At 40.5% G+C, this 121,000-nt stretch overlaps 1 protein-coding gene across 3 annotated transcripts; it reads right to left on the bottom strand.

Annotated features, from left to right (window-relative positions):
- Positions 1-45,353: 45,353 nt before the first annotated feature.
- Positions 45,354-110,051, bottom strand: lmx1bb (LIM homeobox transcription factor 1, beta b). Of its 3 annotated transcripts, none has more exons than XM_032579324.1 (9): positions 109,737-110,051; positions 109,260-109,382; positions 108,701-108,887; positions 55,783-56,015; positions 53,104-53,279; positions 52,571-52,648; positions 52,138-52,204; positions 49,048-49,209; positions 45,412-46,670 (listed from the first exon to the last, which is right to left on the bottom strand). In XM_032579324.1, exons 2-9 carry the CDS (start codon positions 109,327-109,329, stop codon positions 46,513-46,515), a joined length of 1,131 nt encoding a protein of 376 aa, XP_032435215.1. In that variant the 5' UTR covers positions 109,330-109,382; positions 109,737-110,051; the 3' UTR covers positions 45,412-46,512. The 3 variants fall into 3 exon arrangements, with proteins under 3 accessions (XP_032435214.1, XP_032435215.1, XP_032435216.1); XM_032579325.1 differs by having other exon boundaries at positions 109,972-110,023; XM_032579323.1 differs by lacking the exon at positions 109,737-110,051 and having other exon boundaries at positions 45,354-46,670; positions 109,260-109,413.
- Positions 110,052-121,000: the final 10,949 nt, after the last annotated feature.

The following is a 121,000-nucleotide window of genomic DNA, read 5'->3' as shown; positions in this document are numbered from 1 at the left end:
CACTGTTAATAACAATAACAACAACAATAATAATAATAAATAATAATAATAATAATAATAATAATAATAATAATAATAACAATAATAATATACACAAACTAAATCTAAATTGAAAATGTAATTTGACATAAAAACGTGTTAAATTACACTTTCTTTGTTTGGAACCCTGCATCATGTTACATCTTTCATTTGTTTTAATATGTTTCTGTATTTGTCGTTTTGAAAACGTAAGTTTGACAAAATTGTGAATTTAAGTGTGTGTGTGTGTGTTTTCTTGTGTAAGGTCTACGATCTATTTCTATGTGTGCAACTGTTTGGGTAAAAGCTCAATGAAAGGCATAGGAAATAAACTTAGTGCCAACCATAATAAATGAAAATAAGCTGTGAGAATGTCTTCTGCTGTTTTGTATACTCGACAAAAGTGACTTTCGACGGAAGAGTTTGAGGTACAATTGTTATTCACTTCTGCATTGATTCCACAGAGTGGCGCCAGAGGCCAATGTGACGAAACAGTCTGAGCCGAGCTCATCAGATTAACTGGATTTGTAATGGAAATATTCAATGAAAGGAAAAATACCTGCACAAGTTTTAAAGACCAAATTATGCTTGAACATGTTATAGTATTTGCTGTACATGTATTGTAGACCATGACAGGTAAACAAAGACAAAAAAAAAAGAATACTGTATTTTTATGAGAAATTATACAAAACATGAATGTCTTCAGTATTCAATATTTTGCATGTTAATACAGTATATTGCACATGTCATGCATTTACTCTCTGCCTATTTTGCCAGTTAGATGAACTATCACTGGCCTGGATCCCCACACCTGATGTAGATATTAGTGACCAAGATACTAATGCTCATGGTGAGTGGTGTGTGGACACTTTGAGAATAGAATATCTATTGACCAGTGAAGAAAATATGGATTAAACATTACAATCACATCACAAATCACTTAATTTGCTAATACCACTGAGGCCTAATGTGACAACACTAAAGATTCATTTTGTCTGATCCTTTTTTTTATCCATCTCAGTGTTGATGGCGAGTCTCTTTTTAAACACTGTACTGTTTATGCTGCGTTTAATCTGAGTAATAATTCTTGGCTGCCTGTTTTCTTGATAGCAAAAATGACAAGTAAGCCCCTGTTCTCTATTCTCTGCAGGATTTTACCTGTTCTCCCCGAAAAGGAAAAGGAAGGATGAATGTGCACTGTGTGGATTTCTGTTTTTCTTTTTTTTTTCTTACTAGCCTGAGTGACAACTTGGCAGCTCAGGTAAATATCTGACCTAATCTGTGTGCAGGTGGGTGAACAACATTGAGAAAGGAATCGCTTTGTCATTGCACGTGTGTCTTGTTAAACAAGCCAGTGTTTTATTCTCCATCGTGAGTTCCCCACCTTCCCATCCCCACATTTTTTTTTTCCAGGTGACCAACGCACAAGTGAAGGTGCAGCCAAAGTATGGTGATTAGAGATGCTCTTTGTTGATCCGCAGGAATGATCATGATATTGATAACGTTTCAAGCAAACTTGCAATCAAAGAGTTTCTTGTTGAAGTTGTAATCTTTTCTGAAACGGGGCTTTGTGAGCTCGGTGTCTTTTGGTCGACCGAGTATTTTATGGCAGCAAGCTAACGTGGATGGCTTTGAATGCAGCAGCGCCCAGGATCGATTGGGGGAGGTGGGGGGTCTCCAGGTGGTGTGGCCTGGGGCTCTGATGTGCTGCCCCTTTTTAATCCCAGATGACATTGCAAAATCCTCAAACTCCATGGTCTTGTATAAGACTGTATAGAAGCAGAGACCAGGTGATTTGTTTAAAAAGCACATATCATGTGTCAGACTGGGGGGAATAAGGAGCTCCACTGTTTTGTGTTTAACTTGAGACCATAGCTAATGCTTACTAAGAAGACAGGTATTTTTATAAATACATGTGAGTCCAATCATATTAGGACCAGAATTATATTCTGGTGTGTTGAGTCATTGTTGTTGTGTTAACTGCAAAAATCTTAAAGCATCCATTGGGTTCCAAATTAATTCTCTACAATCTAAAGTGATTTAACTCCAAATGATTTTAAGCAATTTTTCAGAGTCCAGAATCAACTTCAACCACAATTTTATGAATATGCAGTCCACTTTTTAAAGGTAGCATGAATGACACATTGTTTCCTACAAGTGCCTAGAAGTCCCAGAATACCTTGGCTGTCACTGCTGGGGAGAACAATGGTCTCCCAGTCCTCCTGTCCAGAAAAAAAATAAAGTCTATAGTTCACTGATGGAGAACATATTTGCCAATAGCAGGTGTCCGAGCCAGTCAGAGCTTGATCCTCACCATGGCTGTAAATAAAAGGCCCAGCTCGGCCAGGTGCAGGAACGCCTGCTCTGACCCTCTCAGGTTTCTCCTTGATGAAGAAGACTAGTGTGATAGAACTGACACGAGTAATGAAATGAACAGCAAAAATTACTCTAAAACTTAGGAGTGCCTTCCAGGTATTCATACTGCTTGAATTTTTCACCACCTTGTCATGCTATAACCACAAACTTAAGTGTTTTCTTTTTTTTTTCTTTTCCTGAGTTGTTCATAATTATGACACGGAAGGAAAATGCTTTTCTGAAAAGGGAAAATCTGACAAACATGACATGCATTTGTCTCAAGCTCCCTTTTGTTTGCTGCTCTAAAATTAAATGCTGTAAAAAGAAAAAATAAATAAAGATGTCTTTAGGAGAACTTTAATTTGAAAAAAGGAGTCCCATTGTGTCGCTTATTGTAAACATAGCTGTTTTTGGAAGACCTCAGAGAACATTAGCAATCAAACAGCATCATGGAGACCAAGAAATAAAGCAGAAAGGAAGAGCTGCAGAAAACCACAACTCAGGTGAGCGAATCTATTGGCAGGGCAACTATGAGTCATAGATTCTAAAAATCATTGATTCTTTGAGGATAAGTGGTTAAAACGTTAATTTCAAAGGGGACCTAGGTAAGGTAAGGTAAGGTAATTTTATTTATATAGCATACTTTCAGCAACAAGGCAATTCAAAGTGCTTTACATGAATTAGAAGGAAATAAATAACAAAAACCCACAACAACAAACCAAAGGAACGAGCAAAAGAAGAGTTTCTCTAGATGAGCTAATAGGAGTTTCTCTGGATTTTAAGTTTATTCTAATTCCTGAATATATAAACTAGATGCTCCTGTTATAAGTATAAGTACTCCATAACCTATAAGCTAAAAGGAGTTTCTCCTGGCAATAGTAAGCTAAATATTGGTCTAAAGTAATACAAGTGTTGGTTCTCCATGTTTGATTCTATAAAGAAGATAGTCCCAAATGTTGATCTAATGTAATTTCCCTATATGAGTTTCTCTGGATTTTAAGTTTGTTCTAATTTCTTTCCTGGGTGAAGGAAAGGAATTATTGTACTTGCATTTGAGTCTCAACTGCTTCTAAAAACAACACCCAGAATTTTTTGGGCAATAAGTTAATGTTTTGCGGTGTCTGGAAAATGAGTCATTTCAAAAACCTCCTCAATGTTTAGTTACATTTAATGGGTACCTAGCAACCCCAGCCTGGCCCAGCCCTTCATCCTGCTACCTTGCAACCCAAGCGGAGCTCCAGCACATTTGGTCAGCTGGTTTTACCATTGTATGCTCTATATAATGACTGCTGGAAAAGACAAGTGTTTTGGTGTTGACTTACCATTTTGAAACCACTTGCTGCAGCCTTGCTGGTTGTGCAGCAGGCTCTACTTCTGATTCCAAGATGTACAATTGTATGATTGCTCATCTGTTTGCAGTCATTTTCACATACCAGCAGAAGCTTATTTGGATTTAAAGTGACAGAGCTCTAAAACAAGTTAATTCTGAAAGGAACTCAAATTAGCCGGAACTGAGCGGACGAAAATCTCATTATATAAAAATGATTTGTACAAAAAATTTAATGAATATGTTCTGTCTAGCCCAAGGGTTAAGATAACAGACCTATCTTAACCTTTTTTTTTTTTTTAACCCTCAAGACATTTTGTTGGCTGGTCAGATGAGACCCAAAATATATATTTTTTGCCTACATGCAAAATGCTGAGCAAGTAGGTAAACAAACATTGTTTACCTACTTGCCCTGAATGCACAGAGCATACCAGGAAACATTGCTGTGGCAGCACCATGCTATAGGCGTGCTTTGTTTTCAGCAGGAACAGGGAACTGGTTGGAGTTAATGGGAGGTCGGATGGAGCTAAACACGGGGCAAATCCAGAAGAAAACTTGTTAGAAGCTTCAAAAGTACTAAAACTGGAGCAAAGGTTTATGTTCTAGCAAGACAGTGACCCTGAACATGCAGCCAGTGGTCACTGGTAGATCGACGCATAAACATGAGTTAAAATTACCCACTCAAAGTCCAGGCCCAAATGTAATTGAGAATATGTGGCAAGACTTGAAAAGGAATGTTGACAGATTCAAGCCAAAAGACTTGCAGGTTAATTTGCAGTAAAGGCTGTGTCTACAAAGTACTGACTCAGGTGGGCTGAGCAGAAATGGAAACACTGTAGAAATGTGAAGGGGCATTTATTCATTTGCAACGTGTTGTGTGTTACTATGTACAGTAAGTGCGCCGTAGATGATGGAAAAGTGTTTTTTTCCAAGTTGTCTGTTTTTACGCACTTCAGTCAAAGACAATTTTACGTCGTTATTAATGAAAATTATAGAATAACTTCATGAAACATTCGCCTGCCTCCGTCACTTAACAGATTCTTACTTTAATTTGAAAGCCAGCTGGATTCCAGCTTAAAGCCATTCGAGACGAAGCAGCAGTTGCAAGAGAAGGGTTTTGCCGGCAAGAGCAATAATCACTGGCATTGCAAAGATGATGAGTTCTCAGATGTGTCATTTATTTGCCTGAGAAATTAAGCCAATTTGTGAAAATGGTGTCCGGGGGTTGCAGGAGTACAGAGCGGCTTGTAAAGATGAGTGATATCTGGCACAGCTTGAAGAGAATGAGAGGTGTGTTGCCCGGTGCTTAGCTCAAATGAAAGCTCTGATTAGTGGAGCAAAGATCAAAATGACTGAGCGTCAGAGGCTTCAGCTGGGCCTTTGTTATTGATAAGTCTGTCATCTCCGCTGATATTGGGGCAGTAATGGCAGCTGATGATTAGGCCACTCTTGAGCTATTAACTACATTTCTTATCCCTTTACTGGGGCCCAGGAGATCCTGCTTGAGAGACAATGGCATCCTTTATAGTGCTGGCTCCTCAAGCGGCGTCCACCTGACCTAAAAGGCACAACTGTTACATCTCTCTGCCCGGCCAAAGGGAGGCCAGGGGACGAGATGCAGGTCAGAGGTCGCAGCGCGCCGCTGTTTGAAATGAAGGGGTTCTGAGTGAGTGAGCTGCTGAAAGAGGGTCGGAGGAAAATTACAGAAAATTGGCTGTTTTGTCAACATTTCATCGGCAGATTTACAGAAAGCTGACCCCGACCCTTTTCTCCGCCGCTCTTTCACATCACTAAGGAGATTGCGCGAGTCGGAATTGACTGACAAACAAATCTCTTCTTTATTTCTTTCTCGCTTTCTCTTTCCTCTCTCTGGAAGCGATATTTAATATGATCTCTTTTTAATGATCCTAAGTGGGTGAAATTACATATCCTCAACACATATTGTTGAGGCTGTTTCAGTCGGATTGTGGAGCACACTAAGGGCATAAAAAGTAATTATCAAAAAAAATTTCAATTCTCCTTTGAAAAGAATAGCATGCCATTCATTTGGTTATATTATACCATGGTGTACATTGATCTGGCTGCCTCATTTTAATATTTCTCTTTTATGTAATGACACACTGTGACAGTTTTAGGTGATTATTATGTCTGCTGTGGGAATAATAAGGGGAACATATTTAAGTCAGCTTGCTAGTGTCCACTGTGAGGATCACTCTAGTGGGTACTTTCTCACATGAAGGGTGTGCGCAGTCTTGCAAAAGTATTCATGTCCCTTAAACTTTTCAACATTTTGTCAGACTACAAGCTCAAACTATGTATTTTATTTGAATTTTATCTGACAGACCAACACAGAGTAATGAATATATATGTGATGTGGAAGGAAATACATCACTTTGAAAGATTTTAAAACTGGAACATGCATTTTTTTTATGACCCTACTGTTCAGATGAAATCACATTCATGCTAATAAAAATATGCTTTCATCCGACCCCTTCCAATGCTGCTCTGGTTGTATTTTTAAGATCATTATTCTTCGGAGGGGCAACCCTCCACACCAGGCTCAAGTTTTTCTGCAGCCTCTAAAAGGTTTTATTGCAGGTTTGCCGTCTATTCGACTTCATCCATCCGCTCATTAATTCTGAATATCTTCCCTTGTAAGCCTGCAGCATGATGCTGCCACCAACATGTTTCCCAGTAGCGAACCAGCCCCCAGTAGGGGTTGGTGTGCTGAAGGTTCTAGCTTTCTACCACACGTAACACTTTGGATGTAGTTTCCAAAAATGAAGTTAAATGCCTGCCACAGGAGATTCAAGGATTCCTCAAACTTGCACGAATGAGTCAAAGCAACACTCTGGATATGTGTTTGATGATGGAAATACATAAAAAAAAAAAAACTGATTATGCCTTTTAAACAGTTGAGTCATTTTAAAAGTGACACAATGAGGGAAAGCACAAGTGGTATAGAGACTTTTATAGGCACAGGAAGTAGATCTAAAAGGTTTTTTAGAAGTAGATCTAAAAGGTTTTGCCCAGAACTACAAAATGACCTGGCTCGGTGAGTAAAAAGCATTTCCATCCTGGGTTCAACGCTTTGTCTCTGACCTCAGCTCGATTCGCTCACTGCCTTTGGTATTCCCCCTACAAAGACCAACAGGAATCCACGGCTTGTTGGTCTAGCCCCCCAGCGGCCCGGAGGAAAAGCATCTTTCATTAACGTCTAAAACCCCAGGAATGAGATACTGGCCTGACGATAAGATCTGGTAATGCGGTAACATGGAATTATGGAAGAAGAAAATTGCCATTTTGTATATAAGCACCTGTGATCTCCCATGAAAGCCCCCCCTATTCCTCTGTTTTGGGTCGGTCCCAGGAGAGGGAGAGAGGAGAGGGTCCCGGAACCCAATCCATCCTGGAGAAGGAGGGATATTTTTTCTTTCTTTTTTTTTTTTCAGGCCAGAGGGCTGGGACATAACTAGGTGCTGTAGGGTCAGCTCGGCATGCCTGTAGGAAAATATCATCTTCCATCCCTGAGAGAACTGACCTCACCAGTTCACCTGTCCATGGTTCATGGCTGCCGGGTGTCAGGAAACGCTTTAAGGTAGATTCAAAAACTGTGACAATTTGAGGTTTCCAAAACTACCAGAAAAGTGTGCCGACTTTACTTCCTTCGGAAATCTTTCTATTTTGAACAGAGCCATGAGTCAGAGTCGGCCAAATGGAATACAGGCATGGCATTTGGACATTTAGAAATATTTGCACACCATTTCTCTTTTTTCTTAAAAGCTAAGGTCAAATTCAGAGCGCTGTTGGAACCTTGGAAAAATGTGCAGGTGTTGTGCTTGCAGCAAAGGGTCTGAAGGAAGAAGAGAAGAAAAAAAAAAACCCGTCGCCAGCCGAAAGCTTCCTTTATCCTGCAGTCAGAGAGAAGGCACACGGGGGAAGAGTTGTTAACAATCACAAAGAAGAAATTTTAGACATCTCTGGTTTCCAATAATCAGTTCATTTATGTGATTACACTAAATAACTTTCTAATTGGAATCTGAGCAAAGCGTTGCCTCGTTCCTGAGAAAGATTAATCCAATTTTCCCGGGATGTCCATAACGAACGCCGCCGTAACTATGAATGGCTGTTGTCAAAACATGCAAATAAGTTGAAGTGCTGGATAACGACCGCTCAGTGTGGAATGAATCACTCTGAAAGAAGGCAAGAAAAAGAAGGAGAAAAGCCTTATTGTGGAAGAACTGATGTGGTTTGTCTACTCTGTGCAGTTTCTTCACCACCTCTTTAAATTTTAAAGCATTTCGGTGCTCAGCCCCTGGCGAGTTCTCTTGAGGAAGCTGTAGCAATCAGGGTCAATGGCGCTATAAATCTCCCAGTGTCCACTGTGGAATCCAGCGTGGACACTTGAGATATGCATATTTTATAGAACATTCATGCCGCCGTGTCTTGACTCTCCAAGTCGAATGGATGTTACATGAAGGAAGTGTTGCTGGATTTTAACAAGCGAGCTGTTTGTCAGCCGGGGATGCGGTCTGTGCTTTTTGTGTTCTCCCAGGATGCAGAAAGAATAACATGGAGGGAAGTGGATCTGCAGGCCCTGTCTCTGGGAACAAGCCACCTGGGCGAGGGTGATGTTCAACATCACTGAGAGAACAAAATGTAACTAAAGGAAAAGGTGGATTTGGTAGAATAAGTTAGCTTTTCTCATTATACATTTTTACACGTTCACCAGCAAAATGTTATTATATTTGACTCAACATCTTTTCATTCTAACTTGTTTTTAAGATAATTTAAGGACATTTTACCAATTTCAATTGTTTTAGTACACACAAGTAACTGTTTTGGTAGAATTTGCTACCAAAATAAAGTCTGTAATTTTTATGGAACTAAACTATCACTTGAACACGTTTTGCAGAGGAAAGGGGTGACACTTCTTGGCTAATCCAAAACAGTGAATGAAGTTATGGCTTTCACTTTAACATACAAGTGAAACCCAGACTCAAGGACAGACTTTCCCTATTTCACCTGTCCTTCATTTACAGATTGTTTCATGGTCCTAACATGCTTTGGTACGCCTGACATAATAAAACACTGATGGGAGGGAAACTTTTACCACATATAAAATGTAAATAATTGAGGGGTATAAGTTCAAGACAATATTTGGAGGCTGAAAGACTGACAGTAATTCAATTAGACAGGAATCCTCACCCAGTCTGTGGGTCACAGTTATCCACGTTAATCAGTAGAGACCGGAGACGTGTAAGCCACTGGTTTCCTGCTGGGGCGGCTCTGTCTGACTGTATGCTGTGGCCAGATTTAGTTTGCATGTAGAATTTAACTTGTGACGATAAAGGCTTCGTGTTTTAGCTAAATACAAGTTTGAAACTACAAGGAAGCGCGCACGGAGCAGGTAGTTTGGCTGCTTATTTGGTTCCCAACACCTGTCTCTACCAAGCTCACCATGCAACAATGTACAAACAGAGGTTCAAAACAAGTTCTTTAAAAAAGAGATACAACAGTGGCTTTTTAATTTGCTGTCAGAAACATTAGGTACTGAAAATGATCTGTATGAGCTAAGTCCGCTATAGTTAAAAATAGTCAAATACAAACTTTCTCCTAAACAAATTAAAAACTGTTTTAACGAAACTAAACTGATGTAAATAATTCAGTCCAACTTGGCATATTTATAAGTTGTTGCTTTGGATGCTTGTGTCAATTTAAAAGCGTCATAATATACAAATAACAAATACTTAATGGCCATCAAGCTGTTGGTAAAGAATCTCTGTGGGACTATCATTTTGAGGTTTGCTCAGTCCGAGGGCTTTAGAAGTTGAACAGAGAGGACGAAATGCAATTCAGATTCTGTAAAAATGTCAAACAGGCCTTAAATTTAATTCCGAGTCTAAAGCGATGAATCAGATGCAAACCAGACTGACAGTTGGGCGATGGCAAACAGCAATATTTCATTTAATGCTTATGCTGCACCAAAGACAGGGGAGCATGCATTCCCTAACAAAATGACAGAGAAATAAACAATAAATTGGCACTCAGTGGGGCAAATGAGAGATCAGTCAGGTTGTCCCCGTCCATATATATATATATATATATATATATATATATATATATATATATATATATATATATATATATGTATATACTGTATATGTACAGTACAGACCAAAAGTTTGGACACACCTTTCTAATTCAATGGGTTTTCTTTATTTTCATGACTATTTATAAGGCAAGAAATCCCACTTATTAACCTGACAGGGCACCTATGAAGTGAAAACCATTTCAGGTGACTACCTCTTGAAGCTCATCAAGAAAATGCAGAGTGTGTGCAAAGCAGTAATCACAGCAAAAGGTTGCTACTTTGAAGAAACTAGAATATAAGGGGTATTTTCAGTTGTTTTACACTTTTTTGTTTAGTGCATATTTCCACATGTGTTATTCATAGTTTTGATACCTTCAGTGTGAATCTACAGTGTCATTAATCATGAAAATAAAGAAAACCCATTGAATTAGAAGGTGTGTCCAAACTTTTGGTCTGTACTGCATATATATCACTGGAAGAAAGTTGGAATACAAAATTTACAACTTCAGTAGTTACTGTTAGTGTGGAAGCTATTGACCAAAATACGTAATAACAACAACAGTGATTATTATAATTCAAAGCAAAGAACAGTGGGATAAAAGTAATATAAAAGTAATATAATTACCCCTTGTCACCTTCCAAAATACTTGCTGATATCTAAATTATATTACAATCTAAGCGCCAGATAAGGTTTTTCCATAGTAACATCTCTTTTGGTTGAGTTTATGCTCTCATTTGAGGGTGTCAGCAGGTAGATCACTGAGAACATTTATCCAAATCTTCATAGGTTTCATCTTAAATAAATGTTTCATAAACTCAAAATTGTTTTAAAAAATCTGTTCAGTGTAGTGGAATCCAGGTCAGATTTGATTAGGCTAAGTATTTTAGATTTTGATCTACAAGTGTTAAAATTCAGTTCATATCACACAAAAAACACTGAAAAGCCAATTAGTTTAGTTGAAACTTTGGACTGGATTGTCGGCAGTGTTACTCAGATAATGCAGAGGTTATTGTTTTTGGTGGTGCCCCCCTCTGCCATGCCGCCCTGGTTGAAGGGCCACATCTGATATAAATTAGTTACATTGCATATTCATTTATCACATCAACATATGACTTCGCTTGAAAGGACATTTCTCCAAGACTGAGCACAGGATAGTGTTACTTTATCCCAGTAAATAAGTGAATGCAAGCTTTAACAGGTGACATTATAATTTTTAGAGCAATATGTCTCTGATCCAATTTTGTACCAGTGGAGAATATTCACACATTTTAAATATCTTTCAATGGTTAAATCCATGTGGTTACCTTAATAATAATAATAATAATAATAATAAAAATTGGTCTTTTTGATTTCATTTACATCTAAAGTGGCTGTTTGTGTTTTTGCTTCACACCTTCGATAAATGTCACTGAGGTGCCTTCATCTCCTCTAATTACCTGTCTGGGTTTCGGCATGTTGTGTCACGGTCTTCTTGTTTTCACAACAGAGAAGGAATCTCACCTACAAAGCCCTCAGCTCAATAATATCTGGCTCTAAGGAGTGCCGCTCGTCCTTTATGTTGCAGACAGCGGGTGAAGAGAATGCGGCAGCGGCAGCGTAAAGATGGCCGCTCACATGGTTTCCACGGCGAGCGCTGTCCTCGCAGTGACCCTTTGGAGTGCCAGAGTACGGATGTGGCTGTCGTCTGGACACTCCGCACCCCGGGAGATGTCTGCAGAAAGTAATTACTGAGACCAGGATGCTCTCAGCTTGGCTCAAAGCAAATGAACTATTGTCTGGAAATAAAGAAGTATATAAGCTCCTAAGATAACTCAGTTTAGGCCGAGGGTGAGAGGGGGAATTAGAGCTTTGATATATTTATTAGCCGAATAAAACCATTCCAGTTACTCGAGCGAGTTCTTGCGCGACCTCCTTGACAAAAAAGCAGGCGGACATTAGAGAAGTCAGAGAAAACACAAACACACACAGACACACACGACGAGAGCCAAAGCTGTCATCCTGACTTTCAGATGAAGGTGGGGGGATTAGGAAGGAGGCGAATCGCATGCTGAGGACCATGGTGACAGAAGATGGAGGGAGATAGTACAAACTTCTGTGGAATTCACAACCATTTATTGACTGATTTTGGGGAGTGGAGAGGCGGGGAGCGACAGAAGCGTTGCTATAGGAGTGGTGGAGTGTTGGCGGAGGTATTTCTGGTAATGAGAATTTCAAGTGAAAATGTCTTTTGTAACGACTGACCGGACTTTACTTCTGAGGAAATTATTTTTGAAAACAGACACTTGTATTCGGATGACAAAGGAATCTCAACATAAATTTAGGCATGACTAGAAGGGGTCAAACAATCTGCAAACCTTATTTTCGGTAGATGCTAATCAGTGATTTTAAGCTGACTGTGACGCTAGTAGCTAAAGACCCTTAAATATATTTTTTTAAATGAACATTCCCAAATGAAATCTTTTTAATCAAATTAATTAAAACAGTTAGGTTCTGATTAATTGTTTTGTATTGAAATACATTTTATTGGTGATTTATTAATCAATTAGATTATAACATAACCTACATTTCTCAGCCAAAAATCATCTTCCTTTTTTGCTGTGCTCTGCAAAGATATTAATACGTCCTTAGTGTCAGACCAGACCAAAACACTTTTGGCCAGCATGTAGAATATTATATTTGGAATAAAATTAACACATCACCCTAAGCACACCATGCTAAATGTGTGGCAGGATTATGCTCTTTAGATACTTTTCTTCAGAAAGGACAGGGAAGCTGGTCGGAGATGGAGGTAAATACTCAGCAACCCAGGAAGAAAACTCGTTGAAAGTTGCAGGAGACTTGAGACTGGAGCAGAGGCTCACCTTCCAGAAGGACAACCACTCAAAACGGAGCCAGCAGAGCTGCAGCGGAATGATTTACATCAAGTCCAGTTCAGAATCTGTAGCAAGACTTGAAAACCGGTAGCTGAAACCTGGTAGAGACATGCAGTTGGTAGTGAAAGGTGGTTCTACAAAGTATTGACTCTAGAGGGCTAGAATTAATATGCAAGCCACACTTTTCAGATGTCTTCTTGTGATAAAAATGTAAAACGTTTGTACGTTTTTCCCACCACTTTACAGTTACTAAGTACTTCAACATTCACTGTAGGCTGGGGTTGCAAGAGGACAAAATGTGACACTGTAAATGTGGCACTGTAAAACTTGACGCAAAGTAACATTTCTGCACCCAGCCTAGTTCTTAACTTTAACTTAGATCACAGAGCTCTGGAAAAACATGAAGAGCCAACTGCACTGAACCCCATTGAAAACCTCATGGTTATTCCACCAAATATTAATTTCTGAACTCTTCCTGAGTTAAAACATTAGTATTGTTGTTTCTAAATTAATATGAACTTGTTTGAGGTCCGAAAGCTCTGCATCTGCTTTGTTATTTTGACCATTTCTCATTTTCTGCAAATAAATACATGTTTGCTTGGAATTTCGGAGACATGTTGTCGGTAATTCATAGAATAAAAAAACAATGTTCATTTTGCTCAAACATATAAAAAGTAAAATCAGAGAAGCTGATCATTTTAAGTGATCTCTTAATTTTTTCCAGAGCTGTACATTAACTCATATTACAACCCATAAAAACATTTCAGCCTCACTGTCTCTGCAGGACACCAGATTTAACCATTATTGAACATTACATATGCAAACTACTATTCTTAATTAAAATTTTATATAATTTTAATGGCTAATATTTAACACTCTTCACAATGTCTTTTTACAGTGTATCAACAAACACGTGTTTGTTGAAAATGTTAAGGAAATTATACACCTTGTGCGTGAGACCAAAATGTCAACGCATGCAGATTAAAATCCTTTTTTTTGTTATAAATCTCATCTTTTTGAGTCATGTGGCCTTGCAAGCCAAGCAGTGTGGGCATGCAGGATTATCTTTCCCCGTGTCTCTTCTACAGGTGGGTTTATAACGGCGGTGGTCTCGTCACACCAGCCGTCCGTCGCTCCGCAGACGTGCTGGCTCGGTCGGCCTTGGCTCAGGTATCTCCTCTAACCTCCCCTTTGTCCTGCTTCAAAATAGGCTCTTTTGTCTGCCGTTTTCTGCAGGTCATTGTGAGGAGCGCTTCTTAGTGTCAGCTTTAATTCACACTGTAACCCTAGCCGTGATGCCTCCCAACTATCCACGCTGGCTGCCTGGCATTAAGGCAGCTCCCCCGGGAGCTGAGGCTGCATTTACTTCTCCGCTACCTCCTCCTCCCCCATAACTGCACCCAGGGGACCGCTTACTAACTTTGTTGCTTAAATATTTAAATTGCCCTTTAATTGACATTTTTGTCAAGCCCTGTACCTCTGGAGCCCGACCTGACAGATGCGGCTCTCTGTGAACAAAGAAGAAGCGAACGTGCTCTAGGAGTGTTCCTGTTCTCTACTTGCTTAGACAACTCCGCGATCATAAGTTTTGCGGCTCTTTTCGACTTTCTAACGTCTTGCCCACAAATGGATGAGTCTCCGTCTTTCAGAGGACTAAAAATGGACAGCTCAGCAACAGTGAGAGACTGTGTTTTCCTAACCTTTTACCTCGGGATGAACTGGAGAACCTCGTCCAAATTACAAGAGCAAAGCCGTGCGATGGGAAACGTCCAGAGGAGGATGTAAAATAGAGTAGCAACGAAGGAAATGCAGCAAGAAATAACATTGGTATTTTGCTCTTTGGAGCTTAACCTTAAGATCCCAGCTGGGGAGATACAGCCTCGGGCCTCGTCTGCCCGTCTACCCTTGAAGAGGAGAAGAAACAACAGGACACAAGAAAAGAGAGGCTCATGTTAAAACAGCAAACATCCCAACCTGATATCAACACTCAGCTGGGGTTCGCTTTACTTCTGGAGTCTCTGTTTTTCCTCTCCTGGGAGGGTGCAATCTATAAGGGCTTCCTCAAGCTATCTGCATGGCTAAAAATAAATCTCACACACACTACGCTCGTGAAAAATATGTTTTTGTGGAAATGTAAATGTTATTTCTGATACAGTGCCTTGAAAAAGGTATTAATACTCCTGCAGTTTTTTTTTTGAGGGCATGTCTCTGCCAGCTTTATATACTGTATATATGCAGAGACAGTATCACACTCAGCCCTCTTTCTTTCCCCCAGTGTTTTTGCAGAGTAGTTCAATCATAGTCAGAGACAATGGAGAGCATCTGTGAGCATCTTTTTTTTTTTTTTTTAATTTTGGACATTGACTAAATCTTGAGAATGATTTGATCAAAAGTATTCCAAAATGGTGTTTTCTGCTGGAGGCTGAATCTCTACCACAATGTCTCCAGAAGCACTTCCACATCATGATGCTGCCATCACCATGTTTCATCATGAGTGATGTTCACTCATAACGAAAATCATCCACGTGTTTGCTGTCTCCCTTACAGGAATTGTAAAACATAAGTGGGAATTCTAGTGGCTTTCTTTCAAGATGTAGAAAATGGAAGGATGTTTGGTTTAGATATTTTAATTTGACATTTGGTCCTCAAGTGAACCACATCATCAATCTTTAACAAATCTTTTTTTATCTTAATTATTTCTGTTATTCTCAACAAATCAAAATCTTACAGCCTTGCTATCCTGTCTCCATAACGATCAAAGGTTTCTTACTTCCTTACTCTCTGATCCATCCAGAGTTGTTAGTTACCGAAGGACATGCGCATTAACAAAATGATAGATGGAAAAAGATTGATGTTATTGAACTTGAAATAAAAGAATGATTGGTAAAGTAATTTTTTTTGTGTTGTACTTTTTGTTACATTTAAATCTGAATAAATACGACGTCAATTGATTTCAATGACTAAGAAGTGAGACAAAAGCTATACAAACCAACATGGTATGTAATAATTGTTCTTCTACACTTCCATGTTGTGTCTACCACAAAGTGTGTTTTATTACTGGCAATAAGTTGTTTGTATTTTGAATCCTTGTGGAGACATCTTTGCCCACTCTTCAGTGCTGAATTGTTTCAACTTAGTCTCATTGGAGGGGGTTTGAGTATGAATAGCCTTTTTAAGGACAGACAACAGCATCTCTGTCAGATTTAAGTTCAGACTTGAACTAGGACATTTTAAAGCCTTCACTGAGTCTTTCTGAGCCTTTCAGGTGTGGACATGAAAATGTGAGATGGACATTTGTATCCTTTTTGATCAGTATTGGTATTTGCGATACATGTACAGTTTGTCTTTTTGGTCCAGTCTTTCTTCCACTGCCAAATCATTAACACTGACCCTAAATGGAGCAATTAAAGCCCACAATGCTTTAGATGTAAAGCATCTAAAGCTTTACATCCATCAGTCAGTTTCAAATGACTTTGAAACTGACTGATGGAAGTGAAATCAATTCATTTTTTTCCTCATCCTGTTCTAGAAAGTCTTTAGATTTCTAGGTTTAGATTATTAGGTTGGTGATCAATATTTTAATTTGGGGGACAATTTTATTTTTACATGGTTGTTTGCACACTTTTTTCTCTAGTAAATGAATCAATCATTTAGCTAGTGTCCGTTTGATGATTTGAACCATTTAAGAGTGTTAAGAAGCCTAAAACGATCTGTGAGCCGACAGCATGTACCTTTTTTAATTAGGGTTGGGACATATGAAGCACTTGGTTCCTCTTCTGCATTGTTTGCAATGCAGCATTTCCTTCTGTTAAGCAACAGGCGAATCTTTTAGCTGGGATTGCTCTCTCGCAGGAATGGGACGGCTATTTGTGGGAGCTCGTCTCGGCCCAGTTCCCCTGCCCGGCTCACATTCTCCGGGTGAACCCGTGTCCTCTGGGCCAGTTGGGCGGCACGGTCTCATGTCTCAAGTCCTCACAGTTCACTGGGCCCTTTAAAGTGAGCACACCCACCGGGGGCCCTCAGGACTACAAAAACTACAAACACCAGGCAGTCCCGGCTTCACACAGATGCACACTTGCATGCATGCATGCACACACACAAGCCAACTGTTAACTGCCCGTTTATCTGTTATACAGAGGACGGGCAACAGAGATATCATCAAAGCTTCTTGCGTGAGGCTGCAATTTTTGCTCCATGCAGACGCAGCTATGTCTTGCAGGGAATACAGGTAAACAGTCATCGTTTTTTGTTTTGTTTTTTCCAGAAGAAAGATGCGGATCCCGACGGTTATGGGAGGGCAATGTCACTTAGAGGATCAGTTTTCAGACATGGCACACTTCGGTGAACATACGCACCGAGATCAAAGCAAGCCCTCTGCCTACCGCAGTGCATCCCCGACAGATCCGACAAAGTGCCCCCATTGTGCGACCCTGACCCACTACTGATAATGGATCGCCTCAAGAACCGCTCCCCCGATCTGAGGGCCAAAACTGGTCCTGCACACAGAGTCCACAGTCTGAGCCCTCAGGAGAGCCGCTGCATGCAGATGAACACACATGATATGACTTGTCAGCTTTCATGCAGAATGACAGCCTCCTTCGGCGTCTGGATCGCCCTTCAGAAAGGTGCATACCTTCACAACATACCACTATTTTTTAGACTGTTATTATTATTATTATTATTATTAGCAGTATGTGTAAAGGTAGTAGTTTTAGTGGTAGTATAAGTTCCTTTCTAAGTGCAATTTACGTTAGAGTGGGTTTTTTGCAAGGACATCAGTGAGCTTCAGGTTTGAGTTTGTTTCATTTGGTCACTCAATGGAGACACACATCACTCTGAAGACAAACATGTTGTCTGTGTGTAATATTCATACAAAAATAACAATAAAAGGAAAGCAATTACAAGGGTCAACTCATGATGCAAAACATCCTTCACCTTATTTTGTTTTTTTTAAGTAAATAAAAAGTAATTCACTATAGACAACTTTCTTTGAAGATAATGTTTCATGTCTTTTGGTTAAATGTAAATTTTGTTTCTTAAATAATTAAAAACCCTTTACATTTTTTTCCTTTGATTTTTTGAATCAAATAAATTAGGAATGAGTTATAAAATATACTTATAAAATTTAAACCTTTATCTTTTTTTCATGTAAATATGTAACCTGTCTTTTAAATAAGTATTTTTTATTTCATTTTTATTAAAAGTTAAGAATTTATAAACAAGTAAATCAGAAAAAAAACTAACAAAAATAATATCATTTCCACTAGAATAATTTGGAGCTGGGTGAGAAGTATTAAAACAGAAAGGTTTGTGTGTATTTTTGACAAACAAGCAAAGCACACCTACATCACCCACACACTTCAGCTGAGATATTGTACTCTAATGTATTGCCATGTCCACAGCCCCAGGCATGTCCACGGTCCCCTCACCCCCAGCCTCATAATTACCTTGGTGATCAAGGTTAGAGCAGTAGTAAAGCACACTAACCCTTTAACCTTCCCTGAACTCTCTCATTAGTGCCCCTCGGAAAGCTGATGCTCGGTGTCAAACACTGTCGCCCGCAACAAGCCGCTGAATTAGTCTTGGCGTGAATCTCGGAGACGAGTCTGGAGGGCCCCGACTACGCCTCGGCGTGAATCAGACGCCGCAGCAGAGACAGCAGCGACGCGAGGGGGTCAAAAATGCAGTTTTATCAAGCGCACACGTACACCCCCCCCCCACAAGCTCCCCTGTTCCCCCCTTGGACCTCTCCTTCCCATGTGTGGGTTTAGAGAAACAGGACTGACTCCCACAACACACCCCTGCCATTCTGCCAGCCTCGAGGGCTCCTTCAGGAGAGCTCAGGAATTCAGAGGAGGGACCCGACGAGGGTCTGCAGCTGGGAGGACAATTTCTACCATCCTCGGTTTGGCCTTTCTCTTATTGTCTGGCATTGGCATCCCAGTGCTCTCTGTCTGGCTCCGCTGTCATCCCGGCTCAGTGTTTAGATATTGGTTTTACTCGGGGCGGGGGGGAGCAAGGGTCATCTGGGTTGTGACATCCGAGTTTGACGGGAAATGAATTGTAAACAGTGATCTTGGTAAAAGTAAAAAATTAAACAGGGGCTGACTCAGGCAGAAAAAAACAGAGGTGGAAGAAGTGAGTCTTTGTTATTAGCAAGTATGCTAATAGTTGCGACATCATCCCTGCAGGTGTTTAAATCATCTTTATAATGAGAATACATCTCCTGGTTTTTGCACATGCCGTCGAATTTTCATCTCAACATCATGGAGCTCGAACGTGTGAATGTTTGCGTGAGAAAAAGCCTCTCCAGTGGCAGGCTAAGTGATCGGTCTGTTGTTCTGTCACCTTTATTTCCCACCCTCAGATGGATTTTCTGACTTGCAATACGCCAACTGTTTTGAAGGGGGCACTGTTGAACTGAGAGAGAAGCACACTTGTAGCCCTGAAGCTGTACAGAGGCTGAATACATGAAAAGCAAACAAGCCAATTAATCAAATCCTTACCAGTAACGTTGAGATATTTCAAAAGCATTCATATGCTTAATGCTGCAGCTTTTAATGGTCAGAGATCAAAAGCAGTGCTAGAACTGTCAGGTTCAATTTATTGGGCACAAAGAGAGACAAACAAGATAATCCATGTTGATTATACAAACAATGATGCCAGTTTTCTTTTTCAGGCTGGCAAAAAAGCATGCAAAATATCCCCGTTTTCTTTTGTTTTTTTTTTTACATTTTAGCACTTGAAATGCAAAAACAAAACAAACAAAAAAAAACCCCAGAGTTGTTAATCTGTTGTCGAAATATTTTTATTAGCATTTTGAACCTTATTAAACGAAGTAAGCCTGAAAAAAGAAAAGAACCTCCCCGGATGTATGAACATGCACAGACAAACAAAAACAAGTGAAAAAAGAAAAGAAAAGAAAAAGAAAAAAGCACAGCCCTATTAGTTTCATTAAATTTTGTGTCTCAAAAAGTCCAACCAAGGTCTGCATATGTTTTCAAACTCCTCTGCTTTTCCTGTGACAATATAGGCTAGCATTTCCAACAAAGAGAAAAAAGACATTTCCTTCACCCACATGCTCGGTGAAGGTGGGTCAATTTTTGTTCCACGTGAGGGAGATGATTTGTCTTGCATTTAAATCGTAGTGCAAAGTCGATTGGTATTGAGGGAGTGACGTCATTTGGAGCAAAGTTTTGTGTCACATGGAGCCTGAGTCCCAACAAACGTCACACAGCTGATAATATGAGAGCTTCTGTCCATAATTTCAAATGTCAAAAAAAATAAAGTCCACACAACCAGAAGCTAAGCTACAGTCTAACATTAAAGAGCTGACAAGCTCTGAGTCCAAGAAACGGCACACTGACAACTTGAGACATCTGTTCCCAGCTGATGTCTCCGTCTTGAGTTCAGCTGGCGTGATGGGCGGATGAGATGGACCGGGCAGATATTGGGAGTGGGAGTAGGGACACGGCTGGGATGCAGATGAGGCTGGTCAGAGCTGCAAAGTGGGGGAGGAAAGGGGGCAGCTTGGGTGGGGGCGGGCAGGCAGGAGCAGTATGCAGGTGGCGGCTGGCTGGTGTTCCTCAGCTGGGCCGGCCGCCAGCTTGGCCTCTAGGTGCCCTGCTTTCAATTCAGTCCTTTGTCCTGCCCCAAGCAGGTCAGATGAATTCATGTCTCATCATACGCAGAGATAGCGGTGATACGGTGATAATGACTCAGCTGTGGTTTCAACTCCATTGCCTGCAGTGTAAAACAATAATTATAATTCTTCAAATAGAGACTTTTGTATTCCTTCTCTCTTTAAGTGTATTGGTTTACGTTTGGGAATGTGTGTGATATTTGGCCAATTTTATTTATTGATTTTCTGTTTTGCCAACGTAAAAGTAAAGAAAATCTGAATATTTTAACGCTACTGCTTAAAATTCAAAGTAAGTTGTTTGGATACTGCATGTAATAGCCCCATTTCACTGGGAGTAAGTATTTTCTGTCCTCCAGTAAAATTTCCTGATCGAATATAAAAATTAAGTATACATTTGTCACCATCATGCAGCAAAAGTCGAAATATCTGCTTGGATGAAAAAAATGAATGAATAATGTAAGAGTAAAACAGTTATGTAAAATAATTTTTGTGCTGATTAAACTGCATTGCAAAACCATTTGTATTTAAAAATGCACCATAAAAGTTCAGAACATTTAAGAAATATTTTTGATAAGTCACTTTAAATGGGATTAAGGTTTTACATAAACAGTTTGCATTGAAGAACATTTAAAAGTCTAAATACATATTCATCAGAAAAGCAGGAAATAAATGTTTTTATTCATTGCTCCATAGCATTTAGTTTTTTATGCTCCTTCGCTCCAGAGCAAACAGGTGCAGGAATCATTGGCTTTTTAAAATCAAGACTAAAGGATGATTTTTTTGTTGTTGTTGTTGTTGTCACACCTTCTGATCATTAATCACTGACTGATGTGTGAAACTGTAGATTAAATATACATTTTAAAATTTCTTTCTTTTTATGCAATGGTTTCCAAAGCTTTATTGGTTATACTTTTCCTTTGAGTTTGTGGAAACCAACTGCACTGCCATATTGACGTGGTGCTACATATTTAAACTGGCCTTGTCTTGCTTTCTAATTTTTCTACCTGACTACTAAAGATGTGGCCACAAAATTGTTGCACAATCTTCATACGCGTTAAACATACACAACAATCTCAACAACCCATACATAATCACATGCTTGAAACACGTCTATGTATTTTTAAAAGGGTGTAGATTACTGAAGGTTTAAATATGCAGGGGGATTATGCTGCAAAAGCTTATTCTCAGTCTGTTTCTGCAGAACGAGCACTAAGCTCTTTATCATCACCTTCTTCTGAGATGATTTAGTGGATGGAGGTAATGCAAGACAGAATATGTGTTGTGTGCAAATATTTAAAATGGTAGAAGTTATCTGAAATTGTTACAGTAATAACAACTGAGGAGAAAACTCCAGAGCTCAACAGATGGACAACATGAAGGTTAACATCGATACAGAATGTTGCTTTGAATCATTTCCAATATGTGCTCTTAAGGGTCTTGTTTGTCAGATCAAAAGAAACTTTTAGAAAATAACAACCTTTAGGCATCTGTTAAACATATTATTTATTACGCTCACGTTTATGTATTAAAACATTGTGTATTATCGAGCTGTCAGCAAAAAAGAATATCATAATTAGCAGAGATAAAAGCTTGAACACATCAGTCTATTTGTAATTAATCTAAATGACGTGTTTCACTTGGGGAATTGAGTTTCCGAAAACAAATGAACGTTTGAAAGATATTCTAATTTACTGAATGTGACTGTATTCCAGATTTTTCATTTCTCTTTTCTCCCCGTCATTCAGCATAAAATATTTGTAAATGTCAGCACTCTGTTTCGAATACTTTGAAAATCTACTGTTTAGAAATGCTAACAATGCTAACTGTGCTAATCGCTAACAAAAGTAGTAAAAAAGCTATTTGAAAACACACCCATCATATGTTTTTGGCTCCGTCTGACTAAAATATGAACTAATCATTTTGTTTAATTGTTTGGAGAGACTTTAGTCAGTCTTTCATTTAATGACTTATTGATGTTCAGGCTCAGTAATTTACCCGGCAACAGAGGGATGTTGTCACTAAATGTAAGGCCTTTTCAGAGCATTTAACCAATAGTTACATCCTAAATGAAGCTAAATAGTTGACACCCTCAGTCAATTTAAACATTTATTCACTACTCTACTGTTATGTTGTACTGAATCACCCAGATTACTTTTAAAAGTTTGTAGCTACACAGATTTAGCATCGTTTAGCATAATGCTAACATATGCATGAGAAGGTCTGATCACATATTGCAGCAGTGTAACGGACAGAACCCCGTGTGTTCAGATTTGCCTACGCAGCAACACCAGGACAAAAACAACCCTGACTCTTCAGCCAGTAAACTGAGATTCATGTCACCTTCTGAATTAATCTGACAAAGCTGTTAACTGTTGAAACAGATCCTTTTACACGTATCCACATCGTATTGTGTCGAGCGTGGAGAGTCCCAGCGTCTTCGTGGCCTGGGTGGCAGACTGCTTAGACCAAGTCAGGCTAGTGGACAGGCCCTAATGAGAAGCAGGAGCAGAAAAGTGGGAGCGGTCTATGGCTCTAGGGAAGGGTCACACGAGGTTAACTATCAAAGATGAGTGCAAACCTATCCCTGTGGAAAAGACTCTGAAGAAAACATCACCCTGCACATGCTAAGCTCCCCAAGCTGGGAGTTCCTCAAGCTAATTAATCCAAGACACGATTCCTCCCCCTCAGAACGAGGAACTTTGTTTCACTCGGAAAGAGGAGTGAGTGATAACACACTTAAACGTCATGGTCATTTAGCTGTGAAGACATTCTTCCCTCCGCTGGTGTTGTGGCCTATTGTGTCAGAGGGGAGAGAGGCTTCATTTAAAAGCTTTCACAAGCTGATCATAAACTCATCGCTGTACTCTTTCTATTGTCATTTATTCAGAACACACACACCAGCCTTCACTGTCACCAACCCTCCCTCCCTCCCAAAAACTTACCAAATCACATCTGTCATATTTAAGATATTGATTGGAACAATAACTAGAGGAAACACTGTCGCAGATATGGGCAACCATGGAAGAAAAGCAAATGTAAATTTATTACTTGGGTTGGAGAGGTTTGCGAGGGCACATTGAGAAACACCCAAAACAAAAAAAAAAACTTTGAAAACCGCACTGTGACAGACAGTGAAAGCCAGCAGGAAAATAAAAACAGATGTGGAAGATGGGAATGAAATTTCGTCAGAAAGCGCGGTGAAACAGAAGTTATCTGCGGCGCTAATTTTTGACAGCAAACAACATTCTGCTGGGTGCAAGTGCAACGCGGTGGTTCATTTATCAAAATTGTCATCGTCACGTTCGTCATCACAGTTGCACGTTGTCAGATTCTCAAAAAGGTGTTTGTTGCCATTTAGGCTTTGTCAAAACCACTTACATTTGATGAACTCGTGTCAGCTGTCAGCAGCTGTCAGCACAGGCTTTACCTGTTCCATCTTTACCACTGAACCAATTCAAGATGCACTTAAGACTAAGATATACAATATGAACTGCTGTAAAGGTTCCAGATTTTATTTGAACAAATCCGGTTACTGCGTCGGAATCAATACCGTGTAAAGTCAACTCTCCCCGAAATTACAGCTGTCAGTCTGAAGTTTGTCTCTGCCAGCTTTGCACATCTAGACGCTGAAGGATTTTGCACAATTCTTTTTTGCAAAATGGTCTGAGCTGGGTCAAATCAGATGGAGGGCATCTATAAAAATGGATTTTCAAATCCTGCCCAGATTCTCTATTAGATTGTGCTCTGGACTTTGACTAGGACCATCTAAACCATAGATATACTTTGATCTAAGCTTCTCTATTACAGTTGTGGTTGTATTATTAGGCTTGTTGTGCTGCAGGAAAGTAAAACCTCCAGTCCAGTTGGGTGTCTTCCAACAGGTTTCCTCTACATTAGAACACCTCAGCAGCAAAATGCTGCCGTCACCTACTTGGTGAATTAACAAACATTTGAGGCCTTCACTGGACAGCTTTAATTTTACTAAGATTAGTGTGTGCATAAGTGGATTTTATAAGGGTTTATAAGATTCTATTCTAAAAAAAACAACTAAAAATCAGCTATCATTTTCTTTTCACTTAATAGTTTATACTTTCTTGTGATTTTTTTTTTTTTTTATCACACCAAATGCTAATAACATGTGACACAAAACGTGAAATCTTTCAAAGGACATAAACATTTTCGCAACATAATCTGAGTGAACAAATAAGGGAAGGCAACCATTTTCTACACTTTAACAAAGCGAGCTACATGCTGCAGCAACCCAGACAACTCTTACAGCTGCAGGGCCTTAATTTGAAATTGATTTGAAGTCCCGCGTTCGACTGTAGGAGAACCTTTCGCAATGAGAGCCTTTTTGTCACAGCGACGCATTGGTTTCCCTGCCACTCTTCCACACTGAGATTTCACTGGTAATGGCCATGTGATAGCTTAAAGGTCCTTGAACACGGACTGCAGGAGCCTATATGTTATTGGACAGCCACCTCGCGCCTGACAGCTTGTGTAAATCTGCTGCAAGTCGATCTGTCTGCTTCATCAGCCAAACTGAACACGGGACCACCGAGAATGAATCCGCTGAAAGAGAAAGCAAATGCCCCCTGGAAGAGGACGGGACGTGTCAGCGGGGCCGGAGTCGGTTAGACAGACAGGACTTTCACTCTCGACTGCAGCTGCCTGGGAGTAAGCAGATCCCTGTCCAGACATGCACAGTGTTTTTCACACCTTCTCTAACATTAGAGACCCTTCAAAAAATAATCACAATCATTAGTTCACTTGTAATGCTTAGCTTATTTTTTCTATTTAGTAATAAAAGCAAGAAATCTTTTCTCTTCACTGAGCACATGGCAGTTTTCATGCCGGTTTCCTCCGCCCATGTAAGGTTATTTTCACGCTTGTGTGTCTTGCTGTGCTCATTTACTGTTTTAGCTTGTCTTAATCTTAAGTCCTGCCGAAATCAAAACGAGAAAACGTTTCAAATTAATGCACTTTGATCCCATTTTCCTGTAGTGTCTTCGCTGTCAACACCGAGGACGTCTGGCAGCTGCCCCTGCACATCCAGCATGCCGCTGGTGTCCCACTGTGCTTTGCATATTTATGTTTTAATCGTATTACACCCTGCATGATCTATTAATGTCGTTCCCTTCTAATTGCAGCAGTGCCACAAATATGCCAAATTCCCTGTCAGATTCCTGTTTGTACAAAAGAAAATGCAGAACAATGGCCTTCCACTCTTCAGAAACGCAGCGGCGTATTAAAGCTGGTGTTTTGCTTTGGATCGTTTCTATTTTTAAATACAAGGAAGTTTGAGCCTTCTTTCTTCAGTGACTCAAACCACCCAGATGGAAAATAGGGATTACTTTGGGAATATAGCCTTTAGGTATTAGTGAGTTGGTACCTGAAATAAAGAGTTATGTGTTGTTGTTTTTTTTGTTTTTTTTCCTTCTGTATCATGCCACACAGTCTGAAAAACCTTGGACCAAGTGGATGGAATTCACTGTTCCCAAGGCAAGTTGACAAGAAGTGTCAAGAAGAGACATGCACCTTCAAAGGCCAAGCCACAGGCAAGGGTTTGTGGGTATGTTTTCAGTGCGATGGCAGCTCTTTGTCAGGGCTTGCTGCCTCCTTCTGCCTCCAGTTCTAAATCACCTCACAAGCAGATCATCTAAATCTGAACGTTGACACCTCTGTTGATGAGAGGCTCAAAAATCCTCCATTTGTTCGGGGGATTTAAAACAGCTAATCATCGCTTCATGTTACCAGATTCAATGCAGCAATTTTACGTTGAATTTGCGCTCATGTTAATTCAGGCACACCTTAAAGGGACTGTCAAGGATGTTTGAAGTGAGGCTCTATTAAAACGTTATAAGGATTTAATATCTTGACTGCAGCATGTGTATCGACCCCACGATTTGGTTCAATTCCAGACCAAGAATGTAATTGAGGATCCAGATTTAACGGCCAGTCGGACAGAGATTGAGACAAAGTGGACTTTTGATCTCTTGTAACTTCAGTCTTTAAAACATCATGATGGTTTATGTGACTACGATAAAAAAAGAAAAAAGAAATAGAAACGCCATAAAACTATCAGCATTTTTCAGTGAGCGGACATTTATAGAAGAATCAATGATTAGTTATACTGGAATATGATGTCAAAGGTGGTGAATCAGTTCAACTCAGCAATAAACAATGTTTATTTTAGGGAGAAACTACATGTAGATAGGAGCAACTGCAAATCTAATACAAATGCATGGAAAATGTTCCAGAGAGATTGATGTTTGAGCTAGCTAAAATGTTTGTTGTGTGCAGGAAGAATACCATTCCAGATATATGAAATGTTTTTTTGTTCTTAAAGAAAGAATTTATTCTTGGTCTATAGAGTCTTCTTGGTGATTAAATGCTCAGAAGCCTGGTCATGATTGCCATAAGGGTGCTGCTTGTGAATGCGTCACATTGGTAAACTTGTAGAATTAAAATATTACACGCTTGACATTTTTAATTAGGCTTTTCTGTTGCGCGTGTATTTACGTTAGCACTAAGAAACGTGTTTATCTTTTGAGAAGCTACATGATGAGGTTCAAGGCTATGATTTATGATATATGAAACTATTCTCAGAGTCCAGGTACAACGCTGTTCAGGGCTTCACTCTTTGCTTCACAAGCTGTCAAAGACAAGTGTACAATTATGAACAGTCATTTTCAAAAAGTTATAATATATATGTCCTGATGAGGCTCATTTTGCAGATTATAAGTACCTTTTGAAAATAACAAATTTTATTATGAATCCCATATTTATGTATTAATATATTGTTTATTAATCTAATGAAGTGTTCTCATTTTAATTGCTGTTTTCATAAGATGTTTGCACAAAACTCATTGTATTAAAAAAAATAAAATAAAAGCTTGGAGACACCAGTCTGAGTGTACTCGCAGACAATTTATATAATATGTTTAGCTTAGTGAGCAGGCATACTGAAATCAATTAACTTTTCAATAATTTTCTAATTTATTAGCTATAATATTTAAAGGTAAATAGTTTAAGCCATTTATCCCGTTGCACAGAGAAGACAGCTGGACTGATTAAACCAAACATTTCTAATCTATCTGCATACAGTTATGTCTGTTTTTATTGTAAACCACTTTGTAGTTTCTGACCCATGAAAGGCACTATGTCAATAAAGATTATTTACTTACTTACTGACATCAACACTCAATCATTATTATGTTTCTGTGTCTGTAATCATAGAACAATATCTGTAATTTCTACCTATTTTCCAGTTCCATACTATGCTGTAAATGTCTCCATGCAGATCTAGTTTTTATCCTTTTACACCATATTTATTGTGTCATCTCTGCCGCTGTTAAAAATACAACAATATTGTAGCCCTTGCTGTGGTATGTAATAAATTTAGGACCAGAAGTGTATTTCTTCACAGACATTTGGTGCTTTGTCAGCAGTTAGAGCTCAATGTTACGGACTCCATCACACAGTACTCAGGCTGCACAATACTCTCTACGACCAACAGGACCCAACGTTAGAAAGTGGCTGTATTGCAACACATTTCATAAACTTCTGTACTTGCCAAACAGGTTTGTCATTGCTAGTTCCTGCATTCCCACCATGGTCCTCAACAACCTCCACAATTATGTATAATTATGCTAAAATGATTGAAAACACCTCAATATAAACTGTTGTTATGGTTGTTTTTTGTTTTTTTTACCATCTCCTCACTGTGTCACGGCTACAGAAAATTAGGTCCTGGTTGAGCCTTAATCGATACAGTTGCATGCGTTAAAGTTTTCTTGTTTTCTTAAAGTTTCTTGACATCACTTGCCGACTTGTGAATCTCAAAACAGACCAGTCGTGCTCTTGCTGATATTTGACATTGCGTTCTAACGAAGTAGTCGTTACTGCTTGTAAAAAAAACAACGCGAGTCAACAGAATGCTTTCACCAAAGCGAGCGTTAGGAGTTGAGCAACACGTGAACTCTTGCTCTGTCTTCCAGCATCTCACGCACACTCGCCAACATAGCTCTCTAAAGACAGCGCAGACGTGAGGACTTTGAGATTCTTCGAGCTTGTTCCAATGAAAAGCCCTGAAGGCTTCACTCTACCAAACAGGAGCTCCAACAAACCTGAACCTGCTGAGGAGCCGCACATGCTGGTGAAAAGCGCTGCAGAAGGGACAGAGCAGGGATCCAGCAGAAAGTAGATAATACCGCTTGGGGAAAAAAAAAAAAAAACGCAGCATGCAACGTAATAGTGTTTTGCTCAAGTGGCTCCATTTATCCACTGACCACTGTGTAATCAATATTTACTCATAACAGGCACACTGGGAGGTCACAACCCCTGTTGTCCACGGCTGGTTATAATCTTGAGTTAGAGCTCATAGACCCTTATCTATGGGAAGAGAGAAAAAAAAAAAACATCTCACAATTTCATAAAAATGATCAGTCAGGATGCATATGAAAAATACCTGCTAATATGGAAGCATGGAGTCTCACTTTGTTAAAAATCATTCAGCGAAAGCTCGGATGCGCTCTTTTTTTTATTGCAGTTTTATTATTTGTTAGTTCAAACCATCAGCATGTTTTCTACTTGTGGCGAAGCCTTAAAGGTCACGCTGTCCTTATTACACTCAACATTTCGTCTCTAAATCCATCTTCATTAAACACAAAGGAGGGGGGGGAAGCAACGGTCTTCCATGAACTCTCAACACTTAACCTCACCAGGCACAACAATATTGTAAAAGTGCAAATCTCTCTCCAAAATGGCCCCGCAGTTAATAATTAAGCCATGACATTTGGGGGAGACACCAAAAAATCCATATGGTGAGATTTACTAACCTTTGGAAACGCTAGCGAGGGACGGCTGTTAATCCTCTGTTTATTTGGGCCGCTTTGCTCCTTATAATAAAACTGTCAAAACCCACCAAAAGGCCGAGCGGCACACAAAGGATGATAGTCTGTTGTGAACTGCAACGAGAGGAGGAGGAGGAGGCTAATCAATGCAGTGCACATCAAAACTCTGTTAGTGGAGCTCGGTCCTCAGGGACAACTGGACAGAAAGACAGGACAAACAAATTATTTTCATATGTAACCGTGTGGATTATTGTTGTTATGATGAGCTGATAATCATGTTGCCTTTTGCTACACTGAAAAAGGTCACAGTAGGGCATCAAGGCACTGACCTCTGTTTTCTGAAAGCACTAATTATCGAGTACAAGCAGGTCAAATGTGACCCAGCGGTCATGAGACGAGCACACAGCACAACTGCTAGAGTAGCATCCAGATAAGACGGATTTACTGTATTAAAGACTTAATTGGGAAAGTTGTATGTTTCTTTTAGTTTACACTTGAGTTGCACACCAGGCTTGTACCTCATGATAGTTCAAGTGGTGAACTCAGTCAACAAAGAATAACACAAAGTCCACACAAGTCTCTAGTTTGAATTTATTGCAGCTGTAGTTCACCAGGCTAGTTTGCTTTAGATGAGGGAGCTATTCAGTGGCTTCGCAATTCTAGATTTTTTTTCTACATATTAAGTCTTCGAAGGGCTTAACTGGGTCACAGTCTATTAAAGCATTAAATGACGATCTCTGTTGCAAGTTAGTTTATCCATGACAACACTTTGTTTGACTCCAAAAAGGAAGCAACGTCAGCAGAGAAAAAAAAAAGTCACATATTAAGCTAGCTATCATAGCTAAACATGCAGTGAATTATTTGAAGAGCTTGATTATTGTATTAGAAACAAATCTGTGGACAGCCGCAGATGTTTTAGACTGCAACGCCTGTAAAAGACATGATTTCTATTACATGATAAACTTTATGCTCACAAACCAAATCTGCCTGAGCTATTTGTCCCAGCTGTGGCATGAATTATGTTGTGTGATCTTTTTTTTTAGTTTGACTTGTTCTTTTCATTAAATTGAAGGCTTGTTGTTACATCATCTATGTTTCAAAAAGAGAGAGACTGTTTTGATGGAGGAGACATTTGCGCCTTTCACCTGTACACACGTGTCTTGTAACAATGACACTCACTTCCTATTTATAATATAAGCCTGACAATTAATGTTTCACACCAAAAAGTGCTTTTAACATTACTGACCTATATTGAACTAAAATGGAAAGGCCAACCTTAAGTTCTTTAGTTATATGGTTCTGACTTCTAAATTCTATTTATCATGTACATATGCTGATGTTCATTATAAAGGCTCTTCCTGGGGCCACTAAGGAAGAGTGTGTATGAATATATATATATATATATATATATATATATATATATATATATATATATATATATATATATATGTACACCGGAAGGGTCTTAACACAGAATTCCTAACAGGTTGGATTCGACCTCACTGGCTGTTGACTTTCAGATTTACTGTCCACAACTCTGAGAGCACACTGCAAGTGATTTATCAAGCTCACAGGTGAGTTCTGTCGAAACACACACACACACACACACACACACGCCCCCACGCACACAGCTCAGGGTTCAACTTGTCCTGCGCATTAATCTACATCCGGAGGTAATATTTATGAGCGGCTCTATGAACATCAACTCTGACTAAAGTTGTGTGTGAACCCGGAGAGACTGCCTCTTCCAGTTTATCCACTATGGAAGAGAAGGAGTCAGTGTGATTTTGAATTTTAACAAGCTTTTAGACTAGACTGATAAAATCGCCGTTTTATAAGCAGGCATGCTTTGGGAGTGGGAGTAACGCAGCTAAGAAGGGAGTTCTTATTGAAGCAATTTGTAAATTGCCAGAGCAACCTGAGCTTGTTCCAACGTTTGTGGTTGAAGTAATTGCTACTTTTACCTGCCTGTGTGACAGTCGTAATTCATGGTGACAACTGTATTTCACTTCTCCAAATTGACGGTGAACAAACAAGATTTTGCATTGGCAGGTCTAGTGTGGTTGCCAAAGGCAACTTGAAGATGAATAATAAACACACAAACGTCAATTAGTGGCATGTAATTAAATGGCATGATTGCCATTCCATCCTCACATGAGTAAAATGTGTCTGATCTCAGGCCTGCATCAATAATATGTCAAAATTTTATGGTACATTAAGCATTATTTGCAAGGTTTCTAGGGCTGTGTTGTTGTTGTGATTGGCATCAGTCAGATGTTACATAAATGTTGCCAGCGACTGTAAAAGCAAAACTGTTGACGTGTTTTATGAACTGTCATTCTGTTAAAGTTGCATTTTGTGGGATTTCTTTATTTCTCATTTGAGAAAAAAAAACAACTGATTATTTTTAAATCTTCTCAACAACGTTGTCCACAAGTTAGCTGTAATTAGTTAATCACAGCACCTGATCCTACAAAGCATGCAAGAAAGGATTTGCACACACATTTGAAATGTAACACAATAGCCATTTTTTAAAATTATTAAATAACCCAGTTTCGTTGTTCTAAAAAATGCTAGCATCCAAGCACAAATGACCAAATTACAGGCTAATCTAAACATAATAAATATCGATGTGGATTCTGGTCTTTGATACAAATTAGCAGCTTTTAGGAGGGTTGTGAATAGCTGATTATAAACTAATAAAGGAGATAACCTTGGATGCAACATACGCTAGTAACAATAGCTCTAAGCTCTGCTGAGTCTAATGTTTTATCCCAATGTCTTGTCAACATGACGATATCACCAGTTTGACTTGTAAAAGGTGTTTCAACAAGGGAAGACATTGTGCCAGAAGGTCCTTTCGTACTCACGGTGGACTTATTGCGGACTCGAAGCTGACATCTGCCGGACACGTCCACTCAAAGGTAAATAATGCAAACACTCAATGTACAGTAAACTACTCAGTGGGAAGCAATACAGCGCTTACCTTGAACTGTTTTATATGTGACGCTCACCTGATAAGGTATGCGCAGTCTGCGGGTTTTTGTCTAACTCAAAAGAGAGCCAGCGTGTGTGTATATGTATATATCTATGCTTCCAACTAATTAAGGATAGTTAGTTTAAAATCTAAATAATTAACTGAGTTAATGGGTTGAAATCAGTTTGTGTGCAATTAACCCATATAATGCATTCCAGTCAAGTCACTGAAACAAATCAACCTTTCAATAATATTGTGATTTTCTTTGATACGCCTATATACAATATAAAAAGACACCTAACCTAATTTTAAATCAGACCACAGATTTCCTCTCTCAGGTCAACTGGGACTACATTTTCTCTCTCTGCTACATGACATAAACACTAGAGAACATTTTTATTAGATAATTTTTATTACTTTCTATAAATATATTTCTTGTATTTGACAGATTAGCCTTAAAACTGTATGACTCAGGTCAAAATGGTTTCCTTCCACAACCTTGTCACAATAGTTGGATGGAGTTTCAATCCATTCCTGCTGACAGAAGTGATGTAACTGATTCATGTTTGGAGACTGTCTTGCTAATACACATAATTTCTACTCTGCACCCACATTTTTCTATTGGACTAAGATTGACCTTGTGATGACCATTCCAAACATTGACTTTGTTGTCATTAAGCCACCCTGTAGCTAATCCCATTTGCCTCTAAGAATTAACTTTGTAATGTCAGTGTTTCCACCCAATATTCTTTCTTTATGATCCCATGAATTTTGTGAAGTACACCAGTAGGTCTTGAACCGTACTAAAGTGTCCTGCTTTTTGTCTTTCAGTGACAGTTTAAAGCTCTTTAACTGAAGAGCCCAATGACTAATCTTAAGTTTGGCCTTTTCCTTGTAAGATGTTCCTTCAAACCTTTTTAGTTTGTACCTTGTAACTGTCATAAGGTGCGGGTGAAGTTGGTGAGGCAGACGCTGTAGACCCAGGTTGAAGTGAGAAATGATGGTTTTTAATAATGAATATCCAGAATACACAGTCCAATAATGTCCAAAACAAACGGGCAGCACGGCCGAGCGGAAGCCAGGGCTCGATGCCGGTAGCAACCGTAAAACAACGGACGAGACGACGGACTGACAGACTAGACGCCAAAAGAGACAAGGACCAGACAAAGACACACAGGTGACACTAAATACACAGGAGGTAATTAGGGAAACGAGAAACACCTGGGAGTAATCGAGGGGAGAACAGGACAACACAGAGACACAGAAAACTCAAAATAAATACACAGAAAAACACAGATCATGACAGTAACAGTGGGTGTTCTTGGCCAGGTCTCACTTGAAAGAGACATGCCTTTTACATTATTGTGAATATTGTCATTGAAGTAACCATCCTAGCATCTTTTCAAACATTATCGATGAGTCAATGTCCTTTCTCCAATGATTCACTTCAGAAGGAAGATGGATTGAGGACCCATTGTGACTTTAGATAAGAGTTCACAAACAGAGATGATGACAACAGGAAAGGGGAATACTCTGAAATATCACACATCTCTGAGATGCTTCATTTAGTTGGGACTCTACAGACTGTAGATGCAAGACAATTCGAATTGTACAGTAAAGACATCTGTGAACAGTGAATAAGGTAATATTTCATTAAATCCATCTAAGGGGGGGGGGGCTTCGTATCAGACGTTTGAGCAAAACTTCCATCTCAGTGTCAAAATTCAGTAATTTGGAAGAAAGTAGGCTTGTGCTGTAGCAGTGACCACACAAAGTACTCCAGATGCTTTTGTCTCCCGTCAAAGATTTGGGAGTCAAGTTGTTACTGTAATTATTAACCCATTTTCACAGAGACCATCATCTAGCAGCAAATGTTCTAATTCAGAAGGACTCAAAGATAAACCCTTTGAGTATCGACCCAAAACCTGAGAAAGACTATTGGCAGCTTTGATAACTAGTGATGGAGAATGTACAACGGAGAGTCAATAGGGTCTATATCTGCCAGAGGGCATTTCTCTGTAAAACGGAAGTAATCTCGGTGTGAGCAGCATCTCCTCTGGTCTCAAAAGCATTCCCCCAGAAGAATGTCACCAAGCAATGGTGACATTAACCAATAAACCTGAGCTGGGTTTGAATTTTCAGGCGACATTGAAAAGAAAAATCAAAAATAGATTTGCAGCTCGCGATTGAGCAACAATAATGAAATTCATCTAATTGCATTCAATTCAGAAATACTGAAACATTCAATTAACCCAAAGGGGAATTAAATGTTGTTGCAGCTTGTATTATCCAAGTATCTCCAAAGAGTAGAGTTATTGTGGATGGTGATGCTGCGCAGCAGTCAGTCTTGTAGTAAATCTGACGAGGCCTCTGACTGAAGATGGTTGTTGTGTGACAGCCTAATGACTGTCATTACATTCTATCAGCTCAATAAATGGACAGCAGAAATGATATTCCATGTTCTGGATGACACCATCAGTTGTTGGACAAACACTGCAAATCCACCTTTGACGATTTTGTTGGTCCTGTTTAAATCTCTGTTTGGCTTTATGGTTAAAAAGCCAGACAGAGAGATGCTGGAGTTGGAGCTGTGATTCTTGTCCATTATGATCAATGGAAGAAATGATTTTAACTCCCTCCTTTTCTCTTTGCTCCTTGGTCCTGTTCTGCATCTATGAAGTCTCCTTTTTAACTCCTCTGGGATTTGAAGGTCAAAGTTTGGGTATTATTTGACCTTTGGAGATGCTAATCAGCTACTCCCAGCTGTAAAAACAATAGCTTGTTGCCATGGTTATGCATCATGATACATTTCCAGCTGCACAGGGCCAAAAAACCAAAGAAGTTATGAATAAAAATCTGGAAAAAGAACAAATCAGAACTATTATAGCAGAGCTACTCCTCCTTGAGAGACTCAGTTCTAGTGTCTTAAAACAGACCAAATCAGACTGGGCGCAAATATGGGTAAAGATGAGTTTAGTATGTGTCATGTTATATATAAAACAGACAAAAATTCTTCTTTCCTCAACTGAAATGTTTTGAAAAGCTGTAGCAGATAACCTGGCCACCCTCTCTGAAATAGCACAATGTTCTTCAACCTGTCTGGTTGGTTCTCAGTTTTCAGAACATGATAGTGTTTATATCTCAGCGAAGTTGCTGAATAATGCTCTAAGATTGAACTGTACTCTTGAGGTAATGCTGGTCTGAACTTTGTAACTGCTCACATATTCTCTTTTTTAAAACCATTCCTTTAGCCATTTAATGAATTTTGTCTATGTTGTACTTTAAAACTCACATTTGATCAAACAGAAAACATATTTATTTCTTTTTCTGTTGTGTTGTCCCCTCTGTCATGCTTTTTTTTTCTCCAATCAAGGGTTGTCCTTTTGCAACGTTTCCTTTTTTTTTCTCAGTCCACATTTAAGTTTCTATTTCTCCAGTCGTGCTAAGGCTGTCTAAGACATTTAACTTATTTCAGCTCAGAAAGTTTTGGTGCTCCTTCCTGCAGCAGATCAGCTTTTAAACCGTTTCTAAGTCTACTTAAAACAGATCTCGAATTTTTAAATTTAGTGACAGGTTAACATCTCAATGAGCATAAACTCTCAAAACTTTTGTCTTTCCTTGAACAACGAAATAAAATGAGACAAAATAAACTCAAATGACTAATTTTAATGAGACGTTGGTCAGTGTGACATTCTAACAGTATAATATAACGTTATAATATAGTACTGCTGTTTTTATGCAAAAATAAAAACTATTATGCAATCTGCTGAACTGCTTTTATTTAACAGCAAAACAACAAACATCCTGACTATGACCAAAAGTAATAGATCATATTAATTATTGCGTTTGTCTATCTATGACATTAATTTATTATTGTGACAAACAGTGACTTTAAATATACCGCACTAAATTTAGCTGAAGTTTTCAAGTAATCTTTCTTATTGCCTGAAATATGAAAGATGAAAACAGTTTATTGAAGTGTGCTGCTGGAAACACTAGTTCTTTTTTCATTATTGTTTTTAAACTTACATATTATTTGTGCATAAGGATACGTTGCCCCTGCTCCATCTAGAGTAGGATGCCCGGTGCATCCTACAGGCAAGGTATTAAGAAATTACACCAGGGATTTAAACCTAGGATTTTCAAACATAAATGATTCTACCGTTTAAAAGCTATAAAAAAAATTTTTTTAGTATTTTTTGGCTCTAGTGGCCGTTATTCGACAGTGAGTCAAGAGGAAAGTGGGTTATGAGACATGCGGAAAGACATGCGGCGAAGGTCAACGGGTCGGAACTCGTGACAGCTGCGTTTTTATATTTTATTTTTTTATTTCCTTTATTTAACCAGGCAAACCCCATTGAGATCTAGATCTCATTTTCAAGAGGGACCTGGGCAGAAGTCTGCAATGCACAGCAACCTGGTTCCAAAAAAAAAAAAAAAAAGGATCAAGACCTCCTTACACGGTGTGCACATTCAACCTGTGTACCACCGCCACGCCACGGCACTTAAAATTATTTACATCAAACCTCAAGTGTGCAAAGCCACACACCACATATTCCATCATATTACTTATGAAGATAGATGAAGGCAATCTGGAATCAGTTGTATAAAATGTACTTTCAAACCCTCGGATTCGTCTAAATGATACAAAACCATGGATTTTGAATGGTAGGTGACGTGTAATTATATCGCTACAGATTTCTTTTGAGCACATATATAACATATACGGAGATGTTATATCAGTGGCATTACTCGGCTATGGGACAAAATCACACATTTGTAACGTCCCATGTGCCGGAGGTTGGAAAGAGTGCAGGACTTTGGATTCCAACATGAAGGGAGAGGCTCCTGGAGGTTAGGCGTACTGGCTTGTGTTTAGACCTTAAGGTCATCATTCCTTCAGATAATGCCCCTGGCATCACCTTCCTCCTTGACTTCAAACACCCTGGCCACATTCCTAGACCATGTACCAATAAGCACTAATAATGCAGAAAAATGAAAGCCAAAACACATGGACTCCAATAGTGGTGGGGATTACTGATCTCTATCCAGGGCTCTGTGCGTACCTCTGGGCACCGAGAACTGAATCCCACACTGTCTCTTTCTCAGCGCAGGAACAAAGGTGGGAGGCAGGAAAGCAGTCGCTGCGATGTGTTTACATGTCTCAGGAGGAGAAGTTCAAATGGTCACCGCTTCCACAGAATGAGATAATTTAACTGAGTCCACCTTGACAGTACTTCAGACTTTGTTGTGGTTTCCTTTCCTTTTTTGTCCCGATCTACCAGACAAATCTCCTTGTGAACTTTGAAGGTATGTCACTGGAAATGTTGCTGGGTTGTTATGTTTCCACAAAGGTGCTCTTCTAATTTTTAAGATAATCCAAGTGAGCTTTAGCTTAAGGTCAAAAGTGATGACCCTCAGATTTTTTTTTTTAAGTCGAGAGAGAGGATTCACAGTTCATTCACTTACAGCCCATCATTAAGGTCCTGCAGAAAGCAACGCAGCCCCAGAACATCACAGTACCACTACCATGTTTGACTGTCAGTACGATGTTTTCTGTCATGCTGTATCAATATAACGGGACACACCCTCTAAAACGTTTCGCTTCAATCTTGTGAATCTACAGAATATTTCCCTAAGACTCTTCAGGATCCTCAAGATGTTCTGGGCACATGTGAGATGGGTCTTTGTATCCTTTTAGAGGAGTGAAATCAAATTTCCACAAATGGCCCTTTTTCCTTAAAAAGTTAAATTGTTCTTCAAAAACTGCCAGTCATCTTTGTCTAATATGAAAATTATTTTGATGATCTAAGATGTTTAAATCTGCCACAAAAGACAGAAAAAATCCCCCCCAGAATAAATCTGCATGAGCGCAACTACTTTTTCTCCAGGCGTGAATGTCAGGAACTTTAACCATTTTTTTCTACAAAAATGAAAACAAAAATGTTTCAGCGTGGCAGCGTCCTACAGTAGAATCCCCTTTCTTCGTTGGATCCGTAGCAGACAAATGACACTTCACCCAGTGGCAGGAGTGTGTCATGCTTCTGACTGACAGAACAAAGTATGACGCCGCTGTGAGGGCATGCTTGGATGTTTGGCTCGACCCCTTCACCACGACCCAAACTGCGGTACAGGCTCTGATTTGATTATACACAGGCCCTCGAGGCTCAAAGAATATGTGTCAGACGTTGGTTAAAAGTCTCCCTTAACAATTAACCACACGGCATGGAAAATGCCCAATGAAAACACCCATAAGCTCCCCCCGGTTCCCACTGGAGACTGGCTGTGAACTCCTGTGAACCCAGCAAAATCATGAAAAGAAATCTAGACTGTGCTGAAGCCACAAGTGTCTGAAAGGCTTGGCAAGGCAACAATTAATTGGGTTGGGTTAGTTAAAATGTAATATTGGTCTGTTGTGAATGCACTGTTGAGAAACGCCAATTTGGAATGTCAATTACAGCTACAATAAATCCAAAAACAATGGCCGGTTGAAACTACATGTTGCACGGCCTGGTGGAATGGATCTGATGAAGAGAGGGTGCAGCTTCTGTCCTAGTTCATGCTGTGCTTTTATTAGCGAGCCACTCAGAATCTTGCTTTAAATTACCCCGAACAATAAACTGAGCTCCATGTGTTTTTCCATGTGCTCGGCGAGAGAGGCTAGCGGTGTAACTGAATCACAAACTTACAATTGTGTCTCCGGTTGGAAAATTTCAGGATTTTGGTTATCTAATGAAAATATTGTCACTAGACTCATTTCCTCTGTGGTGCCAGAAGTGCAGAAGAGTAAATGTGTGAACAGTGCTCTTAAGGGCGACTCTCGGCTTGCCGTGAGTTTGTGTGTCTCCAGCTCAGGTTTCGGGGGTGGCTGTTTTCATATCGAGGCCACACTTACCTCAGCCTCTTCAGTGGATTCACGTCCAACTGAGAGCCAGTGAATAAGTGGCAGCATAGATGACTTTCATTCATTTTCTTGACACTTTTCTTGACTTGGGGCATGAACTGCGGAAAGTCGGAAGCCAGTGGAAAAAGAAAAAAAGAAAGCAGGAGGTGTAAAGGGACGCCTCCTAAACGGCTAATCCAATAAACATTTTGGAATCCGTAAATTTGATTCACTCCAGCCTCTTTCCCCTGCTTCTCTATATTCAACACCTGAATTTAGAGCATAGACAAATCTAATATAGCTCTACATGCACAAAGCTAGTGGCCTTTTCCAAATGAGAACATCATTACATTAGGATTTATGAAGCTTTAAACACATATTTACATTCACCTTTTAAAAAATAAATAAATAAAATAAACTTGTTACCCTCTTTGTGGCACTTTTTGTATCTTAGGATACTAAGTTGACCATTTTTTCAAGAGAATTTGTTGAAATTTTGAGTAAGCCTAGATCCTGATATCATTATTCTGATTAATTTAAGACAAAATCTTAGTTAAACAGTAACACACTACTTATTTGTGGGACACTATGGAAATATCAAAAGAAATATGGCAAGATTTCAGGAAGAGAACTGTGGAGACAGAGTATTATTATCTACAGTGTGACAAGTCCTTTACTGACCTGGATTGTAAGGCCAGTTGGACTGGAAGAAACCACTGTGGTGGTGCAGTGCGCTGCACCTCTGCTTCAGCATCCAGCAAAATTAGAAGAAAGTCAACTTTTGCCCGATGGCAGAACAAGTGTGTAGTCAATCTACAAAGATCACAACACACCAACAGGATGACCACAACATCCATGCTTTCAAAATAATTCACAACAAATTTCTTTTTGTGAAATCCAAGCTATTTTAATAAATATATGGGTATATTTATAAATATAAGCTATCAGATTTTACCATGTAACTAAGGCGAAGTGTGCGGCGGGGCGGAGCATAGGCACATGAAGTGTAAATCCAGAGTAAGCATACCACCAAATTAGACACAAGGCGGTTTAAAGACAGCAAAGTTAGTTTTTGCAAAGACCCAAAATTCAGTGCTGAAGAAAATGTTTGAAGAAATCTTTTAAAAAAACGTGTCTATGGGCAGGGCTGGCTTAAACATTGACAGTTTCACTATTTCTGTCAAGAGGAACAGACCTAAATTTGGCCCAAGTCATACAGTAAAAGGCAATTCTAATTCTGATTTAACCAAATAAAAAAATAAATAAATCAATATTTCTGTCATTTAGAAAACAGCAGTGGCGGGCCGTGCATTTCACACCTAGGCCTTCAGTAGAGCTCCGTCTGAATCAATCCAACCCTCAATAACTATTTTATGGCTATAAAACGTCTACAGCTGCGACACACATAAAAAAGCATCAAAAATAACCTGATAAAATTGCAATATTATTTAGGAATATAGCAACATTTTACTCACCAAAAATCCTGATTATTTGTACACAAAATCCATCCTCCTTTCTTTCCTCAAGATTTTAATTACTCTGTTGTGCAGATTATCCTTGCGTTTCAGTTCCATGAAGAAGTCCTTTTCTATCGCCATCGAAGCTAATGCTGAAAGTCGAGCCTGAACTGTCGTATTTCTGGCATAAGTTTTAGTTAGTAGACTGAAAGTGGCGGACAAATCCTTTTCCCGGTTGTGACAGGCTCGCTAGCTTCGGAGTTGCCCGACCTTGCTTAACAATGTCCAGCTTTTCTTGAAAAGTCCGTCTTGAAAATGGCTTTGACAGTAAATCTCCAACCAAATCCATTTCTTCTCCTCCTTCACCCATTGTGGGTTGGCAAACCAGCTATTAAATCAACACAACAACATCTTTGCTTGTGCAGCTCGCTACAGATGCAGTTTGCTAGCTCTGGCTAGTACACTCTTTGACTAGCCAATCAGAGCGTGTGAATACGCTGACGTTACGCCTGCTAGAGTGCCTTGCTGTCGCCAACTCAAAATCTGATTGGTTGAAGCAACAGTTTGATCGACATTTAATTTATTCTATAGGTGCCTCCAGGCAGATTTCTTTGACCCTGGCAACAAATAGTGGCTGAAATGTGATTGGCTAAATGCTTAAATATGAAAATACGCGTCTGGAAGCAGCGCAACCAGGTGACTAGCAATGAAAGGAAGCGGACAGACCATTTGGATTTATTTAATACGTATTCATGGACAAAATATAATTAACATCAGTCTGTGATTCAGATATTTTTAGGCCAGCAGAGAAGGCCTTGCAGGCCCTGACGGCCCACCACTGGAAAACAGAATCATTGTTGATCATCTCAGCTGCTCTAATGTCAGACAGTGCATAGAAATATCTGGTGACAACTAAATATTGTTTTCTGTGCAAATTAAAAGTTTGTCCAAGTTTTACTGCATTTTAAAAATGAGGTAGATATACTGAACTGTCATGCTGTGGTTCACGGTGATGTTGCAAGTTAGAAATACGACTTCAAAGGGGACTTGAGCAAGAGATAAATGCTGACTACGGGGATTGGCAAACTAAATGAGGTTGTACATATATGTAAATATGTGCTTGCTTGATTTTCCTTTCAACAATAATTGAGATAATCAGATCCTGTCTCTCAAACAAAAGAGGAAGGTTGAAGTAGATCAGAGTATCTCAAAACTTCCCATGTGAGTTAGAGCAATAGTTGAAAACAGATTGTGAGCACCTGGAACTGGAACAAACAACACAACAATTCATATGTCTCCTACTAACTGCAGCACTGAGTGGCATCCTGGATTTTGGGCCACATACCAGAAAAAACAAACAACAACAAAACAAAAAACTATCTTTTTATGCCCCACCAACACAAACATACCAGAACTCTAACTAGAACTATGAGCTTTGGTTAGGTGAGATTAAGATCACAGAGTAGAGAATTTGTCACTAACATGATTACAAAACCCACCCACTTAGAGAAATTATATGATTGGTTAGCTTCAGTGTTTGTGACTGGCTTCCTGTATAGTTTCTCCTGCTTTGATTAGTATAACAGAAGGCATGGTCGAGGGTACCCAGGTGGATTTGTGATAATGGGGGCCTGTTTCCCTTTAAAAGACTTTGTGAAGTTTGTTAGAGAACAACCTGTGATAAACTCTTGAAAATAGAAAAAAGCAGATAGACACTACCAGAAAATTGAAAATGGTTTGGATCACTTTCAACAGAACAACAATCCAGAATTGCCAAATAAAGACAGAAATGGCTCAGCAGATACAAACACCAACTTTCTTCTGTTGCCAGTTTAGTCACTGGATTCAAACCATGTGGTGAAGCTGTGCGGTGAGCTCAGCAGTTACATTAAGTACTGTTTAATGCAACTGCAATAAAGAAAAAAAAATCTTTTAAATATTGTTGCATGTCTGTACAGGAGGCATGAGTAAGTGGGGAGTTAAACTGGTACTTTTAACTAAAAGTGAAACCTATATAGTAAAAGCTGATGGTTTTCTAACTTTTTAGCTATTGAAGTGTTCAAAGCAGGTGGCTGGGTGAAACTCCTTGACCATTGACCACTGTCACTGGGTGTGACGGTTAAGTGGTTAACATCTATCAAAACTATCTACTGCAGAAAAAAGATTTAAAGTGTTCCTACAAGATTGAGTCATTTGCACTTTTATGTTGGTAACAATGGTGCAAACAGGAGCCAAGAACAGACTGTTCTGTAATAACTGGTTTGAAATAGCCAAACCCATACTTCAGTTTGGCCAGAACGTCTACATCAGTACATTATGTCAACATCCTCATTAGTCCGACAATAATGTTTGAAGTCCGGAGCTCTGTCATGATGAATACCTCCACCATTACCAATTTTTCAGTTGCAGTTTCCAGTAGCCGGTCCCAGACATTCCTGTCCATGTGAACAATTTCTCTTGGCTATGTGACGCTGAAATCTAGCAGTTATTATTAGATGAGCGCAACCGAGGTGGTTTTAGATCAAATCTGCCATGTTTGCAACGAGGAGTAAACACTGCAGGCTAGAGGCTTAGCTGCAGAGGTGTAGTCCTCTCAGCCTCCTGGCTTCTCACTTGAAGTACTCTTTCCATACAAGTAATCAAGATTTGCTCTTTTATTCCTCTGTGTGTAAAATATTGACAATTTTGCCCTTATGAGACTGTTGAGTGCAAAGCAAGTTTACTGCATTAATCCAGTTCATGTTATATATTTTATTAAAAAAAAAAAAAAGCAACAAAATTGCTGGTAAAAGCATCAAATATTTCTGTGCATATCTATAGATGGTAGTGCGATATAGAAATTTTTTTTTAAGTTTCTAAACTATCACATTTACAGACATTTCTCAAAAAGGTTAAACTGAATGACAAAAAGGTTATTGTTTTCAAATTCTCTATAGCTAAAATGCAATGTGGAACTTAGCCAAAGTTTCAATGTGAGAGAATTTTTCCTTTTGGATCTATGCTCACTTTTTCTCGACGTTGTCAGCGGTAGGGTCTTCAGTCCTTCCCTCCACCAAAACACCTCTCTGTAATCTCACCTGGATGCCCTGAAAAGGACCAATTTGAGCCAATTGTACTGTCTGTTCCACACAAACACAATGTGTGCATGGCAGCCCTATCTATGTTTACTGTAAATGGGATTCTTTGTTGTTCGTGTTTACTCCGTCTTTCACAGATTAATCCTTATATAAACAAGAAACCTGATGCAAACCTGCCCATTGTCCTCCTGGAACCCATGTCTTACAAAGGGACACGTGTATGTACACAAAGCTATTTTGTCTATTTAGCTCATGTCTTGCATAGCAGTCAAGCTACAAGGCCCAACTATTTTTGGACTGGGAATCACTATCACTGTATATCTGGCGTTAAGGTGCTAAACTGCCAATATTGGTAGAATTGGATGTTGGATCTTCATAAATAAAAATACAAGAACAGCCACTGAACTCTGACATCTGACAGCCCTGAGTTCCACATCCATCAATCCCATCGTTTTTTTTTACTTAGAACTAAACTCAGGTGTGATGTTTCCAGCTGCGACTTCTTGAAAAAAACAAAAAAAAAAACATGTTTCCAGGCTACATAGCCCTATGTTTTTGTCCGTATGAATTACAGTGGGCCCATATCCAACATGTGGGTGGTGAAATGCCACTGAGACACTTCTTACTCAGCTAGATGCAAACTGATTGTGTGCTACACTGGCAGCAACAAGTGGTTCTCCATAACCATGTAAGAAATGTTTGGCAGCCGGGACACCTATAATTCAGACCTACATTTGCTAGTTGACATCTGGTATGGATCTAACAAACTGAACAGATATCAAATGCTCTTTTTTTAGTAAATGTTTTTGTGTTGCCATGGTTTTGCTTGTTGTTTGTATTTCAAGATAGCGGGTGTGTACTTTTTGTGAGGTCATTGCAAACACTCTTAATGTTCAATATAGCACATGAAACAATCGTGGAAGTTGCAGTAAGAAACATATTTTTTTGGGACTTCTGCTGGTTTTCATCCTTTCTAACCAGTGATACACATGGTACTACTACATGTTCCTTTCGTGAATGAAACAAAAATATACTTTTATCAGCTTGTATTGGTACCATAGTTATCACCAAAACAATAGTAAGTCCCAATGCAACTAGAACACAAATTCTGAGCTTTACGATCCAAGTCAAATCCAATGCAGCGTTAATATCAATCTACCGTAGCTGTTCATGTCTGGCAAGGCTCACAGTTTTTATTGTCGCTACCTTAAAATCAGTTAGAGTAGCCAAAATGACTACGTTCATGCATTAGTGTGGAATTAGTCATTTGAACTTCTTCAGAACAAACTTTGTCGATTTACGCACATGACTACACAGACAGTGGGCGGGCGCTTGCCTGTCCACATGAAAAGCTGTCAAGAGAGAGATAAAGCTCCCAGGTGGTTCTTCAAGTCAGCCGCCTGACAGCCCTAGGGGTTATAGGTGGAGTGTGCAGCTGTTTTGGTGTGTCACCTGAACTTCCTTGACCTCACAAGCGCTGCATAAAATCTTTATTCCTCTGTATCCTCATTCTCGTATGGACGTGTCACACACCGGAGGAGGAACGGTAATTAGGCCAACGGCTGACCAAATGGATTGATTTATGACTTCTGAAAGCTCTGTGAGGCTAACAATTATCAGTCACAACAATCAAGCTACCACCCTGATATCGGGTATGTGTTTACCTTATAAGCCAGTTGAAGAGTAAAGGTATCTGTTTTCTCATGTTGAATGCCAATGTAAAATGAAGGGGAATATTTCCTATCATTTCCTGACATGACAGCTACACTAATATCAGAAATGAAAATAATCTGATATATTGGAAGACCTTTAATAGAGCTCTTCAGTCACAAATAATACTGGGCTAACACCATTAACATGTAAATGGTCACAGATGGCATTTATTTAATGTTATCAGGAAAAAAGACATTGTTTATTCATCAAACCAGTCAACTTTGGTCAATTAGCAACTTGAACATTTTGAGAATGTACATCGGACAATGACACAAAAAATGGTCTGTATGAAATAAATAGCTATGTTGCTCATTTACAGCTTGGCTGGGAGACAGAAAAAACAACAACAAAAAAACATAAGGGTTAATCTTCATATTTAAAAATGGCATACAGATGCGATGTGATTCTCGTGAACTCACTAACTGCTCCAAAAAAAGCTGTCCTTTTTAAATAAAGCTTTTCACGTTTAATATGTACCTTCAAGAGCCTGTTATAGTTAAATAAATAGAATGCTTTCCATTTCTAACATGCACATCCAATTTGTCCGGGGAAACTATTTACAGTTCACTGATCCTACACGTCCGCCTCTTTATTTTATTAAATTTTTTTTTTTTTTTTAGTTTTTACTCCTCTACACGATTCTTTCTCGTCACAAACGCTCATACACACGAATGTACAGTCACTCTTGCAGACATGCTGCATCTATATACTATTAACACAATACCTAAATCTATGGCAAGTGATCAAATGCTAACGGTGAACATGGAAGTCCATGTAGTGTGAAGAAGAAATAGTCCAAACACCACATCTTAACCAGGGAGGGAGGGGCAGGGCGGTGAGGGGCTTACAAAAAGTTAGTTTACAATTGATCATGCACTGTATAAACTCAGCGTATTATTTGGTTTGACAGGTTTTCATCAGTGGCTTCCGTATCTACTTGTTTTCTTTAAGTGAACAAAGAAAAGAGTGAGAAATAAGCAATCCTACCAAATAATCTCTAAGAATATTTAAGTCTTGTGTAAGTCCCCACCATTCTTCACTCTCCTACATCAAAGTGGTTTAGCTATCTTTTCGTTAGCTTCCGTCCGTAGCCAGGAGCTGCTGGAAGGGGTCGTCTCTTCATGTCCATAGTAGTGTAGGAACCCCAGGCCATCGCGCCGTAGGTTGAGGTGGGCAGTTTTTTTTTTTCTTCTCTCTGTTGTTTTTTTTTTTAAGCTGACAATTTTTGTTCCACTCTTTTTCATGACGCAAAGTAAGAGTTCTGCATTGAGTAGAGGCGGTCGATGGGGTTTCCCACGCGCGCCTGCATGGAGTTGACTTCCGAGGACGCCATAAAGCAGTCGCTGAGGCTGGTTAAAGATGTGTCGCTGTCTATGTCGTGGAACGCAGAATCGTTGCCTGTGAAGAGAGGACATGGTGCGATCAGTCATCAGAATTCAAAGCAAGCCTGTTCTGGAGTAAGATTAAAAAACACCACAAGGTGTTAACTAAAAATGTATAGCATGATGTAATTGCTTAAGAGAAAAGTAGCAATATTTCGTACTACTGCTAAAACATTTTTAAGGACAGTTTCAATATGTGTGACATTTCTTTATTGTTTTTTTTTTTTAAATACGTGAACTATAAAAATCATATATACATATACACACCAAATTTAGTAGCAGTCTTCAAGCGCTATTAGTAAAATTGTCAAGACCAGAACAACAAAAAATACAATACAGTAGCACCGGAAAAACAAGCTAATATTCACTGACATGACAGGCACGCTGCTTGCAACATGACTACTATTATTTTTCATGTAAACAAGAAAAAAATGTTTTTCTTAGCCAGCTGAGCAGGAGTGTGAAGTAATATTTAGTTCCTTCCAACTGAACTAAGCTCTTGCTACTTCTGCACTTTGACTGACATCTCATTAATACACCCTGATTCTGTGGAATGGTATGCAGGAACATTTCAAGCCGCCGTCACATTGTTTCTTATTTTTTCCATATATGTTGGCGCTTTGAGTAGAACTTGTCATGCAGATCTAAATATGAGGAACTGAAGTGGATTTAGAAGAAATTAAAGTTCTGTAAAATGTTTGAAAAACGTGTCAATTTTGAAGTGCTCCCAGTTTTTCCTCATGATTGTGTGGTGAGATCAAGGGTGTGAAACTCATAATGTTCATCTGCATCAACACAAACCGCTCTTTCTTTTTTCCTCTAAAAATAGAGAAGGAGATTTCTAGAAATCGCTTTCTCTATGAGTGCTCCTTGGTGTTTAGAAAATTAGAAAACAAAGTAATCAGAAAGTAGGTCATGCCATGAGTTTCACTTTTAGTTTTAAGTACCCAGCACTTGAGTTTAATGAATCATCATTAGCCTGGCTTAGATGGTGATACATTTCCGTACTCAGCCCTCTGTCACCACAGGCTCGCTCAGAAGGAGAGATTGCTGAAAAGTCAGCAACTTGAAGCTATCAACTACAAGTTTCCTTAAATAGAAAACATTTTACCAACTGGCATAACAAACAGAACTTGACTACATTATTTTATGACTTGGATCAAATTGGAACGTATGTACAGAAATTGAATCTGTCTTGTAAAATGACTTAAGACGTTGTTTATTGTGAATCAGCGCTATATAAATATAGTTTTGGAACTCAATAGAGATGCAGAATAGTGTAACATGGGTACTGGTGGTTGCGAAGCTGTTACATCTTGATACCAGCATTGCCAATTCAGAGGGAGAGACATCAGACGAAAAAATAAATAAAATAAAATAACAACACTGGGCTATAAAATCACAGCAACCTTGTATTTAAGATTTATAGCAGAGTTGGAAAATTATAATTACTAATAGTCACTTTGAGAAATAGCTGTTGTGTGTCATCACAATTGTGAGAAGACTTTTGTTAGATATCATCAAAGCTCACTTTTTGCTGCCCTCCCTGGGACGATTGAAAGACAGCGAGGGAGCATGTAAACAAGGGGCACCCTCTTAAAAGATCTGGTTAATAGCAACTGTTTACGCCTTTCATAAAAACCTCAATGTGTTATTTCTCTGGGGGGAATAGTTAACTTTATTACACTCTGGATCTTAATGATAGTGTTGCACAAAATGGGGACAGCGTTTTGAGAGATATCTTTTAATGCCTTGCCAATATTGTTCTGTTCCCCAAACCAAAGGAGAGTGATGAGACGAGGGATTTGGTTTCTTACTGCCGCGAAGAACTAAATGGAAGCAAATTATAAGGAAGTTATGAACTTCAGGAAATGGTCCCACTGGGACACGTTGAGGACATCACTCAGAAATGTGCTGTTCCAGTTACATCCCGTGGACTCAAACGTTGATTGGCTAATTTTCCCGCCCTGCCTCTATTTGCATTTTAATTCCGTCTGGTATCAAACAGAAATCGGAGGCTTGTTGTTTTCCCACTTCTGCTCCATTATCTCACCCTCCTCGGACTGCAGTGCATCTCGTCTCTACGCCAAGCCACATGTTTCTGCCGACATTAGGAAACATCATCAGTGACGAGGCATCTCTTAGAAGTGGAGGCATGGAGTCGAAACCATATTAAACAGATCTGAAAGCACACTTCAAACCCCGAGAGTTTATGGGAACAGTTGTGTTATCTCATGTGGGAGGAGATGCTGCTCGCTCCTCTCAGGGAGCTGTGGCCAGGGAACATGTCCCACACAGAGGAGCCATGGGGCTGATTATGGGACGGGCATGTGTTTGTCTTGTGTGTGTGTGTGTGCATGTGAGCCGTGTAGCGCTGGGAGGTGGATGCTCACCATATGGGTTCATATGGTCCCCAGGCATCTGTGGGGGGGTGAGCCCCTGCTGGAACGGGTCTGTGCTGTAGCCGTTCTGATCCATGGTGACCAGCTGCTGCTGAGGGGGAGCGAGCGGTGTAAAGGAGTTCATCATTCCCTCCATCCGATTGGACATCACCTCTGCAGCGAATGGAAAAACAAAAACATGTACAGTGATTACATAAAACACCTTTATTGAAGGGGGGGAAAAAGACATAACGAGCGTCAGTCCAAAGCAGTAGGGCTCCAAAAAAAAAAAAGAACTGGATTCACACCTTAAGTAATATCCTCTTTGCATTGTCAATTTTCAAACATGTACTAATTATACATCTACCATAACCAACCATTATCCCAGTCACGTTGAATGAATCTGAATATTGTTTTATGGCAGTAACTCAATTCACTAAGTGAAATAATAGAATAATTACACACAGACGGATGTCTTCAAGATCTTTATTTATCTTAATTATGACAATTTTCTATTTGACGCCTATAGAAAAAAAATGACATTTAAGATCAGAATATTGCAATGGATCAATAAAAAACACAATTTTGATCCAGAAATTTGGGCTTCATGAAAAGTAGTTTTAATACCTGCTTAACAGTCTGACAAACAAACCTCTTCTCAACACACATCATAGTTAACTAAATATGACTGAGCTTTAGAACTAGATAGTAACTAGTTGTGCCTTGCTTAAATCACATCCATCTCCCATGAATTGTACATTGATGGCTTTACGTTGAAAGTGTGCATACATAAAGATGTGAAAAACATATTTCCTTATTTTGATAATAATTCTGTCCCAGTATTGACTGAGTACAGGATGGAAATTATTAAACAGAATTCACATTGCCTCCAATTTGGCCTTTCAGAAACATTGTTTGAGACCATTTCAGGGAAAGCCATCATTATTATTTCCTAGTATTGACATAATTTTTGGTAGTCTGTGCTCATGTCTGCAGCTGAGGTGAGCATGAAAAGATGCCGTTGAAAGCAGCAAGGCTGTTTCTAAGTTACTACCCTGTTCAACAGCAAAACAGTTTACTTAGAAAAACATCTTAGCAGATCGACTTCACTGTTTACGATATATATCCTATATTGAAAAAAGATAGTGAGGCCGATTTGCGCAATTATCACTGATAATCATCATACTGCGATTTCTATTGGATTTGTAGTTTTAATGGTTCCTATGATAAACTTTTTCTGATTACCAATTCCGTTTTAAAATGACATAACCAGCAACAGAACTTACTAAAAAGCTTCCAGATAAGAGTCTTTGGTATAAGTATCCTGTACTTTGAACTTTAAGAGACATTGTTTTCAGTCCAATTAAAATAGCTTCTATGTTTAAAAACGACAACAGTCTGAGTGCACTGACTGACTGCGTGTTCGGTTTCAAGATTGAAATTAATCTGTGACATGATATAACAAAGATCAGTTGTTAAATTTGTAAAAGAAAAATCTAAGTGAATATAAACTAATTCATAAAGAAATTCAATCAGGTCATTACCCTCATTAGTTAAGCTAAGTCCTGTTAAATTGACAATTTGCTGCTGGCTTCAGTTCAAGTGGATTACCTTCAACCTGTGATAATACATTTTCCATTTTCAAGCACATTTTACCAAAATCATGACAACGAATCTCCACACATTGATTTTTATACCAGGTTTCCATATAATTACAAGCCTACAAAAACATGTGCATTTATAAACCTTATTTATTAGACAACTCTGGTGCTTTTGGGGGCCCTTGTTGGTATAGAGTCTAAAACAGCTGGTTAGGGTCCTTTCGCCTTGGGCCGTCTCTGTTTGCTTTTGAGAAAAGCTCCTACGACTATCCAATACCTAGATTGCTCGCCTGTCTCTGTGCTAGCATTTCCATGGTAACCTACAGTAGTTCTGCCACAATTCCCCTTGACAAACACTGCTTTTGGCTGACTGAGTGTCAAGAGGAACACAAAGCTGTCTCACAGCCTCAGTACTCGAGCCCATCCCCCCACGTTTCACTTTCCAGCGGTTTTACAAAATGATGTCTGTCATTTATTTTGTTTGCCTCCGGAAAACAATTTCCAACTTTGTTCTGTGGTGCTCTTGTTTACCCGCTGACATGTTTGTAATCTGTTATCCTTGCGTAATCACTGAACACAAATTTGATTACAGTGCAACACAGCTACGTAATGTGGGATTTCTGAGTTCTTGGTTTCCAAACATCAACACTCGAAATAGTTTAATTGTTTAATTTGATCAGATTAATTAAAAAGTCCTTTGCAAACACATGCATCCTTAAACATTTTTTGCATTTTGTCACAGCGAAAACACAAACATCTCTGCAATTCACTGAGATCTAATTTTAGAAAAAGATAAAGGCATATTAGCCGCAAGGAGTAATGAAAAGAATACTTAGCTTTCAATAAGTTTTTACAAAAAAAAACCTGAACAGAGTGGCATCCATTTGCATTTGGCTCCCCTGAGCTAAATAGTTTTAGCTTCTCTCTCTTCACGTCTCTACCAACATCTACTGTATACTCCCATCAAATCTGATGAGTTTCCCAATCTGTACTGAAGTAGAGCTTCTGTAGTGCATAATGTTGCCACCTCTATGAATAAACATAGACACCGTGTCCTCAATGGCAGCCACACAAACCTCTCTGCATGTAGGTTAAAATGTCTCATTTTGGTCTCATCTCACCAGAGTACCTTCATCTACATGTTTGCTGTGTCCCCAATATGGCTTGTTATAATTTTGTAAACAGACTGCATGTAGCTTTTTTTCTTGCTACATGTCTGACAGCTGTTCTTCTGACAGATTATCCCATCACAGCAGCGGCAGCTTCATAAGTTTGCGCATGTAAGATACCATTACCATTTTCAGTTTAATGGATGGAACAATGTTCTGTCAGCTGGGATATTGTTTAATTTAATTTAGGGGTGTGAGAGTAATGAATGGTTTTATGTTGCATGGATGTTTCAAATTGTAAAAAAGAAAAAGTAAAAAAGGTTCAAGGGGTAGGAAAACATTTGCCAGGCCCCGCACAGCCACCGCTGGTGCCGAGAATATGAAGGTCGTACCTTGGCCGAGCCGCTGGGAATTCTGCTGCTCTTGTTGTTGCTGCTGTCTTCTTGCCAACTTCTTCATCTGAAACGAAGGAGTCAAAGTTGTGAAGAACTCCCAAAACTAACATGCTGTCTTTAATTTAAAAAGGATGCTCCTCGCTGTTCACCCTTGCGTGAACCGCCTGAAATCTCTATCTCAGCGTGCCTCGTTGTCGAGTATCAAAGGTTTTCGCGAGATAATCATCAGCAAAGAGGAGGGCGTAGACATTTAATGCAGGACCAAGCGAGATTTGCAACTCTTCGCTCTCGTTCTCTGCATTTCGCGAGAGGAATGCGGCGATAAGTTTAACACACGCATAGTTGTGGTGATTTAGTGGCGCAAACAGAACGGAGCTGTTCTTTCAGACGGGGAGAGTCGGATTTTAATCTGGTGTAGGGTGTCTCTCACCTTAGCTCTCTGGTTCTGAAACCACACCTGGACCACGCGAACACTGAGTCCCGTCTCTGCAGCCAACGTTTCCCTCACCTAAAGACGGAAAAAAGAAATACAGTTACCATCACACGCAAAAAGAAAATAGAACTTTTTTTTATTTTTATTTGATTGGAGTGAAACCTGAATGGTACTGTCTTTTTTGAGCCTATTGGTAATTGGTTCCTAAAGGTTCTGGAGCGACTGCTGCTCCTATTTTAGTGTTTCAGGGCTGAAGTTATGCAGGCATCCCCCCCCCCCTCATCTCAGTGTGATGTTTGATGCAGACGGACTGTGTTACTGCTGCCTTGCCAACGCCGAACAGAAGATAGCTTTCCACTTCAAAGTTCGGCTCAGAGGTGGAGGAAAATTACTATTATTTTTTTTTTTATTTGAGGATTTTATATGTCAAACTACTGTAGGGCTTTTAAATCCCCACTACGCTCCAAACAAAAGAAAATAAAAATCCCACTTTGTCGTGGAAGTTTTTCTGTGCTGCGCCTGCGCCTCACCTTCCTACAGGGTTTGGAGGAGACCTCAAAGGAGGCCTTGAAGGCCCGTCTCTGCTGAGTGGTCAGAATAGTCCGCGGTCTCTTGGGCCTCCTCGGATCCTTCCCGTCGTCCCCTTTGCTCTGGCTCCCGATTCCTTTCTCTGGCTTGATGTCTAGCTCCTCATCATCACTTTTCTCTGCAGGGGAAAAAAGGAGAGCATCGTTTTGCCTAAATGAACCCAAATTTGGACAAAGCACAGGCTTTAAGTTGTTGACAGGCGGCTGATAAATGTATATTTTTATTCCACTACGTCGGGTGAGGAACAAACGGCCAATCAAACAAGAGACGTGTTTTTGGTACTTTATCAATTTTGTACAAATGGGGGGAAAAAAGAGGCATGATTAGACTTTCAGAAGCATGTGGAGAGCACACTGAAAAATGATCTTGTTTTTTTTTCTTTACCCTGCTGGACATGGTGTCATTAGTAATTTATTGCTCTCAGCTTTGCCTAATTTAAACTAAATCAGTCTCTGATAAGAAAACTTACCTCATGAGTGCCACGGAAAAACCATTGTGGGCTCATATTGGAAAAGCATCTCTAGGAAAACTAAGTTTGACTTTGTCGTAGCTTTTAAAGGCAGACTGAGGCTGCTGCGACAGATCATGTATTCAATTTGTTTTGTGTTCTTGAAGCTCATAAAGTAGAAGCTTTTTCAGGAAACAGACAAATATCAAGTTCTCTTGTACCAAAGGACAGCAGCATACAACTACTTTAGATCTTGATTGATTCAAAAAAATCTATCCCTAGGTGTATTTCTTTTCACTAAAAAGAGTAAACTGTCAACAAAAGCTACAGAAGGATTTTCACAAAATAACACTTTTAAAAACTTCACTGCAAAAAACCCAGCAAAATCTGCTTTCTGATTTGATGACATCACAAGAGGCTTTGACAGTCGATGATTTAAATACATTTTCTTCTCATAATTCACAGTGAGGAAAATTGGTTATCTGAACTCAACAAATAGCAAGAGGTCACTCAGATATTTTGGTTTGACCAGGGATCATAATTAGTCCAATTTAACAAAGAAAAAGCTCAACAGGGAAGAGCGTTAAAGTCTCCAGATAACAATATACATTTGAATTCAACAAAACTTCAGCCTTGAGTGTTTTCATGGTGGTCTAGCACTGTAATTGATACAAATATTACTGTAGTCCTACAACAAAAAAAGGAAAAAAAATGTAGTGCCATGTTTGAAGTAGAACAAAATGTGGTGGAAAAAAAGATTCTGAAGCATTTAAGTTCAAAATTACACGCTTCCTTTTTGCCAAATTCCCACTGTTATGCGTATGTGAAATCTAGACGTTATGCTAGAGCTCTACAGATTACTTGTAAAGCATTGTTGTAAACCGTGAATAAAAAGGACAAAGCAAGAAAAAGGCACACAGATGTACTCCAATAAAAAACTGCCTCATGTGATGTCACCGTGGTGTACGTGTACGTTTTTTGTTGTTGTTTTTGTCTGATTAATAAACAATTCACAACCCCCAAAAAATGTAAAAGAAAATATGACAATGACATGTTGATCCATTGGCATCAATCTAAGTAAAAAAAAAGTGCGTTGGATGAATTTTGACAAACAAAACGTCTGACAAGTAGCTTTTAAACCTTCAACTGTTCACACACTACAAAGTAAAAAAAATAAATAAAAAATGTATTTCCAAATTTGAACCAGCGTTGCTCCATTGGTTACTGATTGCTGTTACTGATTTTCGGGCTCTCACGGCTGAAAACGGAGGCTCTCACACGACGGCCGAGTGTCTCCTGTCATCTGGTTCTGATATGTTTCTACATTTCTCAACCGAAAACCTCCGTTTGGTTCCCGACATGCCGAGGTTAACCTCTGCTCGTGTCGAGATTCTCTCCGCCTCGAAAATCCGGGAGACTCCCAAAGACATGTGTGAGTGATGCGCTGGGATGCGGGTAAACGAGGGATGAGGGCGGGTGAGCAGGGGCAACGGGGGTGGGTGGGGGGTGGGGGGGGGGGGGGGGGTGGAGAGAGGACAAGGAGCAAATATTCCCACAAGTTGACAAAAGTTGACACAGGCACAGATGTATTTGACAAATTCCTGCTTTTGTGAATGTCTAAATGTAAGCCAGATGGCGGCGAACAGCGAGGCTTGGCTAGGTGCCTCGTTGTGTGTGCAGTCTATAGGCGAGGAGCACTCTGGCTGATAAGAGCGGAGGCGAAGGCTTACTGCAGAAAGGCCCCCCAAATCCCTCTGTCACTCATCGTGATACAGTAATTTAATTCTTTCCAGCACCAGATCCTGCCCACGCATGGAGAGCCATTAATGCAGGGTGGCTTGGCTTTGTCCTGCTTCCACTTCCTACTGTATTATAAAGCCACACTCCTCGCTCGGATGAACGCGAGAAAAACCATCGAAGAGCCCCAGATGGAGCCACAGGAGTAAATAAGTTCAGCTCTATCGGGTGCAAGCGTTGTATCTCAGACGTCTATGAAAACTATTCTAATAATAATAAAGTAAGGTGGGTTTCGTTTTCTCAAGGAGGGCATCTTTGTTGGCGTGTGCTGTGGTGCAGCAGAGCACACTGAATGCAACACCTCAGTGCCGGATGATGATAGCACCAGAGTGCTGTTCTCACCCTGCTGTGAGAGGGGTGCAGGGGGGGGCCTCACCTGAGTCTGAGTCATCTGGGCTGACTGAGCTGAGTAAGTCTTTCTCCCTCTCGTAGTCGATCTTGCAGAGCAGCTGACCCTCCTTCAGGACAAACTCGTCACCCTTCCGGAGCTGGCGGTCGCACACGCAGCAGCAGAAGCAGTTCAGGTGGTAGACGCACTCCAGGGCCCGCATCACGAACTCCGTGGGGGCGATCTTCTCCATGCAGCCGCTGCACTTGGTGGCAAACAACCTGAGGGTGGAGGAGAAAAACGTACTGTTTAATATGTCATGTCTTAAAAAAAATAAATAAATAAAATGCACACTGCTCCTTGTTTTTGTATGTGTTGCCGGCACCAAGACTGAAAAACCCAATCCCAATTCCGGCTAACCCTCGCTGCCAACCAGGAACCACAGCTCCAACAAATCTTGAGTGTCAGAGTTTACAAGGTAGGTCAGAAAACAAAATAAAATGAAATGTGTTTTGCTTGGATGGTTCACTTCACATTTTATTTATTTTTATTATTATTTCCCAAAATGGAAATTCTGAGTTACTGAGTTACTCAGTTGGTCCAGAATATTGTCCACAGTTCAGCTTTTCACTCTCAGTCAAGTTAGTAAGGATAATTTGTTGTACTTATAAGTACAAAATTAGCAATTCATTGATAAAGTAATGAAATCTCTTTAATTAAAAACTATATTTTAGAAGGTCTCTTTATCAATTTACTTCACCTAAATAAATTAGAACACTGACAACAAACCATTAATTAATTACATAATTCTCCAAATAGAAGACAAATGTTATATTTAGTGAATAGTAAATTTATTTAAAAAATGTAAGCATTAAAGAATTAGCAGCTTTTTTTAAAAGGTGTTGCTTTAGAAAAAAAGTACATAACTACAAAAAAATATTCACAGTTAAGTTTAGAAACCGGTATCGCGTGCTCTCTGGTCCGCCAGCTGGCCTGGAGGTCCTAAGAAGCCTTATGTCACATCTGCCTTGATTTTTTAATTTTTTTATTTTTTGAGATTGGCAATTTTTATATCATTTACTATTTTTCTGGAAGAGAATCTGAAAAAAAGTCATTCTGTGACAACCTGGCTGGATTTGTTAATTTAGCAGTTTAACTATACGAAATATAATAGCATACAATCAATATGTAGCGTCTTGCAGCTCAGTTGCACTACTAAATGAAACTCCTGCAGATGTAAAAGTTATTATGTGTAAGTTTCATTTCTTTAGGCTCTGTCTCTACACAGAGAAAGATTTGTTACTGAAAAGAGTGATTCTTTTATTTTTATTACGGTACATCTCATTGTCCTGTCTCTCACTATTACGATAAAAAAACCTCACCAAATATTATGATGAACCTACAGTTTATATGTATTTCTTTGAAATTAAGGATAAACTTTTCATTCAAATTATTTGTTGTCTCTCTTCAATGAAGCTTTAGTTGCTCATAAAGGATTTTTATTTATTTATTTTTTTTTACACTGGCTCGTTGACCCCTTTAAGCAGTCAAAGGGATGTGACTCCTTTGGCAACAACTCATTTGTTAAGATTTCTAGGGTGGACCCAACCCTGCATCGGTCCAAAGTGAGCTCAGTCATGAAAAACAAAATCCCTTTGAAAACCTAAAAAAAAAAAAACATGAGGCTTGTTCAGGTTCTGCTGCAGCGATCTTCAAACAACAAAACCCCAATCGACTCTTTGCTAGAAGTTTATTTTTTCAAAAGATATCAGAATAAGCCAACTTTCCCTTTTTCTGCTATGATCATGAATCTGCAGAAGAAATGCTAAAACAAAATCTGACTCTTTTATTTATTTTCAGTAAAAGCATCAAAGCTAAGGACTCTCACAGTTTTCAGTCTAAAAACATGAAACCTGCATGCACTGTGACGTACATTTCTTTTGTTGTTTGTTTTGACGTATTCTTTCATTGTCTGTGGGATCCAATGCTATAAATTATATACAGCCATCTGCAGAATGCCTTGCAAGTGTTATGGTTGGAATCAGTCAAAATCACAATCAACAAGTCCGGCCTGAGATATAGTATATATATATATATATAAAAAGAAAGCAAACTGGACGTTTGTACTGCCTTGGAAAAGCCTGATTGGTCCACCTCTACTTCTTTCATTTCCACAGTTCTCTATATGCATCAGATAGCATATCTGAGGCTGTGATTCATTGCTGGCTACCGTTCATATCTCATCTCTGCGTCTAACACCATGCCCCCCCCCTCCCCCCGCCCTGTGTTGCGACGCCCACCTTTATCACCATTCCCCTGACAACACCTCCATCTTCTTTTATACCCTTTCAGCGAAGATGTTTGCATTGTTTTATCGGTGACTGAGAGGCATTTAATTCGCACTCTGTTGTGTCGGAAGAAGCCACATTAAACGGAGCAAGAAGGCAGAGGAGTGCGGTTGATCTTGTCCAGCTGTAAAAGCTGGATTTATTAGTGGCTTCTGTGTTTGCCCTGGTCTGGGAGACAGCTGGCAACCGCCTATCTGTTTGTGGTGAACATCTATTTCATTGTGCAGGAGGCGGCGAGGGGAGCAGTTGACATCATCGGCAGTTTCGCGACAGGGTTGAACGATAGAGATGAATATAATGTGTAAATATGAGAGCGAGGGGAAACCAAAGGACGGTTGTTGTCATGCTAATGCAGCTATAGGTACTGATTGAGTGCTGATAATGTGTGTGTGGGAGTGTGTGTGCGTGTTAACACGTGCGGGCGTGAGCAGCTGTGTGTGTGTGTCCTGAGAACCGACACGCTTTTGTTCTTAACTTTTAATTATAGAGCAATTAATTTGTTATCTTTGCAACATCCTTAATGTCTATCCACTAAAATACAACTTCTCTCTTCCAGCAGAAGGTAAGTAGAGCATCACAGTCTTTTTTTTTTTTATCTCCCCCCGCCCATGCAGCAGTGAAACAACAGAGATGTCAATGTTGGCACTCGCAAGGTTCAAAAATCCTTTAATCTTTCGTTTATTACAATAGGTTAAGAAGATTATTATTGAACTATGGAAACACCTCCAGGATAATCCTCTGCGAAAGAAATGCTGGCATGCATCTCAAACATGCGGCGCTCTTGTTGAATTGACCTGCCAACCTGGATCTGTCCTCTAAACAACCAAGTTAGGTCCATAAAGAAACAAATGATGGGAAGTTGGACGACAGAAAAAGAGAGAAACATCACATCCAGGGCCGGATTTAGGAGGACGAGGGACCAGAGTCAGTTTTGTTGTCCACCTACATCGTTATCTGTTTTTCTTGTAAAATATCGTAGGGTAACAGGGACAGATGAATGTCACAGTTTTTAGGCCTTTTTTCACGTGAAAATAGGAACTTTCCTACTATAGCCTGTGTATTTATAAAAAGTTCACTATTAACAAATTTCTAGAGTCATCTTCATCCATACACAAATATTACTCAAACTGTTATAATAATTATGCCAGGCATAGTAACATAGTCATTGAAATGCAATAAAAGTACAACAGGATTTCATGCGATGCTTTGTCTTATGTCTGCAGTGCTTTGAGTTGAGGTTTGGGTTTGTGTGACATCACTGCTTTAAAATACAATGAAACCCCTCAGTACAAACAAACTTGAATACGATCTTTTTACACTTGGGGACACATAAAAGTCCCCCAAGAGACATATACTCCGATGTACGTGGTTGGTTTGTGGCCCATCCAGCAGAACACCTCCCACAAAACCCAGACTTTGTTTTGCCTGTACGTGCTCCTCATCCGGCTGGTAAATGTCTCCCTTTTTGAACTTTTCCTGCTTATCCTCTGTCTCCAAAGACACCGACTGTGGCATAAAAACACACTGAAGAGACATGTGCAGTGTAAGAAAGAAAATGTGCAAAGCTTCAGTACACTAGGATCCCCAAAACAAAGCAGCTGTGTGTACCAGCATAACGTGGATGCTTTGTCACGACTTGATGTTTTCGAAGCTCAAGCAGAAGCACCTCTCCATCAGGAGGTTCATTTTCAGCTGAAAGCTTGGAAGCAGTGATGATAAACTTCTATTTCCCCACCTTACAGTCATCTCCATCCTGCCAGTCACACCTCTTCAAACAGATTCCCTCAGAGGGAATCTTTTCACCGATTTGTTTCATTACATAATTAACAAATAATTGTTTTTAAAAAGATGCAATAGCTCTAAGGTAAAAATAAAATAAAAAATCACCTACTGACTTTCAAGAAGGGTCAACATTTTCAGTAAAATGTAAGCAACAACATTTAGATTACAAACTCTATGCAATTCTTACATTGCTTTATGATCTTTGAGAGAAGCCCATCTTATCTCTGATTAGAAACAAATTAGAAACAGGTTATTTTTCAAAATTTAAACCCATCATGGGTATGAATAGGCTTAGGTTTAACTGTTTTCTGGTTCGGTCCATTTACCAGTGATGCTGATGCAATCAACAGTCTGCTGTAGCCACATGCTCTCTATGAGGAACTGCCACAAAGTAAATGATGTGATGCAGCTGAATTTCCTCAGATAGATGACTTTTTACCATTTGATAAGACAAACTGACTCTGTCTGCATTGAAATACCTACAACTGAAATTGAATCTGACGATATGACCGGACTGCGTTGGGTTAATTTTTCTGTGGCTTTGTTAGGTTCCTGCTAAAGTCCAACCACCAGTGGAAAAAGTCGAATATTCTGAGATGTGTCTCTGGTTTTCAGAGGGGATTAGTGTGCTACATGCTGGGGTCAGGGAAACAGAGGTGATGAATCTGTCAAGACGAGTTCCCAGCTCCAACTCTAATGTTTAGCTAATGATCGGTGGCTTAGGCTCAGAAAAGGGGTGCGAAAAGTTGAGGAAATGACTTGTTAGCGTGGTTTAGATGCGTCAGGCGAGCTGCATTCACCTACGACCGCTCTCTCTCTCTCTCTCTCTCTCTCTCGCTCTCAAATCTTCTCATCTGGATGAAAACATTCTCATTCAGCTCCCTTCTCTTTTCTTCTTTTTTTTCTCCTCGCCGGGACTAATCTTGTAAGCCATTATTTTTCTATTTCCCCTCTCTGTCACTTTGCATTATTTTTGCTGCTGTAATTCCCATTCGTCCCTTCTGGAATCTTCCTGTCCTGCTTTGTCCCCGGGTCTAATCCGGACTTTCTGCCTGTTTTCAGTCCGCCGGTCCCCATTCTCAGCGGGGTTCAGATGGAATAGCCATGCGTGACGCCCCTCCTATGGCAACCACACCTCCACAGGAAGGCAACGCCGACTTTTCGGATGGGCAGAGAAGGCCTTTGAGAGGCTGGCAGCAGAAGTAAATCCTTCTCTAAGGAACAAGGAGAATTAGCAGGGAGCAGCGGACTAGGGATTTAACCCTACCCCTATCCTTTGAAAGGCACAGTCGGTCCCACTCCTGCGGCTAGCCACAATCAAACAGAGGAGGAGCGGGAAGGCGGCAGCGGGGAGAGGGGAACACAAACTCCCTGAATGACACAAGCAGTGGATTGTGGAGGAGCCTAATCCCACTTTAATACCTTTCCAAGTTCAGCTGCTAAAGAATGCTCTTAAAAACAACACCACTGTGTGAGCAGTGAAGGTTGACCGGGAGGGGGAGCGGGGGGCACGCCTTTCAACCTCCCCAACATTACCTGATTAGAGGTTTGCGGCCGGGGCTGCTGGGCTGGCACGGCCAGCAGGAGACAGACTGGAAGATGTAAATTATGATTTTATAAATAAAAACAACACACGAGCAGAGGCAGGGGGACGACGTAGGCCGCGGGAAAGACCGCCCGCCTCTCCGGAGACATCTACGACGCCGTAAGTGGCTCTGAATCAAACTTGAAGCGAGTTAGGTCGTCTTTAACCAATTTCTCGTTCCTGCCTGACTCCGGCGATGCTAGTTTCCAGCTAAAAAAAAAATCCACTTTCCAGTCATTCATCTGCTTCAGTAACAGGATGCCCGGTGTTGCAAGTCAAGCCTGCGTGAAAAGGACAACACAAAGAGGGACCACCAGCATGACAACTCCTGTTCTGGCTCTTTTTTTCTTTTTTGTTTCCCTCCTCCCACACCTGAGCGCACAGATCGAATGATGAGACCCCGCCGCCTGGATCAATGGCTGCATCTCAAGCAGAGACCTGTCAATATTTACCTAGGCCTCCCTGGAACAGGACTCATAAATGAGGAAAAAAAAAAAAAAGAGCCCATCTCAGCACATACCTCGGCCCCTGTGGAATCATTACGTCAGTCTTTTTTTTTTTTTTTTTTCAAATCTCATACCTGTAATCCCTCGTCTGCTCTTTCTCACATCACCTCTCTGTGTGACAGATTATCACACTGTTGAGGGTGAAATGCGCAGATAGAGAGAGAGAAAAAAAAAACAACAACTGAAAACATTGAGGGGAAAACAAAAGCCAAAGGAATAGTTTTATGTCTGATGAGCTGCACCGCCAAAAAGTGCAATCAGGGGACCTCGGCTCGTCGTCTTCCGCCTCTCTATCCGGGCACTTCAGAGACCCGCCGCATTCTCCCTCTGAGCAGATTAAGCGCAACTTAAGAGTGTGACATGTTAAACTCGCACCACGTGTTGCCAGCCATTTCTCCTCTGCAGACTTTACATTTATTACTTCTGCCGCAGTAGCGAGCATCGGGAGGACGGGGTGGGATAAAAGAAAAGCAGAAGAACAAGAAAGAGAGAGAGAGAAAGAGAGTAAAAAAAAAAGGAAGCCCGAATGAGGAGGAGGAGGAGGAGGGGGTAGGAGAAAGGTGGCTGGCTGCTATCATGCCACATTTAACCAACACGTGCAACAGCCTCACCTACTCCCCTTTTGCTTTTGAACAACACTCTGAGAAATACCATAACAATTTAGGCGAAGAATAGCCAGGGCCATTATGTCACCGCATCCCTTCAAAAGAAAGAGAGAACGAGGATTATCCAGGCAGCAGCTGTAAGCTATTACTTTGAAGATGGGCTCGTGTGCTGGGGTGGGTGTGTGCGTCTTTGTTTTTTTGGTAGGAAAACCTGCGGCTGTGCCAATCATGCAGAGGTGAGGCTCGAGGCCTATGTGGCAGCTCATGGAAAAAAAAAATATATATATATCTATATATATATAGATATAGATATTAAAAAAAACAACTCAATTCAGTTTTTAGGGTTTGATTAAAATAACTCAACGTTTGATTCTGTCATAGAGTAATATTGCTGTGTGTGCGTGTGTCTATTGGAGAACTGTGATTGTTGATGAAAAGCAGAACCAATACCTAAAAGAAAAAGGAAATCTATCAACACAAATACAAATATCATAATTGAATTGTAAGGGGATTTACTTGAGCCTATCCTACTTCTTCGCCCTTCCTTCATATGATCTCAGATGGATATACGTTGATTTTACATTTACCTCACAGCTGGTAGTTATGCTATATTTTGCACAATAATCTCAGAGCTAGTCAGTGATTAGAATTTTTGTCAGATTATTCAAAACTTGGGGGGGAAAAAATGAAATAATCGCCAACAAACAAAATTTTCTTTTGAAAAGATGGAGGAGTTAGAATAATCTAATGACACTGCAGGTGTTTTCCTATTTTGCCATGTGTGTCAGCGTATTAAACAATGTCTGAAGCGCAGGTCTATACCTGAAGACATGAAGGGGAACACAACGTCCGGTCGTGTCTTTAATGTGTGTCCGTCATGTTTGATGTGCTCCCGTTCTGAATAGTGAAGGTGTATTGGGATCAAGGTTGTGGAATACACTTTGCACTGCTGCATCAGGATGGGGTTTTGCAATGACATGACTGACATTTTTTTCATCCTTTTGTCATATTTAAAGCTCCACTGACCAACTGGGATTGAAATTTTAATGCTCTTTGAGCACCATCAATTGGTCAGATAATTTTTATCCAAATGAATCAAAAAGTGGGTCCTGCCACCAGTTTCACTTTACATTTGAAGCTAGGTGAGTGGAGCTATCTGCAGTATTTGAGAAGCAGTTGCTTATCTGTATCAGCGACATATAGGGTGTGTAAGAGCTTGATATTTATGCGATAAAATTTTGTATATTTTACTGTAAATCGCTTTTGAAGGCAAAGCCGGAGCGTCATTTACTTAAGGCACCATATCTGGCCAAATCATTAAAACATAAGTTAGAAACACAATAGTGTGAGATGGGTAAATATAAGCAATTTTCTACATTAATATTTTGATCATTCAGCCTATAAATACCTCTTCCTCAAGGAATAACAATAAATTTGGAACTCATTCCTAAGCATAACCAAAGGCACCTGATTAAAGGGGCAGTAAAGTGTCATATCAGGGTTAGATATAAACTCAAATTACTGTGAGTTTATATAAAACAAAACAAAGTTTGTTTTCTACAAACTTTTCTACAGTTTGTAGAAAATTGTAGAAATCCTCAGAGAGGACAAGCAGTCAGTTTTAGTTGTCTTTAGCCATTTTAAACAACTCGCATTGAAACTGTTTATATCAACGGGATACAAATACTGTGTTAAACCTTCACACTCAGAGGAAACACTGTACTGCTTATCATTTTCTTAGCTGAAGAATGTTGGCATTAATATGCTGGAGTTACATGATTTGAGACAGTCTGTTTAATCAATTCGCTTTATCAGCTGTTACTCAATAGTCCCAAAAGTGGAGTAAACCTGTCTTTATCGTGACACCATCAAAGAGCTTTTCCAGGTCTCGTCATTGTTTGGGAATTATCCCAGAGGTCAGCTGCACCACAACAGCCATGTGTTGCAAACACGAAGACAGATATTTATTATTAATAAAGTACTCTGTGTCACACATATCAACATTTCCACTGAATTATGAAGTGGACATCCAAAATCAGCTCAACGAGGGAACACACACACACAACTAACCACTACCTGTAGATAAAACTGATGAAGCCTCGCAAAACGTCGCTTCAGACAAATCTAAACTCGTCATTTTTGTTTCTTCCAAGAAATATCTATAGAAACTTAATTTGTCGTAAAGTGTTCCTTGTCCTCCTTGCAGCTCCTCACCTCACTTTGAAGGCGGCGCTTCAGCGGCCGCGTGAGGAGCCGAAGACGCGGAGGAACATTTGATGACCAGATGTTTGGCCTCCCCATTGATGAACAAACCTCTTTAACTTCACCAGAACGTCAGGAAAATTACTTTGTTATGCTCCGCCCTGCTGTCCTCTCCATGCAGCCGAGGCTGGATGTTGACCACGCTGCCCTAAAATAGCAGCCCTGCATTCTGCTAATACAAGTGTGTGATTGCTTGCAGAGGCTCTGATGACAAAAGCAGGTTTAAGACAGCTGCTCGTGGATGTAAAAGAAAAGAGAGAAAAAAAACAAAAACTGGTGAAGTTCAGGCCTGTAAGGAAACTGGACCGCGAAACAAGAAGCAGTAAGGATGACGCCATTTCTGGGAGCAACCTCATTGGCCGACCTTGTTTCATTGTATCAGCGTTTCTCTTTGGAGAACACATTCATGGAGAGTAATGAAGCCAAATAAAAAGTGCCATCCTCGTGCTCCCGAGGGCCAGCTCCAGTCAGCTCTAAAAGCTGCTTAATCACCATCCCTTGCTTACTACATTAGCATAATAATGGCCTTTAAATTGAGGCTCTTTGTTTTTTAATTAAACTCCCAGCAGGTAAAAGTAAAACACATTAACGGGAAATGTGTACACCACTAATGGCCCAAAGGTGCCTTCTTCATCAAGCAGCTCTGGCCGAAGGGTCCGGCTCGTACTCCCGCGCTGACGTGCAGCGCCGGCTGCCTGCAGGCTCACAGGGGGATGAAAGAGACGAGCAGATTGCACTTGGCATTAAAAAAAAAAAAAAAAGATAATAGCAGAAATATGTTTGATGTGTTACAGTTTGCATATGCAGGTGCCCCTTCCTCTCAGAGGAAACGCACTTAGTAATAGCTGCTGAACAGAGCAACGCTAAACCTGCAAAACACCGCCGGTTACAGGGAGAGAGAGAGAGACAGGAAGGAAATGTTTCCAGGATCAACCGCACGGCTGTTATTGTAAAAGTAAATCGAGCACCTAGGGTTCTGTGGCGGTATCAGCTCCCATGCGCTGGAATGCGCAGCTCGTCGAACGAGCCTCCAGCCAGACGGACATCCCAGGCCGATCTGCGCGTAGCAGCACAGCTGCAAAAAGAAATCCTAACCCTGGCGTCGTCATTTCAGTGATCTCATTCCAGGCTTCACAGATTACTCAACACCTGAAATACGGCTCGGTAGAAATCTGTGTCGTTTGTGCTCAGTACCAGAACATGATCAAAACATGCAAATTGCTCTTGCTTTTCCCATGATTTCTTTGTTGAAACAAATATTTTAAGCTCACATTGAGCTGAAGAAGGTCGTACATTATAAATTCTTAATAACTATGGCCCAGAAAATATGTCGGAATCAGTGAGTTTCTGGAGAGAGGCAAGGGTTAAATTCGTAGAGAAACAAAGGAGCACAATTAATATGGCTGCACCAGTCTGGCTTTTCTTTGCAAATAATTGGTTAACTATTGTTTTTTGACATTTTTTCCCCACAATAAACTGTAAGAAAAGGGGCTCGTGTTTTTTTTTGTTTTTATTGAAAGAGCAGTTTTCAATTCACTGGTAAATAAAGAAATCATAAAATGCTTCCTATTGAACCAAATACTTTACTGTTCAACCCAAAGTCATTCATATTACTAACCAATTTATTACAAACACATTGTTTTGGTAAATTGGCTTAATTTGGCCAAAATGTTTTCTTCCCAACAATAAATGGTAAAACAATCTCTATTGGCATTACAGCAATCAGACCTTACTTATGACTGTAGGCCATTTCTTTGCATGTTTTCACTGGGAGATGGGTGATTTATGTTCAGTGATGAGTCTTAGAGCACCTTTTTGCCATCATCTTCATTTTTACCTTCTATCACAGAAGATTATAGAAGGATATCAGGTTATCTAATACCTATCAGATAACCTGATATCTGATAAGATATCACAGGTTACCTATCAGATTCAAGGTACAATTTTGACCAGGTCACTCCAAAATGTTAATATTGATTTCAGGCAGAAAAACATGTTAAAAGTAATTATGTCATGTTGCACACCCCCGTTGACAAATTCTGTGTAGATGCCACGAGACCACGGTAGTTCAACACAAATCATCATACAGTGAGAATCTGTGAGCAAATGGCCAGTCAAAACCAACCCATCGTTAAAAAAAAAAAGGATGTAGAGAACCGCTTCTTCTTCTCCCATCTTCACTAATGAGTCGCTACAGGAAAACAGCGCAGAAATAATCCTCCGCAGCCACACAGGTAGAACAAAGCAAATGGAGTGAAAAGGACAGTGTACTGGGCAGCGGAGGAGGCTAAGTACACAGCTAAATACAAGAGTAAGCAGGCGAGCACACATGATGCTGTTTGGACAGCTGCTGTTCCTGAGTATGTAAAATGAGTGCGACATCACATTTAGGCTCAGTTTTTAAAGCCTCGAGCAAACAGTGTGGTAGCACACGCTGCGCTACAGCATCTGTGAAGAAATGATGACTGAGAAGATTTTTTTTGTTTTGTTTCTGCGTGCACCATATTTGAGTTGCTCCTTCAGCTTCCTTCTTTACCTAAACACAAAGCAGTAAGACTGTAAAGTCTAAAACCTCCCGGCATAAAGCCGTACCGTACATAACCATCGCCCGTCAAAAGTGACGAGTTTGAATTTTTGGCGTCGTTCACGTGAACAAAATCGTGACGAAAAATTCACTTTGATCTGAGAGACGTAAAGCGAAACCTACCACTGCTGAGCTACTGTAACAGACGGTTGTTTTAAAAGTGAGCACAACAGCTCTCACGTGCTTCAGAATTACAAAGTGATACGACCCCCCATACAAACACTATTATTATTCTTTAATAAGAGATTGACAGCAGTTTGGGACGTGCAATAATACTTTGCAGCAATAAAAACAATTCATATGTGCAAGAAGACAAGATAGAATCATGGGAGCAGCATCCAGCTCAAGGACACTTGTTTTTTTCTCCCTCTGCCCTCCCCTCTCTTTTCTTTATTGTAAGAAAAAACAAATGGACTCGTCTCTCGGATTCAGCACCGGAATGGTTAAAAAACAACATTTGGATTGGAGGGCTTCATAATTACTATTGACCCAGAGGTTCTGGGCCTAAGAAATAAAACAAACAGTAATATGAGGTGTTCTAAAGCACAAGTCTGCAAATATGCAAAGACAGGGTCTGGTGGAGAGCATCACGCTTTGGCTTCTTTTCTCCGCTCCTAATCTTTGGGCCCTACACAATATTAAGACGGCTTTGGAGCCACTTGTGACCCAGCTGTGCACTAATGAAAAATTCCACAGCTCTGTGCAGAGGCCAGCGAAGCTTGACCCCTTTCCGCCCCGAACCGAGCTGTGTCCATCTTGAGGAGTTTACCAGCACTGAAAGATAGTGGATTACAGGCTAGAATGGGAGAAAGAGAGACAATCTGGGAAAGTCTCAGGCAAAAAAAAGAAGAAGAGTGCATTTCCCTTTTTTTTTTTCTTCTTCTTCTTCTCCTCCTCCAGTCTTTAGAATATTGGTGTGAAGTAAAGTGTTTGCCCAGGTTTTAATGGGCTGAGATGATCTGGAGATCCTTGTGACAGAGGATTGTTGGATGAGTGGGGGGCTCTGTTTGCTTAGCAGAGATTCAGTCTAAGCCCAAAATTAGTTTGGAGGGAGAGAATGTGAGGCAACCAGGAATTAGAGGTTGTTCACAAGATCCGGATTCATGTGCCTGTGATCTCCCTGCCCTTGAGTCTCTATTGGAGATATGAGAAGACTGAATAAAACAGGAAACCCTTCTCCGATTTCATAAGCAGTTAGCATTTTAGGTCATGACAAATACTTAAAAAAGCTATTTTCTGAATATATCTAAAAAGTATAAATGTTTTGATAATATATGTCTGTTTGATTTACATATTAAAGCATTTTCAGGGCGGTACAATTATTAGGGCGGACCAGCACTTTCCTGGGGCAAAAATACAATCTATCAATTGTTACCCGGATGAGTTTCCTATTGCTTAACTGCATGTTAAGTCAATGAGAAATGGATGTAGCTCTAAGCTGTATACAGCTCATGCACAGTAAGAAAAAATGGCCGTACACCACAGGTGGCTAGGACAGATTTTAAAGAAATATAGTTCCTTCAATATTTACCATGGATATATTCTAAAGAAACTTTAGCGCATAAATATTGAGACGTTCTAAATGGATAATGTCAAAATAAACAAAAAATTCCAATGGCCCTACAATGTAGACCCACCATACTGTTTACCTAAAGCTGGAGAGAAAACACTTGGTAAAAAAGACTTAATTTTCATAAATGGCATGTAATAAAAAAAATAATAATAACAAATAGGAAAGGTTTTGTTCACATTGCTATATGGATGAGTTAACCTAAACTTTAGAAGCTAAACTTTAAAGATGAAAAAAAAAACGAAAAAAAAAGATTGATAGAATCTAGCTGGATAGATTAACTTGATTCTACAAACAGTCATAATATTCTGTTTCATTAATAGTATCTAAATAATTGATGCTTTAATTTGCTGCATCCTTTGAGAGTTTAGTTCTCAATCTTATCTTTTAATAAAAGGGATGAAAGGGGTAGTTAAAAAAAAAAACCCGCAAATGAAAAATAAACACTGTTATTGAGAGACGGGATGCTTTAAGACCCGGGGCCAAGGATTAACATTCGGCTTAGCATTCAAATAATATATTTGAATATCTGATCAGCAATCCTCTTCATAGAGCTAAATCCCAAGATTAGCAGGTGTTATGCTAAAAAGCTGTGTTTTTTTTGGTCAGGAACGTAGCTACACTAGCCAAACAAATATGTCTTTGATTGTGAAGAGCTGGCATGGATGTATGGTTGTAGCCATGGTGACCGGCTGGTAGTCAGGAGCCACGGAGTGGCGGCGCGGTGCTGGAATGTGTCAAACAGACAGAGGGGCACACACACACCGCAGAGCAAACCAAAAACCTGCTGTTTCACAAAAAGACTAAAGACTGTCAGCACTGAGACCACCTACAAATTCCAAGCAGCTATACTGTCCCTATTGTTTTTTTTTTGTTGTTTTTTTTTTTTAAATAGATGGACTTTTACAAGTGGGCTGATTTAGGTGTGCCTTGCCTGGTTCAAAGGGAGTCAGATGTAAAAGTGATACATTTATTCTAGAGGAGGAGATGTCTTCATCAGGATGAATTAAACAATGTTCTTCCTGCTTTGTCTGAGATGATTCATCCGGTTACCTTTGACCTATAAAAATCATTCTGCCGAAACACATACGCCAAACATGGGGAATGCAATCAAATTACATTCGAAGCTACATAATCAAGTGGAACAAAACTGCTTTTTCATGTAAAAGTAAGTGATGGTGGCTAAATACAAAGTATGTAGAACTACAATGTAATAATAGTTCTTTCAGTGAATTTGGTGCCTATGTAACGTTCCACATTTTGTCAGATTACATCAACAAAGTATTGCATTTCACCTGTTTGGCATAGGTGAACAGAAAATAGTGTCTGTGAAGTGAAAGAAAATTTGAAATATCTTTAAATTACCATTTACAAACAAAGAAGCACCTGACATTTCTCCTCTGCCCCTTTTTACCCTGACATACCAAAATAAAACCCAGTGCCACTGATTACCTTAAGCAACAAAAGAACAGCTGTGCATAAACAATCTCAGTTATAAACACAATTGTCCTGTTAAAGTCTCAGAGGTTTGCGGTAGAACATTATAGTAAAAAAACAAACAAAAAAATAAACTGCTTCATGAGGACCAAGAATCTCAACAGCAATGAAGTTGTGGAGATGTTTAAAGCAGGATTGGGTTATAAGACCATGTTTATCCAGCCTCCAAGAAAAACAGAAAAACAGCCAGGGAGGGAAAAATGTTGACAGGACAACAAATAGTTGTGCACTCCACATACGTGGGACTTCTTATAGGAGAATTGTGTGAATAAAGCCATTTAAAGTCAACCACAACATAGACAGAGAGAAAGTGCTTTGGTCAAAAGAAATCAAGATTAGCCCATTTGACCTACATGCAAAAAGCAGAAGAACAAACCCTCCCAACACTGAAACATGGCCGTGGCAGCATAATGCTTAGGTGACGTGTTTTCTTCAGCAGGGACAGAGAGTTGATGGGAAGACGGATGAGCTAGTTGCAGCTTAACGCTGAGATAAACCCAAATGTTCACCTTCCAGAAGGATAATTTTTCTAAGCATACAGTCAAAGGTATAATAGACGGTTTAGAAGCACAGGCCTCAAACTCCAGTCCTCAAGATGTGTCCTTGGTATGTTTGTCACAATAACAAATTTTGCTGGATGATAAAATTTCCCAGAAGTATGTTATGTTTTGAGACCATTTTCAAGTAATATAACAGTATTTTGCATAATAATGCAAAAGCGCCCTCTCAAAGATCAATAAAGCTTAACTTCTAAAAAACATTTAGAATTGGAACTGGAAGACACATCCAAATTAAACAAACAAAACAAACAAACAAACAAAAAAACCTAAATAGATACTGAAGTCTCTTAAAGTAAAATTCCCCTCCAAAAAAGGTTTAGTTGAGACCAATGCACAAGACTTTTGCCATCCAGTTTTTGGTATAAAGAGGTGGAGTCATGAGAACAGTCATGCAACAGGAAACTACTGAGCTCATGTTAATTTATTGTCCGACTTATTGATTTACTGCTTATTGCGACAGCCTTTGTCTTTGGTCCAACACACCTGAATTAAGTGACTGAATTTCCTCCTCAGCATGCAATCAGGTTCTACAGACATGTCCATGACCTAAATATGGACACTTCCACTTCTGTAAAGATAGATGCTGTATTTTCATTGACTATTTCTGTTGCATCTTTTAGACCTGATTGTTTTTCAGGTCTAAAAAACAACAAGCAAGCTTCAGGTTTGTTGAAGCCGAGACATATAAAAGCTGAAAGGCACTGACGAGAGAGCCTGGAACCTCTGGCTAAGAGAAAAGAATATAGTCAATGGTTGAGAGAGGCCGAGTCAAAAGTCCAACTGAGAAATTGTGGTAAAACTTGAAAACAGATGCTTAAATACACCCCCTGAGTTTCAGCTATTGTAAAACATGGAAAATGCTTAAAAAAGACTTTAGTGTCAGGATGTACAAAGCTTATGGAGACGTACTTCAAAAGACTCACAGTAGCAGTAACATGCAGTTATACATAGAATTGACTCAAGGTGGGTAAATAAAAATGTGCTGCATATTATTTTTTTTAGATCTTATTTGTTAAAACAAATAGAGAACTTTGTTTTGGTCTGCCACATTGTTATCTTCATTGAAGTTAATTGCTAATATGCGACGTCTTGTGAAAAGATACACGACTTTTACCTGTGACAGCTCTTCAATAGAAAACAGTTACTTTTAAAAGTAAGCTGAAATAAATCTCATTAAAAATGAGCTGCATTTCTGCAGGTTGCAGGTCGAGCCACAGATGTCAAGTCGAACTCAGTCAAACAGAGTTACTTTACCAAGTGTTGTCTCTGTGTTGTTTCACCTAAACAATAAATGAATTGTCTGTACTTGCCGGGACCTGCTGCATGTATGCGAGTGTTTGTGTGCGTTATCTTGAAAGGGAAATTCTCTCCCCGTTGTAGCAGCTAAAGTTACTGTGAAACTATTTTGTTCATGTCTTCAAGTACTCAAGTACGCATTCTGCCCCCAGGAGGTCTGGCAGATGAGGTGTCTGATGCCCCCGCTGCTCTTTTTCTTCATCTTTCCTCCGTCTTTTCCCACACACCCGCACACGAAGGCGCGCGTGCGCACATGCAACCTCGGCGCTTCTCTGTCATGTGGTTGGTGGAGTGTAAAATCTCATCTCTCCAGCTGGAACAGAACAGGTTCGGCAAAATTCCCTTCGCTGCACGTGGAGCCTCCGAGGCTTGGAGCGGAATGGCCGAGCATGGCACGGCACGTCTGCTTCCCTCGGCGCACCAACTGACAGCGTATCTGCATGGCCCCCGCGGCGCTTACCTCCAGTCGGCTCAGTGGCCTTAACCGCAGCCCTTCAGTGACTGCATTATGACCTCTAACAGAGCACTGACACGGTTCATTTTCTTCACTTTGGCTCTGGACTCAATAAGCAGACACTGTATTGTGCCGAAGCGCACACAGATACATACAGATGCCTCGACTCGGATGATTCATGCATATAAAGCCTGATTAAACAGGCTGATATGAATTCTCAAGAGGCTATGACTCAAAGCAGCTGTGGTTACGCGCATTTAGCTGCGAACAAGGCCGATCTCGCCGGTGCTCCCCCCCCCCAGCCTGCCAGCCACAATTGCACACATGACTCGGTCCGTGCGGATCCTTATTTGTCTTTAGACGTGATGACAGAGTCTCCTGCCACAGTGACACCCATTGTCAGGCCTCTCAGCCATGAAAGAGTTTTGCATTCACCCACCAATTTTACACTCTCTTTAGGTCCACGAGCGCCTTTGTGTGGCGGCAGGCAGGCCCATTCTCTGCGGCCGTCTGAGAAAAGCAGCTGTTTCTATAATGCTGTGGCAGCACTTTATGTTGCAGAATGATGAATGAAGGGGAAAAGGCAGAGCTGAGGTGCAGCTGAAGCGCGCACACACACACGCACGCACACCCACCCCGCCACCCCCAGACAATGGCTTAGGAGGGTCCGTTCGCTACATGGATCAGCACTCTGTGCCCGCCTCTCGCTTTGACACGCTCTGCCTCTCAGCAGGTTGGACTCCTGGCGCTTTACCCATAGCCAGAGGTTATGGCAGCATGCTGAGGATACCCGGTGGGGATGGGGACCGACACGTCCCACCAGTCCTCATGCGGGCCCAGGGGAGTGAAAGGTCGCGGCGGCAGTCCCATCGAGACCTGTCGCATCTCTGTCCTCGGGGCAGTCATCTTCCTTTCCACCGCCACCCTAATGGCAGAGCCCCAAGGCCTCATCACTCCACCCCTCCTCCGCCTTGTTGTCCAGCACAGGTGCCAGTCAGAGGGGTGTCTGCTCCATGACTGGTGTAGCTGTCCGTATAAAGGACCCCCCTCCACGCTTCTCCCCCACCAGCTCCCTTCTCGCCTTGCCTCCATGGCCCCGGGCTCAGCTCCTTTCATTTTGAAGTGGCGCAGACCAGCTACACACCAGCCTGGGCCCTCGGCCTGCAGCCTGCTCCATTGTTTGGCCTTGGAGAAAGACTATTATTTCAACTCAATTTACTGTGAGTAAACACTGAGTGATAAGGCCCCCCCATCCTATCCCTCACACACACACACACACGGACACACACATCCCTCCTCCCCTGACCGTGGGGCTGTAATATACGCTGCCAACAAATCACTGCCCTCGGCCCATTGCTATCACCAGCTTTAGAATCGAGCCCACTAATTCACTTTCCAACACAGATACGAAGACAGGCCTCATGTGTTTCAGAATATGGCTCCATCACTAAGCGGCATTTAAGGGGGCTTGTGGCCATTTGGTGGCCTGTTATAAATTTTAAGCAACTGCATTCTCACGTCCTCACGCAACTATTTACATCTCACACCTGCGCTAATCAGCTGTAAATATTCCAAGATATCGACTGCGAGACAGAGCTGCGACAGTTTATTAAATGGGAATTCCAATCGTTTTTGGCATCAGCAATATCAAAGGCGAGCCATATGATGAATAGCGTATCGCCTCGGATGGATCAGTTGAACTGAATAATCATGAAGGTGGCTTTTTATCTTTCCTAGACAAAAGATTCAGAGCGACTTGCAGCTGCAGAGACAAGACACGACGGCTAGAGCGTAGAGTTAGGGATATTAGGTCCCGTGCATTTAAAGCAGCTTGAATAAAGGAAGCAGGAACTGTTAGACAGTAACGAGCCATGCAGGGACGCAGAGAGAAATCAGCCGCTTGCCTGAATCTGATGATTTTTAAATCGATTGTCTCTAAGGTCGAACCGAATGGTTGGGCAATCCTTTTCATGATGCAAGTGCAACAAAAGATTTCACAGCTTCATTTGGTTTGGCTCACTTTCACACTGCACTTTTGAGGTGGATCAATTGTCTGGACAATGTGACGCGAATACAGCAACAAGCAGTCTGAGGGCGCTGTCACAAGAATCAGTCCAATATGAGCAGCAGCCAAGGGAAGAAGCTGTCAGTACACTGCTGTGTACGCATGAGACAAATGCACCAGTACAGACAAAGATTGCAGAGGGAGGAGAGAAAACAATGTGCTACTATGGTTACCCAGACGCAGAGTGAGGTATTGCAATGATTCAAAAGGTTTCAGATCACATCTATGAACGTAAATTATACGTCGATTCCTCTCTTCAGATCGCTGGACAGTGGACTATTATTTTCACGGACGCAACATGGCAAGACAGAGCAGGGCAGTGATGTCCAACCCCAATTCCCGCCCCTACGTTTAATAGAGGTGTCCCTGATCTAACTTGGCAGAAACACAAGCTGAGTTAACCAAAAAAGTAGTAACCGATTGTCAAAGTTTTGTCAAAAACCAAAGAATGGAAATCAGGCCACAGAGATCTGAGATCAGTGCATTTCTACATGCATTTGAGATTTTTCAGCCCCCCGAGTGCATCTTTACCAGGAGCAGTGTTTTTCTCCCTTTTTGTTTAACCCAAGAAAAGCCCTCAGTCCCTCTTCCTTGCAAGGAACCGTGCTACATCTTAATTATACAGAATTATCAGCCAGATTTAAATAGCAGTCGTTTGCACTGTCTCCGCCTTATGTGGCTAATATAATTATTTGGGACCCACTTTGTCTTAGGTAGAAAGAGGCTGACACAGTAGCACAAACTAATGTGATAAAAGCTCAGCATATCACGGCTTGATTCAAGGATTTTAAAGGTAAGTGTTTATGACAAGGTAATAATGCCTCATGCAAAAGGCTGGGCTGTAAATTGGTTAGTTAGGCCATGATGGATGAGGGAGAGCCTAACCTTATTTCCAATAGAGCCTCTTGATTTCTGGAGCTGAGGATAATGAATTTGATTTAATTAGACCATCTCTCATCTAATTAAGAGAGGGAAAAATCTGACCCCACGTCTTGCCTCAAAACCTGCCCTACACTTCCCCACTTAATGGACAAATCCGAACAAAGACAAAATTTGATTGAAAGGAATGCCTCTGCGAAGACCCATCACATTATTCCCATCGATCTAAGCCTCCTCGTTCATGAAACAAGTAAAGTTAATCAATTAAAGAAATGATTATTTTGAGAAATAAAAACAAACTACCTGCCCATTAAGTACGGAGTTGAAAAGATGGGAGTCAGGGATCAGGCAGCAGCTATAAAGGTCCAACTAAAGTGGTGATTCATCATCAGATTATTAATGAAGCTGGTGAGGGTCCCCTGCAGTATTGGTAATAGGCTGGTTGGCCTACCTTTCTATAATCCTTCGAGTAGAACTTCTCGCTCTGCTAGGGTAATCTCTTTAAAGGCCAGGGAGATGCGGCCCACCAGGGCCCCCGAAGGTGTCCTCTGTGCTTCCTCTTCTGCAGCGCATTTCTCCGTACAGCCTTGACAACTCTCATTATGACTCCAACTTTCTCAGGCTTTACCGCAGAGGGAAGAAGGGAGAACCCCTTAACGTGATCACTCAGACAGCCAGTGGTGTTGTATTTGTCATCATGTGACTAAATGGAGGGGCTCGCAAGCGCCTGGGATTTGGGAAGAAGTGGTGCAGAGTGGGGAACTGCCCACAACTGGATACCCAGAGTCTGAGCTACATCCGACTCTGACGGGCTCTCAGCTACAGCATCTCAAATCGGTCATTATTTTCCACACATCTGAGCAAGAATTACAATGCCTAATATTGGCAGTTCATATAATAATGCCCTTTCCCAGCTCCGAAACTAAAACACAACATTCCATGCATGCTCTGATAGAACAACATGCTCCAGACCCAATTATCTATTATACACACTTCAGTTTATCTCACTCCCAGTCATTATCTAAATTGCGGACATATTATTAGGGAACCTGCTTGTGAGGTGAGTGTTCCTCCTCGTGCCCTAATAGGGCCCGAAGGGAATGTTGGTTTGTAAGTAAGTCTCTGTAGCCTGCAACGGAATGGGCTTTTGCAACCGCTTTCCCAAACACAGACAACCGGGAAAGCCCAGAAGTCTTCACCATTATGCACTGAATACAAACGTATCTGTCAGGACATGATGAGCGGTGGAATCTGGAGATTAATTACGTAACGGTGGAAAAAAGGAACCCGGGCCCCCCCAGTTGGAAAGGTCCCTCATTACATTACCTTTTTCTCCCGAGGAGCCAAATTGACTTAAAAGGCATGCTGCTCCTCGGCGAAGATCTACAGTGATTGAGAACTGTGACAACTATTAATGGCTGATAATGCATGTCCATGGATGACATGGACATGCATTATCCATGTCCAGACCCCTCTGCTGCATGTGGCACCGAAAGCCGTGTCTTTGCTTGAAATTGAAAGTTTGTTTCATACTCAAGAATTTCAGTACATCACAGTGACTTGCAAACATCAACCAGGAATTTTAATTTGTTTAATTAGTACTAATTAATATTATTCTATTGATATTTTATATGGGTGTAACTTCATGTATTCACATCGAAACCATCTGGCACAGCCGTTTCGGTTTGCTATGCACTTGTACCAAATGAACATAACTTTGTTTTATTCCTGAACACAAGCAGGAGGCTTATCTATCAATAAAGGTGCAATGCTATGTTCAACTTTAAAAAGTGGCACCAAAGCAAAACAAAGAGGACTGTGTTGCTAAACTCTGAGATTTGGGACCTACAAGGTTTCTCATTCAGCTACAGTGGAGAATGAAAGGCAGACTCAAGCGGAACTTGATGTCAGCATATGCATTTTCAAAAACAATGTAGCCGATTCTACATCGAAGTGAATTAGGTTGTTATACTGTTTTGAAATCTATCGATCCAAGAATTTTCTCCGTCTGCTTATGCTACTTTATTCAGTGAAAAGTCCAACCAAATCTATCAGTGAAATCCTTTCTACTTTTCTAAGTTTTACATCATAAAACCTAATAAATTGTAGGAACTTTTAAAAAAAGGACTATTTTGGGCGCCGTGGTGGTGTAGGGGTTAGCGCGACCCATATTTGGAGGCCTTGAGTCCTCGACGCGGCCGTCGCGGGTTCGACTCCCGGACCCGACGACATTTGCCGCATGTCTTCCCCCCTCTCCTTCCCTGTTTCCTGTCAGCCTACTGTGATATAAGGGACACTAGAGCCCACAAAATACCCCCTGGAGGGGTAAAAAAAAAAGACTATTTAACTGCTGAATGGAGTAAATAAGAAAAAAAAAACATTTATTCATTTTTTTATTTATTTCCTTTTGATTGTAGTACAAAAACACAATGAACTGTTCGGCACATGTTTGAGTTTCAAACCAAAATATGTACAGAACTATGATTTCTGTGTACCATTACACCCCAAGTAATTTATGGATTATACCTATAAAAAGAAGTACATGACTGTCAAGCACCTTTTCAAGGTTTTCCAATAAAAATCTGAAAAGTGTGGCATAGCAATGGTATTCAGACCCATTCAGTTGATACTTTCTTGAAGAATTACAGCTGCAGATCTTTTAAGGAATGCTCTGCACATCCAGAGCCCGTTCTTCTTTGCAAAATACCACAAACTCAGACAGATCAGACCGAAAACATTTCCGCACACAAGATTGTTTTCAACTCTTACCACAGATTCCCTTTTGGATTTCTTGTTTTGACTAGACCATTTTAACAAATTCATAATGCTTTATTCTAAACCTTCCTTTGCAGTTGTTGCCCAGGTGACAGGTAAAGCACAGAACTTTTTTTTCCTTATTTTTAAGGTTTACCTCCATCCATCTTCTCATCAGCTCTAATTAGCTTCCCCACAGCATACTGCCGTCACCACCTTGTTTTACCCCAAAGGTGTTGTGTTAAGGGGTGGTGAACAGTCAAATTTTCATCACATTTTTGTGCCATACTATTTCCATTTTCAAATGGTGAATTGGTTGGTAACATAATGCTACTCTAAACTTTTCTATAACTTTCTTGATGCCCTTTTTGCTGCGTTCCTCGGTTATCGCTAATGCTCTCTAACAAATCTCGGAGGCTTGGAGTGGTTTCAGATTAAAAAAGACAAAACGTGCTAAACTTTTTTTTTTTAAAGATTATTAGGGTTTTTTGTAAAACTGATGTACAGTTTTCTTTTCAGTTCACAATTATAAACAATTCTGTCTTGATCAATCACAAAAAAGTTTAAATATATGGCAGTTTGTGTTCGTAATGTGACAAAATGTGAAAAGAAAAAAATCTAGGCTCCTTTGGAATTGCCTCTGCTTGTGTAGAGCCTAGCCTTCTGGCTGTCCTTTAGAGTCACTACTTTTGTTTACTATGCAGAACACATGTAATGAGAAGACCAGCACGCCGACTGTCACAAGCACCACAAAGGGAGAACCGAAGGCCAATCAAGCCCCCCCATCATTCAAATCTTGTCCATGCAAGTAAGATGTGCTCCTGACACTGGTCGCTCCTCTGAGGCCCATATATGCAATTGCAGAAGAGCCACGGCTGAAAATGTCTCATCCATAGGGACGCTCACAAGCAATAACACACAATATGAGAGACAGACAGCTAGATTGAATAGAGAGACAGCTAGACAGGCAGAGATCAAGTCCAATCCCGCTCCCGTCATCTGGCTGTGCATTCACAGGTCAGGCTTAGTTAATCTAATTCCTGGGCTTTCCCACAAAAAAAAAGCCAAGTGCCACTCAGGAGAAGTGGTAGGGAGAGTGAAAAAGAGAAGGGGCAGGCGAGTGGATGTGGAGTGGGCCCGCCGGTGGATGCAGCGGTGGGCTTGAATAATTATGAATCAGGGAGCTTAACCTTCTGGGGAGTTAATTTGAAGAGCACTGGGGATAGGGGAGTGGGACTCTTTATTTCCCTGGGGTGCCCCTAATGCCATTGTGAGGGAATGGAGAGATCAGGACACGCAGCAATATCGTGTCTGTTAGCCACCATATGACGAGCTGACCCCGGATCTGCTCTCACAATCACACCTGCCGTCATCAGGGCTAATTTGTTAAACATATCAATAGCGCTCTGCTGGCCTTTTCTCTGCCACATCGAGCCATTGATTGAGCCAAAGCCGTGAGTGACAACAGCAGACCCTTGTTTTCACTCCCCACTCCTGTTCACCCACTTTAAGTCGCACACATTGTTAGAACAATTAAAAGCAATGCTTTCCTAATTGCAGACCTTGAAGGATTTAATTTTGTTAGCAATGTACAACTGTATTATTTTCACTAATATTCATATCTGAGTTCCCATCAGTCAGCCATGCATGCTGTGCGTAGACACACACTTTAACGGATGAGGGAAGACAAAGAGGGGATAGACACACAAACCAACGCATAGATAAAACACAGCATGAGGAGGCCACACTCTGCAGACCTCAGCCCCGCGAGATCCGTGTGCTGGAGTTCTTTTATTTGGAGTAGGGGCCTCTGTCCCGGGCTCTCACCAGGAGAGGCTCCTGTTATGTTTGCATGCACGAAGGTTGAGAGATTGGCTGGCTGGCTGCTAGTTGGCAGAAAGAGACTGTTGTGCGGCTGCGGCGGGAGCAGCGGCAGCAGCCGCCTATGGCGGCACAGACCCGACATCTGGATCCTGTTTGCTGGGAGCTCTCTCAGACAGGCCTGACTCTGCCAAGGGGAATCTCAGCCCTTTGATTTCTACTCCCATTGCCTGCTCTAATTGTCATCCCTCATTATTTAGTCAAAGGTGGAGGAATGAATCATAAACTATTGCAGAAAAACTACATTTTCTGCTCCAAGAGAACTCCTCCTCAGCCTCGCTCCCCCTCTCATCTTGGCTGATAAGGACAATGAATTTTATATGCGGCCGGAGCAGAAACATGCCTCATCTGTGCCGAAGACTTGGCCGAGCAGGTTTGTGTTCTTCTAAGACTGACTCAAGAGGACAAGGGCAAATGTTGCAGAACTACACCATTAAGACCACGACCCTTTATTAGATTATTCATTTATTTGCATCCATCTATTCTGCCAAAGGGCTAAAATAAAGAAATCGTAAACAGAGGACAGTAGTAGCTGCAGGGATTTCTACAGGTAACAACAAAGCATAGGTGCACACTTAATTGAATCGTACAAACTCAAATAAAAACTTAGCAAAGTTCATCATAAACATGCAAATAAATAAAAACGCTCCTTGCCATTTTGTTGCTTGTGCCTTTATGACTAGCTTTTGTCATTACTTACTATGAACATGTTGCCGTTACTATAGCGTCAACTGCTTGTTGATCGAGCAATACGAAAATTTCATGCATTTGTTAAAGTTGTACAACGGTCGTCATAATTAACTGTACGGAACAGGAATGACATAAATGAATACGTAAACAAATCAGATATGCAATCTTTTTCTTTTCTTCAAGATGAGACTTTGACATCAAATCAGGACAGAGTTGATATTGTATAATAAATTCACAACAAGTTAATTTGTGGTTGCTTTCATCATAGTCTGACTGATTATCAGACTGATAATGAGAGCCTTGTGTCTGCACACAGCGGCGGGCCAAGTGAGAACAGGTTTTGTTGATGTGAAGTGGCTCATAGAAACAGAGCTGCTCTGCCTTTGATGCTCCTTGTGTTTGTTTTGGAGACTCGGGTGACGTGTGAATATGCTGCATGATAAAATGTGCCTGAGTGGAGCCCGTGTCCCTTTCATCGCAACGAAAGTGAAATGTCTGTTCGGCTCTCTACGTCTGTCTGTCTGTCACTCAATCAGCGGCAACAGACTGCTGGGACGAGGGGTCCTTTTAGATTCTCATCTTAAGTGGAAGTTGAGTTGTATGTCCCAGAAACTCCTTCCTACGTTCCCCCAAATTTCAGGGCGACGCACTGTTTTCTGTACATCTACAGAAATTCAGAATGAGGAAGATCTGGATCAGCTCCTTCTCTCTTACAATGCTTTGAGACTCGCTTTTTGTTTTTGTTTTTTAAAAAGTGGCCATCATTCACTCACCAGTAGCTAGATGAGGCTTTTTCCCCCCCCCCTCCTCCTGAATGTTAAGCCAACTATCAGATTAAGCAGTCTCTGATTTCAGCGCTAATTGTGCACGTCCACTTAAGAAGCTGACAGCCTGGCAGAGGAGGAGGCTCGCAGGCCTCTGCAGCACGACACTCATCCATCAAGGCCTAACCGATTGCATCCCTCTGAAGGCTCAACACGCTAACACCATTAGCTCTACTGCTGGGCATCTAACTAGCACATCACTCACGCGGCTACATGCTAACAGCATTACGGCTAATGCTGCCCCTCTAACTAACGCATCCGTCATAGGGGCTGGAAATCCTACGGCTGTGCGGAGAACGCGCGGCGCCCGCACGGGCGCCGAGAGGCAATCAGCCGCATTATTCTCGCCTCTGCTCCCTTTCCGCTGCTCCGCAGCTAATGCTGCTCGTTTGTCTCCGACGACGCTTGGAAATGCCACCGAAAGCCGAGCGGCTTTGGTTCCGCTCATCTCGGCCCCACGACGCACCGGGCTTCCATGAAGGGAGCCATTCAAATCCGATTACGATTTCATATTTCACAAAGACAGTACACCACTAGGATGGGTTTTTTTTTTTTTAATTAGAACCAGAATCAGTGAAACAACAACAACAGAAAAGAAAAAAAAAAAGAAAAAGAAAAGAGAAGAGCGGGGTAACGGAGACAATAAAATGAGGAATGCATTCATGCATGGGATGATTCTCCGGCTTTATTTAAGATCTGTGCCAATGTGCTAACAGCATTAATGAAGTTATAAAGAATTATGAGGGGAAATCAAATTTGCCTCGCCACTTGAGCGCCACTAAAATGCCAAACAATAAACTACCAGATTGCAAATTAGATCAGTAAAAATATCAAACACATTGCGGTGCAGGAAAATCCATAATTGCATTTAGTGCCTGGCCTCTCCTGGGGGAAGAGACACTAAAGATCATCAGCAGGGCTACACGGGAGCTGCTATTGACAGAGCAGTAAAAATCGACAGGCTAACTAAATAAACACTCCAGGCTCCATTAAATATTCAACGGCTGAGATTTGACAGTCGAGCATGCCTGCCTCTCCCCATTGCCTCCACTGGCTTCTCTCTCTCTCTCTCTCTCTCTCTCTGCCGCACACCTTCTTCTTGTCTCCTCTCCCCCTGTGCCCCAACCCCCCCCCCCCCCAATTCTCCCCTTCTCTCCTCCCTCCGTCCTCTCTACTGTGACTCCTGACAGCAATAAATGATGCGGAGCCCGAGGGCGATGCTCTAGCGGGAGACCTGGGAGGATAGAGCAGGAGAGCAAAAGAAATAAAGGGGAGACAGCCTATGACCAATGGCTATTAACCACGGACTGAGACAGGGCCCTATGACATCCGCTGACACCCACCCCCTCAACACACTTTCATTCTCCGAGGCAGAGTCACGTGTGCACAAGCACTGTTGCAAAACTGACAGGGAACAACTTTCTATTTCTATTTTTTTTCCGCATACATCTTAATACCACGGCAACAGAAAATGGGTTGCTTTTTCAATCCGCAAACTTAAAAACACAATCAAATTGTGCAATTAGTTGGAAACCTTGAAAACAGGTGGGGTGAGGCGGGGAGGGAAGAGAACCTTCAAAAACCCTGAGCCGCGTAAAACCCTCGCAGCCTCCCGACGAGATCATATGCATTCGTCTGCCGCTGCAAGCAGAGCCGGGGTTATGCAAATGAGAGATGACAGTGTTATTGTGCGAGGAATATCAATGGAGTAATTACTGTTCCATGTCGGGCTATTGGCCCTCCGCTGCCGTGCCCAGCCCGAGTGCTTCATTTCTCAGCAGCCCTCTCTTGGGAGAGATGAGCGGCGTGCTCTGGAGAGCAGAGCTAATAATGGCAGCTCGGATACAGCCGAGGCTTAGACGAGCCCCGGGGTTTCTGAGCCGCAGACTGCTAAACGTTGCAGGGGTCTCGGGAGGGCCCCCCAGCAAAGATGAAATGATTAAAAAAAAACCCAACCTTCCTGACTGACAAGCTGACCGACCACCTATATAACTCTTTGCGCGCCGGGTCAGACCGGCACGGCTCGATTCAGCCGTAACAGCGGCTGACCTTTGCTGGACGTCTGCCGAGGACGATTCTTGGCGGGGGAAGTCGGAGAAGGAAGAGCAATAATGGCAGAAAGGATGAAATGCGGGAACAACTGACTTTTAAGGATTTGCACGTCAAAAAGGAAAGAAAGAAAAGTCATGGCAATAGGTAAATGTAAAAACCAGTTGGAGAACCTGTTCGCACTCTGCTACACTGACGGTGTCAGCGTAAGATCACAGCCTTTAGCTTCTTTTGGCAGGAGTCCAGAGAGCAAGCCACTCTGACATGTAAAGTGTCATTAAATTTAAAGCTCAAATTTGCCGGGGTGTTTAACAAAGCACTCCTCTCAACGCACGCAAGCGGCGACTGCCTGTAACGTGTCAACTTTATCATTTTTTTTTTTTTACATGTAAGGGATTGTCTAATAAATAAAAATGCTGAGGGGGCCACAAGTTCACCCGATAGAGGGAAGGCGAGGCGAAAGGAAAACTTCAAAGAGCGAGGGACGGCGCGGAGCCCGGAGCGGCGAATTAACATACCAAGCAGCAAGAATGCTTCTCCCACACACCTTCAAAAATCAGCTGCCTAATCGCTTGTTCTTCACTGCAATTTTGCTTTGCAATAATATCTGATTCCAAGGAATTATCTGTGAAAATGTATCTGTAGAAAGGTTATATATTTGCTTAAGGAGCGGTAAGGTCCGTCTTTGGCCTCGGATATCTGACCATGCTATCTGTGGCGCTCCAATCAAAAGTGCTGCAATGCCCTGCCACACCAGAAGGTGGTAATACCGTTAATATAGGGCCGTCAAAACTTCCAGGAATAAATCCAAAGTAGGGCAACACCAAGCCAATTTCTCTTCTAAAGCCACAGCAGCTCGTGTTTCCTTTGACATGGTTTATTTGTTCCTTATTGTCATTAAAGTCCAGATCCTAACGATTGAAGTACCAGCGTACAATTTGGACCCTTGGTGAACACCTAGTGCTCTGCTTTGCCTTTTGCACTTGGTTTTAAAAGTACACCAACAAGTCTTGCTTTTTGACTTGGTTTATTCTTTCCTTCCTGTCGTTAAAAGTCCAGATCCTAACGATTAAAGCACAAGCGTACAATTCGTACACTTGTTGAACAGCGAGTGCTCTGTTTTGCCTTTTGCACTTGCTTTTAAAATTGCACCCAAATCTTTACTGCTCCAACACACAAAATAATCTTCTTTCACTCGAAGACCATATAAAATCTTGCAATGCCCTAAAACTACAATAGTCTGCTCCTAATATCTGTGCCGTAATCTTGGGTGTTGCGCGTACACGACAGGAGCCGGGTGAGTAAGGAGGCTCATGTGCTGCACTTGCACCTTCACACCATTCATTTCCAGGTCAGGTGCACCTCTCGCTATGTCCAGACACCTCATACATCTTGCAGGCAAGGACTAGCTTATCTCCATACTTATCTCCACAGCAATAATTCCAACTTAAAGCTCTCTAGCCGCGAGCAAATGACTGGGCAGGGCGGGAACTGCATGGCCCTGGTGATGCACCATACCCCTCCTCGAAGCAAACGTCAACCGAACATGTCGACTAGCAATGCGGAGGAAGTTCGGAGAGGAGCCTCTGGTTTTAAAACGAAAGCATATGAAAATTAAAAACAGAAACAATTGTGTCGCTCAACTCTTTGATTTGATGAATAAATCTGCCTTGATTGAAATCTGGTACCCAAGTGTGTAAGCATGAGGAATTCAAAGACAAGAGGGGGGTGGCATTTCTGAACGTAGCCAAATAAATCAGTCAACCCAATCTGCCTTTTCCCGCCGACAAGCACCAGAACAGGTCCCAAGCTGAGTCACACAATGCTGTTGTCTGATGGTAAAATAAGACGGAGAGGCTGCTGAGCACATCCACCCACAGACTAAGACATTCACTGGAAATGGAAAAAGTCAGACAGAGTTTTCAGTCAATCAGCGTCTCAGACAACAGTAGAAAACACAGCGATGTTGAGAGGCAAAAAAAAAAAAAGAAGAACCCATTGTTTATTTGGGTGTGACATTTTTGGCGCCTTACTCTTCCCTTTGCTTGTATTGTTCTTTTAACTCAGTCCCCCTGCTGTTTGGGACTTTTTCGCTGCAGTAAAGAACAACGTAGCAGACATTTGCCTTCCCCTGCTGGATTCTAGCACCCATAAATCCCTCTATGACTAACTGGCTGTTTTGTTTATCATGCCTGTGTCTTTGTTTAATTTCCCTTCAACAAAGCTTTGATCTGGCTAACTTTGTGGATCCTCACCATAAACACTTACCTCCCAAGGACATTTTTATCGCCCAGCGGCTTGATGCCAGGCATATGTACAGAAGTACAGAGCAACAGATAAAGTTGCCAGGTACCAGTGAGGGCAAGGAGGACAACAGACGACATGACTGCAGTCTCATAAAGGTTTTCCATCAACCATAGATTTGTATGTTTGGGATCAAAGGGTCTTTTTTTTAACATCTGTTTTTTTTGTTGTTGTTTTTTTTAATAACCCCTTAACTGCCATGAGGACACTGGTGTCCTCATGGATCCATTGACTTACATGTAAGTGTTTTGAGGGTGACACCTCAAAGGGGTTTTAAACATCTAAAGCTGGAATCCAAAGTCAAACTACAAGAAATTGTTGTCTTCTGGCTTGAAATCATTTTTACACCATTGGAATATTTTATCTGATTGTTGTAACAACAAATAAAAATTATAATAAATTAAAATTGCAATAAATAAATTGTAATACATTTATATCTAAATAGCACTATGGAGCTGCAGATTAAATTGAGCCTAGATTTCACATTTTGTGTCTATGTCTGACATCCGTTTTATATAAGACAGTCCAGTTGTAGCTATGACAGAGTAAGGAATTAAAACTGGGGACTGGGTGACATCTTAAGCAGTCTCTGATTACACCTCTGTAATCAGTCTCTGCCTCCACCTGCTTCAAATCATTTGTGTAATCATATATTTTTTTTCTCCCATTATGAAAAGCAAACGGTGACAGTTAGCAGACATGATATAACAACATATTATATCATTGTAATATACCTTGTATGGTATATTACAAGAATACCATGGCTGGTTAACTGTTTGCTGCAAACAATGTTAAAGTTGCTATCTGCTTTATTGCTAACCTAAAGTTAAAGTTCATATTTTTTCAAGCTGTCTCAATCTGGAATGCAGTTTGAAGAGGCTGCTCAAAATCTAAAATGTTTGAAAATACAATTTTATGTTTGTACAAATACAAAATTATATCAAAATGTATTATCTAAGGGTGTAAGGAGCTCTTGTCTCGCAATGGACAAAACACCACAATGTTTCGCGGCCAGTTAAAGCCTCACAAAGCACTACATGGTTGTTGTATAATTTTAGCTATTATCAGGGAATTTTGAATATAAAGGTGAATTGTTGAAGCTTAATATCCTGTATCTATGATTGAGATTTAGACAGGAAGCTAACTTGCCTTTGCTCTGTTGTCCAGTTTTGAGATGGAGCTGGAAAAAAAAAATGTCCAAGAGCATTTGATTGCAAGAACCCTCCACCCTTGTTTATTTGTTCTGTTTTGAATAACTGATAGAAAACAAAAACAGTGACAGCCAACATATAAGATATAAATGATTTGTTAGAATTAGAAGACAAGGGCATTTAGCTAACTGAGGTTAGGAGGCAAGTGGCTCTTTGGACCTTCCACAATGGTTCTTAATACCTTCGGCAAAAAATTATGAGCAAATATATATATATATATATCCATCCTTATTTCCAGCCAAGAAGGATTGAACTACAGGAGGCTGATTTAAGAGCTATTAATCCCAGAACGGATGGCATTAACTTACTTTCAGTTTCTGCAGGAAGAGGAGTTTCACTGTGTGATTATGTGACATCATGTCAACAAAGAGAAGTCATTAACGGAAGTTGGCTTCTGTCCAAGGCGACTGTCGCATTGGACAGAAGTATTCCTTCTGATACATGTAAATTTTAACATTTATATTTTAAAATAGACAATCTAATGTATTAGAAACTCTGTAATTATTCCATGAAAAACAGAAAACTTGCAGTTGCACTGTAAAAAAGACAGAAAATAAGCTGTAGATGCTTTTTTGTGATCACTTTTATCCTTATTACAATAAATACCCCCAAATATTGTGATAAAATTGTAAGACAATATTGCCCACCCCTAATATATTTAGGTATATTTAAAAGCATTAACTGATTATTATTTTACCAGAAGCTAATACCAGCTTTGGGTAAAATAATAAAGTGCGAGGTCTAAAGAGCCACTTGTGGTTCCAGAACTGTAGGTTGCAGACCTCTGAGCTATGCTGGACTGGAGTTCAAAATGACTCTTCGGATTGTAAAGTTTGCAGACCTCTAGACTATTAGCCTCTATAACAATCTAACGTTTTTATCAACTTCAGAGTTCCCTATCAGATCTTAATTTTGGGCAGTCTTGCGGTCGTTGAATCATCTAGGCAATATTTTCGAAGCAAGACAGAAAGAAGTTCTTGATTTATTGATGTCCAGCATATAATAAAAACTTCCCATTAGACCGTTCAACTGATTACAAAAACTCCAATCAAAAAATTTACCAGTGACAGGGGGAAGGCCAGACATGAACGATTTGTAACCTTTTCAATGATATTGTGACCAGCTAACCGTTGGCAGCTAACATTATTAAAATTGGCTTCTGCTTTAGTGCTACTTACTGGCATTAAATAAAGGGGGCATACACAGTTTTCAAGGCATCGGGGCTGCTTTCATGTCTGGATCAAAAAAGAACCACAGACAAAAAATTAATAATTTGCATGCGCTGCAAGAATGACTGGTTAAACATGAACTGCTAACAACTCTGAACCTGGCAGCCGTTCAGGGTTTCTTTTCAGCACTAAACTAAAGGGACATTTCCCATATTTTTAATTGGGCTAAGCTGTAATTTGTGCATTTTGTTCAAAATATAACCTATTAAGAATGATTGAAGCTGACTGTGATCAAATGAATAAGAACTTCACATGACAAAAACATTCTTTCTATGACAATTTAAGATCAATTCAATTTCTGAAAACACAAAATGTTTTTTTTAAAGTTTTCTCAGCATTCAGGACTCATCGCACCTGTAATAAATCATGCAGCACTGATTTAATATGGTCTGAAACACAGTTTGGGATATCTAAAAGCTAGAATCAGTTTCATTCATCAAGTTTGTGCACACACACACACACACACACGCCCACAAGTAAATACATCAATAAAATATACATAAAATATATATAGTGTATCTCGTCAGCTGGGTATGTCGTCACACCCAAACTGTTGTGGAAGACCAAAGGTTTTATTTTTGGAAATTGCTCTCAGAGCAAAAGCTCGCATTCACGCTCAGAAACTTTACATGTCTGGGCATACATGCAAACACACAAACCACCCATGAGCACCGAGCCGTTGGCAGCGACCTCTCTCTGAGCAGGAGACCGCAGGAATTGTTTATCACTGCAGATCAGGGTGACTAATCAAAAGCAGGCTGTTTCTTCTTGAACCTGCGCGAGGCTGAGATGTTTCCTCATCCCACACTGAGACACTTATGTGCCACGGCATGACCTCCCCCCCCTCCCCCCCCCATCACTGCCAAATCCTCCTCCCCCTTCGGTATCTTGTCAACCTATAGGCCACAACATTACACCCATGAGGGACACCCTACAAAAGACTTCAAACCTCCTCGCTTTAGGGTAGCAGAATGCGGGAAACCAAGCTTTACTCAAGACAAATGTTCCCTTTGGTTCCGGTTTATTTATCCAACCCTTAATCTTAATAATTAACAGATAATGCATGTTTTTTTCCCTCCACGCTGCTCTCTCAACCATGAGTTCATACTTAAGCATATCAAGGAATAATTATAGTAAATAAAAAATAAAAAAAAAGAAAAGAAAAGAGCAACTATAGAAGTAGGAATTAAATTTGATTACCAAGCAAAGTAAGAATTTCCATTAGCATTTGCCAAAGTCCCATTAAATGTTATGGGTACATCGAGGCCCACAGAGCATGTTGGTCAGCACAGTGGGAATATGACATCTTAACACTGTGCAGGGCCTCGTTCTGGACCATGCAGGCGGCTTCAAAAGAACATAACCTTCAAGAAAAACAGTCTGTTGGCCTAAACCACGCAGGGAAAGCACCTCTCACACAAAGAGATAAATGCTGAACTGATTTACCCTGAGGGGGAGCATAATGCTTGATGTATTAGGGTTAGTTACCAAACATTTCTTTGATATGAAGCAACACAAAGCTGAACCCAATTTCCAGACAGAAAGAGGCTGACCTGTGCAGAGATGACGATCACACAAAGCCCAGGCAGAAGGACGTTTCAAAGCCTTCTCGGATGCTTGTCAGCGCACTTTATTACTTCCTTAAAATATATCTGGAAAAGAAGAACGGTTCAGCAAAAGAAAACTCTTTAAGGGCTCTGGGTGTAAATCTCTTTTAATGCCACTGATCCCAGAAATCTCCTCCCTACCGTTCCCTCATTACGCACCGTCTTGGAGAAGCAACCTTTTCCCTTCACGTTCTTAAATACTGCAACAACTAGAAGTGGTTGTCCAAAGTCGTAACTGTACGAGCTCGTGTCTGCCAAGAGTCTGTCGCTTGCACTTAGATTTTTCTTCCCCCCGTCTCTTTCTGTGGATGCTGGTTGGAAGAAGTTGCATTGTACAGCCGCTGTTATGACATACAGAGGCATGTTGTGGAAGCATAAATTTGATATGGCTATTCTTACTTTAAAACAAAAAAAAAAACATTTCACAGCATATTCTGAAGGCCAACAAAGGACAATCAGACACATCCGATGAAGGATTTGTAAATCTGATGAATGAAAATATTTCTTTTGCCTCTCTGGATTTTCTTACACTAAGCATAACTTTTTGACTGTGGTCCCGAAAGTCCTCAATCTCTGCCCTCGGTTAGGTTAGTTCCTGGTGGGATGTTTTTGCGCCGAGAGGCCACCTCTCTTTCTTATCTTCCTGTCATCTCTGTGGGACGGCAGGGCACGACTCCTTCTCTGGCTCCAGAACCGCAGGCTTCCCCCTGGACACCAAACCGCCGCTCCACACTGGATGTAGTCTTTGAGAGGCTGGTTGTTTAGGGTGTGTCAGAGCTTATTAGCAGCAAAATGTGTGAAAAAAGCAGAGCTGGGTAAAGACGTATTTGCAAAAAAAGAGGGTTTTTATGGGCTCTTTTACTCGTCTGGAGCGCCAGCGGAGTGGGGTTTCCCACATAAAGCGGGGCAGGCGGACAAAACATTCAGACAGTAACAAATAATGATGAGACGGTTAAGTTGAAGACTAACCAGACAAAACGTTTGCGTTTATGATTTGCTAAACCTCATGCTGCTGATACTTGATGCTGGATAAGATATATGATGTGCATGAAAATTCTTACAGACCTTCTCATCAGCCATTAGTTTTAGGTGGAAGTCGGTGTTTGTGTGTCTAAATATCATATTTCTCTCCCCCCCCTCCAAGAGGTAGGCTTCCAGCCTTTGAGTCAACGAAACTCACACAACTCTGTAATATGGACTCTGTGATTACCTTTAACAAGTTGCTTTCTAAATATGCTGACATAAAATAGTTTTCAACACTTAGAAACCAACTATATTTAACAGTTAACGGCTCAAAACGCTCAAACGTCCTTTGCCTTTTGTCTGTCAAATCTAAATAGACCTGTTTCGAGCCATTTTCCAGTGTTCTTATTCAACTTATAAAATCTATGTCAGATCCTTCCAAGTCTTAAAACAGTCACATAGTGTTCCTTTTATTTGGTGAGTCTTACGGATATTTCTTGTGCTCTATCGTCCCCTCTCAACTTCAAACATCGTCTGTTTAAAAGACATGAGTGAAACCTAAAAAAAAAAGCTGTGCAACTCTTCTCGATGGCGCTTTATAAATGATTATTTTGAGTAAACTGCAGTACTCTGTTGTGCTTACAGATTTTGCTTCTACAAGTAAAAGATAATGTAATGCAAATGTGAGTTTAGCGTTCGCTGCAGTCTGCGATATTTACATGTAAATGCATGTTAATATGGAATATATTTAATCTGTGTCCTTAATAATACTTGGTATTTTATGGCCCTGCGGTTTCAACATAAACAAAAGTTGCAAAAGAAAAAATAAAACTCAGGTATTTCTACAACCCAGATGCTGGGTTTTATGCTCTTCAAAGAGAAATTTAGCCGTTTTAACCCAACATTGGGTGCAAAATTGGGTTTTTTGTTGTTGTTGTAGTAGGAAACGGACTACTCACAGATTATCATCTGTTCCAAAATAAACTTTAACTTTACCGAACCTCTTTCACACAATGAAATCAGAAATGTCATGAAATAAGATGGTATTAATGTCATTGTTTCATATTAATATTAGTTCACACCAGACAAATTTCTTTTCTCCACTTAAGACAAAAAATTGCCTTTTACCAACACAGTACATAGCCAATTGTAATTGTTTTTCAATAAACATTGTATTATCTGCTATGAGCTTGCACAGAGGGTGCTAGCTCCTGGCAGATAATAAGTGAGGACTGGGAGATCGGGGATCTGAACTTTCTCAATTCATGTTTTTGCAGATAGCACATAAAACAACAATCTTATCTTGAATGTGAACGGAACAAAAGAGATGATTGTAGATTTCAAGAGAAATACGATTAGGTCAAATACTGTTCCCATTATTGGAGAGGAGGTGAAAGTGGAGAAGCAGCACAAATATGTCAGTGTTCACCCGGAAAACAGGGCTGGAGATTCAGCAATAAATCAATCTACAAGAAGGAACATATCAGATGTTACTTGTTGAGGAAGCCTAGGTCCTTAAGTGTTTACAACAAGATGCTGCAGATCGGCTACAGGTGGATATCGGTTGTAATCTCTTCTACCATCATTTGTTGGGATGGCAACATCAGAGCCAACAACTTAAAAAGGCTAAATAACCTGATAAAGACAGGTGGTTCTGTTCTGGAAATTACAGAACCGCTGGAAATGATGGTAAAAACAAAGGTTTTTCTTCAAATCCAGAAAATTACAGACGACCTTGAACATCCTCTGTATGAGATTGCTATACAACAGAGTGTCCTCAGTCAGCGCCTTCTTCAGATTGCTGCAACACAGTCTGCTACAGGAGAAGCTCTGTGCCCACAGTCATCAGCATCTACAACAACTCTTTGAAGAAAATTGCATAATATATGTTACAACTACCAGAAATTTCACCTTGAGACTAATAAAGTATTTTTGAAGTGAACTGATTTGAATTGAAAACAGAGATGCTGACCCAGTTCTGCTGCATTACATTATTACCAGATTGACTTTTACTGCCTCTAGTTGCTTCTTAATCTGACTTCTTAATTAGAGTGCTCTAATTTGAATTCGGTCCAAATTTGATCTGAATATAATCTGATATAAATTGAACCTGTTTGTCTTGTAAAGCTTTTCAAGATGACATCTGGTATAAAATGATGCTACATACGTAAATTGAACCGAGTGCATTTTATGGGATCTTGAAGCTCTGCTGATCATTAATTACAGTTTAAGAGATTTATTAATTATTTACTTTCTCAAGACCGGAAAAAGTGGTCATTTTATAGCCTATATGACTACAGAGGACTTGCGAGCTAATGTGGTTTGGCAACATTTACGCGCCCGTGTTGTCTGCCACTAAACGATGACCCTCATTTGCCCACAAGACAAGGTAATAATTACTGGAACGCTCTCAAGCTGAAGATATTGCAAAGACTGAAAACAAGAGCAAGAGAACGTTACTTAGAAATTGTGGTGAGACCAAGGGCTGAAATAAAAATCATGAATGGCAGCGTGTGTGTAGATAGTCCCTTACATGGACATACTTGTGGGCAACAAGAAAAACACTCAGCATACTCAGGCACTGAACCTGCATGAAGCTTAGAGAATGTTAATAAGGATTATGGTTGATGTATTTATAATAGTCGCCACAGAGGCTAAGTGTGTTCTGCCACCATTTCTGAAAGAAAAAAAAAAAAAAAGGCTGAGTCCTCTGCCAAGCAACACTAATCTCCACCCTTAGCGTTGGAGAAAAGATGTCTTTTTTTGTCACATTTAACAGCTTGAATAAATAGGAACCAGCGAGAGCGAGCAGATAAAAGGTTCTGTCACTGCTGGGCAGAGCGAGCCAGTAAGTGCCGTAATACGTTTCTGAACACGAAGAGATGCTGACGCCAGAGAGCGTGCCGTGACCCCTCCAACCTCGGCCCCGCTTTGCCTGGCTTCTGGTTTGTGTAAGCGGCATCCAGCTGAAAGCTACCAGAGGCCTTCATGTGTGTATGTGATGTTTCCAAGGAGAGATGGACCAATTAATCTGATTATAGTCGCAAATCCTCCGACATATGTAGGCCTGTCTGGAGCCATGTGCCGTGCAGATGTGCGCTCCTGTGTGTGTGTGTGCGTGAGCGTTTATGTACCTGTGTTTTCGCGGACGAGATTCGCGGATGTAGCGAAAGGTACGGCTCCACGTCAAAGGCAACAGAGATCCGAATCTTGGCTGGAGCTCTACAACCAGCAACATTTGCAGATCACCACATGTGACTTTTGTAAACATTTATCAATCTAATAAATGTCTTTTTTTTTTAAAAAAAAGAAGAAAAAAAAAAGCAGCTTCAGCAGCGGCTGCTAAGGATCTGGAACTGTATGCAAATCCATGCTCGGGGTGAGCGACTGCTTCTCGGAAGTCGTAATGCAGCAGTTCAAAGCACCTGAAATGAAATACGGGGTGAAATAGTAAACCGTCTGTCAAGTCTTTCGCAGTCTGTTTAAAAGCACAACACTTAAACAGACCCTTTTCATTGGCAGGGCCATGAATATGCCTATTCTAACGGGTTATCCTTTCATTCCTCTCCCACCCCCCCCAAGTCAAAGATCTGACTCAGTTGCAGCTCAGCGTGTGTTTGTGTCACCGACTGCAGCCCGCTCTGAGGGGCGGGTAGGAAGTGGAATGAGGAGCTGACAGACAGAGCCTGATACTGCACTTCCACCACAGGCCAATCCCCAGCTAACCCCTGTGCTGACAGCCAGGATGTAGCACTCATCCATAGGCCACAGCCCGGCTTCTGGGGCCCAGGAAAAGGAGAGCAGGGAGAACCGGGAGAGGGCTGCTTGGCTGATGATAGAGAAAAGGGGGAGGAGGAAAGCGACGGAGGCGGCCGGTGGTTTGGGTGGCACGCACCACTTCTGTGCCTTTAGAGTCCACAGAGAGATTGGCTGCCAGGAGCATGTCCGATGCCTGGTTGAGTGACAGAACCACGGTCAACATGAGAACAGGCGTACAGAACACATCCAGCTACGCATAAACATACGCCAGCACTACTATATAGAAAGCCGAAAGACATACATTGAGAGGGAATACCGAGGCCAACAATAACCAAACAGTTGACTGTATTTTCACGAGAAAAATAACACGAGTCTTCTGTTTCCGCTTTATTTGTCTTGCTTAAACGTTTCGGATCACCAACGAACAATCTGATAAAGATAATCTGAGTGCATGAAGGAGTTTGCAAATGATGATTTTATTTATAGCGCAACAAAAGCTATGCAAACTAACCTGCTATAGCTCTTGCTATGCAGGTTAGTTTGCATAAGAAAGTTAATTGTCCTCGAAACCTTGTTTTGCCACAAATGTCATCAGATATTTGGGAAAAATGATAATCAGCCTGTTACATCAGGCTGGAGAAGCTGTGGCCCACCGTCATGCATGCACAATTATTTAAGCTCAGGAATTGTTGAGGATTTTCTGCTAGAGAGATGAATTTGTGGTTACGTGAAGTCATCCTGGTTCTGATGCAGCAAGGCAGCACAGACCACCAAACTGCCACCCCCATGTCTGACTACCTGTGTGATGTTATTTTTCTGAAAATGCTGTGCTTGTTATATGCCAGATGTCACAAAATCTATTTTTTCTTGTCAGTCAAAAGAATATTTTCTCAAATGTCTTAAGGGGTCATTAAGATGTTTCTTGGCAAATGTGAAATGGACATCTGGTTTTGTTTGGGTCAAATTTTTACGTTGGAACTGCTCCGTTGACGCAATTATTGTTTAGTCGGTTTTTATTGTTGAACTATGGACCCCAACCTCACAGCAGACTCAGTAAAGTCTGCTGTGCTTTAGATGTTGTTCAGGGTTATTTTGTGTTGAGTCATTGGCCACTCCTGGGGAAGGTTCGCCAGAGTCTCACAACTTTAGAAACACCTTCATAACCCTGGTTAGACTGATAGATGTCAAAAACTTTGTTTCTCATCTCTTGTTATACTTATTTATATCAGGGCACGATGGGATGCTTTTTGAGATAAATTCACCAAATAATTTTTTGCAAGATGAGTGATATGTACGGGATTTCCTGATTGTAGACACCCAGAGGTCACATGTCTAAATAGAAGCACAATGAAACTCAACTCACCTTTCCAAAAATGTGGCTATGAATGACATAACAAACAGAGAAATTACGTTTTTCACAAATAAATAGATTGCTTTGGCTAGCTTTTTTTGTTGTTGTTGTTTTTTTTACCTAAATAAATGCAGTCATCATTTGAAACAGGATATATGTGTTTTAAAATTTGTTTGGTTTGGGTCTGGCAAAAACAGAAGAAATCTGTTTGAGAGCAAACACTTTTCCACGACACTCTATAGATGACAAAACCTCCCGAAATATTGTTCTTGTATATTTGTTCAAACAAGATGACATTAAGACACATCCAGCTCACAGGATGACATGACAAGTGACAAAAACAAGCTCAGATTTTAGATATATTTTTTGGTAAAAGTCAAAATTCCTATAAAACTAAGGGTTTCACAAATCACAAACTGTGCTAACAAATCTAATCAGGGTAGAACATCTCAGCCCACATTGGCTAGTCAAGATACTTTGGTATTCATAGTTTTTAGACTTTGAAGGACACATGCAGCCCAGATTAATCAGAAACTCTGAAATAGTTTTTTTTAATTTTACCTTGACAACAAGCTCTGAAGCTGGAGGTCCTCGACGCTTTTGTAACCAAGTGTTGCCAGCCAGTCTGACAATAAGTCCTTTTTAGCCGACTCTATCAACACAACAGGGCAACAACATAACAGTCGGGGAGTTAATAATATGTATTTATACGAAAATATATGATTATGTGTGTGTAATCATATATTTTCATAGTTTATGAAAATACTTAATTACAATAAAAAGCAAAATGATACACAATTTCTTTAGTAAATAGGGATAGTTTGTTTATAAGTACCAAATGGAAGAAAGAAGGGACTAAATGGAAATGCGTTGGTATAAAATGTGGGTAAGATGAGGTGGTGAGGTGAACAAACCCAAAATTCGCATGAGGTGGACGAGAAATATTGTCGCGTTTCAATATCACAAGATCCCAAGCCATGAGATCTGGTTACACCCACGGCTCGGACACGGCCCTTGAAGAACCATAAAGTGTGTAAATAACGCCGTCTGAACCGGAGCTCAGTGGAGTGATGAATGCTGGAGGCTCAGAGGCCAGCGGTGAGCCCGGCTGCATGCTGAGAGACGGCTCCGCGTAGAGCCAGAGATGTTCTTCCAGCTGGGATCCCAACGCCGCGATAGAGCTCCAGTGTCAGAGCGCAACTCCGGCCTGAGGCTGGGACAGCCCCCCGCCAGTGGCCTTTGGGGCCAGTCTTCGAGCCGACATTCTCCCCCCAGAAGGTGGGGGTAAGGGAGGCCGGAGGGGTCAGTTAACCCCACCCACACAGAGAAGGAGGCAGCAACAAGACTGATTACAGTTACCTCATGCCACATTTTCTCCTTGTACCAGCTAAGCTTCAGTTCGCATCAAACCTCAGCCTATTATTGACGTTTTTAGTTCAAAAAGGATTTCCAGTGATGCCGTGCTTTAGGCTGGGGGGGAGGAAAACTTTGATAAATAGAGCAAACGGCTCGGCCTTCACCTGCAGCAACCCATTTTTCTTATCAAGGCAAAAGTATAGATTTTTCTATTCAGACAGCTCTATGAAATCACATATAGACAAAGGAAAAAAGAATGTCTACGTTTTTATCCCCTTATCCATCCTCTTCATAGACACCAGATCATTTTGCAGCGTTCGGGAGACGTGGAATTTCCCAAGAAGACATATTGCTGCAGCTTTCTGGGAAATATTAATATCCAGCCTGCAGAGGAAAGGTAAAGAGAAGAGGAGAGGGGGAGCAGCAGAGGGGTGGGGTATACAGACGATTGGTATCGTACCTGATGTAAAAAAATAAAATAAAATAAAATAAAATAAACACCTCCTATATTGCAGTTGCTGCAACTCTTTCACCCCCTCTGACGGGGGACGTCTGTTTCCCAGGGGGCACCGGGGGTGGTGGTGTCTGGGTGGGAGGGCTGGGAGTCCAGAGAGGACTGTCATCTCGGCACACACCTCCCTGTCATCGCTGCTGCACTGCAGATCCTCCACATCTGCCTCGCCTTACGCAGCACGGACCCCAGCTCTCAACCAAAGCCCCCGTCGTCTCTGCCTCCCTCCCTCCCACGTCTCCACTCCCCCATCAGGATCATCCAAATATTTCTCCTCGCTGCTTTTTGAAGCTTCCATGGGTCACGGGACCTCATGCACAAATCACGCTGGCTTGCCGTGGGGGGGCAAGTCAGAGAGGACAGGAGGGAGTCAGGCGCGCAGAAATCCAATCTGCACTGTTTTCATACGGGGGTTTTTTTGTTGTTTTTTTTTTTCCTTGGCAAGGCAGCCATCGCCAATCAGCAGCTGGTTCTAAACAGAGAGTTTTAGGGGAGCTCCCGCTGAACTGATGCCGCTCCTGGCAGCTGATCCCAAACATATTCCCAGGACGCGCTAAGGGGAAGGGGTGGTGAGTAAATTCAGAGAGCCTGACAGCCTGCAGTGGTTTAACATGGGGGTTAGCCCCAAATACATAGCTCTGGGTTTATGTTGATGGATGGATAACCAAATCCACTTCATTGTTTGCAATAAAACATAAATGTTGACACCACATTTGCTATGGTGCTGAATTATGATGTAGCAAGTGAAAGAAATTAGGGAAGCCACCAGATTCTGTCAGTGCAACGTCAAACACTTCACTTTGATATGAAAGGACATCAACGGAAGTATTATATATTTAGTAAGAAGGCACGGGGTGGTTGGAGGTATTACAAGATTATAGTTTCAAATATTGTTCAAAGTGTTAAAAAAAAAAAAAGTTAAACTGTAAGAACAATATGGCAGAAAAAGTGGCAGAGGGCTTGACAGAGTCATGTAGGTCTGCCCCTCCTCCAATGGTTGCTGCCCACTGCTAGTCAGCTGGCTGAAAGAAGGCTACTGCACTATTTCCTTACTCAAAAGAGACACAGATCTGCTGCTGAAAACATTTTCCACAGCTAAGTTTCTATGGAAACTGAAGGAATCTCTGTTTAAGGTAAAAGGTAACGATGTTTTAAAACTGCTGCTGGAAAGCATCAAGCATTACTTTCCCGCTCTACAGTATATCTAATAAGTATTCAGACCCTTCTAGCATCTTTTTCTGGTGCTACTGCAGACTTTCAGTAGCACTCACCTAGCCTGTGATTGCTATTGCAGCATCATCTCCTGATGCTACAACGGCATCAGGAGATGACCGCCCTCCTTCCAATGTAAACACACTGCAAAGGAATCGTGCTCGGACAAGGTCGATTTAGGTCGCTAACGCAGAGTGTAGACAAGAAAATATCAAAATAAATATGTTGTACCGTGGCCTCTTAAGTGAACTAATAGGTTAAACGAGAAGCCAGACACGAAACTGAAAAATAATCGACAAAGAATTGAATTTGAACGTCGGAACATATCTAGGATATTCCCTATTAACTTCTTATATCTCCCACTGCATCAGTCGTCTCTGCTACAGGGGCTATTACAATTACATGCCGTTTACAAATTATGTGAAGATGTCATTTACCAACTTTTGGGGACTTTTAGGACAGCTAGCTTCCTTACTGAGAAGCTGGGAAAAGTGACTATGCAGTTGATATCTAAGCAGTTACTGGCCTTATTAACCAGCATAATAAGCACTTATAAATACAATAGACCCATGTTGGAAATAACATTATTTCATCTGTTATATTAAGTATGTTATACTGCTTTTGTAGCAACAGAAATGCTTGCTATTCTGTTTTAATATCAGCTAACATATTTTACTTTTTGGGATAAAACTGCTAAACAGTGATACTTTGAAAAGTTATCAATCTCATTCTTATGCATAAAGGTAAGTAATAAGGTCACTCACTGAGTAAATAACCCCCTCTCCCCCCGTCTAAACAGGGAAGATTTCAGACCAGGGACATACAGAGACGACATGGAGCTCCCCCTCCCGCCCCCTCGCAGCACCCTGGTCGCCCGCTGACCCCCACTGGCTCATGGTGAGCAGAGATGCCAGGCCGGGAATCTGTAAGTGCGGGTTAAAGTAATCACATTGGTCTCACTGCATCTGATCTGCAGTCTAACAGACTTCCAAACAGTTGAATGAGTAAATAAAGTGCCCCGGGGGACTCCCGCTGGAGCTGGATTACCAGGAGGGGTACACGCACAAAAGGGGCCGAAGCCCCACAACCCGGTGGTGAGCCGCAGACAAAAGCCTCACGTTGGACCTCGACCAGGGAAGCGGCAAATTTTATTAATCTCATCCTAGACCCCGAGCCCCTTATCACTGCAACACCCGTAGCTTGGTTGACTGTGAACAGGTACACACACTGTGGAATGACCCTGTGTGAGCAGTTTTCCCCAAATATGCGAAAAAAAACTGTCTGCACCCTGAGACGGTTTAACATTTAAACACACCGTGTTGTAGGTGCAAGGAAAACATGAGCGACTGTTGCCGTTGGAGGGCTCGGACCACATAGGGCTACTCTCATGCTCACTTGGCTGTGGAGGCCAGGTCTAGAGGCGACTAAGGGCCGCGACATCCTGCGGCCCCAACCCACCCCGGGCCCCATTCTTTCCCTCTTTCTGGGTCTGACATAAATAAAAGGATTAGGAGCCCCCGTTTCCGTCAGAGCCCTCTATTCAAGACAAAGCTCCTGACCGGCTTACTGTCACACTTAATGATAAAAGTGCAAATCTCTGTCAGTCACTTTGGGCAGAAATACCAGCATTTGGAGGCTAATCTGATTTGATGAAGATTAAAGGATTTTTTGTTGTTGTTGTTTTTTAAAAGACAGAAAGAAAGAAATGACGTATTTGTGCAAAAAAAAAAACCCCAAAAAACGCAGCAAGCCAGCAGCTAAATATGACACGCAGCGACGAGGATGAGCCGCGTCTTTCCGCTTGCAATGCGAGGCGGTGGAAAAGAGCTGAATTTAGAGACAAAGAAAGGAGAGGAAGCGAGTGTGCATGCATACGCGAGCGTGCCCACACCCTCACTAAAACCTGGGCTGAGTGTAGACAAACACACTGCTCTGCCCATTCGCATGCACAGCTAGAATGTGTGGCGTGAGTGCGAGAGTAAGCCTTGGGCACACAACAGTCTGAACGCAGCACTTGCCACCTCCGTGCCAGTCCCCTCTTGTGTATCTGTGAAAAGCCTACGTGTTGGAAAAACATTCCAGAGGGGGGATCACATATACACAGTTGGGGCCAGGAGCCGCACCACGAGCCAGCAGCAGAGGCCCCTTCTCAATTTCTCATGCGCGTTCGATCGAGCTGCACCGAAGAAACAAGTGGGGGCTCAGTCCAGACGGCGCAGGCGAGACAAACAGATCGGAAATATCTCCAGGAACAAAACTGCAAACGCGCGGGAATAAATTAGCCAGCCGAAGAAGCGACGTACTGATTGAATAATTTCACGGCAGCAAAAATAACGCACCCGGATTTTGAGTGTAATTTAAACTGAAAAAAAAAAACACATTTGCTGAGTACGTGTATTCCCCTCAACCGGTTGCTTTGAAAAAGACTATTATAGGATTTCACAGATTTGGCCAAAAAATCTAATTTGTAAATTGCATTTAATGGCTTGCGGTTGCCCTGTTTTTTTGTTTTGAAGAGCCGTCATGCTGGGAAAATAAACCTGAAGGCCTGAGGGTTTCAGAGCCAGCAATAAAAAAATTTTAAAAAATCACTGCTTTGCCGAGCCGAGGGCTTTTCTTTCTCCCTCCGTCTCGTTCTCTCCCTCTCTCTCCCTCTCTCAGCCGTTGCTGATCAGCGTTCCCGGTTGACTGACGTGTCCCACTGGCTGCCTAACAGCCGGCTTTAGGAGATGAGGTTAAATTGTGGCTACCAACAAATTGCATGCTTGAGTTCCTCTGCAGCCCTCCGCTACCACGCAGTGTAATGTGAGCACACCGGGCAGATTCTTCTCCTCCGCTGCACAACAGCTCCCCCCACAAAGCCACAGAGCCCTCTTTCCACATCCCTAGCCACCGGCCTGGCCTCTAGAGTGGTGATGGGCATTACCGTGGCTTCCCGTAGTGTCCAGAGAAGCGCTCAGAGTTTCAAACCACTCTCTCTTTGCTCTCCTTGCAACGTCTTGGCATGCACACCTAGTACCCAGTCATTACCACTGAAACGCACAGTAGGAGAACTGTATCTGTGCACAAAAAAAGACATCTTAATTGAATCACCTCTGGGTCTTATTTTATGATCTATTTGCGGAATCAAGAATACCACTGGATCCAGAAACGTGGCAGACTCTTTCCTTTCAATAAAAGCAGCGTTTCGCTCAAATGCGACAAGACTTCAAGTATTGCACTTTGCAGAAGAAGTGTTCGTAGATTAACTTTTTCCACATTTTGTCACATTACAACCTGATGTTACGATATATTCTATTGCGATTTTACATGATGGACCAACATGAAGTAGTGCCTGGTTGTACTCGTAAAAACTGCCTTTGTGAAACAATTACGGCTGAGAGACGTTCGGGCAATCAGCCCGGTTTTCTCTTTCTCTTAAAAGAGCTCCAGCTCGTTCGCAGTGGATGGGATCTTTCAAAAATCTTTCCGCAGAGTCGCCTTCAGAATTAGGCCAGAACTTTGACTAGACCATTCTGACACACGCATATCCTTTGATCCGAACCATGCTACGTTGTAGCTCTGACTGCATGTTCTGCAATGCGATGGAAGTTGACCATCCACTCCAGTGTCAAGAACTAGCCTGTGTTTAGCTTCATCCATGTTCTCTTAATCTCAGGCCAACTTTTCCGGTACCTGCTGAAGGATTAGCCCCCAGCATAACGTTGCTAACACCTTGTTTTACTTCAACACGGTGGTTTGTTCAGGGTTATTTGTGGTGTAAGGAAGAGCTGTGGATCTTCACAGTAATCCAGTGTCTCTTGGCTGCTTCGTTTATCATTTATCGTGAAAATAATTTCATACTTCTACCCACTCATTCGAACGTGTAAATATACTTCTGCTTCACTGCTGCTCTTCTTTTGTTTTTTTGCTTTTGTTTTAAATGTATGTTGTTTGTATATAACCTTGTTTATGCTTTCATTACACTATGTTCAATAAAGTCAAACTCAAAAATTCCTTGTCACGATAAGAATGCTTATTTTCATGAATCATTTTCATGATTCATTTCAGTTTTTGATGTTAAAATAATAATAATAAAAAAAAAACCACTAACAACAAGGTCAGAAATGTTACTTTTGCTGTTTTCGTCGCTTTTTTGTTCCACGAAAGCATCGATAGGTTTCCGTAAATTCAAAAATATGATTAAATGTTGTTAATGTGTGCACTTTAGTGATGTGAATCGCTCTTTTTTTGAAAGTAAGTGGTGTCATGAAGAAGCCTAAATCTAATGGGAATGTTTTCGAGAACAATATCTGTGTTTACGGTGCTATGCCATGCAGTCCCAGCCATACAGTTACATGAAAAATAACAAATAAATAGTTTTCCTTTAATCTTAATCTTTATCGGACCACAAAATATCACGCTAAAATTCCAAAGTCCATATCGCCCTCCCCTACTCCTATATTATTAATGGGTGATGGACAGAAAAGTGTCAGCTTCTCCACAGCATTCTCCCCGGCCTGTCTGCTTTTGTTCTTCCTGCTGCTGTTTGTCCACCGATGTTCCCTAACAAACCTCAGATGCCTTCACAGCACAGACTAAACCACACGCAGCTGAACTCTATTTACTAATTAGGCACTTCTGAAGAAAACCGAACACTGAAGTCCATGACAAAGTGATAAGTTCAAAGGGTGCAAATACTTTTGCAAGGCACTTAGAAAAAGGACAAATATTACCTTAAAGATTCCACTTTTGGAAAGTAGATGGAGGAGAGAGAGAGAGAGAGAAAGAGAGAGAAAAAAAATTGGGAACCCAAGATGATGTTGCAGCGATGCAAATATATACACACCCCAACAGGTCTTTAATGGCTCTTAATGTGTCGGGAGGGAGGAGGGCGGAGGGGGGTCATGGTTAGCAAGCCGTGAGATGACAGATGATGCATCCTAGTGTGCTGCTGGGACAGGCCGAGCCGTGTTGACATAAAACCCAATACTTCCTTACTGGAGAACGGGGCCAGCTTCAGCCCGCTCCTCGCCGAGCCACTATATAAAAAAAAAACATTTTAAATCCCAGCAAGCCGAAGCAATATCATCTGCCTTTGTGTTTCCAATGTGAGATTTATCTCTCTGCAGAGGTCTTGATTTATTTGCCCAAGAACAGGAGGCTAAAAACGCCTTATTATCGTGTTTTTATTTTTATTTTTTTTAAAGGGGGGATTTAAAGGTAGAAGAAGGAGGGAGGAAAAAAAAGGTAGAGCTAAACATGAGAAAATGTTCCTGGAAAGGAAGCTCCACGCTCGGCAGGTTGAGGAGCATCTTTAATTAAGCGTAAAACTCCTCAGCTGAGTATAAAACCTCAACCACAACACCAACTGCATCCCTGTGTTTTCCTTTTTTCCTTTTTATTCTTAGCTTGCATATAAGTGCTCTAACAGCGCCGAGCGACGTGGGAGTGTCCTGGAGTGAGTAAAACACCACACACACGCGCGCACGCACAACGAGCCAACACAGAAACCAAGCCGTCAGCATCTATCCTGCACACCCCGACACACACTTACACACACACACATTCTGCGGCAGCGTCCCGAGCACGGCTAATTAAAAAACAACAATTTCACAGGAGGGCACTGCAAACTGTCCTGAAAAAAAAAAGAAAAAAGCACCTCTCAGCACACCTGGGGGATCCTGCACAAAACACTGGGAGGCGAGACAGGTTCTGGGAGCGCCGCTTTTTTTTCTGTCTTTTTTTTTTTTTTTATGGCTTCATCACTGCTGTGTTTTCCTACTGCTCACACTGCCGTGACCTGGATTTTTTTTTTTTTTCTGTTTTTTTTTTTTTTATTTTATTTTGCTTACAGCATGGGAGCTTGAAGAAAAATCTGCTTATTGAACCTTTTTGAATGAACAACAAATAAAAAATATTTAAAATGTGCTCCCACTGGCATACAGTCAAGCTTATTATTATTATTATTATTAAGAAATAATAATAACAACAACAACAAAAAAAAAACACTTTGTAATGCATCAACAGGACGCCCACAATAACAAGGCGGCAGGGTGTAAAATATAGTTGCTAAATGTTGTGTTTTGCAGGTAGAGCCTGTGGCACTTTCTAACAAGGCAGTCCATTAGAGAGGGGTGTTGTCCAACACTCGGGTCGAGTGAAAGGCCCTTATTACGTGGCTCCCTTCAAAGCATCTGCTTGGTTAGAGGGAAAAAAAAATCCCTGTGGTGTGTGTGTGTGTGTGGGGGAGAAGGGTTGAGGGGTGGAAGATCTCCCTCTTTCTAATGATGTATAATTGACCTCCCAAACACCAGGGCACAACAAACTCTCCCGGAATGGTGTAATTCCACTCTGCCTTTTGCATACCGCTCGTCTCGTTCAAGCTTGTTCCTCCTCTACGGCTACGGCTGTCAACCGACTGACAGCCTCAGCTACTATAGCCTTTCGTGATCGGCCTCGCAGTTTCTCACTAAATTCTGCTCCACGATTCTCCGCGCAGATATTCTGGCACGCGTTTAACTGAGTGGTTGTACTTCTGCACGTTTCAGACGCGTCGGATCCTGCTCTCGCACGAAAATAAAAAAAACATTTTTTTGAGGATAAAAATCAAAATCAAGGGCAAAAAAAAAAAAAGAGAAAAGGGAGTAATGCAAACCAATCTTGTTACAATGTTATAGCAAGATATTTTGAAGCTGGGTTTGTTTTATGTTTAGTAACATAGAACACAATTGTTTTCCCCTTTCTGCACTTAAACCTGTTAAAAAGGTGCAAAAAAAAAAAAAAAAAAGAAAGAGGGGGGGGGCCCACTTGCCAATGCCTTGATTTATTATAGCTAGTGAGCGCTGATTACGGGGCATGAATCAGTTGCTGTAGGAATGTAATTAGGCACGAAGTCCTCTGTAAGGGGTTGGAGCTCTCTTCACAGCCCAAAGCAGTTTGTGGGCTGACAAATGCATCTTAAATGGCTGTCATAAAAGTCAAAAAGGTGCCAATTACATCTTTAAGTATCGCATCAGCGAAAATGAAATAAACATGGAAAAAAGAAAAGGAAAAAAAGATCTACCTGTGCTGGTGTGAGAGAGCGACCGGGCAGCTCTTTTACGTCTGGGAGGGGTTAGAAGAAAAAAGGGGAGAAGATCTAGAAGATGTGATGAATTTTATAGCGCGCGGGAGCCGGATGGCGTGCTTGGCTGAGCTTGCTCACAGCAGTCAAAGCAGCAAACCGGGAAATAATAGTTAGGGATACAGACGCTTTTATTCCAAATGTGATTTCTAAAGAGCATAAGAGGGGAATAAAATGTATAGAAAGATGAATATTTGGAAGCCAGAGTTACTCAGGTTCTGTTCTAGCATTTGCATTTTTGTCAACTCTTTTTTTGTTTTTTGTTTTTTTTTTTTGCAAATGACCAAACTTCAAACGGGAACAGAATGCCGCAACAAGCATAAGAGAAAGAGATCCTTCTGTCTCTGCTTCCAGCCACCTCTGGGCCGTGACTCTGGTATCCCCGGGTTACTGCTCTGAATTTTTTTTTTCTTCCCATTGTTACCGCCCGACTACACTGCCGTCCCAGAGCGGGGTGAATGCCACGCATGCCAATAGATGTAACTCTTTGTTGCTTTGCAAGGTGTCTAGCAGAGAGCCATGATGTCCCGGTAATGGAAGGAGAATTGGTTAAAAGGGCCGGACACAAAACGCTGGAAATTCTGTGACAAGCATGAAAAGCGCTCATGCAATGAGAAACACTGGGGCACCCCGGGATCTGCACAGGCCGGGGAGCGGCCCTGCTGCACTTCTTTAAGTCTGGCAGATAATTTAATCATGCCTTATGAGGATTGTTAAAATACATACGTATATAGGTTTTTTTTATTATTATTATGTTCAGGAAATACCAATTAAGTTCACATTATTACCTCTTCCTGGAACAGGTTTAAATCAGAAGGTAGCACTAAGTTTTTGTTTTGTTGGTTTTTTAAAATTGGTATTAATACATTTTACAATAATCATGGTGCTTACTTTAATTTAAACTAATATTTTTGAAATAGTACCAATAGTAATAGATAAACATTATTGCATGAGTGTGTAACAATAATAATTATTAATAATAATAATAATAATAATAATAATAATAATAATAATAATAATAATAATGATAATAATAATAATGGTCTTGTATTATTATTATTATTATTATTATTATTATTATTATTATTATTATTATTATGTGCAATTTTTGTATTAAAACCAATTCCATGCTTTTAAAACATTTATATTTGCGTACATGCGTGCATTATTCGCACATGCGCAAATTGCGCGAATCTAAATCGGTACAGGTGACTTAAACAGGCACATTGCTCTTCGGATATTCGGAACTCGAATATTCGCACGGAATATTCCTTAGCTCCATTAAAATACATATAATAAAGTGATTTATGTGTAACAATAAAAATATAAATGTGTAATAAGATTAAAATAAATTTGATGTTTACAAATAACTGCGTAAACAGAAAATAATAAGCAGAATAATGAATCAAATAAAAGTAATAGGACAGGTCGCCATAATCAAATAAGGGAAAGAAATTTTAATATTAAAGGCATATCAGCGCTAAATGATTTACAGAGAGAACCTAATATGGACTGATGGAGAAATAAAGCGCTGTGGGCTCGCAGAGACCTACTGAGAGTGTTTTCCATCTTTGGTATTATTTTTTAAAAGGGGCTCTGAGGTTGACAGGGAAACGCCACATGATTCAACCCGAAAACAAGCGTCAGGGAGCGGAATAAAAACCGACTTTCTACGCCTCCGGATTTTCGGACTCGAGCGGGATCAAGCTGCACTATTAAACGCTGCAAAGTGCAGAGGCGACTGTGGAAACACCGTGGGTTACTGGGAGAGTTCATCGAGATGCACAACTGTTCCATGTCTGCATTGAGTCAAAAATCACGTGGATTTTAGATGTTTCTGTTTTACTTATAATAATAATAATAATAATAATAATAATAATAATAATAATAATAATAATAATGTCGTAACTTTATTATCAACTGCCCTCGGATGCGTGAGACCCGCTGAGGGCCTTCAGACCAGCCAAAAGCCATTTTCTGTAGAATCACTGCACACCCACTCAACAACGCAAAGAAATATATATATATATATATATATATATATATATATATATATATATATATATATATATATATATATATATAAAAGCGGAGGAAAAAGGAAAAAGAGAAAAGACCAAAACAAAACAAAAGGAAAATCTTCCCCCTCCTCGGACATTGTGCTTACTGTTGGTAGTCGTGTTTGCAGTAAAGTTTCCTTTCTCTGAAGTAACAGCTGGTGGTGAGGGGCTGTTGACACACGGTGCACTGCAAACACTCTTCGTGCCATGAGGAGTCGTTGACCCTCATCAGGAAGCGGTCGGAGATGGGCCGCTGGCAGCCCTCACACACGGACCTGTGGTGACACTCGGAGCCTGGAGGAACAGAGGGAAGGCCTGAGTCAAGGTCTGCAGCGCCCGATCACACGTTCAAATTAAAAAATATATGTGATAAACATTTGTTGTTGTTGTTGTTGTTATTATTATTATTCTATTCAATGAGGCCTGGGACAATTACCGCCTTAAAAATCATACACACCAAACTAGAACAAGGACTACACTCGCCATCACTTCCTCCATTTGCTTGCACAAACCTCTCTTCTTCTTTTCTTTTTTTTATTTGCATTGTTGTGAAATGTGAAAAAAAAAAGAATGCATGAATGCAAATGATAAAAATAAAATCAAATAATCCAACATCTGGCTGCATGCGGGTTTGTGCTCGGCTTTGTAGAAATGCGTGGCACTCACCGAGCAGGACTCCCAGCGTGGCTTGTCCCGATCGCAGCGGGTGATCTTCGAGTTTTATGCCGTCCAGCATGATGCGCGTCTCGGACCGTTCTCCCGCGGATAGGCGCTCCAGCGACACCAGACCTGTTGCGATATCCATAAGAATATGGGGGTGAGAGCTGGCAGGGGGAGGATAAAAAAAAAAAAAAAAAAACACGAAAAAGAAGAAGAAAAAGAAGAAGGGGGAAAAAATCCCGGCTTGCCCAAAGCTGTCTGGAGGACTTTGGCGAGCTGAGAAACCTGTTGGAAACTCCGTGCGACGCACAAACTAGACGTGCGGCGCAAAAAGATACAGATAAAGCGAAGGAGAGGCAGGGAGGGGGAGAAAATACGACTTTTTCTGATGCTCGCCAATAAGGCAGTCTAAGCCGGAAGCGTGAATCCCTGATGCGTCAGGGAAGAGCAGCAAACAAACATGGGAAAACTCTGGACAGTCACCTGCTATGATCAGAGGACCCGAGGAAGCTTTATCTTCTCCTCCCCAAAGCCGACGGGGGGGTGAAAAAAAAAAAGAAAGAGAGGAGGCAGCCGCAACAGAATGACTTCACCGAGTGACAGCCTCACCAAAGAGGAGGAAAGGATAATAATAATAATAATAATAATAATAAAAAAAAAGAAGAAGAAGAAGGAGGGTAAAAGTTGACACCAAATCCAGAGATAGCACAGCCCGTACAGGCAGATGTCCCGGCAGTAACTCTTTGGAAGTAACAGAGACGGTTGGCTGCTTGTGCCCCCGTCGCTGCAAAAGTCTGAGATCAAGATTGAAGCGAGCAAAGATCCTCCCACTCCTGCATGCATGGCTACACTTTTTTTTTTCCCTCCTCCATTCCCTCCATTCACTGCCATTGGGGCTCTATTGGAGCAGAATACAGCGCGATCTGCACTGTCCGGTAACAGCACGGAGGGGGGGGGGGGGGGGGGGGGGGGGGGGTCAAATCACTAATAATAATAATAATAATAATAATAATAGAAAAATACTAACTCTGAAAATTGCATGTACCACGATTAAAACGTGAAATTGTAATAATAAAAGAAAAACAAATAAAACTGAAAAATATAGCAAGATGTTAAAAATACATCAATAAATAAAGGGGGCGTTTTTATGCACAGAACTCCAAACTAGGCTGTGGGTATGCGTGTGTGTGTGTGTGTGTGTGGGTGTGTGTGTGCGTGTGTGTGTGTGTGTGTGTGTTTTGGAGCATCACAGGCTCTTTTGTGTATTGTCTCTGGTGGACGCTGCTGCTCCCTTTCAGCCGATGCACCTGGCGATCAGGGGTGATAACAGCGCCGTGTCAGCCACTGAAGTGGCCTCTGCCACCTCGGCTGGCCAGCTTTCGATCAACCAGTGCAGGGAAACACCAGCAATAATAATAACAATAACAATAATAATAATAATAATAATAATAATAATAATAATAATTTCTTACATTGAACATGAACTGGGTGGCTGTAACCTGAACTAATAAAGTTGGTTTTCCTGAGTCATGAAGGGAAGATCTTCACACAGGATCTGCAGTGTGGATGTTGAGGATCATCCTGCTGAGCATTGAGGCCTGCATGGAATGAAAGGTTTTTCTGCTGAGGTTGGGCACAGTCAAGAGGATATTATCGTATTAAATATGCATATCCCCGAATAACCTTTCAGATGTCAACGAAATAAATCTTTTTTTTTTTTTTCGTTCAGAATCAGACTGGGTTCCTCTCCTGACCGATCATTTTGACTCGGCGATGGACCTTCTGTGTTTTTGCTTGTCGTGTCGACTCGGTTAATCTGCTTTAGTCGATCGTGCAGCTTGGCGAGGAACGTTCTTGGATGTGAATGTATCTAAATTGGGGAGCAGGCCGCATGAATGGGTTAGGATAAGAAATGATTGTGTTCATGTGCTGCTACTGTTTTATTTTTTCTTTTCGTTTTTTGTGTGGGTGTGTTGTTTTATAAGTCTGTCGACAGGAATGGGTGACATGGGATTTCGCTTTTTTTTAAAAAACAAACAAACAAACAAACATTTGTTGTTATTAAAGAAAAAATAGAACTAAAATAAATGAGTGAGTTTAAATTTGATTAATTTATTAATTTAAATAAAGTAACTACGGTATTTGGAGATTTCTATTTTTATTTATTCATTTTTTTGCATCCATTCCCAAGGCCTTCGCTCGCTGCTCTCTGCGCTCCTTCGAGGCGATGACGACCCCGCGGTCCAAGTTTGGAAATCGGGAGGTTGGCGACTGTTGTCGTTGCCCTCTGCCGTTCAAAGAGAGAACTGCATTTATCTGAAGTACAGCAAGAGAAAAAAAAGTTGTTTTTTTTTTCTTGCTGTTAGTAAGCTGTTTTTGATCAACCTTCACAAAATATATTTATATATATATATATATATATATATATATATATATATATGTATCTAAAAATAGACAAGAAATTATTATTATTTCATTATTTCTGATCCTCCATGAAGACATCCTGCGGGAGGCTCCACCTCCAGTTTCCTTCTATTTCCAGCGCCTCCATCAGCATGGGGTCAATTACCTCCGTCTCACGCTATATTGGATTATCTCACCACTAAGCAGCATTATGAGCTAAACTCTATCAATAGAACATAATCGATAGTTTTTTTTTTCTTTCTTTCTTTTTCTTTTTTTTTTTTAAAGACCATATGAATTTTGCCCCCCTCAGTCCCAACCCTGCTCCCCTCTAATGTCCTACACAGCAGTCATCGGATGGGGTCACCTCTGTGAACGAGGACATCAAACATGCGTTCAATAAATCAATCCGCCAACTTTCAGCCTGCGGTGTTTTAATGAGCCTCTGCATGACGAGCCCTCCCTCGCCTTATGGGACAGAGAGAGAGAGGGGAAAAAAAACTGTAGCAGCAGGTGTGCAGCACGGAAAGCAAGCAATTTACGTTAAAGTCAGCAGAACTGTTGCATCCATCGGAAAGGTAAGGGACCATTATGCTAACGCGGCTTTTCATAAAAAGGTTTTTCAAAAATCAGAATGACCCAGATTGATTCCTGCAGGCGGCCTGCTGTCCTTTCATTTGCAGACTTTTTTTTTTTTTTTTTTTTTTTGTAACACTGTAAAAAAATAAAAAAAATAAAAAAAAAAAGCAATCTCGATTTATTGAATCCAACTCGAAATGTAGATGTTTCGGGTGAAAAGCTGAAAAAGTTGAAAAAAGACCAGCTCCTTTGTGCGAATGGGAGGTAAAACTTTTTACAAAGTTTGGAAGGAAGCGCGTCAAGTGGATTTAGGATAAAGACTTCTTGCGTTGTTATTTTATTGCAACTTTGATTGTTATTGGGAGGTTGCTTACATAAAAAAAGAACATATAGCCACAAATGATTTCAAAACGTGTTTAAGTTGCAATCTTTATTAGCAAAAGCGAGTTCTTCAAACAGAAATGTTGTGTTTTTTTAAAAAAAGTGGGGCGAAGTTTTAGTATTATTAATTCAGTTTGCATAGTGCTGCATTAGAAACACACACACACACACACACACACACACACACCCACCCCCACACACACACACACACAGAACCCAGATGCATGCCTTAAACCCGCAGGCTCTGTGAGTTGCAAAACTAAAAATAAATAAATAAATAAATAACTTTGATATTTAAAATAAAACATGGGCTGAGTGTGAAAATTTGTTTCTGGTAAGTTTCTTGAGCTGAGAGGTTGCATTTTTTTTTTTTTTTTTTAAATAATCCCTATAAAACTGAGAGGAATCTTGAAATAAAACGCCGTGTGGAAAGTGGGAAGACCTCCTTACATCTTCAAAGGGGGGCATAATAGCAAAGCAAATACCTAATGGCTGCATGAATTGCAGAGCTGCAGGACTTTAATAGTTTACGCACTTTGATCTTTTAATAAGGGTTTCTGATGAAGGTTGGCCTTTTTAAACGTAAAAAAACCCCCGCTGCATTGTATGTTGTTCCTTTATCCTTGAGATATTCCTAAAAAAAGTTGATGAAAAATATTGATATTGCGCCTGGTTTTTGTTTTTTTGTTTTAGCCCCGTGCGCTCTTCGCTTTCAGGGGAAAAAAAAAAAAAATCATTCCCGGCTGCAGAGGCTTTGCAGGGGCGCAGCACTTTTCTCGTTAAGTCAACGGAGCCGCTGACCATCGTGGATCAACACGGAGGCTTATTGAAGCCTTAGAACGTCGACAATTTGCGACCCGGTCCGGTGTAATCTAACCTGACTTTTGCTGAATATTTGTCCACGTTTCTTTTTTTCTCTCTCTCTCTTTCCTTTCTTTCTTCTTTTCACACATCAGAAATTGTAATCTTAAAGTTACATTTTCATACCTAGAACGATGGACCAGCGCAGCTACGAATACACGGGCCCCATTTAGGCCTGTAAAGGGCCCCTGTATAGGATGCGACTTATTGTTTTGTATTCTTTGATTTAAAATTCCACATCTATAAATATTTTAAGGATATTTCTTTTTATATTTATATTTCTTTTAGTTTACAAGGATTCCCAGATGAAAAGTTTCAGGACATTGACTCCTCAGCCCAGCTCTTATCTTTACAGAGGCAGCCAAAAAAAAAAAAAAATTGATACTGCGGGATAATCCCGGCTCCCGGAGGATTAGACCAGAGGACAATACAGCACTGTCAACCCATGGCGAGATTTGTTTACGTTATGATTTATTGGATTCAGATTTTCTTTTTTTTTCTTCTTCTTCTTCCCCTACTATCATCCCCTCCACTGACAAATTTATTGAGTTTCTGACAAATGACCTGACAGCCCGGTGTGTGACAGCGAGCTGACATCCAGATTTGAAATGTGACTCTGAAATCTGTTTACCTGTGGCTGTGGGCCGCAGCTTGTTAAAGCGCGGAGCAAAACTGAGCCGGGACTTGATTAGGATTAGATTTAATTACTAGCAGAGTCACAACCGGTGAGGATACGCCTGGTTATAAATGCAACTAAATGTGCCACTGTTTTAAAATGTTTTCTTAGTTTGGATGTGGCTATAGGAACAGAGGCGTTTTTAAGATGCTGAAGCACTGGGGGGGCTTAGCCCATTTAGACCGGAAATAGTTACATTTTTATATGGTAACATAATAAATTATCACTTTGATATTATATAATGTTGTAGTATATTATAACATACATTAAATATTAAATGTAATTATACATATTATAGTATTAAATATAATTATATAATGTTATATAAGCTAAGGTGAAGTAAACAAAAACTAAAAAATATATATATGCATTTGTTTCCTTTTTTTTGAAGCTGCTGGACAAAACACTAAGCAAAGCCAAACTCACAACTTCTCCACTCCAACAGAAGAAATGTTCACTGTTTGTTTTCATAAATGATCCCTTTAAATCAATGAGCTGGACGAAATCCCCCAACTTCATCAAGCTGAAGAAACAGCCCAGTTTGGCTGTTATTGTAGCAGCAGACAACTCTTCCTGCCTCACCAGTCTCTGTTCTCTGACTCAGGAAAACATATATTTCTTTGATTGTTAAATTATTTTTCCTCTTTCTTACTTAATCCCTAAGACCCAATCCTTCAGCCCTAAATATCCAAGATGAGAAATGCTTACAATCCCGAAGGCTTTTAAGGGAATTCATGCTGTAAATTAAAGAGGTTTCTATGTAAGATGTTGAACAAACAGTTTCACCTCATTATCTGTCAAATAAGACGTCTAACTTTTGCTGTGTGCTGTTGACTTTAAAGTGATCAGATTTTGTCGTGCTGTATTGCGATAAGATTTAGGCTGAGATGAATTGGACTAAATGAATAATTAAACTGCAGATTTTGTGAAACTGGACACGAGTCTCAAGTCGCCCTTAGAAGGTTTTTTTTATTTTATTTTATTGGGAAGTTGCACTTTGTAATTAAAGTCAACTGAATGTGACTGTAACTTGGTTAAATTAGGTCGTCCATCTCATTGGTTAGATTCATTAGCAAGTACATGTCAATAAAGAAAATTTAATGTTGATCAAAGGTCTCTACTGCACTGATTAAACTGTTCAAATATAACCAATTAAGTTGGTGTAACAATTTTTGAAGCTTTTATTTAGGTAGATTTTAGTCAATACATTTTGTAAATTTAATTTAACTTCAAGGACAACTAACTTTTATTCTTAGTAGTTTTTAAAACCTACTGTCTTAACCAACCTAATAATAAAGTAAATGTTAGTTTTTAATTGTCTGTTTTTTAAAAAATTATTAATATTTATGAAGACTTTAATCACAACGAGCAAAATGCAGATTAATTTGTATTTTAATAGTGAAATGGAAGTTCTCAACATCGACACCGCCAACAGTTCAGAAGCAAAAAAGCTAACAGCATGTATTTAAATGTCTTACTCTACGATGATGATGCTCTTAAAAATAAAAACGTACAAGCTTGGATCAATTATAAGGCGTCTGATTAATAATAATAAAGCTTCCTGGCTGAATAGATGCGTTACATTACACACAACTCTGCTGGTCCTAGAATTATAAGGACTTTTGCTGTTGATTTCAAACAATCGTCTTGGTTTCAGGTTAGCAGTGTAACAAAGGAAGAAGAATTAGGTTTTTATTAAGACACAAAAAGTTCTTTAAATAGTAATAGACCTTTCAAGTCTTTTCTAACAAGTTGACATGGCAACCTTCTCCCTGACAACCACAGCCACAGTGTGCTGATCACTGGCAACGGTTGCCTCAGGGTTTACTTGACATTACCAGCAGCATTGTTGCTCAACCGGCTTGTTCCATTACAGAAAACCTTCTCCATGACGACACTTATTACAAATTATACTTTTTTTTTTCTTAATTGATATTGTATATATTCATTGGTAATAAAATCAGTATAAAAGGTATTGCCCTCGTTCTCCCCCAGACACTGTGAATGAGTGAACCGTTGCCTGAACCGACTTAAACTCTAATCAAATCTTTAGCTTCATTACCAGAATGAAACAGTTAATGTTTTAAGAATCTAGCAATATTTTAATATTACACTACCAAACTAATAAGAGTGATTAAAATGTAGCCAATAAGCTAGTGGAATCATTTCAGTTAATTCATTAATTCATGTATGTATATATATATAATTAAAAATAAGATGCATCATCATTCAGCAGCTGGTTTCTTCTTCTGTAATTCCAGCTAACCTGCTCATTGTGACCCACGCAGATTTCTGCCCCGTCTCCTCCTGACTGAAACACACAGGCCTGATGCAGCTGCACAGGTGTCATGCCAGCTTTCTGCACAACAGCATCGCCCCCTGCTGGGACGTTTCTCTCATCACAGTTTCCTGAGCGTCCTCCTCGAGCAGAACCTTCGTCATCCTATGTTTGCCGTATTCACTGTCGTGTCACAGAAATCATCAATGCTGTCCATGAATAATGTCGAGAGAGACTGTACAATAAATTGAATTAAAGGGAAAACTGTAGAAAAAAATAGGTTTTTAGTATAATAATAATAATAATAATAATAGTAACATTACAAAACAAGACCGTTTACATATGATGCAATTTGGACATTATATTGATCTTCTTCCGTCATAGTGACGTATTTTATATGGATGCCCTTTTCATAGTATAAATGCTTGAACCTTTGTTTGTATGGGACGTTTTTAACATAGGTTTGTCCAATCTTTTCAGGTCCCATAACTTTCCATTATTATTATTATTATTATTATTATTATTATTATTATTATTATTTATTTTATTTTCATACATGTAACCAAACTCAGAAGTGAAACACTTCTGTTAAGTATCAGGAGCAATATAAAATAGTTCAGTAAAAAAATTGTTCCAATTTTAAGTATTTTCCATTTTTCCAAAAAATATTAAATTTAACATATTTTGCAAAGTTAGTTTTGATTACTTTTTGCAGCAGCATATATATTTTTTTCTCATCTAACCTGTCCAGAATAGATTTAAATTGTTTTATTCAACCCAAAAGCTAATAAACAAATATAATCAACAACTAAGAAACTAACGACAATCAAACAAAAACAAAAACAAAAAAAACCCAATAATATATTTGTAATGGCCAAAAATGTAAAGAGCAAAAATGAAGAAAACGCCTAGAAGGCATGTTAATGACATTTAACGATAAATGATATAAGTCTATCGTTCTCTGCCTTATTGAAATTGTTGACTTCACTCAAAAAAGAACTAAATTTACAAATGCAAAAAAAAAAACCCAAAATATCTAATGTGTCAATTACAAATTAATTTAATTATTTGCATTACATCATATTTTTCCCCAAACGTAATTTTTTTTTTAATAAAATTTTTTGACATTTTTGGGTATAAATGTATTACAAATGTAATTTGGTTTTTTTTTAAATGTTAAATTTTTTAAGTATAAAAAATGTCAGAAAGATGTGTCACAATTAATTTTCTTAATAAAGATAATAATGATTACATATTTATGCAATATATAATTATTCTTTTTACTTTATTTTTCAAATGTCTTTAAAGAATTTTATGATCTCAGTTTTCTCCTCTACTACTTTTTATAAAACCGACACAGTCAGAGGCAAGAAACACAACTTAGTGTTTCATAACTCATGACGGTGGAGTTGCAGGCAGAGAAATAAAGCCTGGCACTCTCAAAAATCTTTCAGCTCTCTCACAAACTTTGAAAAGTGTCATCCTGGGGCTGAGCAAATGGCATTTGTTGTTGCAAGGTTAATGTTGTCGTTTGCAAAGGTACCTCTGCTCAGGTATGATTTGCAGCTTCTTTCATCAAATGGTCATGTTGCTCAGTGGATTTGTCCCGCAAAAATAATGTTTCCTCTGAGGGAAAAAAGTTCAAGCTGCAGGGTGCCGGGGGCATTATTGTAGGATGCGTGCCATTAGCAACAAGCCCGGACCTTCAAGTGGAGAGGAAAACTTCTCCGTCGACCGAGTAAGCTGCGTGTGTTTGCATACTTTTGTGGCTTAAGTAGTGACAGATATTCCAAAAATGGGTTTAATTTCAGTAGAACAAAAATACAGATTCATGCATCATTCATGCAGAATTAAATGCAATGAATTTTTTTTATTTTTTTAAACTACTGGGGAAAAAAAAACAAAAACAAAACATGTAGACAATCTGCCTACCAAGGCCAGCAGGGTTTTAACAGATCACACATCTGTAAATGTGCTGCTGCTGCTTCTTCTTTTTTTTTTTCTCTTTCATGTCTCAATTAAATGCCTTGGATGTGTTTTGCGCGCAAGCGTACGCATACACGATTGTGAGTGTGCCAATAACAGGCCGCACTTCAGAGGAAAAGGTAGAAATCCTCCAGATGTCTTGCAGCTGGGTGGATCTGGTAGTGAAGATGGAGACAGCATCTGTCACAGGCGAGCATTTCTAATCTGTCCTGAACATTAGGCAGAGAACACTAAAAAACCCATCGCTCGCAACATGTGCGGCACGCAATGTGCTCGCTGCGGCCTCCGCAGTTTGAAAGTTCACAGCTACAGGAGAACAAAAGTGATGTTTGTCAGGCAGAGTGCGGAAGAAGCTGGTGGAACTTTGCCTAAAAGCAAAGTGTGAGTGAAAAACTCACCAAAACCGGGGACTAACTTCAGTTCTTACAGGGCAGAATGCCGGAGGCTACAATCCGGGGTTTTGAAGTAGAGGCTTAGTGAGGTCAAGATCTGCCAAATAGCTTGGAGAAATAGCTTCTCTATATTGTAGATGGACAAGTTTCTTAAAACATTTCTGCTTTACGTGGTATAGAAAATAAATAATGTATGTTTGGTAGCAATATCAAACTTTTACATGACATGACATGTTCCTAAGTCCATGCGAAGCAGAAAGTATTTAGTTGATGGAATTCCAACATCAAACCAACCGCACTTCAGAGCTAATGTGAAGCTTTTAGCTGATCTCTGCGGGCTTTGCAACTGTGGGAATCACAGCGGGCTGACCTTGATGCTATCTAGATGTTTGCCTTCCTGGGTTCATGTGCCTAGTTACCACTTGGTCAACCCCGCACCCCGTGAACTGACCCCGTCCTCCCCTTCGAGGTCTGAAAGGAAAAGAAACCCAATCCTCCAGGGAGCCCACTGTCTAACAAGAAAACTGCTGGCCCGAATCTCTCAGAAGTGCCTTGTTTTCCCACTGGACCACTTTCAGCTTAATAAACATCTTAACTAGCCAGAGGTCCCGTGGGAGCTGCTGGGAAATCCTCTGGGCAGCCAGGGCTCAGGAGCCGGACCTTTATTGCATCCAGGTGGTGGTTAAAAAATGCTGGCCGGCCATAAATGTCCAATAAAATGAGAGTGGCACCTTCGAGGGTGGACAGGGTCAGTGCACCTGTCTGTGGACAAAAACTTTAGTCACTTCCCCCATGTCCGACTGGTTTGATGTCACGTTCTGTGCCACAGCAGTGATGAGGGAGAGATTAGTTAGATGGGCTCTGCAGTCTGGACCTTTGATTTTTCTCCTTAGCACCAAAAATATGTCAAATGCATTGGGGACCCCCCGCCCCCCAAAAAAAACAAGAAGACACTTTAAAAAAGTGAACCATAACTAGAAAAAAAAATACTCTAGACTTTAAAAATGGCCAAATATGTCAAACAGTTGCTGAAAACCCAGATATGACTTGAAAGCAGAATAAAGAAAACACCATTAACTACTACATTAGATGCAGAGATCGTAAAAGCTAACCACACCAAGGAGCAAAATAGAGAAAAACATTACAGTAAGTCAAAACTGTCCAAAACCCCAAACAGAAAACATTAGTCAGAGAACAGCTCAACAGACTTGTAAAAAAAAAAAATCTGAAATAGAGTCACGAAACACAAAGAGATTCAGACCTAATTTAATATAAAATATTTTACATTCACCAGCTTTCTCAGTTGTGAGCCCCTCTGGTAAAGATATGAAAAAAACCCTATAAAATTTTAAAAGAATCCTAATTAAAACATCTAGAATAGTGGAAGACGATTTTTTTTTGCTTTAACGGGGTGACATTGTCTAAAATTATGTATGAACTGAAGCCTTTTAAATTGTTCATACTTTACTTTTTTGGAGGTAAAATCACACAATCACACAGTCTAGGAACTTTTAACTACCTACTGAAATTCACCTTTATTTTTATGCAACATCAGAAACATTAGACTAGCTTATCTGAAAAGCGCTGCAGAATACTTCAGTTCAGTTCAGCAGATACGTACGACTTTTCATGCTTCTCTCGACCCAAGTTGGTCCATGAAACCAATAAAATCTCTACTTTTATAAAATATTTTCACAAATACAACAAATGCTTATTATTGGTCAATAACAAACATTGACCCCGAGGCCAAATCGCCACTTTTCAAAATGGGTAAGACATAATAAAATCTCCATCCAATTCAAAAAAGTCAGATATGTGTTGGGTTTCTCAGGTCCAGAAATGACTACAAGAAAATTATCGCTTTCTGGAACTTGTCCAGAACTATAAACAGTTTGAAACTGAGGCAAAGAGTGGCATCTAGAGTCTCTAATAATTTACCTTAGGGTATGTATCTTTAAGGGTGCTGCACTATAGGTGTGTTGTCTTTATGCGAGGCAAATGACCATTCAAAGTCAAAGTGCAAATTCTGTAGGATAACTGGGAGTAAGATCATTTTGCAAGAGAGCTATTTGTAAATGTCATTACTGATTATCGTGCAACAAAAATATTCCCTTTTGTTATCATCCCAGTTGTTTACGGAAACTTCACACGTCGGCGAACAGTGGCAGCGGCCCGCCTTTATCTCTGCGGC

Source organism: Xiphophorus hellerii, chromosome 12, assembly GCF_003331165.1.
Source record: "Xiphophorus hellerii strain 12219 chromosome 12, Xiphophorus_hellerii-4.1, whole genome shotgun sequence".
In the NCBI taxonomy this organism is placed as follows: Eukaryota; Metazoa; Chordata; class Actinopteri; order Cyprinodontiformes; family Poeciliidae; genus Xiphophorus; species Xiphophorus hellerii.
Note: the sequence above shows the minus strand (reverse complement) of the source record. Positions and strands in the feature narration are given on the sequence as shown.

Excerpts from the sequence above, each read along its gene's own strand:
- lmx1bb (XM_032579323.1), bottom strand. The coding sequence starts at position 109,398 with ATGGATATCGCAACAGGTCTGGTGTCGCTGGAGCGCCTATCCGCGGGA. Across the intron at positions 56,016-108,700 it reads TGCAAACACGACTACCAACA|GTTGTTTGCCACCAAGTGCA; the intron begins GTAAGCACAATG and ends CTCCACCCTCAG. Across the intron at positions 52,205-52,570 it reads TTCAGAACCAGAGAGCTAAG|ATGAAGAAGTTGGCAAGAAG; the intron begins GTGAGAGACACC and ends CCTTCGTTTCAG.